This window comes from Oryctolagus cuniculus, chromosome 14 (assembly GCF_051225735.1).
Source record: "Oryctolagus cuniculus isolate XC-2025 breed Fujian yellow rabbit chromosome 14, ASM5122573v1, whole genome shotgun sequence".
Lineage (NCBI taxonomy): Eukaryota > Metazoa > Chordata > Mammalia > Lagomorpha > Leporidae > Oryctolagus > Oryctolagus cuniculus.
Window position 1 is genome coordinate 27,317,159 of NC_142880.1, and position 144,179 is coordinate 27,461,337.

The 144,179-nt window shown below is 37.5% G+C and overlaps 2 pseudogenes; both read right to left on the reverse strand.

Annotated features, from left to right (window-relative positions):
• Positions 1 to 24,184: 24,184 nt before the first annotated feature.
• Positions 24,185 to 108,833, reverse strand: LOC127492807 (non-selective voltage-gated ion channel VDAC1-like; annotated as a pseudogene).
• On the reverse strand, positions 68,191 to 68,355 carry LOC127492896 (U2 spliceosomal RNA; annotated as a pseudogene).
• Positions 108,834 to 144,179: the final 35,346 nt, after the last annotated feature.

Genomic DNA, 144,179 nt, shown 5'->3' on the forward strand with positions numbered 1-144,179 from the left:
ACTGGAGGGCTTCACTGCTGATTTCTACCAGATTTTTAATCAGAACTAATTCCAAGACTTCTCAAGCTATTGAAAACAACAGAAAGAGAGGGAAAACTCCCAAACTCCTTCTATGAGGCCAGAATCACCTTAATTCTAAAACTGGGAACAGATACGACAAAGAAAGAGAATTACAGACCAATATTATGGATGAACATAGATGCAAGAATCCTTAACAAAATAATACCAAATCAAATACAGCAACACAGTCAGAAAGATGATTCACCCAGATGAAATGGGATTGATCCCTGATCTACTGGGGTGATTCAATACACACAAGTCTATAAATGTGATACATCACTTTAACTAAGTGAAGAATAAAAATAATAAAATTATCATAATAGATGTAGAGAAACCATATGATAAAAATGGAACATCCTTTTATGATAAAAACCTTAAGAAAACTGGATATACCACAAAAAATCCTCAACACAATCAAAGCAATATATGACAAACTCAGACAGCACATATTGAACAGAAGAAAGTTGTAAGCATTTTCACTAAGATCAAGAACCAGACAAGTTTTCCCACTTTTATCATTGCTATTCAATACAGTTTGAGGAGTTTTAGCCAGAGCCATTAGCAAGAAAAAGAAATCAAAGGATATGCATTGGAAATGAGTAAGTCAAATAGTTCCCATTTGCAGATGACATATCCTATTTAGAGGTGAATCAAAAGGCATCACTAACAGAATATTAGAACTCATAAGAGAGTTTGGTAAAACTGCAAGAAATAAAATCAATACGTAAAAGTCAATAGCCTTTGGATACACATACAATGCCATGGCTGAGAAAGAAATTTCAAGATTCATCTTATTCAAAACAGCCTCAACAATTTAAATGCCTTGGAATACATTTAACTAAGGAGGTGAAAGATCTCTATAAAGAAAATTATGAAATATTATAGAAAGAAATAAAACACACAAAAAATGGAAAAAATCCCATGTTAATAGATTGGAAGAATTAGTATCATCAAAATATCCATAATACTGAAAGCAATTTGCAGATTCCATGTTATCCCAATCAAAATACCAATCACATTCTTCTCAGATCTAGAAAAATGATAGTAAAATTCATATGGAAACACAAGAGATCCTAAACAGCTAAAGCAATCTTAAACAAAACAATGCTGGAGGTATCACAATACCAGATTTCAAGAGATACTACAAGGCAATTATTCAAAACAGACTGGTACTGGCACAAAAACAGATGTGTAGACCAATGGAACAGAATAGACACTCTAGAAATGAATCCAGGTATCTAAAACCAACTTATTTTTTGACAAAGGATCTAAAATTAATCCCTGGAACAAGGTCAGTCTTTTAACAGATAGTGGTGGGAAAACTGAGTCTCTTCATGCAGAAGTATTAAACTAGACCCCTACTTTACACCTTACAAAAATTAACTCAAAATGGATCAATGATCTAAAGCTTTTATTTAATATCATCAACTTACTAGAAGAAAACATTGGGGAAAATGTAATACATTGGTATAGACAAAGACATCTTGGAAATGACCCAGAAACACAGGCCATAAAATCAAAATAGACAAAATAGACAAATCAAACTAAGAAGCAACTGCATGGCAACAGAAACACTCAGCAAAGTGAAAAGGCACTCAACAGAGTGGAAGAAAATATTTGTAAACTAAGTACTTTTTTGTCCACATGTTCACCAACAGATGTTATTTTTGATTTTTGAACAATACTTCATCTAACTGGGTAGTTTTGATTTTTACTTTCTTGAGGGCAAGGGTTTCTTAGCATTTTTTCATTGTCTATTGGCCATTTGTATTTGAAAAATGCCTACTATGTCCTTTGCCTATTTCTAAACTTGTTTTGTTGTTTCTTGAGCTCTTTCATGGAGTTCTTAATGACAGATTTTCATCTTTTTTTATGGCTGAGGAATATTCCATTGTATATACATATCAGATTTTCTTTATTCATCAATGAAAGGACACTAAAGTTGATTCTATTTTTTGGCTATTGTGAATAGTGCTGCAATAAATATGGGAGTACAGATGTCTCTTCAACAGATTGACTTCATTTGCCTTGAATATATATGCAGAAGTGGGATTGCTGGATCATATGGTAGTTCTATATTCAATGTTTTGAGGAAACTCCATACTGTTTTCTACAATGACTGAACTAATTTATATTTCCACTAACAGTATACAAGGGTTCCACTTTTTTCACATTTTCACTAGCATTGAGTTTAGTTTCCACACATTTCTAAACCTTGAGAATATGATCACTTTCTTCAACTATTCATATTTGAGTCATTCTGCCTCAATCATGGTACTTTTCTCCTTTTATCATCTTACAGGACTACAATAATGTTATTTTAACAAGCAGATAATGGAAGAAAAGAAGAAAGAAAAAATGACAGGTGATGTGCACATAGCACGGTATCAATACTACACTGTCATGGCAAATTTATACATATGCAGATAAGGCCTGGCATATTGAGAGCATTAAAATATTGCCAGGGAATAATTTGACACAAGTTATTTTGAGGTTATCATGACAATGATTTAAAAAGAGACATTAACACAACAGACAAATGAATTTTTGCAGTTTTTGTCTTTAAAGCTTATCTTTCTTCCATCGATTCTAATTTTCACTTTCTTTTCTTTCTCTTCTTTATAGTTCACTGTCTTCTGTACCCACTGTGCCCCAGAGCCAGCCCCTATATTATCACTTTCTAAATTGTGAAAGCAATAATTAACCAAAAAGCCTATGAATTGGTGCCTTTGGATACAATGTACCACATAATTTTATATTCCACAGTAAAGTCAATAAACTAAAAAATGACTTTATTTTAAATATTTTCTGATTTTTCCAAATGATCATAATATATACTTTAAAGTTCATCTCCAATGTCCTAGACAAGCTAACAAGATGCTGAATCTATTAATGAATGGAAGGAGCAGACATTGCTGTGAGAATCCTTCTTCTCCTTTAAAACACCACATATCAGGAAAGGTTCTTTGTCAGCTGTCACTTTTTTATTTCTTAAGGGTACAAGCACAACACAAGTCACCTAAAGGTAAATTGTAGCCCATTTTTGAACAAAGGTCTAATTTCTTCTTGATTCACAGAATACCCTGACTTGATCTATACATCTTTGACGTGCTCTAGACATCAGAATATTTTCAACAGTTTGTACACAGAACAAGATAAACTGGAGGCTTTTAAAGGTTTTGTCTCATGCATTTGCTTGTAAATTCCTAATCTCACTGGCACTCAACTTCAGTTGTGGATGCTTTCATTCCTGAATAGAAAAATAGTCTGGGAAGAATGACCACCACAGCAGTTATGTTTGATTCTCTCATTTGCATGTTAATACCCAGAATACTCTTCAAGCTCATTCAGAGTAGCTGTTTCATAGCAGAAATGCCATTGGAACGCTAAGAATAAGCTAAAAAGACTTCACTGGAACTAGAAGTCCACTGAGTTCTTTTCTCTGTAAGTGATCATAAAAAGCTCAGTGTCTCTAAGGACAAACAAAAGAATAGAATCTCTTTTAATATGCAAATGGAGAGCTCAACATCAACATTGTGTTAACTCCTAATCTTTTTTTTAACAAATCTTAATTTTGTGATCCTATTTTTCTGCCAAAGTGCATTAGTTTTATTGTTTATAAATTGGCCCTGAATCCCTGAAACAGACAGAGCAGGCCATCAGCTTAATACAGCCTTATCCTCTGTGAGACAGGTCCATAGACTGTTTCCATATGAAAAGAAAGATGCAAAGAAAAAAAGCAAAAATTGAATACATGGCTAATTATGTGGGAATCACACACGATTTGAGAAATATATGCCCTTTTATTTTCTTAGTGTATTCGGGGACTTTTGACGTGAGATGCTCAGTTGAAAAGCATAAACTATCCATTTTGTGGACAAAAACCACAAATGGAAAGGTGCGTATTGTATCTGGTAGAACACTTGATGCCTTGAAGGTTCCTGCGCCTTTCAGAGGAGCATCATGGTTTCTATCGGATAATAACTTGTTTCAAGTCGAATCACCATGGTTGACTGCATCCTATCACACCTTTGGATTAAGAAAGTGGAACTTAGCAGTATTTGTGAAGTATTTCTTGATTATTCACAAGTTAACTCCTGATTGAAATAGGCTGCAGCAAAACACCCAGTTCATCCCAGCGTACAGCAAAAGCACTGAACTGTGGTTCAAGAAATTGACCTTCAGAGATTATCATGACCTTCAAATAGTCACTAACATTGGTGATGCATTTTTTGTTTTATTTTTTAATGGACTTTGATAGAGGGGATATTGAAACAAACTCTTTGCTAAGTTTCCCTAAAAGGATAAGAACTGATATTTGTAGATATCTCATTTAGTACAAAAAATATAATATTCAATATCACTTGTCATTTGTAATTTTAATTCTTATTCATAGATACCTATATTAGAATAATAAAATTCTATGGGGAGAAACAGAGGCATATTCTAAGTTTATTCTTCATGATTTTTTATGGAATCTGTGGAATATTTGACTACAATTAAGTATTTTAGCAACTTCAAGTTTTTTTTTTCCTATTGAGGTCACATTCATTTTAAAAAAACTGAAATGGTTTATATTTCAGAGTATGTAGCTATCTGAACATTCACACTAAGCTCACATTCTATGGTTTCATTTTAACTTGGTTTTCACTTCTTTTCAGTTCTTTTAATTAAGTATCTATCCGCATTTACCATGTATAACATGCAGTTTTCAATGGGTTGGCTATGTCTTAGCAAGCGTAACCTGACATAGGCATGATTTTTGTAATGAGGATACTTTACAACCACTCTCCAAACATTTTTTGTAAAGTTTTTATTTGTTTTTTATTTATTTATTTGAATTGAAGGGGAGACAGAGAGAGATTTCGTATTTGCTGGTTCACTTCCCAAAGGGGCTCAACAACTGGGGGTGATACAAGCTGAAGTCAGGAGCCCAGAGCTCCTGCTGTGTTTCCCCCAAGGATGTCAGGGCCCCAAGAACTTGGGCCGTCATCTGCTGCTTTCTCAGGAAGAGGAACAGAGAGCCGGATCATAAACAGAACAGTTAGGACTCGAAGTGTGCTTTAGCACAAGCTGCCAGCATTACAGACAGCAGCTTAGCTTGCTGCACGACAACACGGCCCCTCTCCCGAACTGTTTTTAAGACTATACTGTATTACTCTAGTCGATATCTTGCCTAATAGATCTCTTGCATTTTACATCCTATCTAGCTGAAATGTTGTATCCTTTAACCAGTGTCCCTCCAACATTCACCCCTCAAGCACGTCATAACTTGAAACCACCATTCTACTCCAGTTCTTTGAAATAAGCTTTTGTAGATTCCACATTTAAGCGTGATCTCGAGGTGTTTGTCTTTCGGTGCCTGACTTATCTCACAGCTTGAGGGTGAAATGCAGTTGCAAAGAATGACAGTTATGGTCATTATCTTTTGTTTTTCTGTTCTAACCTGAAAAGTGAAAAAAGATATTTTTGCCACTTCAAGAAATTTGATAACACAAAGAACATGTGTCTGAAGTGTTCATTAGTTTGCATAAATTATATAAAGAATAAGATTCTTGCCTAATGAAAAATATTTGGATTCACATGAATCTGCAAAAGTCTCATTTATGTGGTCTCTCTTTTTTAAAGGAGACGTTCAATGTTAATGAATTTTTTACACCAATGTGTTTTAACATTTGGAGTAGAAATTTACATATTCTTTCAAATATTGAGTTCTAAGCTTTTGAACACAGAATGACATGTTTGAAAAAGACTTCAGAGCGTTTAAGAGTTCATGTTTTAAGTAAAAATTCCTTCTAGAATTTGGAGTAAATGAACTGACAAATTGTCCTACACCTTTACCAATTGAGAAACATTTCTTTATATCTAGTAGTTTATATTCTATTCTTACGCAGTTCTGTGTTAGATCAACAATTTTATAATATTGAACCACAAGTTGATATTGTCATCTACTGGTAAATTTTAGCTTGTAACAATTCAGAAGAAATAATATGTCCGACAAGTTAGAGATTTGAAATGTGTTGAGATATTTATTATTCTGTCAGTATTACCAATATTTGGTTGGCTTTTTAAAAAATGCATTGTCTTCTATTTCTAAATCATGGGATTGATAGAAAATGAAAATACCCACGATTTTTAATCTTACATTTCATGTAAGACCACAATTCTTAGCCACCTTTGTGTTTTTTGTCAACTGCCTATAGATGATGTGGCAAGATCTTCTGTATATTAAGATAATCGAAAATGAATCTTGATGTGAATGGAAGGGGAGAGGGAGTGGGAAAGGGGAGGGTTGTGGGTGGGAGGGACGGTATGGGGGGGGAAGCCATTGTAACCCATGAGTCGTACTTTGGAAATTTATATTCATTAAATAAAAGATTAAAAAAAAAAAAAGATGATGTAGCAAATGAGGCTGTCTACTCTTTCACTGACTGGATTCTAGGCTAGGTGTTATTTGTTTGGTCTATATCATCCTGATTTTCTGTTAACTTTCACTTCAGGCTTGGGCTAGCTTAAGACATTCCATTGGCTTCTAATCTCCATAATGTATAAGTTGTTTAAAATGAAGACTTCCAGATCAAGCTAAAATACCTGATTTCCACTAAATTAATAACCTCAGTTTTAGACTGAGAACAAATACAATAAAGTAGGGTTTGAAGATTTTTTAAAAGGGCTTTAGAGTGTACTCCAACAATGTGATAGGTATTTTTCTCTTTACAAATAGCTAAAAGAGAATGAAATTATCCATAGGATGAGGATAATATGCTAATATTTCTAGTAATATTCAAAAAAGTAAAATATAGGGATATTTGAGCCTACGATTCAAAAAAATCCCATCAGAAGGTGTTTATCAGCTTTAAATATCACATGCTAATAAATTAAAAATGAAAATATTTCATTCCAAAATAATCCTAATAATTGATATTTCTATTGATATAAGAAAAAATATTCTTTAAGACAAAGATTATTTTCAGAGATAAAGTAAGAAGTTTTATTAACAAAATGGTCTTAGAAAACATAATAACACTGCATATCTATGCAGCAATAACAAAACTTCAAAAATATGAGATGTAACTCTAAGGACTATTTTACAAACTTTTAATATAGCTAGAAATGTTGATAGTTTATTCTTATTATTTGATAGATAGAACAGCATTAACCAAATTAAGTTACCTGACATGCAAAACCCATTGCACCAAAAATTGCAGGACTCACATTATTTTGAAATGTAAGCATGTACCAAGATAGATCCTAAGAACTATCATGTCCCAGGGCAGGCACTGTGGCAAGTTGGTAAAGCTGCCACTTGGGATGCCAGCATCTAGTATGGGCGTAGTTCCTGTCCAGGCTGCTACACTTCTGATCCAGCTCATGATAACGGCCTGGGAAAAGCAGCAAAAATATGGGCAAAGTGCTAGGCTCCTTGTCACCCTCTTGGGAGACCTGGAAGAAACTCCTGACTTGGATTTGGCCTGGCACCAGCGCTGGCAGTTGTAGCCACCTGGGGAGTGAACCAATGGATAGAATATTTTTCTCTCTCTGTCTCTCTCTCTCTCTTTCTCTCTGTGTCATTCCCTTTCTCTCTGTAACTCTGACTTTCAAATACATAAATAAATCTTTAAAAATAAGGAAAAATATCATGTCCCTTGATGACAAGGAATGAAATCAGAAAACAGTAACAAAAGAACATTCATGCAATGGAGTTGAATTAATACATATATAATTTTTAAGATTTTTTTGAAAGGCAGAGTTACAGAGAGAGAAGGAGAAAGGAGAGAGAGAGAGAGAGAGAGAAAGAGAGAGAGAGGAATCCTCCATCTGCTGGTTCACTCTCCAAATGGCCACAATGGCTGGAGCTGGGCCAGTCAAAGCCAGGACGCAGGATCTTCTTCCAGGTCTCCCACATGAGTGCAGGGCCCAAGACTTGGGCCATCTTCCACTGCTTTCTCAGGCCGCAGCAGAGAGCTGGATTGGAAGAGGAGCAGCCGGAACTAGAACCGGTGCCCATATGGGATGCTTGTGCTGCAGGTGGAGGTTTTACCTGCTAAACAATAATGCTGACCCCAATTAATACATACTTAAAGAATTTATTAAAATAAAAATGACTGATTAGGTGTTTAATCTTGCAGCTTAAGTATTCGCATGGCACACTGGACTGCATGGATGCCACTGCAAGCTTCAGCTTCTTACTCTTTCTTATCACCAAGCAGACTTTGTGTGGTTTTCCAAGTAATTGGGTTCTTTAAACCATATGGAGACCTGGATTATGTTTCTGGCTCCTGACTTCAGCCCTGGCCCAGTTCTAGCCATTGCATACATTTGGAGAGTGAATCAGTAGGTGGGAGCTCTGTCTTTTTGTCTCCAATTCTGTCGTACAAATTAATCAACTTAAAAAGCAAAAGTGGCAAGTATAGTTAGAAAATATTTTATCCATGGGGATTGCACTATGGTGCACACAGTAGGTTAATCCTCTGCCTACAGTGCCAGCAACTGATATGGGTCCTGGCTCTAGTCCTGGCTGCTCCTCTTCCAATCCAGCTCTCTGCTGTGGCCTGGGAAAGCAGTGAAGGATGGCCCAAGTGCTTGGGCCCCTACACCCACATGGGAGACCTGGAGGAAACTCCTGACTCCTGGCTTCAGATCCTTGCATCTCTGGCCATGGTGGCCATTTGGAGAGTGAACCAGTGGATGGAAGATTTCTCTGTCTCTCTCTCTCTCTCACCATCTGTAACTCTACCTTTCAAAAAAATAAACAAAATCTTAAAAAAAGAAAATATTTTACCTGAACAAAAGAAACACAGATATATAACATATGTGTATGATTTTGTTGGATAAAGTAAATGTACTCTTATGCAAAGAAAATTTTAAGCATTTAAACATCTCAATTAGAAAAAATTCCAGTAATTGCTATAATAATGTGCTTCAAAAGTACCAAAATATAGACTATATTAAAACTAATGTAGAGGGAGGAATACAATTTATACAGATATGAACATTAATAGCATTGAAAATTTCATAAACCATAATAAAGTTAACAACATTTCCTATTTGATCGATGTATTAAACTGACAAATATATAGTAAGATCAATAGGTAAAATAAACAAGAAAGCATGAATTACCAACATCAGTACAGATAGAACATCATTAGAGATCCTAGAGAAATAAGAATAACAGAATAGTTCAAAGAACTTTATGTATAATGCCAACACATTTGACAAAATGGATAATTAGGGAGATTCGTTTTGATACTATTTCAAGAAACCATAGGTCTGAATAACAGTATCTAACAAAATTAGAGTTGTAATGTAAAATCTTTCCAGCAAAAGAAAAAAAGAAAAGCTTCACACACTACTGGTTTCTCTTGTTAATTCTCTCAAACATTCAGGGGGAAATATTACCAGTCTTAGGGAAATATTTTCATAATATAAGTGGGAAGTAAAGTTTCTGGAAAATTTTATGTGGCTAGATTAGCAAGATGGCTAGATTCTAGAGGTATATTGCAAGATAAGAAAAATTAATAAGCAATATTCCTTATATGCGTAGACTCAAAATTCTTGCACAAAACCTGCAAATAAAGTACAGCAATACAAAAACAAAGATCATTCAATGATCATTTAATCATTTAAGAACATGAAATAATTATCTCATAAATGCAGAAAAATCACTTGACAAAAACTGGTATACATTCATAATAAAATTTTCAGAGAGTAAGAATAGAAGGTAATTTTCTGAATCTCATGAAGAGTACCTACAAAAATTAAAAATAAAATGTGTCACATCACGATTCATGGTAAATTAATGGAGGTGTTTTTCTTAAGATCAGGAAAAAGGCAAAGAGATGCTTTTTCACCACTTCTAATCAACACATTATTGAGATGTGAGGTTCCAAACAGTTTTAAAATGCAAGTTATCAAAGAAAAACATAATGAAAAGGATGAACTAACCTGTGTCAGATGCAAACAATATGATTGTAAAAATATCTAAAACAAATACATAAAAACTAATACTAATATGTGGGCTTATCAAGGTTACAAAATATAAGTCCAGTATAAAAAAAATGGTAATTCATATGCTTTAAAGCAAAAATTAGAAATCGAATTTTTGTAATCAGATAAAAGAGCACTAAAAATGAAATATTTTGTGATACATTAGAAGGATAAGTGTGCATGATATTTAAATAAAATTGCAAGATATTAGTGAAATAAATATCTAAATAAGTAGAAATCTATAAGAGGATTATGGATTTAAAAATGCAATATAGGGGCCGGCACTGTGGCATAATGGTTAATGTTGCTGCTGTGACCTGGAATAGCAGTGGAAGATGGCCCAAGTCCTTGGGCCCCTGCATCTGCTTGGGAAACCTGGAGGAAGCTCTTGGTTCCTGGCTTCAGATCAGCCCAGCTACAACCATTACAGCCATTTGGGGAGTGAACCAGTGGATGGAAGATCTCTCTCTCTCTCTCCCTCTCTCTCCATCTCTCTCCCTGTCTCTTTCTCTTTCTCTCTCTCTGCCTCTGCTTCTATGTAACTCTGCCTTTCAAATAAATAAATAAATAAATAAATCTTTTTTTTAAAAAAGCAACATGAAGCATCAGTGCTCTGCAACTTGTCCAAAGATTCACTGCAATTCCATTGAATACACAGGTGCCCTACTTTTCCATAGAAATAAAATTATCTTAATTAACTATTATTTAAAAAGCAACGGACCTAGATTAGTTAAATAATCTTTTATATTATAAAGTTAGATGATTTTTACAACATTATTATAAGGGTTTTCTGTAAAGCAATTACACAGTTTGGTATCAATGCAAGGATCAGCAAATCAGATAATGGAACAGAATAAAAAAAGCCCAAACTGTGACATATAATTCATTTTCTACAAACATGTCCAAACTATTCAATGAGGAATAAGGCTCTTCAAGAAATTCTGCTAAGAAATGTGTTTGTTAATTTGTTTTTACTTTATTTGAAAGACAGCCAGAAAGAGATCTTCCACCTTCTCACTGACTTCTCTAAATGCCTACATTGCTAGGGCTGGGCCAGGTCAGTGCCAGAAGCCAGGAACTCCTATCTGGTCTCCCATATGAGTAACAAAGACCCAAGTACTTGAGTCATCAACTACTGCCTCCTGGTTTGCACATTAACAGGAAGCTGAAGCCGAGGAGGAGCCAGAACTCCAACAAGATACTATAATATGGGGTGTTTGTAATGGAAGCAGCATACTAACTGATGTGCAGAATTTCCATCCCTAGCTTCAATATTTAAGTAAAACTGTGGAATGAAAAATGAACTGCAGAGACAAGTTTTTGGAGTAGCAGCTAAGACACTGCTTGAGACACCTGATGCCATAAGAGGACAGTTTAGGTTTGAGTCCTGGCTCTGTCCAGGGTCCAAGATTCCAAGTGTTGTGCATCTTTGAAAAGGGGCAGATGCTCAAATAGCTGCGTCTCCACGACCTGAGGGAGACATGGATTGAGTTCCCAGATTTGGCTTTGGCCTGGCGCAGCCCTAGCTACTATTGACATTTGGGAAGAAAACCAGCAAACTATTTATGACTGTCTTTCAAGTAAATAAAAATAAATTTTGCAACTTCAGATAGATAAACTTCAACCTCTATCTCACATCAAACCTAAGTACATATTCAAATTGGATCACAGATCTGAAAATAAAGAGCATGAATGTCAGAATATCTTCATGGACTTGATATAAGCAAAGTTTTCTGATACAAGACACAAGAACACAATATTATAAAATGAGAACTTCTCATCAAAAATAGAATCAAGATGGCTGAATAGTGGATAGTCATGCTGATTTCAACTGCTCTGGATTATGAAAAGAATAGAGGAAGGATCATGTCTCCAGGGTTCTGACTGATGGAAATTTTCAGTGGAGAAATGAGAAAAATAATGAAGACTCCATGGGACAAGAGGAAGGAGAGCAGAGATACTGCTCACTGCTTTGATGAGCTGCGGGATGCAACCAATTGCTGGCTGCAAGTCCTCACCTTACCAAATCAAGGTAGGACGAAATTGCTACATGCCCCACTACCTGAAACTTTAGCTCAGAGAGAATTCGACAGTCACTCACTGACATTCATTCCATCCTCAGGAGCTAACCTGGGGCTGAGTGATGGTTTGGTTCTCAGAGGGGAGGCCACATTGCCTCCTTTTCCACCTCTGCAGTGTGTCAGACTCTGCTGTCAAAAGTCACGCTGCCAATCTGTGTTCTGCTGCCACAGGACGTAACCAGAATCGGAGTCAGGACAACTTGTTGGGTTTAGAGCAGAACCCTGCATTCTGAAATTTTGGGAGTTGTTTGGGCATTAGACCTGGAGATACAATCACTCACTGTATGGGAACCTGGCAGGGTCCCCCTTATGTTCTGGGGCTGGCAGCAGCAGCTGCCAGTAACATATTTGCACCCACTGTTTGAGATCTGAGTAATGACCTCAATATACCCTTCAACACCAGTACTGTAACAGTTGGTTTCAATTTCCTTATTCCCTCTGGAATCTACCCAGAGGCCTTAGGGAAGAACCAATCTGCATTCCACCTCTCCTAACTCATATCCTCCAGAGTGAAATCCTTATATCTTGTAGGACTGAAGCAGGGTTTAGTTCGCATGCCCTAGTCCCAGGACTAGCCCTTGGAATTATAAGCCACACCACTGGCACCTGAGAAAGGGCTCATTCACTTCAAATAGTCCCAGAGCCAAACTAATTGGTGCCACAAACCCAGGCATCACTCAGGCTTATCAGTGGAACAAGGCAACAGCCACTTGTATTTCCTTCAGCATGAAGAACAGAGTCCAGGTTATCACAGTCACCAGGGTGACTTAACACTGAACTCTCTGTGACTGTGGATCCACATGTATGGAACTCACAATCATCCTCAAGCCATACTTCCATCCCTATGGACTGCAGCAGATTAGAACATTGTGTCACTTAACAGACATGACTGGCATTGATCAAAGCAATGATTGTAATGAAAATGTGATGCAAGAGAATACATATTTTCAAAATGAAGAAATGAATGAAAATATAAAGAGATATTCATTTAAAAATAAAAATTTTGGAGATTAAATCTTCACTCTGAGAAATAAAACATATGAAAGAGAGTTTAACAGCAGAATAGATCAAGGAGATGAAAGAATTTGTAACCTTGAAGACAAGACCTATGTAATAATCAGAAAAAATTAAAGAAAAATAGAATTAAATAGAATAAAAAAGTCTATGTGAAATTTGGGATACCAGTAAATGACTAAATATTCACATTGTAAGTAATCCTGAAGAAGAGAGGGAAAAAGGTATTGAGACCCTATTTAATGAAATAATAATTTAAAATTTCCATATATTTAAGAGACACACAAATCCTGATACAAGAAGCTCAAAGTACCTCAAGCAAATTCAAACAGAAAGATCTTCTCCAAGGCATATTGTCATCAAATTATCAAAAGTTAAAGCCAAGGAGAGAATCCTAAATATAGTAAGAGAATAGTATCAGGTTACATATATATTGGAAAAAACAGTTACACTAACATCAGATTTCTCATCAGAAACCCCACATGCCAGAAGAGATTGGGATGATATACTCAACGTCTTTAAAACAATTCAAACTGGGAATATCATATCCAGCAAAGCTATCCCTTAAAGTGAAGGATAAATAAGATATTTTCCAGATAAACAAAAACTGACACAACTTCCCACCAGACCAGATGAACCTTACAAGAACTTATGAAGAAATTATGTAGGATGTTCTGCATTCTGTAGATTCAACACAATCCCTATCAAAATACCATTGACATTCTTTCCAGAATTAGAAAAAATAATCTTAAAATTCACATAAATCACAAAAGACACAGGATAACCAAAGCAATCCTAAGCAAAATAATAAAGCTGGAGGCATCATGGTAACTGACTTCAGAACATACTACAAAGTTATCATAATTAAAACAGCATAGTACTGGCATAAAAACCAACATATAGATCAGTGCAACAGAATAAAGAGCCTATGAATTAATCCACATACATAGAGCTAAATGATTTTTGACAAAAGTGCTTAGACCATACTGTGGAGTAAAGATAATCTCTTCAGCAAATGGTGCCAGAAAAAATGGATTTACATATGTAGAAAAATGAAATTAGATCCACATCTCTTACCATATACAAAAAAAAATCAACTCAAGATGGATCAAACACCTAAATTTAAGACCTGAGACTATGAAATTCTTGGAGGAAAATGTAGAAGGAAACAATCCAAGGCATTCGTGTAGCGACCACTTCTTGGAAAATCCCTCCAAAGCACAGGCAACAAAAGTAAAGCTAAACAAATGGTACTATAACCAACTCAGAAACTTCTACAATGCAAAGGAAATGTTCAATAGAGTGAAGACACAACCAACAGAATGGGAAAGCCATGTCTGTGTGCCACCTATCTGGCAAAGGATTAATATCCAGAATATATCAGCAAGTTAAAATATGCAACAGCAAAAAAATTCAATCCGGTAAAGAAATGTAAAAAGGACCTCAACATACAAACCTCAAAAGAAGAAATTCAAATGTTAACAAATATATGAAAAAAATGCTCAACATCGTTAGCCATCAGGGAAATGCAAATCAAAACCGCAATGAGATATAATCTCAAACCTTTCAGAATGATGAAAATTCAAAAGATAAGGAGTAACCAGTGTTGTTAAGGATGTGGAGAAAGGGACATAAACATTAATGGTAGGGATGTAAATTTGTGCAGCCATTATGGAAAATAGTGTGGTGATTTATTAAAAAACTAGAAATAGACTTATCATATGATCCAGCTATCCCACTCTGTGTATATACCCAAAAGATCTAAACACATTGTATCAAATAGATGCCTGTACCACGTTTATGCCGCTACTAACCGTAATAACCAAAAAATGAAATCAACCAAGGTGTCCATCACCCAATGAATTAAAGAAATCATGGCATATATACACAGTGGAATTTATTCAGCTACAGAAAAGAATGAAATTCTACCATTTGCATCAAAATGGTGCAACTGGAGCACAACATGTTGAGTGAAATAAGCCAGACACAGAAAGATAAATGCTGCATGTTCTCCCTTAAATGTAGGGGAAAAAAAAATCAAAAAAACAAAAACAGGGAAGAAAGAAAGAAATACTGATACTGCATGTATCAGTATTACTACAAATATAGTTTCACCAAACTTTGTTTTATACCATTGTATACAATGTTTAAGAATGTTGAAATACTGTATTCTTAATGATCTGTGATTATTTTCTGAAATTTACTATATGTGGATGAAATGATCATCTTTTCCATTTGACTGTTGCTTATAACCGTTGCCAGTATCTATGCTAAACTAGTATCTCTTTGCTTTTTATTTACTGAACTCTTTAAATGGAGCATTAAGCTTTTGAATGTAATGTAAATTAAACATATTTTACCTGAAAAATGAGAGGTAGGAAAGAAGTAAGGAAAGAAGGAAGGAGAGAGGGTGTGGGGGAGTAGGGACGAAGGGAAAATCATTATATTTTTACATTTGTATTTATGAACTATATTGAATTTGTTAAAACTAAGAAACTAAAAATAAAAATAAAAAAAATTAAGAAACTGATCTTGGAATGCATAAGCAGTATGTGTAGCTGACAAATAAATTATATTTAGATGTATAATAAACTCCCATTACAAAATAATATGAAGATATCAAGTAGCCAAATGCAAAATGACTTGTATACATATATTACAAAGAAGAGTCTGCATTTACTGATAAAATCAGAAAAATATTCTCAATGTTGTTTTTTTTGTTTGTTTGTTTGTTTTTTTTTTTTGACAGGCATAGTTAGTGAGAGAAAGAGAGAGAGAGAGACAGAGAGAAAGGTCTTCCTTCCGTTGATTCACCCCCCAAATGGCTGCTACAGCTGCCGTGCTGCACCGATCCGAAGCCAGGAGCCAGGTGCTTCCTCCTGGTCTCCCATGCGGGTGCAAGGCCCAAGCACTTGGGCCATCCTCCACTGCACTCCTGGGCCACAGCAGAGAGCTGGACTGGAAGAGGAGCAACTGGGACAGAATCCGGCACCCTAACCGGGACTAGAACCCAGGGTGCCAGTGACACAGGCAGGGTGCCGGCGCTGCAGGCAGAGGATTAGCCTAGTGAGCCGCGGTGCCGGCCTCCCAATGCTTATTAATATTGGGAAAAGTAAACCCAAGCCAAAATCAGGGCTCACTTCACATTCAGAAAAGGGTGAATATTATGAAAATTGTAGTGCTGTCAAAAAAGACATATATTGGCAAAGAGGTGAGCAAATTGAGATTAATTAATACAGTGGAGGTGATAGTGTAACATTGTACAATCACATTTGAACTCTGTTGTAATTCACTTCAATAAAAACATAACACAACATCTATTAAACATGTTGGTCCATTCTCATTCATTCTTCCAGTTGGAATTAAAATGTATGGACACAAACAGACCTGCACAACCTTCTTCAAAGCAACTTTACTTGTAGTAGTCACACAACCGCAAGCAATCCAAAATGCAGATCAGGAGCAGAACAAATGGAATATATTCATAAAATGCAACTGTCAGAGCAATTAATAGAAACTCAATTACCTATACTCTAAACAACATGAGCAACTCTCAAATAACATCAAGTAAAAGAAGCCAGACCAAAAATTGGATACTCACTGCGATAGAGTTCTGTGAAATTTAAGACCAGGAAAAGTTTATCATGGGAGGAATTCAGACAGTTGTTATATTTTGGTTTGAGGAGAGAAAGGAGTGATTGGAAAAATGAACAAATTAATTTTCTGAAAGGATAGAAAAGTTTACATTTTTATTCAACTCTTGTGTTTATAGGGGAATATATTTGCCAAAACTCATCAACTGGTACATTTTGTACCCGTCCGTTAAACTATTTAAAATATTCTTTAATAAATAATAAGAAAATAGCAGTTAAATTGCAATTCCATATAGAAATAAAATGGAATATTAAAAGGAAATTTTTGAAAATGAAGAATGCTAAAAATTTGTCTCATTTCCTGAGAAACTGAAGAAAATGCATATGTTTGAATGTTATTAGAATAGTAACAGAAATGTAAATGTCCAAAATTTTTCAGAATAAATAGTGAAGAATAGAAGTTGATAAATAATTTTTTAGTTTACCATTTATGGTAGAAATCTGATTAAATGATATGTGCATATAACCTGGAAACAAATCAAAATATATTTTTGTCACATATTAAGGTAATCTACTACAAGAGCGTAAGTTAGTTTAGTGACAACAATTTTTCAACTATTTCATTATAAGTGAGAAGCGCATGCTTATACAGCCTGCAATTCAGCCATGGATCAAACCACCCCAATACAGGCTCTTTCTGCCCTAAAATGACTGCTTAGTCAACAGATGATGAGCATGCGACAGAAGGGGGGTGTCAATAAAGAAATCTCAGAATGGCTCAGGAACGTGAACAAGCCTTATCACATAAATATGGACAGAGGATGTGGAAGTTAAGGAGAGGCAGGCAAAACACAATGGGAAGATGACATTTTCAAAAACGTAGTTATCGCCTCTCATCTAAAAGGGAAGGAGGAAGAGGAAGAAGAGGCTGCCACAGCTGGGACCCGCTCATCCCAAAAGAGGTCCGTATGCTGGAAGCTTGATCCCCAGTATAATGATATTGCAATGGTAGGGCCTTAAAGAAATGATTAGATCATAGGGTGTTCCCCTCAGAAAGGGTAAATGTTTTTCTCAAAGGACTGGCTTAGTCCTTGTGAAAATGTATCATCAAAATGAGCAAGCAGGTTCCTCTCCACTCCCTGCTTCCTTGGTCGCACACAAGCCTCCTCTGTATGTGGTCGCTTCCATTCCCACTTCTCCACCGCATTGTGATATAATCAGGCCGTCTTTGTGAGGTGGCAGCACGGTGCTGTTTAGACTTAGTAGTTAGCAAAATCATGAGATGAATAATCCTCTTTTGTTATTAATTACTTGGCATCAGTTATTTTATTCTAGCAACACAAAATAGCCCAAGACAGGAACTGTTGCCCACTTAACCACATGACTTACTAGAGCTGTCGGCGCTTGTAGACCACAGAAATCTATTTTAAAAGTGCTTCTTTGTCATCAAGCTTTTCAAAATAAATTGAATGTGGATGACTTTAGGTGAGTTTACCACAGGTACCACAAGTCCCAGTTTTTGGTGACAGTGAAATCATGCACTTTGTCTGAAGGTTACCCATAAGCATTGAATTTTCTATTTTGTGATGTTGGATAAATACTAATATCTGAATAAATCAAGTTGGACTTATTGATATTAAATGACAGCATAGCAACTATGAAAGGATAAGAAATATTAATGAAGTTCAGATTTAAAAGGAAAGATTTTTCAAGGTTTATTTTTCCTGCCTGCATAATTAACCCCATTCCATGCACCCCATGTTGTTTGCTGAATTGTCTGACATTCATTTGTCTACACCTCTTTTTATGGGACCCTAATGATAGAAAGCCATTTCCATTCTAGAAGATGGCCGTGGCCCATGTCTAGATAATTGGTGCCATGCAGCCAACTGAGACAGCTTTTAACAGTTGTAATCTGGAAGCTTCATGATGGTACTGGATTGATAGTAGCTGATAAATGAGGGATGCCATTCACCTTGAAAAGACGAGTGAAGGTAGTACTTTGTATGAAGAAAGTTTCAGAATCTGTTACATTTAGAAATGATTTCTGAAAACAAGTCATATATCGTGGTGCTGAGGCTTCGTTCTCTGTGATTTCATTCTCTTACTCCCTGTTTATTTGAATGGCACAGACTCTCTACTGCTTTTTAAAAGTGGCTGTGTCGTAGGCATCTTTTCCCTCTTCAGCTGGCACTTTTTTATTTAAACGGTGAAACTGATCATAGTGCTGATTCCTCTGTAAACTGATGAAATGTCTTTAGGTTAAAATAACCCAGTGAATCAATGCCTATTCAAATCCTATTTATATGCCCAAGAACTTTAATCTTAGCATTCATGTCTAAAACCATTTTTAAGGGCTCCTTAATATTATTTAACTTCCTTTTCATTTAATATGAAAAAGAATATTCATAATTACCATAGCAACCACTGTAGAAGTATATTCGAATTCCAAGACTGCCGCAGAGTTCACAGTTGATATAATCATGCCAAACACTTTGCAACATGACCCTATGCAGTTATTTTAAGGCTTTTGTATCTTGATGAGAAAAGGGAATGTACTAGGAGTGGGATTTGTTTTTAATCAGCACACATGACTATCATTACCATCATCATCAAAGCCAAAAGCTTCCCTAAGCCTTCTATATAAAACTTATTGCTACACTTCATGGAGTATTTGACTCCATATTAAATATGAAATGTTGATTGCATAATGACATAAAATGCTACCAAGACTTATATTACATGGACATATGCATACATGCCTGCATAGTTGAATGGGATATTGCAATATACAAAGGAGAAAAATAATTCTTAATCTATATACCTAACTTGATTCTCAAAATCAAAAAAGGTTAGATCTTCCAGGGAACATAGATAAAATTTTTATTATGAATTCAATGAACAAAGGATAATACATAAAATGTCTAGGTATGAATGTCCATAGTTTCTATATATTTTGTCTTTCACTTCCTTTTTATTGTATACCTATATTCCATTATTTAATTTACCTTTGAAGTGTTACATTTTCCATAAATTCTTCACTTAATAAATTATAAGAAATGTTACATCTACTGGTTTCATCTTGTCATATTGTCTTTCCTCCTTTCTCATCTCTTTCTTTGAAATATTACACCTACACACACATGAGGTATTTAGAAAGTTCATGTAAGATGGGAGGGAGGCTTGGTGGGATTTATCATTATGTTCTTAAAACTATATGTATGGTGACCAACACTGTTAGCATAGCAGGTTAAACCGCCACCTGCAGCTCCAGAATCCCATTTGGGTACCAGTTAGAGTCCCAGCTACTCCATTTGCAGTCCAGCTCCCTACTAATGCACCTGAGAAAACAATGGAGGATGGCTCAAGTCCTTGGCCCTTGTACCCACATGGGAGACAAGGATGAAGCTCCTGGCTTCCTCCTGTCCCAGGCTTTTGCAGCCATTTGGGGAGGGAAACAGCAGATGTGAGACCTCTCTCTCTCTCTCTCTGCCTCTCCCTGACTTTCAAATAAGTAAATATATATTTTAAAAAGCTGTATATATGACATACATGACATCAGTTCTCTTACATAAATAAATAAGTGTATTAAAAATAATTCTAAGTTTTAAAAAAACCACTATGTCCCTTTTTTGAATGACCCTTTGTCATTTCGTGTTTGCTCAATAAGCATTTCTTGAATAACAAAAAGATGGATACTATGAGAAAATTATATACGGATGTCAAAAATTTTTGTAGCAAAATAAAACTTCTTTTAATTTCATTTCCATGAATTTTTAAAGTACCCTTTGCTAGGCATGGAGATATATCAATTAGCAAGGGAAACACAGTCTCTATTTTCATGGAACTTGAAAATCCAGGATATATAAACACTAGGCAATAAAATAACATTGTGATAGGTATAGTTGTCACTATCACCCAAATTTATGTACATTTACTTCTACATAAATTAAAATATTTAGATAATCATTTTTTGTGAGGTGTAAAATGCTTTTTTTTTCTATTAGTATGGATATTTGAACAGTTCAAAAAGAAATGTAATATTACCTAATAAATATAATAAGCAAAAAAATATCTGCATGGAACTTTTTAGCATGCTTTCTTTATATTGAATGGTGAGATTAATGATAAATTAAGCAGTGGGCTTAACCCACTGCTTGCAATGCTGGCATCTCATATGGGAATGTTGATTAGAGTCCCAGCTGCTCCACTTCCAACCCAGCTTCCTGCTAATGTACTTGGGAAAGCAGTAGATGAAGACCCAAATATTTGGCTCTCTGCCACCACTTGAGAGACCTGAATGGAATTCTTCACTGCTGACTTTGGCCTGGTGCAACTTTGGCTGTTGCAGTCATTTGGGGAGCAATCCAGGGGATAGAAAATTTCTCTCTCTCTCACCCTAATCTGTCACTTTGTCTTCCGAATAAACACATCTTAAAATTACATTACAACAAAGAATATTCAAAATAATTTTCAGAGAAAGTTTCTTGATTCTAAAAACTGTAGGAACCATCATATGTAAATTTGGAGTGTGAATCATGATGTCAATGGGAACAATTAGCTCCAGGGATTTCTTTAATTAAAAAAATTGCCATACAACAGTAATTGTGATGATAAAAAAACTATAATGTACTCATTTAAGAAATTTTAAATTCATGAAGGACAAATCCAATGCTCCTGAAATTCCTCATGTTTGAATAGCTGGTATACATTGAATTTTTAATTATTAAATAATTTTCAAAGGTAAAAATACATGAAAAAGCATGCATAAAGACAATACATTGAATCATATCAAGTATGTAATCCATAAAACTATGTGGTTCATTGAAGAGAAAAAAGTCCTTGGAGAATTACTGGCAGGAAAAAAATGGGGAGACTAGAAATAATATATGATAAAGGGACATACTAATGCAGTGCTTATATTTATAGCTTTCTATTTAAAAATAAGAAGATAGTATTATTTCTGAGAAAGTTTGCCTTCCATTTAAATGAAAACAAAAAATAAAACACAACCCTAATTTTAAAAAAAAGAAGAGCTAAACATTGGCACAAAATGCATACACATGGTTGTGTTGATAGGGGCATTTTTCAAATAAAATGTTATTCTGTGATTGAATATTTCCCTTAGGCTGATGGGAAAGAATCTAAAAACAGATACAATCTCCAATGGAAGAATGAAATTGTGCTTTACAACATACATAAATGGAAGGAAAAAGTCTCAGTCTAGTCACCACATTTCCCCTTGTTCTGAAGGGAAAAGCTTTCAACTTTTTCCTATTCGGTGTGATATTGGCTGTTGGTTTCTGACATATTACAACTTTTATTATCTGGCTGTATGTTCTGTACACACCTAATTTTTTAAAAGATTTAATAATTGAGTGTTGAATCATATCACATTTTTCTGCATTCTTTGAGATGATCAGTTGTTTTTTATTCTTTTTTAATGCGATTTATGTTTATTGATTTGTGAATGTTGACTCTGCTACTTGATCATCATGTACATAGTCTTTTCTTGTAATATTAAATTCAGCTTTCTGGTGTTTTGCAAAGAATTTTTGCATCTATGTTCATCAATCATGTTGTTCTGTAGTTTTTGTTGTCGTTGTGTTTGGTTTTGGTATTAGAGTGATGCTCACCTCCTAAAATAGTTTGGCAGAGTTCTGCCCTGTTCAATATTTTGGACTAATTTGTAAAGTATTGGAGGTATTTGTTCTTTAAATGTTTTGTAGAGGGGCCAATTTTGTGACTCAGTGGGGTAGGCTGCTGCCTGCAAACCGGTATACCATATCAGAACTCTGGTTTAAGTTCTGGTTGCTCCGCTTCGTGTCCAGCTCCTTATTAACATACCTGGGAGAGCATTAGACAATGGTCCAAGTGTGTGTACCCCTTCCACCCATATGGGAGACAAGGATGGTATTCCAAGCTCCCAGGTTTGGCCTGGATCAGTTCCTACTGTTATAGCTATTTAGAATGAATCAGTGAATGCAAGATTTCTCCCCACTCCCTTTCTTCAAACAGATAAATAAATAAGTATTAAAATGTTTTGTAGATTTCATTTGTAAAGCCATCAGATCCTGGACTTTCTTTGATGGAAGATTTTAATTACTGCTTTAATATAATTACTTATTGTAAGTATGTTTTTGATTTTCTGTATCTTGTTGATTTATTCTTTATAAGATGTATGTAATCAGAAATTTATTCATGTCTTTAAGGTTTTCCCATTAGTTAGTCTAGTTTAAAATAGGTTCTAAGGATTCTTTGTATTTCTGTGGCATCAGTTATGACATCTCCTTTTTCATCTCTCTTTTTATTTATTTGAGTATTTGCTGCTTTTTTCTTTATCTACGTAAAGTTTTCTTAATTTATTTACCTTTCCTATGATAAATTTTCTTTTTGTGGATTTTTTAGTTTATATTTTATTTATCTTTCTTCTCATCCTTATTATTACTATACATTTCTGTCTTAACACTGTTTTTGCTGTGTCACACAGATTATATCATGTGTTTTCATTTTTCAATTGTCTCAGGGAATCCTTTGATTTTTCTTTCTCTTTTTTACTAATTCTATTTCATCATTTTTGTTTCAATACTTTATTCAAGTTTTAGTTTAATTGATGTTGATTACAGCATTTGAGTGGGAACATCTAATTCCACACAAAATGGAAAATTATAAAATGTACTCATTAAACTTCTAAAAAATAAATTGAGTGATTAGAATACAGCAGAGGTCCAATTTAGATAATGAACATTGTCACTATGCAAATACAATCACACTGACTTTCCCCAACATGCAGCTAAAGCTCCTGGGAGGGATTTCACACTCCGGCTAGAGCTACAGCCACAACACAGGAAGGAAATCAGTGCTGGTTACTGGCATCGTCACACCTACCCTCACTACCTCGAATTGGTGTGGCAGGAATAGTTACTACACTGTGCAAACTATTTTTGCATTAAAGAGGTAATGATGGACTGGGATAGAGAAAGGTCATGAAGATTTGCATTCAAAAATTCCTTTCAGATGAGCTTGAAGACATCATCAAGCAATGAGTCTCTCATTGAGAGGAGCCAAGAAACTAAGGCTCAATTCCCAGGCAGTCACAATTTCATTCATTTATTCAGTGTAAACTTACAAAATGCCTACACATTGGCAGTTTCTACTTGTATCCATTGCTGCTTTAAAAAAAAAAAAAAGAAAGAAACTGGACTTCCCCAGAGGGGTCACTAATCCCCCCCCCCCAAGTCTGAAGCTGCAAGGACCTTTTCTTGGAGTCAAGTTTCTTCTATACCTCTGCGATGTCACACCTTAAAGTTGAGCTATTCCTAACCTAGGAGTCTAACATAATATTGACCACTATTTGCATGCCAGACACACAACATTAAAAGCTACAGTAAACTCTGAAGATAGTTATGGTGCAAAATAGCTTAAAATTAAACGCTGTACAGTGCTCATTTATGCTTGGAATTCCAGTGCCAAATGAAGCTTGTGGCCACCAGTCTTGACACTCTTGACATCCAGCATCAAGTTGATACTAGGATTCAGGGTCTCAGTATAGTCTAATCTTGCAGGCTTGAATGGTTCACTTAACCTAAGAAGGGGACATCAAGTACAAACTAATACTGGGCTGTTACTCTGAAGTGTTACTGCTTCCCGCTGTCCAGGCAAAATTGACAGCAAACTCCAACTTCTTGTTAAGCTGCTACTAAATGGAGCTGCCAAACTCTGTGCTTTCATACACACCAGTTTGAAGATGGGATCCATCAGTCTTGTGGCCCACTGCAAAGTTACTCTGGGTTACGTGGGACTTTGCACTAGGTAATCTAGTGGCCAGCCAGCCAACTTTCATATCCCAGCTAGAGAGCGCCCTGGATGGAAAGCCCGATGATGTGGAAATCCGCAGCATATATCAGGTAGATGTGCTTCCACTTGTACCCTGTCTTGATTGTAGTGGTTTATTTCCCAGTGTCAGGTGAGAAGGATGAGTTGAAGGTCAGCTTCAGTCCAATGGCAACCTTGTCTTCCATGGTGATATCAGTGCCAGTGTGTTTCTGTAAAAATCGGGCCGTATTTCATGGCTCACTTGGCTAATCCTCTACCTACAGCACCAGCACCCCGGGTTCTAGTCCCGGTTGGGGTGCCAAATTCCGTCCCAGTTGCTCCTCTTCCAATCCAGCTCTCTGCTGTGGCCCAGGAGTGCAGTGGAGGATGGCCCAAGTGCTTGGGCCTTGCACCCGCATGGGAGACCAGGAGGAAGCACCTGGCTCCTGGCTTCGAATCAGCACAGTGCTGGCCGTAGCGGCCATTTGGGGGGTGAACCAATGGAAGGAAGACCTTTCTCTCTGTCTCTCTCTCTCTCTCACTGTCTAATTCTGACAGTAAAAAAAAAAAAAAAATCGGGCCATATTTGATCCATCTGTACTTGGTTTCTAGGCTGCCCATCATTTTGGTGGTCTCAGTGTTGACTGAGTCATAGCTTGTGAATGTCAATCCATTCTCAGACTTTGTTTTCAAATAAAATTTGAATAAGCCAAATTTACGGCCCTCAGTGAAGACATCCCTGTCATATCTGCCAAAATCTACATACGTGGGCAGCACCATCAGGGTGGCAGTGGCAGGAACAGTGGAGACACTGTTTTCTGCAGGGTTGAGAAACCTGATTTTTTGTAAAAAAAATTCTTCGATGATTCATTGATTATTTGAGAGCATCTTGTTCACTTTCCACTTTCCATGTGTTTGTAAATTGCCCATTGTTCTTGTTGTTGATTTCTAGTTTTAATCCTTTGTGGTATGAGAAGCCACATGGTATGATATAAATTGTTTAAAAGGTTTTTACTATTATTATTATTATTTATTTGGAAGACAGAGTTACAGAGAGAGTGAGAGAGAGACAGAGAGATCTTTCTTCCACTGGTTCACTCCCCGAATAGCCTCAACAGCCAGGGCTGGGCCAGGTCAAAGCCCGGAGCCTGAAGACTCTTCCAGGTCTCCCACATAGGTTCAGGGGACCAAGCACTTGGGCAACCTTTCATTGTTTTCCCAGGTACATTACCAGGGTGCTGGATTGGAAGTGGAGCAGTCGGTCTTGAACTGGCATCCATATGGAGTGCTGACATTGCAGGCGGAATCTTAAACTACCATGACACAATGAGAGCCTCATGATTTAAATTTTTAAAAATTTACAGAGAATTGATTTGCGGCTTAATAGATGGTCTATCCCCAAAAATATTCTATGTGCTGATGAGATCGATTTGTATTCTGTAGCTCTTGGGTAAAACATTCTGTAAATAAATGTTAGGTTCATTTGCTCTATAGTACAGTTCAATTCCTCTGTATATTTCATGAAATTTTTCCCGATGATCTGTTCATTGATGAGAGTGGAGTGCTGAAGTCCCCCACTATTAAAAAAATTGTATTGGATTCTATTTCTCCATTTTGGTGTAATATTTCCTTTATATATTTGGGGGGTATTTTGTAGGGCATATATATAATATATACAGATATATTTATGACTAATATATTATCTTGTTGAGTTGATATTCTATCAATATACTATATCTGTATTTGTCTCATCTTTATATTATTTTTCATTGTGAATTATCTTATATGAATATAGCTAATCCTGCTTATTTTTGGTTTCTATTCACATAGTATTCTTTTTTCCATCCCTTCACATTGAGTTTATTTATACCTTTACCTGTGAATTGGGTTTATTGTAGGCATAATATAGTTGGGTCTTCCTGTTTTTATGCATTTAACCAACCTTTATTTTTTGATTGGGAAATGTAATTGATTTACATTCAAGGTTAATAAGAACTAACTCCTATTGTTTTGTTGGTTGCTTACTATTTTATAGTCTCTATTTCTTTCTAACTCTTATTGTTTCTAACGCTTATTGTTTGCCTGATAGCTTTCTTTCATGATAAAGTTGGTTTCTCTTTCTATTTTGTGTGTCTGCTCTGTTAGGGATTCTTGCTGTCATGTGTTTTTATGATGGTTATTTGTAATGTGGGACTTCCTTCAAAATTTCTGATAGCGCTGGTCTGGTGATGATGAATTCCACAAGTTTTTGCTTATCTGTGAAACATTTAAATTTTTTCTTCACTTCTAAATGATGATTTTGTTGGATATAATATTCCTGGTTGAAAGTTCCTTTTTTCTTCTTTCAATACCTTGGAGATATCATTCCACTTTCTAGTGGTTTGTAAGGCTTCTGCTGCTATTAAGAAGGTGTTTTTGTTTTTGTTTTTTTGTTTGTTTGTTTGTTTGGTTTTTTTTTTTTTTTTTTTTTTTTTTTTGGCCAGAGTGTCTTGCTTTCCATGCCTGAAATTGTGAGTGAGATCCAGCAGAAAGAATGAGCCATCAAAGAAGGAGGTACCTTTCTTTGAAGGGAGGAGAGAACTTCCACTTTGACTATGACCTTGTCTAAATAAGATCGGAGTTGGTGAACTCAAGAGGCTTCCATAGCCTTGGCAACTCATGACAAGAGCCTTGGGTGATACTGACATCATAAATAAGAGTGTCAATTGTTAAATCAACAACAAGAGTCACTGTGCACTTACTCCCCATGTAGGATCTCTGTCTTTAATGTGTTGTACTATGTGAATTAACGGTATAACTAGTACTCAAACAGTACTTAACACTTTGTGTTTCATTGTAGGTGCAAACTGTTGAAATCTTTCTTTAGTATATACTAAATTGATCTTCTGTATATAAAGATAATTGAAAATGAATCTGGATGTGAATGGGATGGGAGAGGGAGCAGGAGATGGGATGGTTGCAGGTGGAAAGGAGGTTATGTGGGGAAAAAGAGACTGTAATCCAAAAGCTGTACTTTGGAAATTTATATTTATTAAATAAAAATTAAAAAAAGAAGTTTTTACTTATGGTTTAATTGATGTCTTTCTCTGTCTCTAGGATTCTCTTCTTTTTGAGTTTTGACAACTTGACTATAATATGACCTGAATAAAATCTTTTGGTAGAATCTGGTTGGGATCCTTTGAGCTTCCTGTATCTGGAAGTTTGAATACCTTTTAGACTTGGAAAGTTTTCAGCTATTATTATCTTCATTGGGTTCTCAATTCCTATTTCCTTCTCCCTTAGCCATTCTAATAATATGAATATTTGCCTAATGGTGTTTGCATATCCCATAGTCTTTCTTCATTCTTTGTAATCCTTTTCTCATTTTTTTCTGAGCTATTTCAAAAGTGTTAACTTCAAAATAAAAAATTCTTACTTCTGCTTAGCCTATTCTGTTGTTGAAGATCTCAGTTGCAGATTTAATTGCATTGATTTAAGTTTTCAGTTCTAAAATCTACTATGCGTTTTTCATAATGATCTTCATCTCCATTGAATTTTTCAGTCAAAACGTACATTGTCTTCCTCATGCCTTTGAGTCGTCTATCTCTATGCTATTATACCTCAATTAGTTTCCTTAAGGTTGTTTTTAAAGTATTTTCAGACATTTCAAAGATTTCCTTCAAATTGGGATATATTTCTGGATAACTGTTTTTTTTTTTTTTGAGTTGTCATTCTTTCTTGCTTCTTCATGTTTCCTTTGTCCCTACACCAACATCTGCATATGTGATGTAACTCTTCCTTCCTTTTTATGGTATAGGTTTTGTTGGAAAACATATTTGGTGTCAGTTGGGTAGTTGCTTTAGAATTGTTTCTAGGTAAGCCTTGAAGTGTAACCTCTGAGTGATTTCTCCAGCTGTGGTCAGGGTCAGCAGTGTCTTTAAGGGTCATTAGTGTCTAGTCTTCAGCATGTAGTGAGGTAGTACTGTGACTTTGAAATGGAAATGGGCTTCCAGAGATGTGTTTCTTCAGTCCCCAGGGTTGATGCCAATCAGACTGGGGTTTGTGAAGGCTGTATCCATGTTCCTGGTACAGTGGACAGAGAGTAATGTCTACTTTGTCCTGCCAGGCGACTCAATGATTATGGGACTCTGGGCACCAAAAACTTTGGCTCTGGAACCCTGCGATATTGATAGAAACTTCCAGAGATCCTGATGATAGAGGTGGATGCTACTGGGGTTTGTAGCACAAAATGCCCTAGTTGCAGCACTGAAGGATGTGATAGGGTCCTCTACCTGGTTCTACAGAATGAAAAGATATTCTGGACTGTATATTGCCAGGTTTGGGCAAGTATGATCTTCCCTAGGTCCTACAGGGTTGGTTATAGTGACGCCAAAGAATACATTACTAGTTATCACAGTCATGGAGCAGCAGGGATAGTAGGGTTCTTTGTCCAGATCCCACAGGAGAAGCATATATTATGCCAGAGATTTTGCAATGGCACTCATGTGTCTTCAGCATTTGATAGGAGGTAGAGACTCTCTCAGGTCACATAGGACAGGCACAGTGTTCCCGGGACTTACGGAGCCAACAGTCAGAGTTTCATAGCTATAGAATGAAATATACTCCTTTGCCCAGTCTCATATTTCACATGCAGGTTATCCTGGGGATTTTAAACTTGTAGGTATGGGTCTGAAACAGTAGAATGCAGATATGATTTCCCCTGGTGCCGAGTGAGAACTCAGATCACTCTGGGGAGGATAGTGTCGACTTAGAGAGTACTTTATTCATGTCCCACAGGTTGAGCATAGGTTATGCTGGTGATTGTGCAGTAGCCTGTGCAAATCTGGATCAATAGGATGCACAGAAGTTCCCCAGGGGTCACAGGAGAGTATAGGTGTCCCTGGGATTTATAGCACAGTCACAGATCCAGAGTTATAGGATGCAGTGAAGTTCTTACCATGTCCCTAAAGATGAATTTAGGTGGCCCTGTAGAACATAGCCCTATTGCTTATAATCCCAGAGCTGCAGGATTTAAAGGATGCTTTAACAGATCCCACATGGGGATTGTGCACTAACAGATGCATGCTTGGAGAAAAAGAATACACATGGGGACTTCCTCAGGCCTCCACAAGAGATCACAGGTGTCCCCGGAAAGTTTAGCAGCAGCATAACTGTCCACTACCCAAACTGCAAGATTCAGTGGGGTCCTCACTCAGATCTAACACAAGTGCAGATTGTGCTGGGGATTTTTATCTAGTTACCACAAGCAGAGGAACACAGATTAGGGCCCTCCAAGTCACACAGGTGAGTGCTGGTTAGTTCAGGGATTATAGTATCAACAACCACAGTTCCAGAGATACAGCACACAGAATGGAATGTGCCCAATCCCCACAGAGCATGCAAAGGTCATATTGGGATGTATGCCTCGATCCTGGTATACTGTACTAAGAGATGCAGAAGGGAACTTCTTCAGATCTGCCCTTCTGGGCTTGTGTCCTGGCTGTTGCAGGCACTGAATCCCAGAAAGCAGAGGAGAACTTCTCTAGAGCATGTTGAGAGAGCAAACGTGGCTCCCAGGATCATGCCCCCAAAATTCTGCAGCTGCAAAGAATGCAAAGGTGAGTGATCATCCTCTAAAATCCCTTGGCTCTTGCTTTGAGAGCTTCTGGTAGTGACAGGGCTACTTGCTCTCCTCCCGGGACAGAGTGGGATTTAGCATTGACTGTTCCACTGCAGCTCAGGTATGGGGCTTTGGGAATGGAAAGAGAAAATGGGAGCTCTTTTTCTGGACCAAAACAGACTCTGGAGCAAATACAGACTAGATGGATTCAAAGCCAGTGAGGACAATGGCATTCTCCTGCAGCTGTATTTGCTTTATCTCTGCTGAACTTTAGACTCTCTCTCTCTTTTTTAAAGATTTTATTTATTTATTTATTTGAGAGGTGGAGTCACAGACACTGAGAGAGAGAGACAAAGAGAAAGGTCCTCCATCCACCGAATCACTCCCCAAATGGCCACAATAGCTGGAGCTGTGCTGATCCAAAGCCAGGAGCCAGGAACATCTTCCAAGTCTCCCATGTGGATGTAGGAGCCCAAGGACTTGGGCCATCTTCTACTGCTTTCCCAGGCCATAGCAGAGAGACCCATCCTCTCAGCAGAAGAGGAGCAGTTGGGACTAGAATCAGCACCTATATGGGATGCCAGCATCCCAGGCGGAGGATTAACCTACTGCACCACAGAGCCAACCCTGGTGTCTGAATTTCTAGGATCATTGCTCACTCTAGGGGTGAAGAAGTGGGGATGCCTCATTCCAGATGAGAGTAGAAGTCAGTCTCCATTTATGTTGAGAGAAAATAACTTGTCCTTACAGTCTAGCTGGGATGAAAGTCCTGGCTTCCTTCTTGGCCATTTCTGACACCCAATAAGTGGGGTTGGAGTGCATTGTCTAGCCTTTCATGAGTGGAAGCCCAACTGTCCCTCAGCTTGCACTAGCAGAGATGAGTATGGGAACACTATTTTTTTTTTTCCAGCCCTGTGGTATTTTCTAGGGTAAAATAGTTATTGTCTAAGAGGATTCTGTCTTGTCAGACTGCCTTTTGCTAAAAAGCTCAGTATATTGTTGGAATTCCTTTTTGTTTGCACTAGGTGTCTACCTGTTGGTCTTCCTGGTTGTCAACTTCCCCTGGATTGGAATTTATGAGATAAAATGGTGTGTGTGTGGGGTAGGCACAGAGATTTGTCACTGTGCCATTCAAGATGTACTTAGCAGAAGGAATAAGAAAAAGTACATTTTCCCAGCATTGTAAGTCCCAGTCATAGAATTTAAAAATTGATCTTGATTATTCTACTGAAGGAACTGTGCTCAAATTACTGATTACCCATCCTTGAATCATTCTAATTTTACAGACTGATTAATGACCTAGCTGATCATTAGGGAGTCTGTGTTCTTTTAACCTTCTCCATTTCTCCTTTGTGGTCATCGATCTCTAAGTGTTTTTCACTTATTAATGAAACTGTGAATACTCAGCGTCCTACAGCTAGGAGGATATCCCCTATGGTTTCAGCATCTTACTATACCCCCTGACATCACTAAGCTCAATTCTGTAACAGGATATCCTTCAGTCTGATCTACCTAGATGAGTCAACCACAAAATTCTTGGTGATACTAGTCATCTCTGAAAACATAGTTAATGAAAAATTTAAAAAGACGTATCTTCTGAGATAGTCAGGCAACATGCTTTTTTAAAATTTTTTATTAATTAAATTATTTATATAAGGTAAGCATATTTCATCTATTTCATATATACAGGTATAGGAGTATAGTGATACTTCCCACTCTGCCCTCCCTCCTCCTTCTTTTCATATTCTTTCTTTTAATTTTTACAACATACTTTCAGTTTACTTGATAATGATAAGATTAACCCTCCACTAAGTAGTAAAGTATTCAACAAAGAGTAAGAAGAAAAAAACATTGTTTCTATACATTAGAGACAAGGGTTGTAAACAATAATAAATCCTCAAAATGTTGATCATCTTTAAAAATTAACAGAGGGAATAAGAGAGGGAGGAGGAGGAGGTGTGGGAGCATGGGCGGGGGGAGGGTAGGGTGGGAACTATCACTATGCTCCTATATCTGTATATACGAAATATATGGAGTTTGTATATCTTAAATAAAACTTAAAAAATAAAAGTCTAGTCATAAAACTGACATAAAATGAAAGAAAAAATTCTTAAAATGTCAATTTTGCTCCTATACTTTGCATTTTTTTGTACTCTATTCTTTACTACTGATCAGGGAAAACATATGGTATTTGTCCTTTTGAGACTGGTTTATTTCACTGAGAATAACATTTTATTATATATAATTAATAGTATTTAATCATATGCTCATCACTTAGACTTCTGACACCTTCCTCATCGATTTACCATAGACATCCTGGACTTGGTGTTGGACATAATTTTCCATTCCCGTGAACAAATCATAGCAGCATCTTCATATTATCTCCTCACCAGGATCTTAAATCATATTACTAGTAAGAATGCAATAAACGGAAACATTCTACTTAATTTGGTTATGCATGGTTTTATTCCTTGATCCAACATCTTCAAAATTCAGTTTCATACATACATTCCCAGTTTTTGCCTAATACTTCTTCTACATTTTTAGTTCCTGTGGTGATATGGGTAATTAATGCAGTGCTCATACAGAAAGAAAGAAGACTACTAAAATTGATACAACCATAATAAGTGTTCAAAATACCTATTTGAATTTCAATAAAAGCAACTGATATGTATTCACAAATTTCATCTTGAATTTGAACATGTTAATACTTTTTATTAGAGATTATGGGAAAACACTAAAGATGCAATACCAATCCAATGGGGTTTTGTGTGAATATAGTTTGAGATTTATTTTGTTGAGAATAGAAAAAAAAAGTCATTTTTAAGTGTTGAAAAGTCAACTGAATGTTAAAATCTTTTGAATATTTCTGTATAATAGCAGATAGGTTTTATTTTTTTTTGACAGGCAGAGTGAATAGTGAGAGAGAGACAGAGAGAAAGGTTTTCCTTTTGCCATTGGTTCACCCTCCAATGGCCGTCACGGCTGGTGCACTGCGGCCAGCGCACTGCGCCGATCCGAAGCAGGAGCCAGGTGCTTCTCCTGGTCTCCCATGGGGTGCAGGGCCCAAGCACTTGGGCCATCCTCCACTGCACTCCCTGGCCATAGCAGAGAGCTGGCCTGGAAGAGGGGCAACCGGGACAGAATCCGGTGCCCCAACCGGGACTAGAACCCGGTGTGCGGAGGATTAGCCTATTGAGTTGCAGCGCTGGCCGGTTTTATAATGAAATAATAGTTTTTAACTTCCAAAGTGTTCTTAACTTTCAATGACTAAATTACAGCTTGCTTCCCAATTTATCTGTTACTATGAAAACTTTTGTTCTCATATGTATGTCTGGTTTTTGGGTTGTTTATTCTTTCCAGAAGGTTTCAAAGAAAAATAGTAGAGTATAGAGCATTTTTATTCAAATTATTGTGTGACTAATAAAACTCCTATGGTATGGTTAGTGTGAGCTTAAGGTGCATCATTAACTAAAAATATTCCTGAAGATAAATATCTATGACAGGTAGCAAAATCTGGGAAAGTGGTAAAAACAGAAACAGCTACAAAAATTTAACCTGAAAGATATGTCAGTAATAATTTATGAATTTCTATAAGATTCACAAAATAGTTTTCTGAATTAAGACAGTAAATGTTGAAAATCATATATAAGAAATAAAAAAGAAAAAAAGAAAATCATATATAAATATATTTTTCATGAATATACATGAAAAAGAGTGGCAGGCTATGACTTTTGAGGAATTCATAGCTGTTGAATAAAAATAAGTAGAAATAAATAATTGGTCAGGTGCCGCGGCTTACTAGGCTAATCCTCTGCCTTGCGGTGCCAGCACACCGGGTTCTAGTCCCGGTCGGGGCACCAGATTCTGTCCTGGTTGCCCCTCTTCCAGGCCAGCTCTCTGCTGTGGCCAGGGAGTGCAGTGGAGGATGGCCCAAGTGCTTGGGCCCTTCACCCGCATGGGAGACCAGGGGAAGCACCTGGCTCCTGCCTTCGGATCAGCACGGTGCGCTGGCCATTGGAGGGTGAACCCTCATTGGAGGGTGAACCAAAGGCAAAGGAAGACCTTTCTCTCTGTCTCTCTCTCTCACTGTCCACTCTGCCTGTCCAAAAAATAAATAAATAAATAAATAATTACAACTATGCTAATATAATGCCATGTAAGTAATGTGTTAACATGCAACAAGTTTGCCAACAAAGTACGGTGAAGCACACAGAAGGGAGGAGAAAGAGCAAGGAAGTATTAAAATAAGCAGTAGCAAAAGAAGAAATAGAAAATTGAAGGATGAAGATTTATTTCCGATAATGATCTTGGCAACTGTGTTATGTGACCCAGTTAATAACATAGAGATATTATGATGATATGTAGGCCACATGATTGAATTTGGCACATATTCATTCTCTGGACTGAAAGTTAATGAGAGGGTACCAACATTGTGGGACTTCGGCTTAAGCTGCCATCTGATACGTTAGCAGCAGCCTATTTGAATACTGGTTTGAGTCCCAGTTGCTCCACCTGTGATCTAGCTCCGTGCTAATGCACCTGGGAGAGCAGAAGATGAACCAAGTACTTGGACCCCTGACACTCATTTGGGGAAACCAGATGGAGTTTCAGGCTCCTGGCTTCTGCCTGGTCTAGCCCTGACCATTGCAGTCATTTAGGTCTCTCTCTTACTCTTTCAAATAAATATAATAGATAAAAGGAGAATGAAAGTCAATGAGAAATGATAAGACTGGGGAATAAAAGACCTCTGATATTAAATCTTAGGGAGTATGGATGTCACTTGTTCCTGATTGCTCCACCACTTGGCTGAGTGAGAAGAGCCTGGTGAATTTTGAAAAATGAGAATATTCTCACCCACTTCATATCTTCTCAATCAGATCTTCCTGAAGTATCATTGGTGCCACAATCAACCAATTATGACATTACTGGAATTATTGTGAAAGTATGAATGAATTAGGATGTAAAGTGTATTTAGACGAAAAATATCCTGTGATATATGTGTATTGTGAAACAGACCCTGATATGAACTCACTGGAACTCACTAGGCAGGACTTCAGAGTGAGGAAGAGCACTGCAATGGGCAGAGTGCTTGTTCCTCAGTGATACCTGCTTCCTAATCCCTAGAATCAATTAATATGTTGTGTTATATAGCAAAAGAGAATTGCAGATGTTTTAAATGAAAGACCTTCAGATGGGGAGATTCTCTTGGATCAAGCAAGTGGACACAAGGGGGTCCAATGTCATCATTAAGGTCATTAAAAGTGGCAGATTTGGGGCACTGGCTGAGATCAAAGTGATGTGATGTGAGAAGGACTCAGTTCCCCGCTCCCAGCTTCGAAGATGGGGGAAGGAATCATAGTGTGAATGTATGGGAAGGAATTCTCCCTTGAGCCTCCAGAAAGGAAGACATCCTTCCCGACCCTTTTATTCTAACCCAGTGAGATTTAGTTCAGATTTATGACCCCCACAATGATATAGTAATACATTTGTGTTGCTTTAAGCTCCCGAGTTTATCAAAATTTGTGACAGCAACAGTAAAAAATAAGTAGAACCACAGAGTGCTTCATCAGACTGATTTCATTTGAATCATCTGAGCTATTAATTGTATTACTTGTTCTGTCTGAGCTGCACTTTTTGAATCTAATGCACACATTTTACTCAAGGGTACTGGTAATGCTGGGTACAGTGATGGGTCTTTCAATAAATATTATATATTTTGTTACATATTAGCATAAATAGAGGCTAACAGAATTTGGGGATATGCTTCCCAGTAAAGATCCTACAAAATGGGATACTATCAGAGTTTAAGAGTTGAGAAATATGTTGTTTGTGTTTTAGCTTACCCATTTTCATACTGAATCTACGATATTTATAGAACCATTTTCTTTTCTATACTATACAACTTTCAGAAATAATGAAGTTTTCATTATTGTGTGCTGTATTTGTACTTTAATGTGAACAATGAATCTAGAACATAAATGAATAAGGGGTTGGTTGCCTCAGTGTATTTTAAAAACTAATATTTTCCTTGCACTTTCTTCATAAACTTCTGTTCCGGCTCACTATCTGGGAAGCAAACATTCTTTGATAGCCTAATGAGCTGCCACAAAACCACATGACACTCGGTGACCTAAGGTATTGAAACTAATCTGTGTATATATGTAGAATTGTTATTGTACCTATCAGCTGGTCCCATAAAGATAGTGCATGTAATATTCAAATTTTCAAAAATGCAATCTAGTTCAACCCATTTTGTTGCAAATGTCAGGATTTCACTTTTTATGGCTTTGTAATATTCTATTATGTAAATGTATCACATTTTCTTTACTCAGTCATGACCTTATGAACATCTAGTTCAATTCCACATTTTTACAACTGTGAATTAAGCTGCTATAAAAATAGGAGTGCAGGCCGGCACCGTGGCTTAATAGGCTAATCCTCCACCTAGCGGCGCTGGCACACCGGGTTCTAGTCCCGGTCGGGGTGCCGGATTCTGTCCCGGTTGCCCCTCTTCCAGGCCAGCTCTCTGCTGTGGCCAGGGAGTGCAGTGGAGGATGGCCCAAGTACTTGGGCCCTGCACCCCATGGGAGACCAGGAAAAGCACCTGGCTCCTGGCTCCTGCCATCGGATCAGCGTGGTGCACCGGCCACCGCACGCTGGCCGCGGCGGCCATTGGAGGGTGAACCAACGGCAAAGGAAGACCTTTCTCTCTGTCTCTCTCACTGTCCACTCTGCCTGTCCAAAAAAAAAAAAAAAATAGGAGTGCATGTATCTTTTTCATATGCTGATTTCACTTGCTGTGGAAATGAAGAAATTAAGAGCAAAGAGCTTAAGAGGGAAAAACGTACATTATTTGATAGAAACGTTTGTATACACATTATATAATAGAAACATTAGAGACTCAAGTATAATATTTAAAAATTGTTTATTAATTAATTAATTTATTTATTGAGGGAGGAAGGGATAGAGGGAGGGGGGAGAGAGAGAGAGAGAGAGAGAGAGTCTTATCAGCTGACTTCTCTATTCCTTAAATGCTCACAATGGTCTGAGGCCAAGTCAGGGACCTGGGAGCTGAGAAAACAATCCACATTTCCAAGATGGGTGGCAGGGGCTCAGATATTTGAGCCTTTACCTTCTGACTGTCAGGAAATGCATTAACAAGAAGCTGGAAACAGGAGCAGAGCTGGGACTTAAACTCAGGTTCTCTGATATGGGAAGATAGTGTACAAGCAGTGATTTTTATTTGGTAGCTCTCAAATATATTTTGAAAGTAAGATAATAATGCTGTCATATGAATGAGAAGAAATGAGAAGACAGACAGAGGATAAGGAAAATAAAAATAATGAAATCTTGAATAATGGACAAATTAAAAGAACATATTATGTAGTGTGTATGAAAACAGTAAATGCATGGGAGGGCTGGCGCCACAGCTCACTTGACTAATCCTCTGCCTGCAGCGCCGGGACCCCTGGTTCTAGTTCCGGTTGGGGCGCCGGGTACTAGTCCCAGTTGCTCCTCTTCCAGTCCAGCTCTCTGCTGTGGCCCAGGAAGGCAGTGGAGGATGGCCCAGGTGCTTGGGCCCTGCACCTGCATGGGAGACCAGGAGGAAGCACCTGGCTCCCGGCTTCGGATCAGTGCAGCACTGGCTGTAGCGGCCATTAGGGGAGTGAACCAATGGAAGGAAGACCTTTCTCTCTGTCTCTCTCTCTCTCTCACTAACTCTGCCTGTCAAAAAAAACAAAAAAAAATTCAAACAGTAAATGCATGGGGAAAAAAAAGGCAGGGTATGCACAAATAAGAGGTAATCAATTACTAAACCAAAAACTTATCTTTTTTTAATTAAAAAAATAAATATCCAGTGTTTAATACAAAAGTAGAAAGCCAGAAGAGAATGATGCATCACAGGTTCCCCATGCAATGCTTCCCTTCCTGTGGTGACCATCATGGCCATGAGAGCAGAGACTTGGTAAGTTACATTTGAGATATTTATGCAGTTCTTCTCCAATGAATGAAATGGTGTCAACTTAACAAAGTGTAGTGTTGGCTAGTTACTTTGTTTCCTACACACAAGGGTCAATGACCTGCAGTCTTCATTGATTCCATGATCTTCCTGGTTTTCTGAGTATCAGGGAATCTCAGTATCACGCAAGGCCTGGAGAATAATTCTCTATTTTCTCTTTCCCTATAATTTACAAATATTTGTATGATACAAAACCATTTTTATGACTAGAAAGCAATCTTAGAATGCACCATAGAGAAGCAGTCCCTTAAATTCTCCCATCGAAGTACTACTAAGGGCAGACCCTGCTTAGCTTCCCAGATCAGACCACCTCAGGCACAATGAAGGGAGGTATGGCCGTACACCAATTCCTTATATTCTATCACTCATGGCAAGCTATTCAGAAATAACTGTATTTCTATAAGTAATTTTTCATTTACTCTCATATTTTAATGTTCATTTATCTTTACCTTGATTTTTTGATCAGTAGGGTAACAGCATTTTTACATTTGTGTTTAATGTTACCCCTTTCCTTGAACATTGCTTTATTTTACTAATTTTGTTTTTTTTTTTTACAAATATTTCAATAAATTTGCTTTGCACTTATATGTACCAATTTTTCACTGGTCTATACCAGTCGTCTCAAACAGTATTATTTTTGGTCTCATTTTTCATTTATTCTTTGATCTCAGTGTTTGTTTGTTCTTCTCTTCATGCACATTTCTTCATCCACCCACCATATGCTCCAGAACACTGGACCATCCTATTTCCATCTTGCAATTGTTGTTTATTTTTTTCCATTATCAACCCTCTCTCTGCCCTTCCTCTTCTCCAATTTATGTCAAAGACAATAGAACCATTTCTTTATATTATATTTGGAGAAAATGCTAAGTGTATTTTGAAAAGACATAACAAACAAAGATCATATTTTTAGAATACATTTTGAAAATGAGTTAACATTATTATAAGAGGTGGAATGAGAAGACAGACGATAAGGAAGGTAAAGAAAGTAGAAAATACAATTTGACAGTAGGATACTATAATTGTAAAGGTAGAGTAATAGAGTAGGATACTAGAATAATGGAAAAATAGAAAGAATGCATAAGGTAGTGCATAAAAAACAAAATCAATTCAAGAGAATCAGGATGGACACAAATATTTATACAATAAGTAGGGAGGTAATGTCCCCAAATCAACAACAGCAGGAAGTGAATAAGAACATGGGAAAGTGTGGGAATTGATATTCTGAACCCAACACACAGAAAGAAGACTCTGATTGTTCCCTGTCAGCTCATCAAGAGGTTGTCCCCACAGTCTCAGGCGTGAAATGCCTTTAGTCGGTGAACTGGAACTGGCAGGGCAAAGTCCAGAGGCTGTGCTGCCCGAACACTGCACAGACACTGTTCGTAGTGGCCCGCTGTTCCCTGCCTCTGACAGGTTCAGTGTGGAAGGTTTAGTTAAGAATGAAAAGCCATTATATGTTTTTTCCATGAATATGGATAAGCTTTGGCAGTAATGCATGTTTACACGCACACACACACACATGCACCCCATGGTGGCACTTCATAGAAACTTTCACATTGTATTGTTGGCACCATGCATAATTCATAGAAATGAAATTAGAAGAAAGGAAGCAGACATTGACTTCCTCAAGTTCCTTTTTTTTCTGTAAACTTTTGTGTGTGTTTTAATTTATTCCTCTGGGGTAAACTGTTTCTCTTGTGCTCTGCTGATATTGTTTTGCAATGAGCTTTAAGTGTCATCCAGGCTTTCTTGTTCAATCTAAAAATCACATTTTATGTTAATTTTTCTCTTCATTGTTTGTTGTATGATTTGTTTTTAATCATTGTCTCTTAGAGCATTGCATTCAGGACTCAAGAAGCATTATCGTTCAGTGATTCTACAATATAATGAAGCATATTTGCAGCACAATATTTTTCTTAAAATCGTGAATATCATCATCACATGTGTTTTCAAAGACTTCTAGAAATGTCTCCTTGTAACTGAATTAAATCTAGTTTAATTAAATTAAGAAATTTAAATGACTCCTTACCAGTATTAACTTTAAGGTTTAGTATGCATTGGATTTGGAAATGAACTAGAATATCTGTCTTAACAGCTCCAGTGTGGTATGAAATTAATTTGCACTATACATATCTTACTTCTTTCAATAAATGCATAGATGGCAGACAGAATGAAAAAGATAAGAGGGTCTGAAAGCCATGTTTAAATATATTAATTAAAAAGAATATTTTTCATGGTGAGCAACTTAACTAAAACATGATTACTTCATTGAAGAAAAAATACTCAGTAACATAATAATGTTAATAATGAAACATAAAATATCTGAAGAAAACATATCCCTGAAGGTCACCCAATTTCATTATAATGCAATATAACCACTAGGACTATTGTTGCTAATCCTAATAGATACATTTTGAGGACTCTAATTTGCATAGATAGATGGGAGGGAAGAATGATAGGGGCTGCCCAGAGTATAACCTTAACATATGATGTGGTTCACTTGATAACTTTTTTATTCTGAATTTTTAATAGCAGGATGATTTTTTCCTTGTATATTGGCAAATCAGTTTTTGTAGGTCAAACAGGATCCAACAATAATTCGAAGGAGAGGTTAGACTTCTTCTTAGAATAAATTTACATATGCAAGGAATGCAAAAGATGTTAGTCCTCTTGACTAATTATATGAACATAGGCAATATTATTGTATTGCCTAATATCTACAAAATTGCTTCACACCTGACAGCATACCAAGTTGAAAGAATCAGTCTATCTGTACCAGTATGTTAGCATATAAACTTAATTGATCAGTTATTCTGTGACATCAAGTAGATGGCATCTGGAAGTTGGGAAAGATCAAATATTGATGGAAGAAAAAAAAAATCCCCAAAATTTTGTCCTCAGAAAGCCTGATAGACCTATCTTGCGAAATTGAGATATTTAAAAGCCATGGAAAGATATTTTTACTATGCAGAGTACTCAAAAATGAGAATACAATTAGAGATAACTACAAACTTCTTAACTAAAAAATAAGAAAAAAATGTTACACATACACACTCAGAGTCATATATGCGCAAATGGACAAGAAGCAACACAAAGGAATATGGAAAGAATTATTCTCATGAGATGTGTCACAGAATCAAATTAGGTAAAAATACTTAGTATAATCATCTTGTTGCAATAAATTAATAATCAATCAAAGTAATGTCATTTACTAGAGTACTTCTTATTGCTATTAAAATCATGTTCACGACATCAGACAAATATGAGAACACAAAATTGAAAGAAATTCTACTTTGATCAATTATCCACATTGTACCAAATTGATCTCAATTTCTGTATAAATATAATAAAAGTTTCTATTTTATAATATAAATATGGGTGAGGAAATTAGGATATAATTTCCTCTTTAGTTTATAAGGCCTTTTAAGTTCTGACTTTATAACTATGTTTGATTTAAAGCAATGGATTCAATACTCATTCTGAATTACAGGAGACTCGTTTATATTAATAATATTGACTATTAGGATACACATAATAAAATTATTTCATATTATATTACCTGAGCTAATTAGATTATGTAAATATGAGTGATTTCAATTCATTTTATGTATGCACAATTAGTCTTAAAACTATAAAGTGCTACTAAATACTATTTTAATAATGTAGCACACCATTTATTTTAATTATGTTGTCTTATTTATTACCAAAGTAAAATCTCATTTTAATATGGTACTTGGAGCTAACAGAAAATATCTCCTTAAATCTACTCTGCAAGAAAGTATCAATTTGTATATTTTTATATCAATATGTGAATCATGAAGTCCATTATCTGGTTAACAACAACAAAATGGAATTCAATGAATTTTGCCATCAAACAAATGTTATTTTAATGTCTGAGGTTTTCCTGACATACTTCCAAAAATATAGCAGAAATCAAAATCAAATCCCATTAAGGGTAAATCGACTTCTTTACTCTTAAAGATCCTTACAGTTATAGGGATTCTGTGTAAATCATGGTTTTAACCAAAAAAGAAAGAAAGGAAAAAGAGAGAGTGAGAGCGAGAGAGAGAGAACCACTCACCTTCACACGTATGTGAACGCTATTTTGTCTGAAGAAAGTGCCACGCAAGAAATATTATGTACATGGTATTTAAAAGGCTGTTTATCCAATGAGATACAATTTAGCACTGTGTTCATCTCTGGTCCCTGTCCAGAGCAGAGACCAGACTCTTGAAAATGGAACTCTATGACAAGTAATAGGTCTGTCAGTATAAAATAGAGGGAATCAAGGTCCCTAGATTAAGGGTATAAAAATAATCATAAAGACTACAGAAGTTACCCTTTGTTTTGGTTACTTAGTTTAAACTGATAGTCTGACTTTAATTTGACTTCTCAATACAACATTGCCCATGGGAAATGAATGTGAACATAAGTGTCACGGTATCTGTTCTACTTTAAATTAAGGTAATGGCATATTGATTTTCATATATTAGTCTCTGGGGACTTGTTTTACATAACTTCTCTCTAAATTATTAGTCCGTTACACAAATAATGGTAAATTAGACCTCCAAATATTCAATCTAAGGTCCAGGTACTGGTTTTGTCACACAATCCTATACCATGCACCATTTGAAATGCCCAGATGGAGTCTCACTTCACAAATTCTCTTCGCAGCATGAAACAGTCCAATTCCATGTGCATGATAACCAGGAAAATTTAGAAGCAGGAAGATATTAGAGAATATCTAACATTGTTCTATTACTAAAGTAGAGGCTCAATTATCTTGCATGATATTTTGTTAAGAAACAGACCAAAAATGCAGGGAATTGGATTCTGATATCCTTCGGAGACCCATTCGAGTGCTTGTAACTGGCACAATTAATGTGTATGTAGAAGTCTAGATGAGAGGGATTCTGAGAAATACAGTCAAGAGCTTCCAGACTCCATGGTTGAAGAAGCAAATAAGAGTGGGAAGGTATTTGAACTACAACACATGATCCACTATATTGGTAAATGTCCTGGAAAAATAGTTATATTTTCTTCAATTGAGATGTGCAAGGATGTCTATTATGATATCCTTTATTGTAACAGTGAGTTAGAACATATGTAGGTCTTGGCCGGCGCCGCAGCTCAATAGGCTAATCCTCCGCCTTGCGGCACTGGCACACCGGGTTCTAGTCCTGGTTGGGACACCGGATTCTGTCCCGGTTGCCCCTCTTCCAGGCCAGCTCTCTGCTATGGCCAGGGAGTGCAGTGGAGGATGGCCCAAGTACTTGGGCCCTGCACCCCGTGGGAGACCAAGAGAAGCACCTGGCTCCTGGCTTCGGATCAGCGCGGTGCGCCGGCCGCAATGTGCCGGCCGCAGCGGCCATTGGAGGGTGAACCAAAGGCAAAGGAAGACCTTTCTCTCTGTCTCTCTCTCTCTCACTGTCTACTCTGCCTGTCAAAAAAAAAAAAAATATGTAGGTCTCATCAATAGAGAAAAAGGAAGGCAACAAATGATAGTACTATATTTGACTACTCTGCAGCAGTAATGAGGGAATCACTATCCATGTATACATACACATGCATCAAGAAAGATACAAAATAAGTATTGAAAGAGCTATAAGGGCCAGCGCTGTGGTGGAACTGGTAAGGTGAAGCCATGCAGGCATCCCATATAGGGGCTGGTTCCTATCCTAGCTGGTCCACTTCCGGTCCAGCTTTCTGCTATGGCCTGGGAAAGCAGTAGAAGATGGCACAAGTCCTTGGGCTCCTGCACCCACGTGGGAGACCCAGAAGAAGCTCCTGGCTCTTGGCTTGGGATCAGCACAGCTCTGGCAGTTATGGCCAACTGGGGAGTGAACCAGCAGATGGAAGACCTCTCTCTCTCTGCCTCTCCTTCTCTCTCTGTGTAAATCTGACTTTCAAATAAATAATAAATCTTAAAAGAAAAAGAAATGAAAGAACTGTAAGAGATACTTTGTAAAATGGTACTAATGTAAATTTATGAGATAATGAACAGTATGTAGTTTATTATATGTGTGAGCTATTAAATATCTATACATATATTCAAACATATATATCAGACATGTTAGTTTATGTGCCTAGGGATTGTTACTCATTGCTAACTCCAACCAGGAAATTATAAGAGGAAGAAGTTTATGAGGAACCTGTCTCTCCACTGTGATAAAGCTGAAGTCATGCAAACCTACCCACTTACAATTTAGCATTCATAGACATCTACTTTTAATCACATTCATTTTTGCAAGAAAAAGAAACATTATTCCTAATGTGATACAACCATTCATAGTACAACCAAAGGTTTGCTCCTTAATGCATTTCACTGGTCTCTTAGTTCTAAAGGTTCATTTTCTAGTGTAATCACAACATCCTTCATAGTTTAACATAAAAATGTTATAGTGTCACCATTGTTAACTTACCTTACATTAGGTAGGAAAGCAATGAGAAAGGGAAATTTGGTTGATTATGTACAAATATGTATATGTCAAATAAAAAAATCCATGGGTATTATAATGTGAGATGCTGCAATATGTGCTTCAGCTTTTATTTATAGTTTCTCTTTTTTAAATCACCCATTCCATATTTTTGTTTCCTTTAGCATTTGTGACTACCATTATACTGTTCCTGGTGGGATACTCTTTCAGTCCTGAACTGTCCACATGAACATTGGTTCTGCATTTAATTCCCCAGGCAGGATATTTTCTGGAATGTCTTTAGTACTTTCGTAGCAAATTTTCAATTAATAGAAAATTGCAGATCATCTAATCTAGCCTTGCTAATTCTGGCTGAAATCTTCATATGGCTCCATTCTCCAAAGGGATCTGCTAATTACTATAGTTTGGAAAATTTTTTCAAATAAAATGGTCAGTACCGAACAGTACTATTATTCTGGAACAGAATGGTAGGCCAAAACAATCACCTCCCAGAAAGGGTGTTTTTTGTGAAGCTGAAAGCAGTGCTTCCTCTACAGTTGATGTTCTGGTGACTGATCTTACAAGACATAGAAATTACTCTATTCCATGTTCTGCAAGAGATCATGCACACATTTTAAGTTCAGAAATCAAAAGTTTTAATAGTGTTCTTTCAGGCTCTGACCAGTCATTATCCCTTTATTGAACACTCAAAAATCAGTGTAGCTATGTATGTTTTATCATTTCTCCTCCCAAGGAAACTAAATAACCAAATAGATAAGTTCTTCTCAAGGGGAGTGTATCCATTCCCTACTGAGAAGCTTTACTTCATCAGGCATCATCTCCTGACAGTTTCCAAAACATCATGTGCAACCATCTTAAAAGAGTTCTACATACTTTCTTTTCCAATCCAGTGGACTTAGGTAACAGCCCATATTTCCATAGGTGGGGGTGTGGTTGTCTTATCAATGGAGCAGAAGTGGTAGCTGCGACATTTAAGGTTTATCTCATGTAAAATATTTGCACCTTCAGAACCTTTTCTAATGAGCAATTCTAATTGTCCTGATGTAATAATTGGACGATCTTCTGCATACTCAGATTTATGATTTAATGGATCAAAAGATGTGAACAGTATCCCAGGATCCATGGGAACTTTGTTTATTGATGTTACAAGCTGTTATCAGGAAGAACAGAGCTATACAATGAAAAGTACAGAGCTGTTTCCCAAAACTATAAGAGAATGCATCTTAATATTCCTATGGAGACATGTCAGAAGTCCCATCTAGCATTTCAATAAATTATAGTCATTTCAAGCACCATTGGTTCTGCAGGATCATATAACCAAATGTCAGAGGGTCTTTTGTGGTGTGGTGGGTTTCCTTTAATCTCTGATCTTTCTCCTTATGTTTGCTGAATAAATGAATTAAACTAGCTCACTCAAACATATGGTGCAAGTTGTTTCTAAAATGCAAAGAGACACACCAAATACCAGTCCTCCTTTCTATTATTAGAAGGACACAACATAGTAACCATTGCTTACATGTGAATCTGGGCATAACCAAGACCACTAAAATGTTACAAACTTCATTGAGGTAAAGACCACCAAGACTTGGAAGACTATCTTTCCCATCCTTTGGCACAGATAAACATTGCCACGACTTCTAAGTTGTCTATTTCTTGCTCAACAACTCCCATAACATGAGGTCCTTAATACAATTGATCAGACTGATCTTTGAGTAATGGAAAGATAATCAATGCTTCTTGTTTTTTAAAGATTTGCTTGATTTATTTCAAAGGCAGAGTTACAGGGTGAGAGGGGGAGATACACACACATACACACACACACAGATTGCCCATCTGCTGATTCATTCCTCAAATGACCACCATGGCCAGGACTGATCCAAGCCAGAGCTAGGAGCCAGGAATTTCATCTGGGTTTCCCAAGTGAGTGCCAGGAGACCAAGAACTTTGCCATCCTCCACTGCTTTCCCAGGTGCATTTGCAGGGAGAGCTGCTTTGGAAGTGGAGCAGCTGGAATTGGAACCAGTTCTCATTTATGATGCTGGAGTTGCAGCAGTGGCTTAATCCACTGTGTCACGATTCTGACCCTCAATAATCAGTGTCTCTAAAGATTAGATTGTGATGAGGGTCAATAGGTGGTATAGTTCTACTACAAATTTAAAAGAGTATTCCTCAGATTAATAATCACATACCAAGTACCATTAGAGGTATTAATTGGCTTCTGTAAAGAGCTCATATCTGAAAAAAAAAAACAGCTGAAGTTGAAATAAATTTCGGGAAAATCTACTTAATTTTCCAAGATCAATGTTTCTGTTGAAATCTCCATCCTTAAATCTCTGTGGCCACTGATGCTGCCCCTCAGCTGTGCAGGTCTTCCAGAACATGGTACTGCCTTTGGTTTACTCTTTTGATAGAAGAAGAAACTTCCAAAGAATTGCACTTGGCTTTTTCCATCCCAATTGTCCTCACTTCATTTATGATGAAGGTACGTGGGGATTCTGACAGCTGTGGAACTGAGTTGTTCATATTGCACCTCTAAGAACTGGAAATGGACATAGATGGTGCCCACCATGTATACAATGCGGTGGACCTAAACAAAATCTCCATTTACTGCTTCATTACCAGTAGCTCCTAAATTCACTGCAGGATCTGAGTGGTGTTTCTGTTCCCAAGCATTTAACATCCATTCAGTGGCGATGCCAAGGACTCACTGAAAATTTCCTGGTTTCTCCTTTCCTCAAAGCAAGTTGACTTTGGCAAATGGTTTCAGGATTCCCTGGGGAAGACTGTTGGGAAGTCTGATATTGGAAATTGCAGCAGTATTTTAAGATCATTTGCTTATGTAGTTCTTCCTCCCTTTCAATGAGTTTTAACCTATAATGAGTCAAGGTCTGGGAATTGAAGTGTTTCCATAACTGTCCCATTCAAATGCCAAAGGAGTCATTACTGGGGGTGCACACTTTGGTTGAATAGGTTAAGTTGCTCTGGATCCCATAAAGGAATGCTGATTAGATTCCCAGCTGCTCTGCTTCTGATGCAGCTTCCCACTAATGCATTCTGGGATACAACAAAAGTTAAAACAAGTGCTTAGGCTGTCCCACCCACTTCAGACACCCAGATGCAGTTCTAGACCTCTTGGCCTTAGCCTGGCCTACCTTTGGCTGTTGCAGGCACTTGGGGAGTGAATCAGCTGATGGAAGATCTCTATTATCTATCTATCTATCTATCTATCTATCTATCTATCTATCTATCTACATACCTACTTATCTCTGTCTCTGTCTCTATACCTGTCTCTCCCCTCTCCCTTCTCAGTATTTCCCCCTTCTCTTTCACGTTTATTTTCAAGTAGATCCAAGTAAAGAATTTTTTTTTTTTTTAAAAAGAGCCATTACTGACTTTGAATATAATCAGAAGAGAGGGTCATTCCAGATTTTTAGATTCTGCATCTCTCTGAAATCATTCTAGTAGCTAGAAATCTTTATACAGCAGTGTGTGTGTGGGAGGGGACTTTCTATTAATTAGAGATGCTACATATTTTAGTACAAGGGAATGGATGTTCATGTGCTCATTAACAGGGCTGGATGAGAAGAGGTCAAAGAAGCTATCCCTGAGGATCTCAGTGTTATGAAAACCTCACCTCTGAGAAGCTTTGACAAACTGTATTATATGCAGTAGCAAATCAGGTGATTCACAAGGGATCAGGCTGAGGAAGAAATTATCTTCAGTTATCCTAGTTTGTATGCCTCTACTTTCAGAGTCTAATGGCTTCTCCTTGTCACATTTAAAACCATAATTACAAACAGAAGGAATTTATGGGGAAACATATTTCCCAACACCTCTGTAATTGAAAGGACTTAAACTCTGGTAGAAGTGGCGCTCTGTTAATAACAGATAAGTCAGTGCAAACAGACTGTTGTCTAGAGGACTTTCTACTCTGTTTGAATGGATGGGGTGTTGATTTTCATTTTTATATGCATTTGCTTTTTTCTTAGAACTTATAAATTTGTACTGTTACAATTGAACTCCTCCAGACTATGAGGAATCTTTGACATTCAGAGTTTAGAATAATGTCTGTTAGACACACACTTGTATATATTAGACACTACCAGGTGTTTGTAGAAAGTAGAATTAAAAGAAATCTCAATAGACAGTTCTCAAAAGAAGAAATACAGAGGCAGGCAGCATTGTGGCAAAGTGAGTAAGGCCACCACCTGTGACACTGGCATTCACTATGGGCTCTGGTTCGAGTCCCAGCTGCTCCACTTCCAATCCAGCTACCTGCAAATGTGCCTGGGAAAAGTAGCAGAGAATAGCCCAAGTGCGTAGACCCCTGTCATCCCTGTGGTAGAGCCAAGGCCATGGCAGCCATCTCTCCCTCTCTGTCTCTCTCTCTGTAACTCTAACTTGAAATAAATAAATATTTTTTAAAAATATTCATCACACGATGTGCATTTAAAAATGCTATACTACTGTAGGTGTAATGACCTGCAATTACTTTAAAATTTATTTTATATCTGTGAAATTGTCATTTTTCCATTCAATTCTTGTTTATAAATCTTGCCTGTATTTCTACTGAACTAGGGGTGTTTTGCTTCTCGTTAAACTTCTTATTTGCTTAAACATAAAACCTTTTTACTGTAATATAAATTTGAAGTGTATTATCTCAAAAACTAAAGAAAGAAAGGGAAGGATCAGGAGAGTGGGAGGAAGAGGGAGGGAGGGAAGGTGTGAGGAATATAATATCTATCATTGCATTCTTAGAATTATGTCTATAGACTGTATTGTATCTGTTAAAAGCAAACCAAAAACTTTAAAACTCCCAAGAAAAAGTGTCTAGTGTGGTGCAAACATTTTGAAATCGATGCATACAAGCAGTCTTCCAAAAGTTAATGAAAAGTGTGTAATTATGAAAACACTATTCATGGTCCCTAAATTTCATGTTTCTGCAAGTTTTTGAAGTACCCTTGTATATTTCTTACATGGTGCTTAAATTATCTTTGCAACTGTTTTACTCTTTTCATTTCTAGATGCAAGCCTTGCAGTGTACAGTTAAGTCCAGTTACTTTTCTTGATGACATCCTTTGATCTGCCTTCCTGAGTCTAGCTTATTTCAGGTTAAATGCCCCAATGCTTTGGAAACATACCTCACATAACAAAATTACAAATCATCACTCCCTTCATTTTTCTTTAAATAAGCAAACGGTTGTGTTTGCCAATATAACTTTTAAATCTGAGTATCTGTGACTGAAGAGGACAGTTTTAAATTGCAGAATGTCATTTATATTACTCACCTCATCTAAATTTTGAGGTATATGAAAACACCTCAAAAATTCCCAGGAAAGTGGAGTTAAAAAATAAATTTATTTTTGTATGAAAATCTTACATTTTAAATCCATGCACAGTTTTTTTCAAGCTGCATTTCCATGAATTTTTTAAAATCTCCAATGTGTTTTATTTAAATATTTAAAATATGAAATGATATGGTAGCATGGTTGTAAATGTTTATAGTCGCAAACATATGTAATTACAAATATAGATTTTTTATGGAATAATAGCTAGCCTACTGCTTTATGTAATTTTATTTTTAAATATTGAACACTCCATCATGTAAAATACATATGCATATTTCAGACATCTTGCAACAAAGCCACATACATCCCTTTCAAAGGATTTGTTACTGGCTTTATGGCTCAGATTTGCATTTGATACTTGAGAATTTAGCTCTGTTACAACATTCTCTTGTGAAACAAGTGTGGCAAAGAGTTTTGAGCTACATGATCTTCACAGCCCATTACAGCATTAAGATTTCTTCCTCAGGCATGTAGCCTGCTGGTGGCAGCAATGTCAGAAGTCAGCTCTCAGCAATCATAACCCATGATAAGAAATAAAACAATGGGGGGCCAATGCCATGGCTCACTAGGTTAATCCTCCACCTGCGGCGCCAGCATCCCATAGGGACAGCAGGTTCTAGTCCCAGTTGTTTCTCTTCCAGTCCAGCTCTCTGCTGTGGTCCAGGAGGGCAGTGCAGGATGGCCCAAGTGCTTAGGCCCGCTAAGGATCGGTACAGCGCCGGCCGTAGTGGCCATTTGGTGAGTGAATCAACAGAAGGAAGACCTTTTTTTGTGTGTGTCTCTCTCTCACTTTCTATAACTCTACCTGTCAAAGAAAAAAAAAAGAAGAAAAGAAAGAAATGAAACAATGTTTGATATGTTTGGAAGAAAAAGTATGCACAATGTAGTTATTGTAACAGACAAAGAAGTTCTGGGTGGGGAAAAGACACTTAAAATGGACAGGAGAGCCAAAGAAGCTCATAGCAAAGATCATAGGCTTCACCAAATGAGGTTCAGCCAAGAAAATGAGAACAGAACTTTGTTAGTTAAATTAAATATTACAGAAATCTAGAACCAGCAATTAGTTTGGCTAAAATCAGAGTTCTGACATGTGAAACATGTTCCTTGAGGGGACCTGCAGTAAAAAAAAAAAAAAAAATCTGTAATCTAAGACACAGCTTTTTTGATAAAATATGTACTTGATATTTCATTGTGTTTTATAACTATTCAAAGACTTCAATGAGTTATGGGCAATCCTCCCTTTCAAGTCAGGATTTAATTTTTCCAACAGTTTAAAATTTTTAAAATCACATCTAAATGTACTTTATGTAGTACAAATTGTTCTTTTAGCTCAACCAAAAGCCAAACTTAAATTTCCACTGAGAATATTGCAATTGATGTGACGTATTTGAGCCTACACTCATCACACGACAGTACTCACAAGATTCATATATAAGTCTTTGGTGTACGATGAAGACAAATAACCAAGAAAGTTATGAGAAAGAGAATGGCCCAAGTGTTGGGTTAAAAGAAATGTTCAAACACTATCGGCTGGTGATTTATTGTTTTAATAACACTTGATGATTTGTCAAATTCTTTTAAAGGGCACTTCTCTTCTTCTCCAGAATATGGCAAGTTGTAGCCATGAAATTCCATGCTTCCAAAATACACAAACTCCCACTGATATCCTTGATTTAATGGCAACTTTCCAGAGAATGTTTTATATCCTGTGACCTCTATAATACTTTGATGTCCTTACTGCCACAAGATAACTGATTTGTATATTAGCTATTAGCTAAAATTTTCAAAGCTCTTTGGGTACCTTAGTTAAATAAAGCCTTCCTGGAAGCAATAATATGATTCCAATGACATTTTCAACCTGAGAGATGAATCAAGTGGATTACTGAGTTCTTTTACAGTTGGCATTGTCTTTAAAGTTTCATTGCATATCTTACTGTATTTTCTGAAAAGATTTGTCATCTCTATTTTTTTAATTACACAAATATTTATGGAGCAGCCAAGGAGATACAAAAGTGATAAGGCATATGCACAAGTAATAGGAAACAACGTATAATGTTCACAGAATGACAAGAGTCAAAATAAAGTGCTTTAGAAAGTAGAGCGATATTGCTTCTAGCCTGGAAGAGGGTGTGTGTGGCATACATTAGCAATTTTATTAGGTGATAAAATCTATCTCTTATATGCATCTTTCTTTCAAATTATATTGTAGTGATCAAAGGATTCATCAATCTGCATTTAACAAACTTACAAATTTTGAAATAATTTGGGATTTTAAGAGGCATTCTGAATAAAAGAACAGTATACCCAAATGCTGTCACTCCTCCAGTCCTAACATCTTCCTTAACTGGGGTATATTTAGTAAACCTTAGAAATTGACATTGAGCTGATACTGTGAACTATACTACAATCTTTATAGGCTCCCCCAGTGTTTGCACAAAAATCCTGTTCCAGGATTAAACCCAAGAGAGCTCATTACTTAGATTCAAATTCCTTTTTGATGTCCCCTCACAATGCAGAGATGTAGACATTTTGCACCACAGAGATCATCACTCTACTCCAGCAATTCATAGCTATGGCAACAGCCTGGAATTAATTTTCCATTTACTACAAAGCTTTCAGATCCAAGGCCTGTAAGTCATGTGCATTTACCTACTCATTTTTACAGTCTGCTAAATTTACCTACTCATTCATACAGTCTGCTAAATCAATGAAGGACTTACACAGACTAAATGCACTGGCGCTGTACTGAGGGAACCACTACTGCCTGTCTTGGCTTCCTCTCTGCCCTCTCTGCACCTCCATCATCAAGTTCCCTGACACCGTTTATCTCTGCTTCTCTTCAGTTTTATGTAGACCTTTGATTGACTTTCTCATCCCCAGTTTAACCCTGGTGTCCTCCTGTCTGTGCTCTCTGCTCCAGGAGCATTTTGTGGGTGGAGTGGTAGGGAGCCACACTGAGGGATCCAGCACCGGCCCCTGCTCCACAACCTAGGGCAGGTGCGTAAAGGTCCCCCCTGAATTCCTACATGAACTTTTTAAAAGTCTTCACTATTTTTGCAAACCCTCGCTTCCTCTCCTGACATGTGTAACATGGAACAGAGGACTTCTCTCAGAAGTCAAATGACCATAGGCAGGAGTCTTTCTCAGCATCTCTCTAAATGCACACTTTGTGCTTTATTTTTCCTTTATTTCCTCTCTGTTGCCATAGGTCACTTGACTTCTCAAAGCCATCTTCTGATTTCCACTGGGCCCACAATATTTTGTGGCCCCCACCTTTATAAACTTTTAGTCCCAGCAGTGTTCCTATGTCCCATGAACACTATAAGCTGGGCCCCACATCATGTATTCACAGCTATTGTTACCTCTGCCTATAATGATCATATCACAGATCTTTATTGCAAGAACCTCCTGACAATGCATATTTAATTTCTTCAGTGAGCACTTCACTGACCACATTAGCTGAAGTTTCACTTTGTTCTACTTTCTATCTCATTACTCATCGCTTCTGTTTACTTGTTTTCACGTTACTGTCAGTTTTTCTTACCAATGAAATCCCCTATGACATAAACCCAAGTGATCAGGAGACCAATCTCTCCCTTTGTTACCCTTCTAGCACCTAGAAAGTTTCTGCTCCTATCATTTTATACAAAACTAATCTTTTTGTTTGTTTTTCTTTCTCTCTATTTTTTTTTTTTTTTGACAAGCAGAGTTAGACAGAGAGAGAGACAGAGAGAAAGGTCTTCCTTCCATTGGTTCACCCCCAAATGGCCCCTACCGCCAGAACTACGCCAATCTGAAGCCAGGAGCCAGGTGCTTCCTCCTGGTCTCCCACGCGGGTGCAGGCGCCCAAGCACTTGGGCCATCCTCCACTGCCCTCACAGGCCAGAGCAGAGAGCTGGACTGGAAGAGGAGCAGCTGGGACTAGAACCCGGTATCCATATGGGATGCTGGTGCTGCAGGTGGAGGATTAGCCAAGTGAGCCACAGGGCTGGCCCCTATAAAACTATTCTTAACAAAGTGAAAACTCACTTCAGATTCCTAAATAGAATAGATTATTCTCTAGATTAGTCCTACCATGGGATAGTAAATATGACAGCTTTGCTTCTACTTTCCTCATTTCCTCCTGAAAAATCCCCTCCTTAAAAACTCTCTGATGTTACTTGATGATTTATTTGTTATTCCTTTATTTTTAAAATAGTAATCATCAAGGGTATTACTGACCCTTTAATAGCCTTTCTTACATGGTTACATATTACATATTCCAAACCCTTCAAATTTCTTTCTCTCAAAATATCTAACCTCCTGGTTAGGTCAAACACCCCACTAGACTTAAAGCACCGTTATTTGTGTTTTTAGCATCATGTCACCCTTGTCATGTTTCATCAGATTGTGTGATAATTTACACTAATAATTGCTGCATTCAAATTGAAACCAGGAACTTTTCATCCACTGTATAACTTCTTGCTTGCTAACAATAGGATCTCATTAAGTGTTTGTATAAATGAGGGGCTGACTTTCATAGACCTTAACTGTTACTATTGTTCATTGTTTTTTCCTTCTCCATACCTTTACATTTTCACTATACTCAAATTACTGAGTTGATAGTATCAATTCCATGATACTGAATATAACTTACAGATTAGTATTTTTTTGTAAATCTACACCTTCAACATGATACCCCATACAGAACTGCATACCCAGGTCTTTGCTTCATATTCACTTCAGTCAGAATTTTCTTAGGTAACTCAAACCAGTTCAATTCCAAATGACATTTTTATCCGTGTATTTCATGAGCTTGCTCTTCCTCACACAAATGCCATCACTATCGCTAATTTTATACTCTAACTTGTAGCTCAAATCAAAATCTCATGGGCTATTCTTAATCTTGTTCTCTCTGATTCCAACATTTAACATTCCCTTGTAAACTAACTATAACCATTCTCTGAGACGGTATTTTTGTGCTCTGTCCAATAATTACTGTCTGTAAGAAAGCATTTACATTAGTATTTTAACCTCTTCTAATTTCTCCTCCTAATTCATGGTCTGCATTGCCACTAAAGTGATTTTTACATAAACATAACATGATCTTTATGTACTTCATAGGTACAAAGGAGGGTGGGGTTGCCTTTACATTAAGTTACAGGAACCAGCCTAAGCTGTGGATGCTGGCATCCCATATGAGAGCCTGTTTGTGTCCCAACAGCTCCACCTCCAATTCAGCTCCCTGTTAAGGCGCAGGGGAATGTGGCGTTGGAAGAAGAACAGCCAGGAATAGAACCCATGCCCATATGGATTGCTGGCACTGTAGGCGGCAGCTTTACCCACTAAGCCACAGCACCGTCCACTATGGTGTTTTACTATTTATTTAACTCAAAATGAAACTCTTGTCTAAACAAATGTTACAGTCACAACATGACTGTAAATAACCTACATCTTATCTCCACCAAGGATTTCAAAAATTCTAAGTACAAGGACAGAAAAAGAAGAGTAATAGCTATACTGGCTTGATTTCTAACTAATAGCATGGGTTTTATTCACAGAAATTTGCTGAGACTCGGGGTTGTGAAATGACTGGCAATTTATTGGACTAGAAAGGAAGTTTGTTAAAATGTATTAAAAATGTATTCTAGAAGTCTATTTTGGTTAGCCAACACAATATCTGATAAAATAATAATTATAACCCTTCAAAAATAAGTACACTATGAACTCAGTTAACTTGAAGAACTAAATATGCCAAGACCGGGTCTTCATTCTTGCAAAGCACTGGCTAATTCAGTTGCTCCTCATCTGTGACTCGTACCCTCTTCTTTGCCTTCATAGACATTGGGAAGAGCTGCTAAACTAGCAGAAGTGGCTGAATTTCTTAAATACCACATGATTGCTCTTGCCACATTTCCCACGGCTGCATGTGGTGTGGCCTTCCCACAGAGGAGAGGGATGAGAAGCCCACATGGAGGACACTGCTCAGAGTCTCCTGAGGCGCTCCTGTCACTCCACTCCTATTAGGGGTATTTCTTTTTTCCTTCAATTTCCCACTTATGCCTCTTGCTGTTTATTTGTTGTTTTTTTTTTTTTTTTTTTTTTTTTGACAGGCAGAGTGGACAGTGAGAGAAAGAGACAGAGAGAAAGGTCTTCCTTGGTTCATTGCAGCCGGTGCACTGCGCTGATCTGAAGCCAGGAGCCAGGTGCTTCTCCTGGTCTCCCATATGGGTGCAGGGTCCAAGCACTTGGGCCATCCTCCACTGCACTCCAGGGCCACAGCAGAGAGCTGGACTGGAAGAGGAGCAACCAGGACAGAATCCTGCGCCCCAACCGGGACTAGAACCTGGTGTGCTGGCGCCGCAGGTGGAGGATTAGCCTATTGAGCCACAGCGCCGGCGCTGTTTATTCTTTAAAATAGTATTTCATTTGTCCTTAATAGCCTAGCAGATCACAGCATGTTGGCTGGTTTATATTGAATGCGATTGAACACAGGGAAACCGAGTTTGTTAGGTTACATAAAGCCTGGGAGATGATTCCCCAAAACAGCACACCGGGACTTAGCCCTTCAGGAATTGCTCCATTTAATATGATTAGGGACTGAAGAATCTGGAATCTACTGCTCCTGTTTTTGCAGATAAGAAAGGCACCTTTAGGACTGCTATGTCCATGATGCCACTACTTCCACTACAGTCCTCACCAACAGGAGTGTCCCATACCATGAAGAAACTTGCTGGCGCAGGAACAGCTGAAGTAAAGGAACCTTCTGCACCTCATTAATTCCTCCCAAATCCCCTACCATTCCTCTGCTTAGTGAATGCTAAACCACAGGCAAACTCTGTGCCACACAGAATTCTGGAGAACATGGTTTTAGGTTTCCTGCTTCTATGTTCCCGCTAGATTGTTGAGCACATTGAGTTGAGGAAAGACTGCTGCAAACGCTTCTGCAAAAGGTTGGAAAGGATTGAGTGACTCCCTCAGGCATATGTACTACACTCTGAATGATGTAATGACACAGCTCTGGGATAGGCATTTCACAGTGCATCTCAAATAAAAGTTCCTAGGTTCAAGTCCCAGCTCCGCTCTCCATTCCAGCATTTCTACTAATGTGCATCCTGTGAAATAACAAACCATGGCGCAGGAATCTGGATCCCTGCCATGCTTATGGGAGAACAGCACTGAGCCTGATGTCTTTCTTTGCCTGACACAGTGCTGGCTTTTGCAGGCATCTAGAGAGTGACCAAGGAGATGGAAAATCCATCTCTCTCTCTCTCTCTCTCTCTCTCTCTCTTTCTCTCTTTTCCTCTGCCATTCAAATTAATTAAATAAATAAAAACATGCATAACTCTAGTCTGAAAAATTTGCTATTATTTTCTTTGTGCCTTAAGATTATTTCAAGATGACATTCTTTTATCTTTTTAATCATCAGTATAATTTTGTGAGTCAGGACTCTGAATTTTGCATTACAGGAAACCAATATATGTTGATATGCTGGTTCAACAAAAAGATACTAAGTGTTCAAACTAGCTACAAATGTGAAAGGATAGATTCTCAAATCACATCATCAGAAATCTGATTCTTGTATCTTAGTTCCATTTTCCTGTGTTTCACTTTACTTGCAGATATTTCTCTCATATTTGATGATCAAATAGTTGACGGAAGTTCTAATATGGCAACCCCAGTGAAAAAAGGATTCTTTGTTTCTGAAAACTCTAATCACATGTGTGGTGATAATGCTGTTTGCATTTGGGGACTGAATTCAAGTCACCCACCAATGCCTGAAACAATCTTTCTGGCTAGGAGTTAATGATCTTCATGCTCACTCCTACAGTGACCAGATATGGTTAACTCAACTAAGGAGAAATACTGACCAAGAAGAAGAGATAGTTTTCCATTTACAAGTCTCAGTCATAGTCTCAGAAGATACTTCAAGATAACAGACTGGGGCCAGCGCTGTGGCACAGTAGGCTAATCCTCTGCCTGCAGTGCCGGCATCCCATATGGGTGCCTGTTCATATCTGGGCTGCTCGTTCTTGGAACCATCTCTCTGCTAATGGCCTGGGAAAGCAGTGGAGGGTGGCTAAAATGCTTGGATCCCTGTACCCAACTGGGAGACTTGGAAGGAACTCCTAGCTCCTTACCCCTGGCTTCTGATTGGCCCAGCTCTGGCCATTGTAGCCATTTGGGGAATGAGTCAGTGGATGGAAGACTTTTTCTCTCTGTCTCTCCTTCTCAGGGTCTGTAACTCTACCTGCAAATAAATAAATAAAATATTAAAAAAAATATAATGGATACCCAATATGTCAGTATGTGGTAATTAGTTATGGAACTACTGCTGGCTTTAATGTTTTTCATCCCTTGGAGAAATAAATTCAGAGATTGAGGTTAGATTGTGTAGGGTTAGCACTCTGGGAGATTTTGCACAGATGCTGGTTAATATTACAGTGTGTGTTAATTCTGCTTTATACTTTTATACAATTCTTAAGTTTCTTGAAAATGGCACATTCATGACCAATTTTAGACAGTCTGATACCGATTTAGTGTTAACAGAATAAATCATTTTGTAGCAGATTTCTCTACTACTTAGGACAATAGTGCTGATCATATGTAATAAAATAAGTCAAAATATTTTGCTACCCCTTGAGCCTAAGCAGCAAGTATACTGCACCTATTTTTATATTCCCAAGCAGTTAATTCAAGATTAAAAGTTATTTCCACATCTATCTCAAATGAATGCTGGCCAGTTTCCTACTCATGGGAAATTACAAAAAACATAAATTGAAGAAAAACTTATAAATCTTGATTCATAGTCCATAAAAATTCCAAAACTAAAGAAATTTATTTTCTCAAATATCATGTTTCATACCCTACACTGCATATCTTCTGTTTGTAGCTGTTCTGAAAAATTATTCTACTATTCTTCAGTTGGACATAGTTTCTTAATGGCAGAGAGTGACTATAGAATTCTCCTAGGATTTAGCCTGAAGTTAAACAAGTTTATTTCTGTCATCCACTATTTCAGAGTAAACAGTATTTAGATACCTTGAAGGCATTTTCAAGGCTCATTTTGTAAACCTATTATAACACCAGTGTGTAAAGAAACTCAAATCTGAAGCTTCAGTACACTTGTTATTGAAAAACATATTCACAGATTTACCTAGAACTTGTTAGCATGATGGAACAAATAATACTTGTCTATGAAGTCTTCAGAAAAGAACCAATGTGAAGTATGCTTTTTGCTGAGTACTCGTTTAAAAATCCATTTCTGTCTAAAGATATCGCCACAATTTGATTTAAGGAAACTTTCTCATAATGACTTAACCTGACTGTGTTTTTGTGAGGAAAGCTTCATGGTTCATTAGAGTTTGCATCAACTATAAAGGAATAGTTTTAAAGAATTTGTGAGTAAATCAAATTAAATATATCATAAGGATGTGTTTACAGACAATATTTCTCTCTTTTAGGAAATCAGGCAAGTATTGCTTCTGAGACTCATGAAGATCGGGTTCTGTTATTGTTGCTTTAAATTGTGTAATTCCATATCCTGTAGTATCTGGGTGGCTACTAGTTATGGCAGCTGCTTCATGATGGGGTTGCCCTAGAAACACACTCTCTGTGCTTTATATCCATTAATTGGTGACATTGGAATTGGACTCATAGAGGAGTGAAAATAATGTTTTGAAGTGGTAGGAAGTTTGAATTTAGTTACTTGTGCTCCTTGGAGAAAAGCCAACTTGAAGCCAGTCTTTCTTTAAAAATTTTTTATTTGTATAAAAGGAACAAATTTCATGAATTTTATATATGCAGTTTTAAAAACATAATTCCCACTCTAACCTCCCTTTTACACTCCCTCCTGATTCCTTTCTTATTTTCCTTTTATTTTTTTTGCAATGACATACTTTCATTTTAATTTATAATCACAATTGTTACTCTCCACTAAATTAAGAATTCAGTTAAATAGTAAGTAGAAAAACCACTGTTCTTCAGTAGTATAGACAAGGCCTATAAATAATTAAATATCAAAATGTCATTTTCACTCCTATACCTTTTATGCTGTTATATTCTGTAGATTAGTTACAACAAAGCAGGGAAAACATGATGCTTGTCTTTTTGGGACTGACTTCACTAAACATAAAGGTCTCCAACTGTAGGCATTTTGTTGGGAAAGACAGGATTTCACGTTTTTTACAGCCGAATAGTATTCCGTCATATATGTATACCACAATATCTTTATCAAGCCATCAGTAGACATCTGGGTTGATTCCATATCTTAGCTGTTGTGAGTTGACCTGCCATAAACATGGGCCACAGATCACTCTTTCATACGCTGATTTACTTCCTTGGGGAAATTCTCAGGAGTGGGATTGCTGGGCCTTCTGGTAGATCTATTTTCAGGTTTCTGGTTGATGCTCCCACCAGTGGTTTAGGGTGGGGCTCTGCCTGCAGGGCATGTGTGGGTTGTGTACCTGTCTATGTTCTGTCCTTATACAAAGCTGCAGGAGTCATTAGATATTTTTCCTGCCATTCTTTTGGACATAATAATAATTTACTGCTCTCTCCAGCTAGTGGAATGCGATTTCTGATCTTGAGCTATCATTCTTTTTCCACTATCTCTGCTATCCTGTGGAATCTCTCACTAAAAGTCTAAAGGAAACTCAGATGTCTTAAATCTTCTTAGAATTTTTATTAATGACAAAAAGTCACATGCTTTTGTATATCTGGAAAATATTAAGTTTCTAAACCACAAATGAGCTTATTGCTAAGCTTGTGTTTATATTCAAAATTCATAAATAGTTCATAGTTTTCCATCACTTTATCATCTACTTTTAGAAGAATTATGAAACCCAAAGGTATGGTTTCTGGTTTCCCTCATATGTCAAGTACAAGGTCTCTTCCATAGAGTCACAGTCCAAATTAATTAGAAACTTCCATATTGGCTTTGGGAATGGTTCCCCATCTATGTCGTGTAACTCACAGAATTGATTTTCCTTTTTGAGACAGGAATTTTAGGCAAAGCTCTCAAGAAACTCCAAGAGATAGAGGGGTTTGGGATTGTGCTCTAACCACAAAGTATGAAAAATTTCTTTGCAATTGTTATTGATACTCATTATTAAATTTCTACACCCTAAAAGGGTAGGAGATTATCCACTTAAACACAATAGCCTTGAAAATTTCTGGCCTATCACAAATAATGAAGCTAAGATTAAATTTTTATTCTCAAAATTAAACAGATGACACTTTCATAAGAATAATTTTTAAATGCCTAAAAACACTGATTGATTCTCAAAGTAAATTGTCTGCTGTAATTACCTAAGTAAGCACACAGTTTGGGATCCTAAACCTTCATTATATAATTAAATGTCCACAGCTCCAACAAACCTTGTTTTATCATTTAATTCCTCTGTGAGTAGAAGTCCTTAATTATGTCAAACAAAAATACTCTGGCAATTTTAGTACTGTTTCTTTGATAAGCTCCTTTTGAAAATCCTTTAGCCACATAATCAAAATGAACTAGATTGAAGAAAATCGCTGCCAACTGTTCCATCTGATAAACATTAATTCCTTTGCCTTAGGAGCCATTTTTCTCACCTTGATGGTGAGGGACTTTGAAGGGCTCTCTGCTTCTGCTCCCTTTCCTGTCTCTATCTTCTGCAACAGTCCGTCTGTAAAGAAGGAATTGGTATACAAGAAGTTCTGGAGACTTGTAGGGAATTTCAGACTCTGAGTTCTAATAATGAAACGTACATCTCCAAGTAGCAGTTTGGTTAGCAGAAATGGTTATAACACCAATGTAGCCAATATTCCCCAGGGCAGAACTGAAATCCCCTGAATGATTTTCATATTATAACAAATGTCCTATCAGCCTTTTGTATAAGATAATTTGTACAATTACGTCAAGAAAATAGACATGGGGAAGAAGAACAGAGGTGCAATTCCTGCTGCCTTAATTCAATGTCAAGTCAAAGCATATTCTTAGAAATCCAGGGGGAATAGCAACAGAGTACATTGTTGTTTAATATTAAATGCCTACATAATGCAGGGCATAGTGAAGTGTTATGGCTATTTGATAATGTTTATGAGTCAGTGCCTTGGGAGAAAAAGAACTGTGTCTTAAAAAATTTTAATAAAAGTTGTTTGCTTAATATTGTTTTAAGAATGAGGTTTTGTCAGGACTCAAACTTTCCATAATCATGCAAAGCAGATTTTTAGGAAAACAGGAAACCCAGGCTTACATTTAGAGTGACTAAAGTGAGATGGTGGAAATTTTTTTTTAACTTTTATTTAATGAATATAAATTTCCAAAGTACAGCTTATGGATTACAATGGCTTCCCCCCTATAACACCCCTCCCACCCGCAACCCTCCCCTTTCCCACTCCCTCTCCCCTTCCATTCACATCAAGATTCATTTTCGATTCTCTTTATATACAGAAGATCAGTTTAGCATACATTAAGTAAAGATTTCAACAGTTTGCTCCCACACAGAAACATAAAGTGCAAAATACTGTTTGAGTACTAGTTATAGCATTAAATCTCAATGTACAGCACACTAAGGACAAAGATCCTACATGAGGAGTAAGTGCACAGTGACTCCTGTTGTTGACTTAACAAATTGACACTTTTGTTTATGGCATCAGTAATCAACCTAGGCTCTTGTCATGAGCTGCCAAGGCTATGGAAGCCCCCTGAGTTCACCGACTCTGATCATATTTAGACAAGGCCATGGTCAAAGTGGAAGTTCTCTCCTCCCTTCAGAGAAAGGCACCTCCTTCTTTGATGACCCGTTCTTTCCACTGGGATCTCACTCGTGGAGATCTTTCATTTAGGTTTTTTTTTTTTTTTTTTTTTTTTTTTTTTTTTTTTTTGCCAGAGTGTCTTGGCTTTCCATGCCTGAAATACTCTCATGGGCTTTTCAGCCGGATCCGCATGCCTTAAGGGCTGATTCTGAGGCCAGAGTGCTGTCTAGGACATCTGCCATTCTATGGGTCTTGTGTATCTCATTTCCCATGTTGGATCGTTCTCTCCCTTTTTTATTCTATCAGCTAGTATTTGCAGACACTATTCTTGTTTATGTGATCCCTTTGGTTCTTAGTCCTATCATTATGATCAACTGTGAACAGAAATTGATCACTGGGACTAGTGAGATGGCATTGGTACATGCCACCTCAATGGGATTGAATTGGAATCCCCTGGTATGTTTCTAACTCTACCGTTTGAGGTAAGTCAGCTTGAGCATGTCCCGAATTGCACATCTCTTCCCTCTCTTATTCCCACTCTTATATTTAACAGCGATCACTTTTCAGTTAAGTTTCAGCACTTAAGAAGAATTGTGTATTGATTACAGTATTCAACCAAAAGTATTAAGTAGAACAAACAAAAAAAATACTAAGAGGGATAACATATTAAGTTGCTCATCAATAGTCAGGGTGAGGGCTGATCAAGTGAGATGGTGGAAATTTAACATTTTGTTTTATTATTTTATTTTATACGAGAGGCAGAGAAATAGGGAGACCAGAAAGAGTATTCCCATTCACAAGTTTACAATCCAAATGCTCACAAAGGATGGAGCTTGTTCAAACCCAACCCAGGAGCTTGGAACTCAATCAAAGTGAGTTCTATGAATGGTGGTAACTAAATTGCTTGAGCCATCACTACTACCTCCCATGGTCTTCATTAGCAAGCAGCTAGAGTTAGAAGCTCAGCTCAGGCATATTGATAAGGGGTGTGACATATTATAGCCAGGCTAAAGACCTGACCCACTCTTTGTAAAATTTAAAGTAAGTCTCCTTTTTCTCATCATTACTTGCAAGAATTTGGATATTTAGCTTATTTAAGAATTTAGCTTGTATAAGAAGATAAATGGGAAATGAGAAGGAGCTATCAAACTCAAATGCTATCAACATTGTAATCTTTACGCCAATTTTTGCGTGACACCTTTCTTAGAAAGACCAAAATTTGAAAGACCAAATATAAATACAATTTTTATGCCAGGGATTGGGTAACAAAATCTAAAGCCAGTAGTGTTCCAATGTGACTCTAGTTTTATTTTAAAAAACACATACATTTTTGTAATTCAATATGTTAATTATTATTTGTGATATTAATCATGATTCACCTTCTTTGCTGATTCTTCAACTGTGCATGAGGAGATCTTTGCAAGATAATCTGAATTATATATTTTACTAATTTTGAAGAAAGTAAATATAAAGTAATAGAAGTATCTGTTATACTTGAGAATAGTGATGAAACTGTCAGGAATTTTTCTAGGATTTCTATTTGGGAACTAATGATAACCCGCTGATACATTCGCTAACTTATTGAAGGATGATGGATTTTGTCTTATCAGTGACAGCATCATATTGAGTCTAGGGGTAAACAAATTGACATAATTTTCTGGAAAACAAGGTATGCAGTGAGCACCTAGAGTTTTTGTGAACAGTAATTGAATTATGGAAAATTCACTATTTCAATTGGGTGTTTTGTCATTCAACTTGTATCCTGGGGAGATATTTGAACACAGAGTTTAAGTTGAATTAAAGAAGAGCAATTAACCCTCAGTGATTCCAGAAGCCAATCACTCCATTCTGTGCCCTCATCCATACCCTTGTGTTTTTCCTCTTCCTCCTCTGGCTGTCTTCCTATGGTTGTTTTTTTGTTTGTTTGTTTTTTCCTCAGAATATTTAGAAAACAGAACTATGTAGTATATAATGGTATGAGAATTGTGCCAGGTAATTCATGTCTTGGATGGCAGATATGGTAAAGCAATTCATAGTGGGAAACTTGTCAAAAAGACCTGTCTATAGCTTCCTTGTTCTTCTTTAGAAAGTGTGCATGAGGTTCTTTACCCACTTTCCACAAAACCACACACATATGTGGTCATTCACACATACATAGGGGAAGGGAGAAGTAGAGGCAGAAGGGGTGGGAGGGTGAGGAAAGGAGAGAGAGGGTGGGAGAGAGGGAGAGAGGGAGAGAGGAGGAGAGGGAGAGAGGGAGAGAGAGAAAGAGAGAGAGAGAGGGAGAGGGAAACAGAAAGGAAAGGATTTACTTACCCTTTCTGTTACTATAGATGCAAAATTTCATTTCTAAGACATGGATTTGTGTTGTCATCCCTGATTCTACTTCATACTGCACATCCTTGCCACACCAAACTTCTTAAATACTGTGGTTTTTATTTGTCTGAGAGTGACTTTCAAACATCTACTCAATAAAATCCAAATCCTTTGCATGGCTTTTAATGCCTTTCATATTCTACTGCCACCCATTGTCTTCATTCTCATTTCAAATAATTCCCAGAAAATCCCTGAGATTGTCAGACCAGAGCCTCTTCACCCTTTGACAAACATTAAGGAGTTACTTGCACCTTTTCACCTTGGTTCATATTGAGCCATGCACTGTGGGCTAAGATGCTTCCCTTTCATCACTGTTTGCACATAAATGCTGCCTATCAGTCAAATCCAAATCACAGTCTTTGTGGTTACTGGGAATCAGCCTCAGAGACTAAGATCTGCATGTAGGAAGGTTATTGGGGCTTGCTTTTCAGAAGCAATGCCCATGAGAAAATGAAGTACAGCTGGGCAGATTAGGGGGTAGTAACAATGGCTCCTTGTGCTATCACGGGGCACTGAAACTGGGGTGAACTTGTAGACATGTCTATAACGAAGTTGAGGCTTCTAGGTCATAATACCCACACTAATCAGATGCAGGCTGAAGGGAGGAAAAACAGTAGGAAAAACAGCTTCTTTAGGTGAAGTGTAATTCCAGCGGAAGGACTCAGCTAGGAGTTGTGAGTAGCAAACACCTCTGCAAGATAGGACAATGAATGCCCTGGTCCAGGAAGTGGGCAGGAGGTAGGAGAGTGAAGGAGAAAGAAAGATAAAGTTCCCATCTGCTGGGTCACACTTCAGATGCCCTCAGCAGCTGGGAGTGAGCTGGAACAGAATGGGGAGTCAGAAACTCTGTCCAGATTTCTCCCATTAATATAGGCAGGCAGATAGGATTAAATTGATTAGATTTGTGAGCTGGAAACCATGCCTTCGCCCTGCCCTCTGTGTGATCTCATGCCCAACCTGACCTCACCTGTATGCCTACCTGCCAATTAGATTATGTAACCACTCCCCTTTGAAAGTGAATAAAAAGTCTGGAACACCTTGGCCCCTTCCCTTGCTGTCCTGCACCTTTGGGTGTGCAGCCTTTTGGCCGCCTCTCTGCCTCTGCTTTCCCACAGCCCTTTGCTGCCTGTGGCTGCTCCTAACTGAATACTTTGCTCCACATGGCTCCCTGCTTTCTGTCTGCCTGGTATGGATCCAGCATACATTTCTAGACTTCTTTCTCCCCTAAATAAATTCCTCACTTTCCTGTGTATTTCTTTCACTGAATAAATGCTAAAAAAAGCTTACCATTTTGCCTGGTTTATTCTAGCTGATATTCAGAATTCTTATCTGAATAGACAGCAAGGACCCTCAAAATATTAATATTAAAATTCTTAATAAAGCTAACCGATAACACCATGGGTGGCAGGGATCCAATTACTGGAACTATCACCACTGTCTCCCAAGGTCTGAATTATCAGAAAGTGGGAATCAGGAGACATAGCCGGGAATTGAACCCAAACACCCTGATGTGGGAGGTAGGCACCTTCATGGGCAACTTAACTGCCAGGCCAAATGCTTATCCCTGCAGTATATGTTGAAATGGCAGTAGAAAAGAAATTAGCTCAGTTCTTTGTCTCATGTGGCAGAATTTCCAAGCAGACAAGACAAAGAGGAAAGCAAGGTGTACTTAAAAACAAGTTTATTTAAGTCAGATACCTTCAGCCAGAGTGATCTGGAGGGGGGTTCTAAGAGAGGAAAAACCCAAAGGGGCGGGTAGCAGTGAGGTTTTTAAGCACAATTTTTGGGGAAAAAAACTGTCAATCAATTGGTACAAAGTGGGGACAAATGCATCAAAAGATCTCATTGGTAATCTTTTTACCATTTTACCCTGTCTGGCTTGCTCCTGATGTAACAAGAGAGGCATCAGAAAGGTGGGACCCTAACTTGTTGTACAGTAAACTGGGAGCCCAGAAGTGTGGAGTCACCATTCCCTTGCTATGCTAATGATAAGATTGGAGGCTCCCAAGGAGTAAGGCAGGCACATTTGACCCTACTAAAGATAACTTTAGGGAGAAGAAGGCATGTTGCACAGTAAATTTCCACTGGGACCATCCTGACTGCCTGTTAACCTGACTCCTCACAATTTCACACATATTACGCTCATCTGAACCTCAGAGTCTCAAACTGCTGAAGAAACATCATTTTTTAAAAATCTATTTTTTATTTATTTGAAAGACAGAGTTAGAGAGGGAAAGAGAGAAAGAGAGAGAGTGAGAGGTCTTTCATCTACTGGTTCACTCTCTAAATGGCCTCATTCTACCTGGGTTGTGCCAGGTAGAATCCAGGAGCCCAGAATTTCTTATAGGTCTTCCACACGGGTGCAGGGGCCCAAACACTTGGGCTGTCCTCTAATGCTTTCCAAGGCATGTTAGCAGGGAGCTGGATCAGAAGTGGAGCAACTGAGTCTTGAACTGGTGTCCACAAGGAATACCAGTGTCTCAGGAGGCGACTATGACTGCTATGCCAGTTCCAGACCCAGAAACACTTTTCTTGGCTTTCAGTACCATTCAACCCAGAAGAATGCTCTAAATAAGGATTTACATGTGCTATATTGTTCTCTCAAACTGGCACCTGTCATAATCATTGTCCAAGGACATATTAAAAAGAGTATATATTTATCAAGACATGTGAGTTGATAATAATGTTTCAGGGATATCCAAATACTGTTTCATACCTGTCTATGAATGAATGGTTAATATACTCTGCATTGAACAGAGTTATTGCATACAGAACTTCAGTAGGGTGGGGGTATTTGTAGAAATTGTAATTCTCAGGTACCAAAATAGAGCTGTCCGCATCTGCCATATGTATCTCTCACATGCTAGTTGAAAAGCAAAATAAAATTTAATTTATAAATGTATCTGAAGAATAACAGTATTAAGCAGGACTAATGGAATTGCCCCTGCTCCAAATTGTATCTATAAACAACTATCTTTTAGTGATGGATGTGCAAAAAGCACTCTTCGTGGGTATTGTGTAGATAATGTATCTACATTCAGCATTAAGATAGCTGGATTTCAAATAGCAACTACTACTGTTTTGTAAAAATGAGTGCATTAAAGAGCTTTAGTTGGAAAAAGAGCAGAAAATATTTTAAAAATGGTTAAAAATCATAGACAAAAACACTTTAACTGAATAAATTTGAACATTTTATCAGATTTATTCGAACTATTCAAAGTTACTGACTTATTTTTGTTCCTGTTTTATTAAACTGATAGAAACAGATACTCCAGTTGATCTTAGCCAAAAGGCCAAGAAGCGATCCCCATTTTATTATAACATAAAATAACGAACTAAACTTTACCTTTGTTGAATACGATTTAAAATAAAGGATTATATGCCTAGTCAGATGAAATGTTGGATCAACATTTTTACCTCTGTATCAGTTTTATATATAAGCTATTGACAACTGGAAGTTTTAATAAGAAAAAATCAGATAGATTTTTATGGCTTAACTCATCAAGAATCATTGAGAAGAAAAAAGCTATGTTTATCATGTTTCTTTCTCATTAATGTGAGAAGACGTACATTTTGTTTTGATTTGAAAAGATTATGATTTATCTTAAGAGATTTATCAAAAGTATTTTGTTTTAACCTTTCTAAAGCTCTGTTTTCAGGAATTTTTTTTTACCATCTTGTTTTTTAATATGAAAGACTGCCTCATTCTAAAACAGCCTCTAAGATTTTGTTAGTCATTAAAAATAATCATCTATTAGATAGCCATTCCTGGCAATGTCAAAAATGTCTGTATTTTCAATGAAGAGTCATTTATATGTCTTTATTTTTCTTTTCCTTTGATATGAGCCACCATCAAAGAAGAAAATCACTTTTATGATGGACAAAGGATTTTTCATATTGACTTCCAGGTTTCCCAGGGAAGGCAGAGGATAATGAAAAATAAAAAGGAGTGAATAACGAATGTAATGCTTTGTAATCTTGATCTATTTTCAAGGAATCTGTAACTGAAATCCACTCCTGAATGACACCATAGAACATGATATCTAATACTTCACCAGAAAGACAGCTTTGCTTTTCACAAAAGTTTTATCAATTACAGATTTCAAAAATGCCAGGCAGATGAGAGCTTAGGTGGCCTAAACCATCTTAAGTCCTTGCAAGTCTTTGTAGTCATTGATTCTGTTCTTTGGACATATCATGAATGTGCTAAGTATTGTTAGGTTTCTGTCATAGGAGGGAAAGATTTCAGACAAGATCTTTTTTGGAAGAGTAACTAAGTTATTTTTGCTGTGGCTCAGAGAGAAATCTCCTAGTTTAATCCTACCCTCATTTCTTTCTCGGAAGAATCGTAACTTGCTTCAAGTTCTATCATCAGCTCAAACATTTAAGTTAACAATAAGCTAGAGTAGGGGGAAAACTGGTCTCCCAAATAAGTAGACCTTCTGCAGAGATGAAATGACAATTTACAACATATTTCAATAGTGCATGATTTTTTCACAAATTTCATTAGCACATCATTGATTGCTCATTTTTCAGCTCTCAAAACAATTTAACATAGTCTCTTTCATGCAGAGGATAACATATTCATATTATTTGATTTTTGATGAAACCAAATGACCCTTTAAATTTGCAATAGAGTTCTTTAATTTTGTATGAGTTTCTTTACTGCTGTTCATTTAATTTTCTGTTTCCATTAACCATCTGCAAGCATTTGACTCTATGACAATTATTCAGCTGTGCTACATCATGACTGACATATTTTATAAATGGAAAAAAGAAAAGAAAATGGAGGAGTGTGAGAGATCACAGGAGAAAGGAGGAGAAAGCAATTGAACACAAATGTCATGGTTTGGAATCATGTATTTTCCATTCAGCTGAAACATCTGAGTGGTAATTATTGGTCCAACTGTAAATCTAGCCTAATTGCATTTTGTCTTCATTTCTGATAAGCACTCCATGATGGTGATGATTACTCCTGCTAAATGCATTCGTTCCATGAATGTTTTCCCACACTGATGGCCAGGGGGCCTTGCAGATAAAAAGACCACAGACAAAATGGCTCAATTCTGCTGCAACTAAATCAGTATTGATTTCTTTTCTCCAAGTAAGAGAGGGACCCACTGTATGTGCCTTTCATTTTTCTGCCTACCCACCACATAGTGGGGTTTGGTCAGGATACATTAGAATGGGCTTTAATTAACTGACAAAACTGAGAGGCCAATCCTGGGCAATTAGCACTGATTAACTGTGTCACTTGTCTGACAAATAAAGAACATTGCATCTTGCCCATTTTCTTAAAGGCATGAATTGAAAAGAACCCCACTGTTTGATTTAATTTTTCATTGTACCATGGAAACCTTTTTGCCATGTTGATTTAAATGCAATTTTTGGCCTCTTTATACATATGCTTTTTTCCTTCCTATTATTGAATACCCAGTGAGCCTTTTCAATGATGGCACAGGGACTTGCTGTTAGCGTCTTTTCATAAATCTCTGTATTTCATAGTAGGGCAATTAAGCTAAACATTTAGATTTCTGCTGCAAATTTAAATGCACAAGTGGAAGCAAATGGCTATGGAATTGAAGGCCATTGTACGACTTCATCATGGCAGTTCAGCTTTTCAAACTCTGTGAATGTTCTGACAAAAGAATTCTAGAAAAATTGTAGTTCTGGAGTCTTTGTGTGGAAATCTGAGTAAAGTAGCATCAAGCAAAATCCACACGGACTGAAAAATCACATTTACCTATTCATTTGGGTGATGTTGACATTTCATCTAAGTTCTTAAAACATTTATGAGCTGTTCTCCAAACTACTTTTGACAAAGGGCATGGGAGAAAGGCTGCCATCAAGCTTCGGGAGCACTGTGAGTCTCTGAACAATGCTTATTGTAACCCAGGGCTAAACACCTGCAGGTGGTGGATAATAGTAAAAGTTGTAAAAGGCTAATATAGAAAGAATTATGAAGACTGCAGTTACATAACAAAGAGGCTCAACTCATACAAGTCTTCTTAAAGTCTGGGATAAAGGTCGGCACATCCAGAAATAAATCTTGCTAGAGCAGAAGTTTCACCAACAGGGTTCTTAGTGGAGTTATTTGCTTCCTCAGAACCCATTTCTCTATTCCTGTGTAGGATGCTATTTTTCACTCTATGTTTCATCCTTCTTCCCGTCTCCCCATTCTGTGTGACCTGGAACCAAGTCTTCTTCCTAAGAAAAGGTGTGGAACATGCAAACCAGGCCTAATGTTATTATAAGGCTGGGATAACATTTCCAGGGCATCTGATCTGTTTAGGAGTGAACACACAGTCTAAACTGATCAAAATAGTTCTCAAGGCATTTTCAGAATTCCTCATGAAAAGACTTTCATTCCATTGCACTTCAATAAGGGGTTGGGTGAGTATGAGTGTCCACACATCTTGCCATTATGGACAATCACACCGTGAACTCAACACTGTGAAGGAGATAGGAAAAAACTAGAATCCAAAATCATTTCAATTTGAGCTCCCATGAATTAGTATATTTCCTTGTTTCCTCAAGCAGATGATGATCCAAGTGCTTAAAATCCTGTGATTCACGTGGGAGACTCAGATGGATTCCTGGCTCCTGATTTCAACCTGACCCAGATGTGGCTGTTGTAGCCATTTGTGGGAGTAGACTTGCATATGGAATATTCCTTTTCTGTCTCTTCCTTTCCCTTTCTGTCTCTCTGCTTTTTGATTAAATAAACAAATCAATCTTAAAAAGAAGATGATGAAATGAGAAGGAAGCTATTAGAGTTGTCATGAATATTGCAAAGTTTGAGCATTCAATAAATAAATGGTATTCTCTCCAAATTTTTTTTATTTGTCTTCCCACTTTCAATGATATACCAGAGTCTCAGTTCTGCATTCATCATTCCTTTCTTTATTTAAATATTTACATTAATTATGTGAATGACAGAGTGACACAGAGAGAAACACAGAGAGAAAGATGTTGCATTCATTGGTTCACTCCCCAAATGGCTGCAATGGCCAAAGCTGCCCAGGTTAAAGCCGGGGAGTCAGGAACTTCATTCAGGATTCTCACCTGGGTAGGGTAGACTCAAGTTCTTGGCCATCTTCTGCTGCCTACCCATTCATGTTAGCAGAGGGCTAGGTCAGAAGCAGAGCAGCCATGACATGAACTGGAGCCTTGTTTTGAGGTATCTCTGCCACAGGTGCTAGCTTAACCTAATGCACCACAATGCCAGCTCCATTTTGTCATTTCTTACCTTTCCTGTTTCTATGTTTCGTAATTGTGTTCTCATGTAAGATTTATCTACGTAAAGTTAAAGTCTAAATATTCCACTCCCATCTGTAAAACATTTTCATAGAATAGAACTTCTGGAAATGGTGGAATAGAAGCACTTCTCACTACCGGCCTCACAGTGTGAAACTGAATACCTAAACATTACATACACATAACAATGATATGCAAGAAGAGGGAAGAAAAGCTTGGGGTCCTGGGACTCAGTGAAAGGTTGTCTTTCCTGGGTATGCTTTTTCCTGACATGTCTCAGACTGCTAGAGAAGTCAGTAACCTGGTCACCAAATGGTTTAGAAAAATAAATGTCCCCACAATGTTGATTTACTCAAGAAAGCAAATCAGGAAAGGAATAGCAAGCAAGACGGTAATCTTGCAGATAATGGTTACTGTGCACAGAGAAATGTCACAGGAAAACCTAATTGCTACCAAGTCTCCATTCCTGCTTTCTCTCTTGGATCCCAGTACCACCCCACTTTAATTAAGAGTCCTGGCCGGCGCCGAGGCTCAATAGGCTAATCCTCCACCTTGCGGCGCCGGCACACCGGGTTCTAGTCCCGGTCAGGGCGCCGGATTCTGTCCCGGTTGCCTCTCTTCCAGGCCAGCTCTCTGCTATGGCCAGGGAGTGCAGTGGAGGATGGCCCAGGTGCTTGGGCCCTGCACCCCATGGGAGACCAGGAAAAGCACCTAGATCCTGGCTCCTGCCATCGGATCAGCGTGGTGCGCCGGCTGCAGCGGCGGCCATTGGAGGGTGAACCAACAGCGAAAGGAAGACCTTTCTCTCTGTCTCTCTCTCTCACTGTCCACTCTGCCTGTCAAAAAAAAAAAAAAAAAAAAAAAAAAGAGTCCAGATGCCCCATGGACCTTTGATGATACCCAGTCAAAGAAGGCAGAATGTGAAGCAGGAGTTTTCACCAATGTTCTTCATTGTGAAGCAAAACCCATTCAACCTGTCAGTAAACACAGAGGGTGCTGAATACTCACCCCTGTGAGAGCTGATGAGACACACTTCTCCCTCAACTGAGATGGCATCAGAAGGTCCTGACTGAGAGTCAGTACTTTCATCCCCACCCAATTCTCAGGATGTTACCCACAGAAGAGGATAGATAAGAGTTTTCCTTCCATCCACCTGGTATCAGTGAAAGCTTTAATGCATAAACTTAATTCCCCCTGTGGTCCTGATAAACCAGAAGAACTTCCCACCTAACCATCAACAAAGACTAAAGAGAGAAATAGGCCTTATCCTCACATCTGGCAGAAATTAGTTGATGTTTCCTCTTTCCACCAAGGGAAAACCCAGATAAATCCAAACTTGCATGAAAAAAGCCAAGGATTTCAACACTGAGATTACACAGAGTTATACAAAAAAGGAAGTTTAATTCAACATCAAATCACGCTGTAATAAGAAACTAGCACATCTGAAATCAATTGCAAGATAAAAAATTGTCTAAAGCAGAACCAAATAAAAATTATAGAATTGAAAAATACAATAACCAACATAGAAAACTCAATGGATGTGCTTCATTGCACTATGGAGAGGATTGAAAAAAATCAGTATACTTGAAGATAAAGTCCATCAGGGAAATAATTACATTTTTAAAGAATTACTATAAACTTCACACGGACTGTGTTTCTATGGCAAATATCTAACATTGATGGTATCAGAATTCTGAAGATGATCAAAAAGGCTGGCACTGAAAAAGAACTTAAATAATGATTGAAATATTCTTAAGTGGGCATGTTAAATAAAGTTGACGGCATTTCGGTTAATAGAATACTACACAGTTGTAAAAAAAATGAAATCCAGTCATTTGCAACAAAATGGAGGAATCTATAAAACATCATGCAGAGTGAAATAAGCCAGTCCCAAAGGGACTAGTAAAAATAAGAGTGGGGATAAGAGAGGGAGGAGATGTACAGTTCAGCACATGTTCCCTCAGACTTACCCCTAAGGGTAAATCTCAAAACTTGCCATGGGACTCCAAATCCCATTATGTTGGCAGGTACCAATGACATCTTACTAGTTAAAGTGATCAGTTTAAGTTCATAACTGATCATAAAGATAGGATTAAGTGTCAAAGGGAACACATAAATAAGAACAAGTGTCTGTTATTAATAATCGATATAATTAAAAAGGAGACAGTGATCCAACATGGGAAGCAGACCATACAGCAGTCTTATAGAATGACAAACGTCCTAAACAGCACTTTGGCCTTAAGGCAGAATCAGTCCTTAAGGCATTCGGATCTGGCTAAAAAGCCCATAAGAGCATTTCTGGCATGGAAAGCCAAGACATTGTGGCAAAAAAATACCTACATGAAAGATCTCTGTGAGTGAGATCCCGCTGGAAAGAACAGGCCATCAAAGAAGGAGGTACCTTTCTCTGAAGAGAGGAGAGAATTTGCACTTTGACTATGGCCTTGTCTAAATGAGATTGGAGTTTGTGAACTTTAGAGGCTTCCATAGCCTTGGCAGCTCATGACAAGAGCCTCAGGTGATTACTGACGCTATAAATAAGAGTGTCAATTGTTAAATCAACAACGGGAATCATTGTGCACTTACTCTCCATGTAGGATCTCTGTCCTTAATGTGTTGTTCTATGAGAATTAATGGTAAAACTAGTCTTCAAACAGTACTTTATACTTTGCGTTTCTGTGTAGGTGCAAACTGTTGCAATCTTACTTAGTATAGAGTTGATCTTCTTTATATAAAGATAATTAAAAATGAATTTTAATGAAGAATGGGATGGGAGAGGGAGTAGGAGATGGGATGATTTGGGGACGGAGGGCAGGTATGGGGTTAAGAACCACTATAATCCAGAAGATGTACTTAACAAAATTTATATTTATTAAATAAAAGCTTTCTATAAAAAATAAATAAAGTTATAGACCAAGAACAAATCTACAGTAAGATACATGATATTCAAGCAGTAACATCATATTCAAAAAGTATATTAAAAATAAAAAATTATGAAGAAAATACCTCAGCAATGTATTTTAAAATCATTTTTTAATCAAAAAGTGGAAACCAGAGGAAAATGACATCTTTTTTTTTTCCAATTCTGATGATAGAACTGTCTAATCAGAATTATATATTCAGAGAATGTATCCCTAAAAGCATTCTCAGATGAAGAAAAATTTATGGAATTTGTCACCTGAAAACCTACTCTAAAGAATGGATGCAGACTGATAAATTGGCTGATTAGTTTTCTTATGAGCTCAGATTCAAAATACTAGGAGTAATTTTTGAGATTTATTTAAAAAAATGATTTTAAATTTATTATATTTGAATGAAATAAATCTCTTAGTAATAGCTTATCTACTTTCTTCTGAATATCGTATTATTCTCCTATTACAAAGCTGTGCCTGAAAATGGAAAAGGGACTTCTGGGAACAAAAGTGTTACAAAATTAAAGACTTAGTTTTTTGTCCTTAATGCCAAAATCCACTTGGGCATTTAGTGCAACAATGGAGGCACTGCTTTGGACACCCGCCTCTTATATTGGAATGTCTGAGTATGAGTCCTATCTCCACTCCCAATGCCAGCATGCTGATGTATGTTCTAGAAGACAGCAGTAATGACTCAATAGTTGAGCCTCTACAACCCACTTCAGAAACCTGGATTTGCTTCTGGTCCTCAGGCATTTGCGGAATGAACCAGAAGATGGGAGCGCTCTTTCTCCCTCTGCTTTCAAATAAAACAAAGTAAAATAAATATAAAAAAATAAGAGAGACATGACAGAGAAAAATTTATAGTTTTAAAAAGTTTTTGAAAATAATTTTTATTTTAAAAATTATGGAAATTGATTTCTTTTGGGATTTATCTTGAAAAATAATTTGTTTGTATTTATTCTTAGAAAATCTCTATTTTCTCCTTTTATTTTCTATTTTCAATCATATTTGAACTGAAGAAAAAGGAAATTAACTTGACAATATTGTTTCAAACTGCATAGAAAGACAGCACAGTTTAGGCTAGAGTAAATTACAGCACCAAAAGACAACCGTTACTGAATGTAACTCACAGGGGATACTTTTACCTAATGGAATTTAAACGGCATAGTTTTCATGAATCCATCTGTGCCTTAGAGTTAGTGAATGAGTGTAATTCTATGCATAAATCATTTTTTCCAAAAAAGTCCTTTATCCTGACATTTGTAATTAAGATACTTATAAACTAGATAATAAGGATCACACTTTTATTTTATTTAGCACAGTGGAATATCAGTGCTTTAAATTAGTCCTAATTTGCATATAGAAATATTTCTCATAATATACAAAGGCTTATTCTCTGACCAATGGTTATTTTATGTTTACTTTCATTATTAAAAACATTCTTTTATGCCACTCATATTCGATATCATACTAGAGGTTTTGAGCAGTCTAACAAGAAAAGAAAATAAAAATCTGAAAAGATGAAATAAAGCTAACTTTCATTACAGCTTGAGTGTCTACATAGAAAAAGTCAAAGAATCTTCCTAAAAATGAATACATGAAAACAAACAAACAAAAGTATTTCCTGGGGGCTGGTGCTGTGGCATATCAGGTAAAGCTGCAGCCTGGTATCCCAGCATCTCACATTGGCACAGGTTCATGTCCCAGCCACTCCATTTCCTAACCAGATCCTTGCTAATGTCCTGGGAAAGGCTGGGGAGTGTGTTTGGGCCCATGACACCCACATGGTAGACCTGGAAAGAAGTTTCTGGCTCTTGGCTTCAGCATGACCCAGCACTAGTCACTGTAGCCATCTGGGGAGTGAACCACCAGATAGAAGATCTCTTTCTCTCCCTCTCTCTTTGTAAATCTGTCTTTCAGATGAATGGATAAATCTTAAAACAAAACAAAACAAATAAACAACAACAAAAACAAAATCTTATATTTACTAAATAAAAGTTTAAAAAAAACCCAAAATCTTCTATAGGAAGATATAGCAAGTCTGGTCAATTAAAAAAGTTATTGTACATACAGGCAATAAAGAATTGGATTAAAATGGAAAAAAAGTGCATATTACTTGCAATACCCTCAAAAATAAAACAGGTATAAATCTAATGAGAATAAGAAGATATTTCCATAGAAATATTTCCATAGATATTTCCCCAGAAAGCTAAAAAAATCATTAGAGAAGTAAAAGAAAATTCAAATACATTCTGAGATATTCCATCTTCATAAATTAGAAGCTTTAATCTTATTCTTTCCATTTTATCCTTACTTTTAAGTCAAAATGCCCATCAATGATTTTATAGATAGTAGCATGTTCTAAAATTTACTTGGAAAGACAAAAAAAATCCTGACTAGTCAACTGAAGAAGAGGAAATCTCAGGACTAACAGTAATCTTCATTAAGATTTTCTATAGTTATAGCAACCAGGAAGATATTAGCAGAACAATAGGCAAATATAGCAATTAAACAGGCAGTTTACAAGTGGACCCACACATAAATAGAGTCAACTGATTTTTGGGTAAGGCATAAAGACATTGAAAAGAAAAAGGATAATCTTTAAACAATGTCATGGGAACAATGGCATTTCCATGTGCAAGAAGGGAGCCTAGATACATACTTGAAATATCTTCATAAACTAATTACCTCAAAATCAATTTAAATTTAAAATACAGAACTGTATATTTTTTAGGAAAATACAGAAGAAAATGTGGTGGTTTTCATTTGGCAATGACTTTTAATATGTACAATACCAAAAGCATAATCCATAAAATAATAAAAATACTTACTTGGGTTTCATTAAAATTGAAAACTTCTGCTCCGCCAAAGGCTCTGTTAAGAAAAACAAAAGGCAAGGCAGACTGAAAGAAATTATTTACAAACATATATTGCATAAAGGACTCATATACAAACACACAAAGAACACTTACAAAGCAACAAAATGAAGACAACTCAAATAAAGAAGAAAAAGATCTGAACAGAAAGCAAAGGAAAACAGATGGATGGAGAATAAACATATGAAAAGATATTTATAAGAAAAATGTATACTAAAGTTATAAGATACTACTACACACTTATTAGCACAGCCAAGAGACAAAACAAACCACAAACAAACAACGACTCTGACAAGAGTAGCAGAAACTTGTAGAAATTAAATGGCACAGCCACTTTGAAGACAGATTGTCAGCATCACATGAGGCTGATTTTAAAAGTTCCACCCACAAAAATTGGGAGGTGAATATTTCCAATAACTTTATTCATTATTGTCCTTCATAAATGAAATTATAAACAAACTGTGGCACATTCCTATAATGGAATAATATTTATCAGTAAAAATTAAGAGCTATCAAGTCATACAAATGCATGGATGAATCTTAAATGCATATTGCTAAGTGAAAGAAAACAGTCTAAAAAGGATACACAGTGTGTGATTCTATTTATATGATATTCTGGAAAACTATAGAAAGACTAAACAGAACAATGGTTTCCCGGGATACAGAGAGGAAGGACAATTGAATGAAGAACAGGGAAATTTTCGAGGTGAAACTATTCTGCATTATACTGTAATGACAGATCCACGGCAAAACACAACTGCTAAAACTCATAGAGCTTTACAGAGCAAAGTGTGAACTTTAATATATGCAAATGAGAAAAATAATTTGGGAGGTCAGTAGATCTCAGGATATCATGCAAAATGTGAAAAAAGATATAATTATACTGCAAATCTATGAAACAACCTCAAGAGAAGTGGAAAGAAAAGGTGATGACCTAGCAACTTTGAAAATGAGTAGAGTCTTTAATTCCAAAAGAAATTTTCCATAAGCAAAATACTCTAGTTTATACTGTTGCTCTCCCCAGTTTGGGTTATACTTCTGAAACTACTATTTTTGTATATAGGATAAACAAGTAAATGAGTGGAGAATATTGAGAATTAGGCTTCTTAAAATTGGAGTGAAAGAGTACAGATGAGCAAAAGTAGACAGTGAACATAATCCATGTAGTAATAAATTAAAGATGGAAAATAATAAATATGGAACATGTATTCCAATTTTGCTTCAATTCAGATTTAAATGTTTATATAGAATGGTTAATCCAGATATAAATCATTACCCAGAACTATTTAGAGGTGTGTGTATATACATGGGTTAGCTACAGATGCATTTTTGTGCTCTAGCATCTGAGAGAGCCTAGAATCAATGACTTCCCACATAGATGAGCACGCTCAGATCTTTATTTTGCAGTGTTACTATCCAATAAAAAGAGCCAGAGATTCTTGCAAAAATCACTAATTTAGGGAAATAAATATAAAAGATGAGCCCAAAACGTATTTTATTGCCAGACAGCAATGATCAAAGAAACAAGCCACAATAGTGAGCATAGGTCAGGTAACATAAAAGTCCACTGAAAAAGTCCTCACATGCCAATTTAAATAATTAAAGAGTAAAATGAAATATAAGACTATAACTTTACAATTAAAGTGAACCATACTAATATAAATGAATGAATGATTGAACATATATATATGAAAAATCTCTTCTAAAAAAGAATTTCAAATAATTTATGTAATAGTTCATCTTCAAAGAGACAGAGTTTTAGTCCCCGTACTTTAACCAAGCTTCACACCATGACTTCTTTCCAAACAATAAATGAGTGTAAAGTGACACAAAAATAACTTCACCGTGGAGAGTCCTGGTGAACAGAACCTCAGCCAGTGAGTGAGGTTAATGTCAGCAACAGTAAGTTGTGTGATCAGAGTGCCCCTTGCTATTATACAATGAGGATTTTCTTTTATATCTAGGCTATTCTTATTAAAATCCATAAACACAGTCCAATCATGAGGAAAATACAAGACAAATCCCAATGGAAGGACTTCCAGAAAACTTTCTGACCAGTTCTCTGTGAAAATGCAGAGGTGATTAAAAAAAGACTAAGAAACTTTAAGGAAAGAGGAAGCCAGGGAGCCGAGAGGAGTAAAAGAAATGTGCTGTCTTTGATGGGATTGTGGAATAGAAAGAGGACATTAGGTAAAAATAACAAAATATGTTTAGGCTATGAACTCTTGTTAATATATCAATATTTGCTCACTAATTGTGATAAACATGCTTTAATAATGCAAGATGTTAATGCAAGAGAAATTGGTTGTAGGCATGAGAACTCATTATAACGTTGACTATTATTTTATAAATCTAAAACTACTATATAGTAAACATTTTATTGAAAATAAGGAGGCCGGCGCCGCGGCTTACTTGGCTAATCCTCCGCCTGCGGTGCCAGTACCCCGGGGTTCTAGTCCTGGTTGGGGCACCGGATTCTGTCTGGTTGCTCCTCTTCCAGTCCAACTCTCTGCTGAGGCCCGGGAAGGCAGTGGAGGATGGCCCAAGTGCTTGGGCCCTGCACCCGCATGGGGGACCAGGAGAAGCACCTGGCTCCTGGCTTCTGATAGGCACAGTGCGCCAGCTATGGTGGCCATTTTGGGGGTGAACCAACAGAAAGAAGACCTTTCTCTCTGTCTCTCTCTCTCGCACTTTCCAACTCTGCCTGTCAAAAAAAGAAAATAAGAAGGAAACATATTGCAGTAACCCAAGACTGCTAAATACAAGGTATCAGGGACAGAAATGCCTAACTGTAAAAGTAGAGCACTTTCATTGTTCACTTAAATAGACTAAATATGAAGAATTGGTAGAGTGTTTTGGGCAAAGTTAATGGTTTGTCCAACACACGGGTCTTTTTACAGATTTACAGAAGAAAATTAAAGACTGTTTTTTGTGATGTTCTACCTACAGTGGGAAAGAGTGGACCCCAAGTGACCATTTCAACATTGGAGAAGAAATTCTAGCATGACTGACCTGTCCTGGGGATTCCTACTTGGTTATATTATTCCCTTGCTAAACACCGTGAATTATGATCACTCATGATTTGTGATCAAGTTTAAAATCATTAGCTGAAGAGCAGTTTCATTCTGGAGACATAGTTACCCCATAATCCTACAGATGAGTGTGCATCCATTTGAATTTGCCTTATCATACTTAGGTGGTTGGTAGGTAGAAAGGGCATTATAAAATCAACTTTGTAATTTGAATATATGTTTTAGGTACTTTGATAAGGATGTAAGCTTTACATCTCTTTGAATACATGTCTTTATTCAAATTGAGCTCATGGATGAAATTATACATATATAAATATATATGCAAATGAACATGGGGTGATATAGAAAAATAGAGGCTTTGAGCTCAAATTAGCATTGCTATAAACAATGGCAGGTCCAAATCTGTGCAGTGAGTGTGTTGAGTATTTCATGTGTACTATGGTCAATCTTATTTTGAACTGAAATTATTAATGGTTAACTATAGACTTAGAATGTGGGAGTATCCTTGCTTACGTTAAGAATGTAATATACTGTGAACCAGACTGTGTGTTGCTGTGTTCTCTAATCAAGTTTGTCTCATCTTTAGCTGATATACATAGCCTGACTCAATTCATCTTACAATACTGCTGGGTTTCCAGTGAAATAGCCACTATCACTACAGCAACATGCCATTATCTTTTCTTGTTGCAAAAGTGCACTCAGCCAGTGTGGAAGCAATTAAGCCTTCCCTTCAACTTGCATGCAAATTTCCTGCCTCTGAATTTCACTTTTCTTTTCTTATGAGAACTTTTCTCTATTACTTTTGTTTTGCTCCCAGGTAGGAGATGACAATGGCATTTGAAGCGAAGAGAAAGTAACCCAGATATGATTACCATTGATTATCGTCTTCCACTTTTCTTCCTTCCTGGATGAGTGAGTGTGCTGCTGAGAGCGAGCTGAGCAGTCTGCTGGCGCACGCTGGGAAATTATTGCACTGCAAGTTTGCAGCTACGTGATCCTGGAAGACTGTTTTCTCGATCTTCCCGACCTCAATTAGCAGATGACACAACTAACAAAAGTTATTCTTATTTTTAGTGCAAAAATAACTGAATTATGGTTTCAATGTATGAAAGAGAATGTGAAAATAAGGATAAATGTGGGTCTGAATTTAATGTGTGGTGATTTGGGACATGGAGTGCTGTTATAAGACTTCATGAATAGCAAACTTTCTCTTTTTTAAATCCACTGGGTACTAAATAACCCATTTATCTTCGATGATAGGTTTATGTATTTCATTTTTTCAAAAAGCCACCAGATTTTAAAAATTCAACTCAGTCCTAGTAATTCCACTGACAGACAGTAGGATATTAGAGACAGTCCTCAAGAATCCCAGTCATGATTCAGACGAAATATTTTGAATATAAAGTGACAGAAGAAAATGACATAGATTCCCATAACTTTAAGAATAAATCTTCCATTGTCTGAGTAAACTCTTTGACTGGTAGTTATTGAATAAGGATGTTTACCTATAATTTCATACAGGAAAGGTTATCATTTCATAGAAAAATGAGGGACCGTGAATTATAAAAGGATGTATTAATGTTCAAATAGCACATCCCAGGAATAGATAACAAAGCTAGAAAATTATTCTCTGCATTTTCAATTGAAAGAAGTATCTGCTTTTATTACAAATAGCAAAAATGGAATCATTGTTAGGAAAGTGTAAAAAAATTTTTACTCAAGATTCTTAATGTAATCTGAACATATTCAAATAAATATTCATGCTAGCTAGTCCTTTCTCTGAGAGGCATATAAAAAAAGTCAAACTTCGTAGAGTTTCCATCCAAACTTGCTATTTTCATGTTTATTTCTGACACCAATCAATTTACCATGGAATATTCAAAACCGGTATTATGAAAAGAGATTAGGAAGCAACTCAGTGATGGATCAGACCACACTTTCCAGGACTCCTAGGCAAAGACAGATCAGCAGGGCAAGTCTGATCTGGGGAAAGCCAATAAATACCAGCTAGAAAAGTGGTGCTTCATTTAGCGTTGTCACCTGACCACTCAGGGAGATGGTCTATGTCAGGAAAATCAGTGGCACAGCCCTTCATTCTCAGTAAAATGCATCAGATCCAGACCAAATGGGAAGCAAATTAGGAATAGGAAAAGCATCAGGACAGTGTATCACAAACTTGCTAATTCCAAGAATCAAATGAGACATCAACAGAAAATAGAGAGAGTTTTCTACTCCATCTAGATCATTGCTGGACTTGATCAGTACCTATAAGTGGGAGACGTTTTGGATATTTGTCTTGTTCAACTACAATACAGATGATGCTGCACAGTGATTAAATAAAACACACCTTTGTAAAAGAACTAAAATAAAAATTGTTCGTGATACATTCAACAAATATTTCTGAAGATGTTAACATGTGCTTTTTTTTTTTTTTTTTTTTTTTTTTTTTTTTTTTTTTGACAGGCAGAGTGGACAGTGAGAGAGAGAGAGGAGAGAGAGAGACAGAGAGAAAGGTCTTCCTTTTGCCATTGGTTCACCCTCCAATGGCCGCCATGGCCTGTGCACCCCGCTGATCCGAAGCCAGGAGCCAGGTGCTTTTCCTGGTCTCCATGCAGGTGCGGGGCCCAAGGACTTGGGCCATCCTCCACTGCAATCCTGGGCCACAGCAGAGAGCTGGCCTGGAAGAGGGGCAACCAGGACAGAATCCGGCGCCCCAACCGGGACTAGAACCCGGTGTGCCGGCGCCGCAGGCAGAGGATTAGCCTATTGAGCCGTGGCGCTGGCCAACATGTGCTTTTAAAGTAAGTTGAAATCTTTACTCAATATATACTAAACTGATCTTCTGTATATAAAGATAATTGAAAATGAATCTTGATGTGAATGGAAGGAGAGAGGGAGCGGGAAAGGGGAGGTTTGCTGGTGGGAGGGAAGTTACGTGGGGGGAAGCCATTGTAATCCATATGCTGTACTTCGGAAATGTATGTTCATTAAATAAATGTTAAAAAAAAAAGACTATTGTAAGTTAAAAAAAAAGTAAGTTTAGCTGCTGGTGGTCATTATAAATTGAACATATCTCTGTAGCTACATGATTATTTAAAATGTTCTTATTTATTCATTTATTTGAAAGCCTAAAGAGAAGAGAGAGAGAAATTTTCATAAGCTGATTCACTCCCCATAATGCCTGCAATAGCCAGGAGTGGACCAGGCTGCAGCTTGGAGCCCTAAATTCAATCTGATTCTCCTACATGAATAGCAGGGACCCAAGGACCTGAGTCTCTTACTGGTTCCCAATGTGTGCATCAACAGAAAGCTGGGTCTGAAGGGGAGCAAAGACTCAAATTCAGGCATTCTAATATGTGATGCGAGCTTCCTAACAACTATACCAACTACTCACTCCAGCAATTTAATTTTTTTAATTGAGAGTTAATTTGTTGAACCAATAAGTGGCAAAGCAAATGGAATATTTAAATTCAACCAACAGATATTACTATCTAATAGCAATATAATTAATCACTATTAAAAAGCTTTATAGTTTTTGGATCATATGTGTATAGTTATATCAGTATTTGCGATTTTAATCGTTTTTGCTCATTTTAAGTCCTTTAATTTTCTAAGGAAATCAACTCTTTCTCTTAAATAATTTTAAGGTTTTAATCAATCAAGCTAAACATAGTGAACTGTAATTGTTTTTCTGAATTTTGAGTAATTATCTTTAACTGCAACCTAAACTCAAAGGCTAGAGTAATTGACTGATTATATATCCTGTAATGGAATCAAAATTTTTCTGGCAAATTTTTCTGGTGCAGTGCCCAAGCAGTTGGGCCATCCTCCACTGCCTTCCCAGGCCTCAGCAGAGAGCTGGACTGGAAGAGGAGCAACCGGGACAGAATCTGGCACCCCGACTGGGACTAGGACCTGGGGTGCCAGCGCCGCAGGTGGAGGATTAGCCTAGTGAGCTGCAGCGCCAGCAGAAGGCAGGCTATTTGAAAGTACATGAAGATAAAGCATATGGGAACTATGGATTATCATGAACAGAGAAAACATCTGAGTTATTAGAATATAAAAGGGACTTGAGAATGCCAAAAGGGTTGAAAGTGTATTCTACAGTTTTGTCCTCATTGTTGGAAATGACCATATTTCCTTTTTTATGGCTAAGTAATATCCCATTATATACAAGGAGTATACTCAAGGAGTCTTCCAAATAGTTACAGAAAATGTGTCTTATGAACATACCTTTTAATTTTATTTTTTCCATGAAATTTTTTGACTTTTAAAAGTCTCAGAGGGTGTAGACCAAAAACAAATCCCAAGAAGAATAAGTTTTCTAAGGTGAGGAGCAAATTGTCCTACCTTGTATCTTATACAACAAAGCAAAAAGCATGGTGGTTGGTTGTGGCTTTGTGTGCAGCAAGTAAAACAGATGGAAATACCACTCATACTCAAGAACTAAAAAAGGCTTAAACAGATTCAAAACTAGGAAGAACTATGGTTTGGTCCATTGGACACAACATACCAATGGTGCTGGTGGTGTACCTGATTGATGGGAGATGCTGCATGTCCCAGGCAAAACTCTTACTTTTATGAAAAAGCAATGTCTTCATGCTGAAAACTATTTTCCATCTGGGAATAGGGTAAAAGTCCCAGGTGTGGTACTGGTTCTTGGCCTTTATTTTTTTTTAAGATTTGTTTGTTTAGTTAGTTATTCAAAAGATACAATAGAAGAGAGAGAGGGAAACACACAGACATACATGGATGCACACATATATACACACCTACAGATCTTCCTTCCATGTGTTGGTTCACTACCCAAACGCCTACAAAACCCAGGGCTGGGCTAGGTTAAAGCTGGGAGCCAAGAACTCAATGTGTATCTCCTGCATGGGTGTTAGGGACACAAGCACTTAGATCATTATTTGCTGCTTCCCAGGCACATTAGCATGATGCTGGATCAGAAGCAGAGGTAGGACCCAATCCCAGACACTGTGATATCAGATATAGGTTTCCCAAGCAGTGACTTAACCTACTGCACCATAACTCCAGTCTCAGAACCTGCTGCTTTAGGGAAGGGGCAGTTCTTGACCACAAAGCACCAACTGGCTATGTGATTGAATTTTCCACAACAATCCAGATATTATTGGAAATACTTGTCCATAATGTCAAATGAGTATAGTTTGGATAGTATGGATATGGCTATAATGAAATAAATTATGTGATAAGTTGGACCAAATTCCTGGTATTTAACTCTGTTTCCCCCAGGGCCTCCTATTAACCTCATGGTGGAGTTTATCTGGTAGAAAGGTCTTTGCTCACAACTTACTCATAGGAGAAAGCAATTTAGTCCTGGTTGACAATGAATTGTAAAAATATATTGGTATCAGTTACAAAAGGGCTTTTACCATCCTGCAGTCTCACTTGGGGAAAATCTGAAAAACAATGGTGAATAAAATCATTTCCATGAGTTGTTCTATGAGGAGTACATTAAAAAAGACTCTTGGTTTAGTTTTCTTAATGGTGTCATTATTAACAAATCTCCACCGTTTGTCACCATAGTTGTCTATATTAGTAAATGTTGCCACTTTTACTTATGTTGGCAAGGATCTTAGTGTGGGGAGCAACTGGGACTAGACTAAGTTACTGGAATTAAGACTTATTCTATGCATCTGCTCTCCCACAATATGGCACTGGGAGAGAAGTAAAAACAACTTTTACACAGCTGCCTCCAGTTCAACCAGTAACCTGCAGGAGCTGATCCCATTCCTGATTGGAGGAGAGCAGCGTACTCGGCATGTGGGTAGCAGAGTTGGGATTGGTGGAAGAGGACTATAAAGGAGGAGAGAGACAACATGCACCAGGAACATCTATCTGAAGGAACACCTGAGCAGCCCCCGAGAGAGCCGGCCGGCGGTGTGCCGCTCCCCCGCGGAAGTGGGGAAAGTGGCAGGGGGGCCCGCCCCTCCACGGAGGTGGAAGGGATGGTAGCCAACCCGGGAAGAACCAGCAGCAAACCCGGGGAGGGCCGAGCAGACAAAAGAACAGAGCAGGGTCCTGTGTTGTTCCTCCGCGAAGAGGGGGAGCGACATCTTAGAAATGTCTCTGAGTCCACACCTCCTTCATATCCCACACCTGTATCATTAACAAATCCTGTTTGGCCCTGTTTTCCAATGGCATCATCTGTACACTCATCTTCATTCACCTTGATCATTTTTTCACTATTGCAATTGTCTGTTGTTTTATCTGCTTCCATTCTTCCTCAGCATTTATATATTAACCTCTGCATCAGAGATACAGTGATATTTTTAAATGTTGAATTATATCATGCCACATTTGTGTGCATTAATATCTCATGTCTTTTAAAATATCATCCAGGGTCCAGCATTGTTGAGTAACAAGTTAGGCTGCTGCTTCTCACACCAGCATCCTGTACTGGTGTGGCATTTCCAGTTCCAGAGGCTCTTCTTCTGATGTAGCTCCCTTCAAATGTACCTCAGAGAGCAGTAGAAGATAACCCAACTATTTGGATCCTTGTCACCCATGTGGGAGACCAGGATAGAATTCCAGGCTCCTAGCTTGGCCCGACCAGATCTGGCTGTAGAAGCCATTTGGAGAGTGAACCACTAGTTTTAGGATCTTTATCTCTCTCTCTCTCCCTTACTCTGACTTTCAAATAAATAAATCTAGAACTAATAAAATATAAGATTGCCCAGAGTTAGTCTGTGTCATAGATCCATGCAGTAATAGTTTGTTGGGAAAATTTTCCTCTTAATGCCATTCTCTATTTAGCCTTTGAGACTTTTTATCCCAAAATGTTTCAAGCATACTCCCAAATCAGTTATCTTTAACATTCTTCCATCCAATAATCTCATTCCCTAAATTCTTTCAAATCTCTGTTTAATAAAGATTTCTCAGCAGTTTTCACTGACCACCAAGCAAAAATATCCACCCTCGTTCTACTTCCTACTTTAATTTAGCATATGTGATGCTTAAATTTGCTTACATAATTGATAACTTTGTCATATATTTGAAAATCCTTACTTGTTTGTGTGTTCTTTTATTTATATTTCTCTTTTACGGTAGTATAAGCTTCCCTTTTTTAATTTCTTTTTTTAAAAAAAGATTTGTTTACTCATTTGAAATGCTCATTTGAGCATTTATTTACTCATTTGAGACAAGAGGGAGGAGAGAGAAAGTGAGAGGGAGAAAGTGAGATAGAGAGATCTTCCATCCACTGGTTTATTCTCCAAATGATCGCAGCAGCCAGGGCTGGGCCAGGCCAAAGCGAGAAGCCACAAGCTTACTTGGGATCTCTTCCCACATGGGCACAGAGGCCAAAAGACCCATGTCCTCTTCCATTGCTTTCCCAGATGCATTAGCAGGGAGTTGTATCAGAAGTGGATCAGCCACTTCTATAGCCATCCTAATTGGAGCCCATTTATGATGCTGGCATTGCAGGCAGAGGCCTAAGCTTCTATGCCACAGCTCTGGCCCTAGTATAAGTTTCCCTGACAAAGTTTACTGTTACTTCATCATCAAGTCTTAAGTACCCCCAGTGCTATTGAACTCATAATATACATAACATGTTTTTATGACTTGATTTTTTAAAAATCAGTATTTATTTAAGGTTTGTCATTGATTTATGAGTCCAGATGTTCCTAACATTGACCTTAACTAGTGACAAATAGAGTCCCATTCAAGTACTAACCAGGTCCAACCCTGCTTAGCTTCCATGATAAGGCAAGATCATAGTCTTTCAGGATGGCATAGCAGTAGACAAGACTGATATTAATATTCCCCTTAAGGGGATAAGATGAACTGAATATATTTAATGATTTTAGGAAGTTAGAAGGAAATTTTACAGATGGTATATGAAAAAATTTAATTTTATAAAATTTCTATATTTATCATAAGGCACACAAATTTCTATGGTTTTTAAAATTTATTAAGATTCTAAAAAGTTTAGGTGATAAAAATCTCTGTAGGTAACTCTTTGATATCTGTTACTAACTATGTTTTCTTAGCTGATATTCTTATCTTTACTCTCCTAAAACCCTATAGTAAATTTAAGACAGTAAGCTTATGTTACCTTATACATTCATACATTCTTATACAGTATCACAGTCTAATTGTCAAAAATATTTAATAAGTGGATTATTATTAAGTTCATAGTAACCAATTAGCTTTCTACACTTTTGGTGATTCCATGTTGCTATTTCCATTGTCTGCTTTTCCTCATGTCTATGATTATGCTAATAATAATCTCAGAAAAAAAATCTACCAAGGTTAATAAATGTGTTTCATGGCGAACTAAAAATTATGGATTTACTTAACTTCTCATTGAACTGAAAACCATCATAAATTTATTTGAGGAAGGCTTGCATTACTTTTTCATTCTTTGGAAATAATGTTGCCTTTGGGATTTAACATATTTAACAGAACATTCCTTCTATTTTTACAAGTAAGGTTGCATCAATTACTCTATCATCTCCCTAGTATTGGTACTTACACTGCTTATGCTGGTGAAAGGAACTTGTAGCCGATATTCCTTGTTGATTTACTATTCATTTTTCAGAGTATCCTGAGTTTAAGAGTGCTCAGAACAATAATTTTATAAATCATCTATTAACTGGAAGATAGCTTCTAAAATTGAAGATGCACAATCTCATACTCTGAGATAGTGCATTTCTGGCAAGTACTCTTTGTGTGATTTTCTTGAAGTCATCTCTTTCCCAATTGCTTGGAATTTTCCTCTTCCTGCGTCACCATTGGACAACAAAAATGGCACTCTCCATAATTCTGAGTTTTGTTACATTATGAATCCAGATCCACACAATTTCTTTTGAATCTCTAGTCTACAAAGGTTGAGTTCAATTACCTATATGGAACCAAAGGTTTGGAAATACCTCTATGGAATGTAGACCTTGGAGGTTTTTTAACTTGTATATAGAATCTTTAACTAATATCTCAGTCCATCACTTTCAATATTCTTTTTTAAAAAGAAAATAGTGTTCACGATTTACGGGATACCACCAAATGACAAAATATACATATATATTAGGAATTCCTGAAGGAGTAGAAAAACAGAATGACTTTTAAAACCTACTCAGTAAAATAAGAACAAAAAATTCCCTAATTTGGACAAAGATATGGACATATAAGTAGAGGAAGTACCTAGAACCCCAAATAAACATGACTAGAGATCTTCACCATGATGCATTACATCTACATTTTTAAAGGTAAAGCACAAAGATCTTTAAACTTGCAAGAGAGATTACCTTTAAAGGATATCCAATTAGATTGAAATGTGATTTCTCATCCTACAGGCTAAGAAAGAATGGAGAGATACTCAAGTCGTTAAAGAAAAAAAAATACTGTGATCCCAGAATATTGTAGCCAGGAAAGTTCTCATTTATAAATAAAGGTAAAATAAAGACCTTCTGAATTAGGCAGGTGTACTCTGGTAGGCCAGACCTACGAGATGAGCAGCAATCTGGAAAGAGAGGGACTTACTGATTGCAAAGAACTCCCCTATTAAATATGGAAAAGAGATACTGGCTCTACTTCAGGCAGTACTGGAGCCTTTAGAGGCTATCATCCACTGCGAAGGACATCGGAAGGGAGATAATTATATTAGCCAGGGAAACGCATTAGCAGATAGAGCAGCTACACAGGAAAGTTTGAAAATGGCCCTTATACCTCAATCTGTCGAAGTGGCTAAGGAACCTCACTATACAGAGCCTGAGAATGAATGGGCCCAACAGTGAGGCTGTACTAAAAACGCAAATGGATGGTGGATGCTAAATCATAGAATTATGCTACCAATGGCCACTCAATGGAAAATTATAAAGGAGATACACAACTCTACCCTCTTGGGAAGAGATGCCTTAGTATAACTGGTCTCCCAACTTTTTGGAGGAAAGGGACTAAATCCGGTCATAAAGGAAATGACTCGCTCTTGGCCACTATGTTTACAGAATAACCCTCACCATGTAAGGCCACCTCCCCTGTTGACTCCTGTGCAGAGGAGGGGAACATAAACAGGTGTAGATTGGCAGGCTGATTTTACCAATATGCCCCCAACAAGCAATTATAGGTACCTTCTAGTCTTTATTGATACTTTTACAGGTTGGATAGAGGCCTTTCCGACCCGAATGGAGAAAGCACACAAGGTGTTTAAAGCTGTGTTGAAAGACATCGTGCCACGCTTTGGACTCCCACGGTCACTCCAGAGTGAATGGACCTTCATGTGTATCTAAAATAACCCAGCAGCTTCTGAGAATAATGATGACCATGCAGGAGACACTGAGGATGCGGTGACAGAAAGAGATCCAGCTCGTGAAGTGAAATCATTAGACGAGATAGGCAGAGACTTCCAGACCGAGAACAGGCAGGGTCTGCACCCCTAATAAGCAGGAAGTAGCTACAGAAGATGGTGACTCGACGCCCATCAGCATCCCCTTAAGATTAAGGTCTGGTGTCTCCGAGTGGGCAATGAAGTAGGCAGGTATACAGGTTAAAATTGATTAGATTTGTGAACTGGAAGACCACGCCTATGCCACGCCCCTGTGTGACCTCATGCCCCTACCTGATGCCTTTGCCCTGCCCCTGTGTGGCCTCATTCCCCTACCTGGCCACACCAGGGTGCCCACCAGCCAATCAGGTTAATTAACCACTCCCCTTTGGAAGTGGGTTAAAAGCCTGGGGCACAGTGTGCTCGAGGCTCTGCCCTGCTCTTCTTCCCTGACCTCTTTCCAGGACAGGGCTTGCTGTAGCCCTGCGCCTCCAGGGCGCATGGCCTTCGGGCCATGTGCTCTAGGCTTCCTGGCCTAGATGCTCTTCCACATGGCTGGTTCCTGGTGCTCGGTATGAACCCCTATTCGCCTCTCTCTCTTAAATAAAGCTCTCACTCTCCTATGCATCTTTCTCACTAAATAAAAGCTTAAAACATACCACACTGCCTCGTTTATCTGTGCCAATATTTAGAATTATTCTCTAAATATTAGGCAAGAACCCTCTTGGGCTTATTAATATTGGGGATTTAGTAATAAGCCCATGGTGAAATCGTAAGGCACCCCAAATTCTGGTAGCACATGTGGCACCCTGAATACCATTTCTAGGGAAATTTAAGGGGCCACATTTCAGTATAAATTTTAGGGAGTCTTCTCTGATTTCACTTCTAAAAGCACACAAAAATGGAAAGAGTTTGTCATCTCCCATCCAGTCTTACAAATGATACTTAAGGGTGTACTACACCCAGAAACAGAGAAAGATAGCCAACATCAAAAAAAAAAAAAAAAAAAAAAAAAAAAAAGAAAAAGTGAAGGCAGAAAACCTCCTAAATCCAAAACAAACAATGGGAACATTAAAGGAAAAATGGAAAGACCAAATGATTATGTGTCAATAATAATTTGGACTGATAATGGACTAAACTCTCTGATAAAAATATACAGACTAGCTGGATGAATTAAAAAGCAAGACCTATCTATATGCTGTCTATAAGAAACACACCTTGCCAACAAAGATACACATAGACTGAAAATGAAAGGACAGGAAAAGGTATTCCATACACATGAAAATAAACAAAACAAGCAGCAGTGGCTTTCTTAATAATAGGCAAAATAGACTTTAAGACAAAAAACAGTTAAGAGAAACAAAGAAGATTATTATGTAAATATTTAGGGGTCAATTCAACAGGAAGATTAACTATAGTAAATGTATATGCATTGAATGCTAGAGAACCCAGGTAATTAAAACAAATGTTAATGGATTTAAAGGGAGACATACGCTTCAATACAATAATACTGGCAAACTTCAACACTCCACATTCGTCAATGGACATAACAACTAGGCAAAAAATCAACAAAGAAACAACAGAACTAATCTACACTATTAACCAATGGATCTCATAATAAATATAGAAGATTTCATCCTACAACTGCAGAATATACATTATTTTCATCATTACCTGGAACAATCTCTAGAATAGACAACATTATAGGCCATAAAACAAGTCCCCACAAATTAAAAAAAAAATGAAATCATACCATGTATCTTTTCTAATCACAATGGAATGAAGTTAGAAATAACAAAAGACTCTAGAAAATATACAAACACATGGAGCCTGAATAACATATTCCTGAATTAATATCATAGAAGAAATCAAAAGGGAAATAAAAAATTCATTGAAACAAATAAAGATGAAAACACATCACATCAAAACTTATCTGATACAGCAAAAGCAGTGCTAAGAGAATGTTGATAGCGGTGAGTTCCTACATCAGAAAATTGGAAAGATATTAAATAACTGATCTAACAAAGCATCTCAAGAATCCAGAAAAACAAGAACAAGTCACACCCAAAATTAGTAAGAGGAGAGAAATATTAAAAATTGGAGAAGATATGAACAAAATTGAAACAAAAAACATACAAAAGATCAGTGAAATGAAGAGCTGGTGTTTTGAAAAGAATAAACAGAATTCATAAACCATTAGCCCAACTAACAAAAAAAGAAAAGGAAAGCAGAGGGAAAGACCCAAATTTACAAAATCAGAGATGAAAAAAGCGATGTTACAACAGATGTCACTGAAATAAAAAGAATCATTAGGAATTATTGCAAATAATTTTATGCCAACAGACTGGAAAATCTAGAAGAAATTAATTTATTTCTGGACAACATAATTTACAAAACTTAAGTCATGAAGACAATGAAAACAAAAAGAAACCAACAATCATGATGGAGATTGAGTCAGAAATAAAGACCCTACCAACAAAGAAAAACCCAGGAGTGAATGGTTTCACTGATGAATTCTACCAGAATTTTAAAAAAGTAATCCCTTCTCCTTAAACTTATCAAAAAAATTTTTTGACAGGCAGAGTGAACAGTGAGAGAGAGAGAGAGAGACAGAGAGAAAGGTCTTCCTTTACCGTTGGTTCACCCTCCAATGGCCACTGTGGCCGGCGCGCTGCGACCAGCGCACCGAGCTGATCTGAAGCCAGGAGCCAGGTGCTTCCTCCTGGGCTCCCATGCGGGTGCAGGGCCTAAGGACGTGGGCCATCCTCCACTGCACTCCGAGGCCGTAGCAGAGAGCTGCACTGGAAGAGAGGCAATCGGGACAGAATCTGGTGCCCCGACCAGGACTAGAACCCCAGTGTGCCGGCACTGCAGGCGGAGGATAAGCCTATTGAGCCACGGTGCAGGCTCAAAATTATTGTAATGGAGGGAATCTTCCCAAACTCCTACTATGAGGCCAGCATCACATTAATTCCAAAACAAAAAAAAAAGATACAGCAACGAAAGAAAATAATAGACCAATATCCCTGATGAACACTGATGCAAATCCTGAAAAAGTACTAGCTAACTGAATGCAGCAACATATCAAAAAGATCATCCAACAAATGGGAAAAAGTAGTATTTATCATGGGATGCAGATACGGTTAAGCATACATAAATCAATAAATGAGATACATCACATTAAGGAATTGACAAATAAGACTATACACTACATGCAGAGAAAGCATCTGATAAAAACACAACATCCTTTCATGATAGAAACCTTAAGCAAAATGGATATAGAAGGAACATATCTCAGCACAATCGAGTAATATATGACAAAGCCATATCCAGTATCATACTGAATGACAAAAGGCTAGAAGCATTACCACTACGATCCAGAACCAGGCAAAGATGCCCATTTTCACCATTGCTGTTCCATAGAGCTCTGGAAATTTAAGCAAGAGCCATTAAGCAAGAAAATGGAATCAAAGGAATACACATTGGAAAGAAGGAGTCAAATTATCCTTGTTTGCAGATGATAAGATCCTAAAAACACAGGGGAAAAAAAAGATTCCACTAAGAGACTATTGAACTTCATATAGGAACTTGGCAAAGTGGCAGATATAAAATCAACACACAAAAGTCAACAGAATTTGTATAAACAGACAACGCCATGGCTGAGAAAGGACTTGTAAGATCAGTCCTAGTCACAACAGCTACACAAAAGTTCAAATTCTGTAATAAATTTAAGCAAGGATGTCAAAGATCTCTACAATGAAAATAATAGAACATTAAGGAAACAAATAGAAGAAAAAATGGAAAAGTCTTCCACATTTGTGGATTTGAAGAATTAATATTATCAAAATATCCATATTATCCAACTCAACAATAATGTAACAATACAGTTAAGAAATGGGCAAAGGATTTGAACAGGTATTTTTCAAAGGATCAAATACAAATGGCCAACACACACACAAAAAATGATCAGGATTACTAGCCATCAGGCAAATGCAAATAATAACCACAACGAGGTCTCACCTCTCCCCTGCTAGAATGTCTATCATTCTAAAATAAAAAAAAATAATAAATACTGGCAAGGATATGGGTAAATGGGGACTCTAATATACTCTTGGTGAAAATGTAACTGGTACACCATTATGGAAGACAGTATGGAGATTCCTCAAAAAGTGAAAAAGTTCTACCATAAGATCCTGGAAATTTACCTTAAAAAAGTAAGTCAGTATATGAGTTAGGTATTTTTACGCCAAAATTTATTGCAGCTCATGTAGCTCAATTCACAATAGCTTAAGATATGGAATCAACCCATCTGCACATCAACTGATGATTGGATAAGTAAATTGTGATATAAATACAACATGAAGTATTACTGAGATGTAAAAAAGAACCTAATTCTTTCTTCTAAAACAAAATGTATACAATCGGAGACCATTAATATTAATGAAATAAGCCAGTCCCTGAAAGACAAATATTATATGTTTTTTCAGATAGGTGACAGTTAATATAGAATATAATAGATAGTAAACAACAATGAAGAATTAAATTGACATCTTGGGGTTTGATTATTGTTTTTAGCCTTTGTCTATAGTCCTGTGGAACAGGGGTCCTTTTATTATTTGCTTGTTGAACATTATGGCTAGTGGTGCATTAAGTCTGTGACTATAAAATAATGTAAACTGAAATTATATTATCTCAAAAATTAAAGAAAAAAGGAAGAAAGGAGCGGGAATTGAGGGTAGAAGGGAGGGTGAGAAGTATGGTTATTTCCTTAGAATTTTATCTGTGAAATATATGAAATCTGTTCCCTTTACATTAATAAAAATTTTAAAATATCTAAAATATGCATTTATTTGAAAAGAAGAGTGAAAGAGAGGGTCTCTCTCTCTCTCTTTCTCCTTCTCTCTCTCTCTCTCTCACACACACACACCCCACAGGGAAGAGGGAGAGAATGAATGAGCTAGAATCATGCATCTGCTAGTTTACTCTGTAAATGTCAGAAACAGCCAAATCTCGGACAGGCCAAAGTTAGAAAACAGCACTCTATACAGGTCTTCTACACTGGAGGCAGTGACCCAAGAACTCAGGCCATCATCTGATCCCTCTTCAGACGCATTAGCAGAAAGCTAGGTCAGAATTAGAGCAGCTGGGACTCAAATTAGTACTCTGATATGGAATGTTATGGTCACAAGCAGCAGTTTAACGTGCTGTGCCACCATATGGACCACACTTATCCATGTTCTTGGGGGATAGGATAGCCCAGATACCTTCCAAAACCCAGAAAAAAGTCACAATGTTACTTCATAAAAGAAATCTAAAAAGAGAGACCAGAGGAAAATGTATTCTAAGATATTCAAAAAAGCCTCATACTAATATATGAGGTAAAGTATGCTTTTTATCTTAAAATTAAATTTTATCTTAAAGTTAAATATATTACACATGTTCCTTGATAAGATAATAAACTGTCCTGATATTTGCCCTGATATTATCAAAATCACATGTACAGTTTTCTCATCACTGAAAATTCATTATTTAGAAAATTCAATTTATTAACATATATAGCATTTTTTTTGACAGGCAGAGTGGACAGTGAGAGAGAGAGACAGAGAGAAAGGTCTTCCTTTTGCCATTGGTTCACCCTCCAATGGCCGCCGCGCTGCAGCCCGCGCATCACGCTGAACCAAAGGCAGGAGCCAGATGCTTCTCCTGGTCTCCCATGGGGTGCAGGGCCCAAGCACTTGGGCCATCCTCCACTGCACTCTCTGGCCACAGCAGAGAGCTGGCCTGGAAGAGGGGCAGCCGGGACAGAATCCGGTGCCCCAACCGGGACTAGAACAAGGTGTGCCGGTGCCGCAAGGCGGAGGATTAGCCTAGTGAGCTGCGGTGCCGGCCCATATATAGCGTATTAATATCTAATTATAACAATTAAATTAATCTTATTTATATCCACAACTGAAATTAAATCTCTGAATGCATAGCAGCTAAATACAATACATAAAACATTGAAATGCTATGTGAATATCATCAGTCATGGAGTTGCACAACCATGGTGTTCTGTGAAATTTAAAGATATGTGATAAACAAGGAAATACAAATGCTTCAACTAATATTTGATTGAGATGAAATATTGTTCATTGTAATATAGCCCGGGACTAGGGAATAACTAATGGTATCCACTGAGGTTTGATCTTGAATAACCGATATCCAGATAACATGTTTTGACTTTATTTCAGAAATTCATTTTAACTTATAATGCAATCAATTATTGTGTCATTTTTGAAAATTCTAATTTTATTAATTATCCTTTCATCTTCTGTATATATAGAACAATAAGACAGAGACATATATAGTATTTGAGGTTCAAAATGACAATTAACTTTTTAAAAATCGCTGTATTGAGGTACAGTTGACACAAACTTATCTACATATATCTAAAGTGTACAATTTGATAAATTTGATAAATAAATGCATAAAGCCATCATCACTAATTTTTTAAAGATTTATTTTATTTATTTGAAAGACAGAGTTACAGAGAGAGGTAAGACAGAGAAATCTTCCATCCACTGGTTTACTCCCCAGATGGCCGCAATAGCCGGAGCTGTGCCGATCCGAAGCCAGGAGCCTGGAGCTTCTTCTGGGTCTCCTACGTGGATGCAGGGGCCGAAGGACTTGGGCCATCTTCTACTGCTTTCCCAGGCCATAGCAGAGAACTGGATTGGACGTAGAGCAGCCGGAACTAGACCCGGCACCCAAATGGGATGCTGGCACTTCAGGCCAGGGCTTTAACCTGCTGCGCCACAGTGCTGGCCTCACATCACCACTATTAAAAAGGTGAACACACCCATCACTCTCAAACTTTTCTTGTGCTATCTGCAATCATTCCCTCTTGCTCAAAGCTTTTTTGAGATAATCACTGATCTGCTTCCTTTCATTATATATTAATTTACATAATTTAGAATCCCATGTAAACGCAATCATAGATTATCTACTCTTATATTTCACTCCAAATTATTTTATATTTTTCTATATTATAACAAGTATCAATAATTCATAATTTTTTCATTGGTGAGTAATACTCCATCCTATGTATTTCCTCCAGTGTTTCTATTCAGGTTAACGGGCACTTAACTTCTTTCTTGAAAAAAATAAGCTATGAGCACTTGTATTTGCATAAATATACTTATGGGTTCTCATTTTTCAAGTAAATAGCTAAGATTGCAGTGGCTACATCTTCTTTCTTATGCTTTATTTATTTATTTCAGAAGAAGATTTACAGACAGAGAAAGGGAGACACAGAAAGGTCTTGCATCCACTGGTTCATTTGATAAATGGTAGCAATGGCCTGAGCTGGGCCAGGGCAAAGCCAGGAGCCAAGAGCTTCCTCTGGGACTCCTTCATATGTGCAGGGGCCCAAAAACTTGGGCCATCCTCCATGACTTTCCTAGGTGCATTAGCAGGGAGCTGGATTGGAAGTGGAGTAGTTGGGACTTGAATCAGCATCCATATGGGATGCCAGCACTACAGGCAGTGGCTTTACCCTCTAAGCAATGGCGCTGGCCTTGTGGCTAGATCTTATGATTGGTGCACAGTTTATTGTTTTTTTTAGGATATTGATAGTTTGCTGGAGCGATTATTTCATGGTACAGTTATCTAAGAAATATAAATGACTTTATTCACATGCTTTCCAAGATGTGGTATGATTTAAATCCTGCCCATCATAACATGTATATTGGAGTGTTTCATTGTGTGCTTTTAATTTCTATTTCTGTAAAGACTAAAGATATTTAAGTTCTTTTTGCATCCTTATTTTCCATTCACATATATTCTTTGGTAAACTGCTATAGTATTTTGTCAATTTTAATTTTTTCTCCTTTTCAGACATAAGCAAACTTTTTAGGGTTCTTTATGTATTCTTTGTGTATCCTTAATACAATTCTTTATCACATACACAACTTGCAAGTATTTTTCCCCGTACTTGTTTTGCATTTTTCTTTCTAATTTCCACATTGCTTTTTAGAGACCACATGTTCTAATTTGGATAAAGACAAGTATAGGAACGTCTTCATTTATGGATGTACTTTTTGGACATTTCAAATAAATAAATGCCTGATAAACTGAATGCAAGACTTTCTCCTATGTTTTCTTCTATAAATTTTACAGCTGAAAATATAATGCGTTTTGAATTTATTTTTGTATACAATACGAGGAAAGTATTTTTTAAAGTATGGATATCCAAGGACTGGCATTGTGGTATAGTGTGTTGTCACAATGCCTGCCACTCATATGGGCACCAGTCGAGTCCTGGCTGCTCTACTTCCAATTCAGCTCTCTGTTAATGATCTAGAACATTAGCAGAGGACAGCCCAAGTGCTTGGCCCCTGCACACTCATGGGAGATCTGGATGAAGCTCTTGGCTCTTGGCTTTGACCTGGTCCCGTCCAGGCTGTTGCAGCCATCTGGGGAATGAACCAGTGGATGGGAGATCTGTCTCTATTCCTCCCTCTCTCTCTGTAAATCTGCCTTTCAAATAAATGAAATAAATCTCAGGAAAAAGCAGTATATGGATATCTGTTGATCCTAGAAACATTTATGCAAAATAGGAACCTTTTGTCTAAAGATCTATCTTTAAAAATTGTACATATAAAATATATTTATATAAACTTATAAAGCAATATATACATATATGCTACATATGTACATATATTGATATATGTCATTGATAAATTATATATGAATGAACATTGCATAAACATGGCTTCATTTAAGAATCAGCAACTTAGTCAAACTGTTGCTCCATTATATGAAAATACTTGTGTGTATGTACATGTGTACACTACATTCATTTAACACTGCTAACACTGCTATGAACATGATGATATTAATGTTTATAAAAATCATACGGAGGAATGATTATTACACACATTTTAAAGAAAAATTATCCGTTAGTCAGAGATGATAAAATAGGTATTTAAAGTTATAGCTCTTTTAAGTGCCAGATGTAGAAAGCCAATCCACTTGCCGAATACTCTTCCAAACACAGCCATTCATGAGGGATCCAATCATTGCACCCATGAAAACTAACAACCACAATAAAATGGAAAATACTTTGGTCTATAGAAGTTTTAAAATTGCACAAATAAACAAACTAAATATTCCGAATTTTATTACTTTTAGTATTCAAAATATAATTGCTTTTAAAAGCTACAGCTATATAATGAAAGTAGAGAGAGGAAATACACTCTCCTACGCCTGAAAATCTGAATTGTAAAAGTCCAAACAAGCCCCATTCTCTCCTCAGCAGGGAGGTCTCTGTTAAAGAACATTATAAAGTCATTCTTCTTATTAAATTTTAAGTACATGAGGCCTGACATTCATGCAGTTCGTTTAAGGGAACCTAAGTGAATTTCCCTACACATTTGATTTTCTCTCACAACATGACTGCCTCCCTGAATGATCCCACAGAAACAGCATGATTGACATCGTGTGTCCTGGGGAGAGCAGCCGTCCACCGAACAAGAGCAATGGTTTGGGTTGACAGAGCCTTGATCAGCACTTTGCTTTATCCCCAAAGAAGAGGTCATCTGGCCCAGATCAGAGACAAGAGAGGTTATTAGCTCTGGGAAGCATTTCTGGTGCTGGCATTGAACTTAACTCAAGCCCCAGGTCATTCAATATACTTGTGCATGAAGGCTCTGTGCTGTGTAAATGCTTTGGTGAGTGCAAATCTCTCTCTTTGTGTGTCACTCCCAGTTCTGCTACACTGAGAGAAGTTCTCCCAAAGACAGTGTGGTCATAATTTCAAATGATCAAGATTTACTTTCATGGTCTTCAGTGAAAGACTGTATTCTAAAAGAAAGGATCAATGTGAGGCATGCTCATTAATCTCTGGTTTATAATTATGATACTGTTAATTCATGGCACTGACACGTATTTGATGTAATTTTTCTGTAAAAATCACTGAAGAACTTTAGATTCTATTTGCTAGACTTACAACCTCTATTAATTCAAAGAAAATAGTCAGATAGTTACCATATTCATTCATCAAATGTTTTACTAAGTAGTTATTGGATTTAATACTATGTGCCAGAGCATTTCATTAGATTAAGAAACACACTAATAAGAAAATTGTGAATTCCTTCTACACCTTAGTTTATTCAGGTGGAATTTGGGATTATAACAATATCAGTTTCTATTGGAATTTATAAATATTACTGATGATGTTTCCAGAATGGTCGATCTTTTTCCTAAACAACCATTCGGCTGGTGACTATTATTTCAAAAAATAGAATCTTGGGGTATTATCATAAATAATAACAAATGGAGTAATATTAAGGAAAGTTTATTAAAGATATAACAAATGGAGTAATATTAAGGAAAGTTTATTAAATTTTTCTTTCTTTTTTTTTTTTTTTTTTGACAGGCAGAGTGGACAGTGAGAGAGAGAGACAGAGAGAAAGGTCTTCCTTTTCCATTGGTTTACCTCCCAATGGCTGCTGCGGCCAGCACACTGCGGCTGGTGCATCATGCTGATCCAAAGCCAGGAGCCAGGTGCCTCTCCTGGTCTCCCACGCTGGTGCAGGGCCCAAGGACTTGGACCATCCTCCACTGCACTCCCTGGCCATAGCAGAGAGCTGGCCTGGAAGAGGGGCAACCAGGACAGAATCTGGTGCCCCGACCGGGATTAGAACCCGGTGTGCCGGTGCTGCAGGCAGAGGATTAGCCTATTGAGCCGCAGCGCCAGCCTAAATTTCTTTTTTTTGTTTAAAGATTTATTTATTTGTTTGAAAGTCAGAGTTACACAGAGAGAGGAGAGGCAGAGAGAGAGAGAAGTTTTCCATCTGATGGTTCACTCCCCAACTGGCTGTAACGGCCTGAGCTGTGCCGATCTGAAGCCAGGAGCCAGGAGCTTCCTCCAGATCTCCCATGCGGGTGCAGGGGCCCAAGGACTTGAACCAACTTGTACTGCTTTCCCAGGCCATAGCAGAGAGCTGGATCGGAAGAGGAGCAGCCAGGACTAGAACCGGCACCCATATGGGATGCTGGTGCTTCAGGCCAGGGCATTAACCCACTGCACCACAGCGCTGGCCCCCCTAAATTTCCTTAAAATGGTAAGAGGCTGCTGAATTTGACCCATGACCAGCTCCAATATTCCTCGTCCCACACTGTATGACAGAAATTCTTGTCTGGAAACTATACTGGACAAGATTGACCAAGAAGAACAAGGATCTCTCTCCTAGTAACCTGTAGCCTGGAGCTCTGGGTATATCCGCTGAGACATTAAACCACCAGCTTCTGTCTGTTCTCAGTTCTACAGTGCAGATATGCTGTTATGGGCACATGCAGCTGAGAAAACTGACACTCCGTTTCCCACCCTGTTCTCATTCTACTCAGTAATAGGATTCTGAGATTCCAAGAACACTGAAGCCCCAATATCTCCCTAACCAGCAAGGATGTAGGATATAGATTCTTCACCAAGGAGCACAAGCCATGGAGAATGGAGGTTAATATCTCCTGTCTGCTACTCCAGGTTAATATCTCTTATCCACTACTCATTCTTAGAGCATTGGTATCTCCAGGAAACAAGCAAAGCCACACCTACTCCCCAGAGACGGAGAAAGTAGAATACAGACATAACACACAAAATCGGGGCACTGTTCACACCTCCGAAGTCTTTGATACAGTGAAGGAGAAGTTCAGTCCAAGAGAGGCAGCCCATAGGGATGGAGAGATCCACAGCCCCATCTGAGAGAAGTGACTTGACTTGGAATAGAACCTAAATAAGTTCATGATTTTGTTTTCAAAAACAAAAATTATTTTGGTGAGTGTTTAAGAGGGCACAGGCAGTGATACTGTTATTATAAAAACAAGCAAAATAATCAACCAGAGAGAACCAGGGAAAGACACAGGAAATTGCAGCTTTTTTGATTCCTACTGTTCCCTAGGGGTCTGGAAGGTGGTGCTTATGTGTGAGGGTACCCCCACGCAGGAACAGAGTCCTGATAGCCAAAACATCCGAAGTATTTCTCAAGTCACATACAGGTACAGCTGCGGAACACAGGCTTCTTACTGGGCAAGGGATTCAGTGCTCTCTAGCTTGTCACCGTAATCTGGCTGAACAAGTTACCCAGGAGAAATACTAGGAATCTAGGACTAGAAATAGAAGCACACTAACTGCTGATCTCAGAAAGTAGTCACACATTCTCAGGAATTACGAGCAAAGCAACCTTTGTCCTAGACTCCATGAATGGTGAAAACCAGGTGCATGCCACATACATATGCTACAGTAAAGCCTGAAAATACAACCGCCTAAGGTGTCTTGAAGACAGCCTGTATGAATAAGTTTTTTATATGGGTCCTAAGAAGCCAAGCCATTGGATAAGAACAAAAGAAACAGCCTGAGTAGGAATATTTGAATTTACACAATGTGGGGGAAATAAACTGTGGACAGTTGGTCTAACCAAGTCAGTAAATTTATAAACAAAGACCAATATACAAAAAGATTTTAAAAAAACCCTCTCTTCCCCAAAGGGGAGATTTTAGTATACAGAGGTGATGCACTATACTATCCAAAATATCCAAGTCTCAAAAAATTATGATGTACATAAACAAAAGAACAAATCCCACAGGAAAATATGACCTTTACACTGAAAAAACAAAAACAGGATGTGTTAGCAGGCACTGAATCCAGGTATCTTGTTCTCATCCTATATGTGACTCAGGTGTTAAGTTTGAGAGTCATTCCAGATGTTGGACACCTCAGACGACGAATTCAAAGCTGCTATATGAAGGAGCATCAGCAACTACACTGAGAGGTATGCATTTGACTTATAAGGTAAGAAATTGCTTGGGAAGCCTGCATTCCATTTCCAAGTGCCTGAGTTCAAGCCCTGGTTCCACTTCCAGCTACAGTTTCTTTTTTTTTTTTTTTTAACTTTTATTTAGTAAATACAAATTTCCAAAGTACAGTTTACGGATTACAATGGCTTTTCCCCCCCATAACTTCCCTCCCACCCGCACCCCTCCCATCTCCCGCTCCCTCTCCCATTCCATTCACATCAAGATTCATTTTCTATTTTCTTTATATACAGAAGATCAATTTAGTGTATATTAAGTAAAGATTTCAACAGTTTGCACCCACACAGATACACACAGTATAAAGTAATGTTTGAGTACTAGTTATACCGTTAATTCACTTTGGATAACACATTAAGGACAGAGATCTACATGAGGAGTAAGTGCACAGTGACTCCTGTTGTTGACTTAACAAATTGACACTCTTGTTTATGGTGTCAGTAATCTCCCTAGGCTCTTGTCATGAGCTGCCAAGGCTATGGAAGCCTTTTGAGTTTACCGAGTTCAATCTTATTTAGACAAGGTCATAGTCAAAGTGGAAGTTCTCTCTTCCCTTCAGAGAAAGGTACCTCCTTCTTTGATGGCCCATTCTTTCTACTGGGATCTCACTCACAGAGATCTTTCATTTAGGTCCTTCTTCTTGGCTTTCCATGCCTAAAATACTCTCATGGTCTCTTCAGCCAGATCCAAATGCCTTAAGGGCTGATTCTGAGGCCAGACTCCAGCTACAGTTTCTACTAATGTGCAACCTGAGAGTCATCAGGCATAAGTATTGGGTCTCAACCACAGACCTGGGTTGAGTTGATGCCTCCAAGCTTCCAACTGTGTGGATTATTGAGAGCATTTACAGAATGAGTCGGGGCTGGAACCTCTCTATCTTTCTCTTTTTCTGCTCTCTCCCCGTCTCTCTAATGAATCAAAATTTCTTCAAAAGCTTGTACAAATAGGTTTAAAAGTAAATTTATTTTAGTACAAACTTTAAATTCCATGTGTGATTTTTTTCATAATATGAATTCCCATGAACTTTTTGAAGAATCTAAAATGAATTAGCAATATATTTGAGTCACAGAAGAGGACATTCTAGTGGAAAGCAGATAAACATGATGTGTTACAAGCAATAGAGAGAAATATTAAAAAATAAAATGGCAACAAGGAAAATTAAAATCTACACAAGGGAACCACAATAAAATTAACAACCAACATTTCTTTCAAAACAGTGGCCACCAGAAGGCACTGGCATGGCATATCCAAAGGTTGAAAGAAATAATGGAATTTAACCATGAATTCTGTGTCCAACAAACTATATATAAAAGATGAAGAAAACAAAAACTGAGAAAATTTATTGGCATGAAACCAACATTACAACGAATACTAAGAAAATTTACTCAGTATAACAGGAAGTAACAACAGATAACAATAAAAATCCATAATAAAAATCCACAATAAATAGCTAGAATAAAATAAATTATCTAGAAAAAGTAATATAGTTTTAAATTTCTTTCTGCAAATTCTCTTAACTAAATTTAAGTACAAAAGTATTCTTCTCTGTATATATGTATACAAATGCATATGTATATATGTATATATATACATATACAAAAATTGATTAATTAGGCTATACTGTATGGAATTTTAATGCATTTGAACATCAAAATAAAAAAAGAAAGGAATAGAGATGAGGCTATTTTGGAAATGAAGCCATAGAGGAAATAGTATCAGGTAACTCAAGCCCACTGAAATAAAAAAAAATGATAAATTCTAATATTGACAAAATAAAATAAATTTATAAATATGATATATGTACTCTTCTTCTTTCTCTTGGCTACATCAAATGACTTAATGTTATAAAAAGCAACACCTTGCAATGTATTTTTTGATGTATAATACATGTTAGTAAAATAAGTACTTCTAAAATTTGTATAACAATGAAATTAAGAGACAAGCTAATTTTGGTGCAAAAATGAAAAATTTATGTGCAGTTTTTCCATAGTACAAAAACAAAAACTGTATATATGAAATATATGAAATCTATTCCCTTTATACAAATGGGCAAATTAATTAAAGTAAAAAATAACAATAAAGAAAAACAATAGCACCATAAAGTGAGATGTAAATGTACAGATGTAAATGTAAAATGTTTCTATATTCTACTTGAAATTAATTAACAAAAATCTGAAGTAATATTTAATGCTTTATAAACCTGAAAAACACCATCTAGAGGAAAAAAACACCATCTAGACAAATAAAAAATAATGGTCCAAAAATGTGTAAATTGAATTTAGTACATTTGTGTCACATGTTTAGAATAGTACCAGGAACACGAATATGTCCTTATTAGAATTGTTTATCATTACCGTTATTATTATGTCTCATGAAAGCTAAAATAACTTCCACATGCAAACATGAAATTGTCTTCTCAAAATATGTCCATGAGAGATTGATGGATTGTGAAGATCTTTGTACTTTTAGAGAATTAGGAGTTGCAAGAGAGTTTGAAGGACTTGAGATCATAGAAGATGAGAGACATTAACACAATGCAATTGGACTCAGCGTCAGTATGGAAGGATTTACTGACATTTGGTTTGGGCTTTAAGCCAAATTGAGCATAAATTTAAGGATAGGCTCCAAAACTTACTCTACATTTATTTGGACTTCTCTGCAAATGCATGACTCATTTCCATTTACCTTGCTGTATTTCCAAATACAATCAGTTGTATTAAAAATCATATTGTTGGAAATTTAGGCAAGCTTATTTCTAATAATTTAAATCTCACAGATTTCTACAGAGCTAGACATTTGGTATTTTTTAAAAAGTAGTTTATTCCTGGTATACAGCTTATGCAAAGTTCAAGGTCACTAGAAGAATGTAGTTTGGGGAGAAATTGTATTTATTTATTTAAATGCTAAGTGGCCTCTGTAAATCTCTTAATAACAATAATAATTATGAGTCATGTAAACATTTTAAGGAATAATATGAAAAACCACATGAGTTACATTTAATTTATCAGTTTATCAGTTAAGTGTTCTGTGCAGGCAATTTTTTCTGAGATATCTGACATTAATTCTTTGAAGTGAACACTTTGTTGCATAATCATTTGGCAGAAAGTATCCAAGTTCCCATTATTAACTGTTTTAAACTTTGCATAAAATTATGGTATCGTCATAATCACAGAAAGAAAATGTATTGTTATCTAAAAGTTATTTATAAGTCTTTGATTTGCATGTTATTTTTAGCAATCGTTATGCATTATCTTACAGTATTCTCTTTCAGAATTGATATTAAAAAAGAGTAAGTAGGTTAAGAATACTATTCCTATGCTTTGCAAGACAAGCAAACTTCTTGATAATGAAGTAGGCAGGCATACACGTTAAAATTGATTAGATTTGTGAATTGCAAGACCATGCCTTTGCCATGCCACTATGTGACCTCAAGCCCCTACCTGATGCCTTTGCCATGCCCCTGTGTGGCCTCATTCCCCTACCTGGCCACACCTGGGTGCCCACCAGCCAATCAGGTTAATTAACCACTCCCCTTTGGAAGTGGGTTAAAAACAGGACACAGTTTGGCCTGGCCTCGCCCTTCTTCCCTGGCCTCTTGTCAGGAGGGGGGCTTGCTTTAGCCCCGCGCCTCCAGGGCATATGGCCTTAGGGCCATGTGCTCTAGGCTTCTTGGCCCAGACACAGGCCTAGATGCTCATCCACGTGGCTGGTACCTGGTGCTCGGTATGAACTCCTAGTCACCTCTCTCTCTTATATAAAGCTCTCACTCTCCTATGCATCTTTCTCACTAAATAAAAGCTTAAAACATACCACACTGCCTCGTTTATCTGTGCCAGTATTTAGAATTCTTCTCTAAGTATTAGGCAAGAATTGGGCTTATCAATATCGGGGATTTAGTAATAAGCCCGTGGTGGAATCGTATGGCACCCCGGATAGCATTTCTAGGGAGATTTAAGGGGCCACATTTCAGTGTAAATTTTAGGGGGTCATGTCCGATTTCAATAATACTGCAAAATTGTGGCAACACAACATATTTCCATAGGCTTTTCTTTTCGCATTTGATCATGAATAAATTATCATCACATTTTTCAACAGATAATGTATTAGTTATTACTCACTAAAAAATTAAACATTAATACATAATTGTGTAGGAGGTATGACCCACAGCCCAGCTTGTTCCTTGCCTCCATGTATGAAATAATTCAAGAAGAAATTGAAAAACAGGAGTGGGAAAGTAAGATTTATTTAAAGACAAAGGGAAAGTATCCGCTTAGATGGGAGTGCTGGCAACCTCAGGAGACAGTGCTGCAATTTACAAGATTTGCGGTTTTCATTCTATAGAATAAGGTGGTACCTGGGGCAAGTCCTAATTGAGGATTCAAATGAGGTGAAGTTTGGAGCAAGGCTGCAGCACCAGTGGTGATCTCTAGGAAACTGCCGGGGCCTCTGGCACATGTGCAACGGCAGAGCATGTGTTGGAATCTCAGAAGTGTTGCAGTGTCTGGTGCGGGATGGGAAGCTGAGGCTCAGGTGCAGGATGAGGAATGGGTGTGCCGCACCTACAGTCATATTGGATATTTCCAGCCGATGTGCATGAAAAAGACGGGGTTTGGAGTGTACCACGGAGGAAGGTGCTACAGGCAGTCCTCAGCTTCTCCTCATTCTCTAGCTACCTACCTGCCCATGTTATAATTATATTTAAATTTATTCCCTAATGAAAATAAATTCTTTCTAGATGTGTTTGTGTGTCTTAATTATTTTGACAAGCAATGACTTCATATGGGATAAACTATAATGTTCATAAATCTTAAGTGTTTCTTAATTTCACTTCGTTTTTTCTGGTTCTTAACCAGATGTCTATTGTACTAAGGACTAGGTGAAGTGCATTGCCAGAGCCTGCAAAAACTGGATCCCGGACACCTTGTAGAACATGTTTTTCTGGAAGGTTGTGCAAATTACAGTCATGAGGGCAACACTTACGATCCATCTTAAATGCAGAGTTTTACTTTGTTCACTTGGAAATGAACGGAGATCCCTGCGGAATGAGTCTAAATCGGTAGCCATTCCCAGCTGTGGTTTATTGTCTTCTGCCAAAAATGGTGTAGGCACTTTGAAGTGGCCATCTGCCACTGGACTTGAAAACAAGACAAGGGCTAGTCTTTAGGCCACTGTGTGACTATGAATGAGCATGTGTACTCTAAACAAAGGAAGAAGGGGCCATCTCCAAATGTGGTTGACCAGGATTTCTGTGTGGGAACATCTTCTTTTAGCATGCCAAGCTGGGCTCATTCAGACTCAGAGTATAATCTTCCCATTGTCTTCACAACTAATGTCTCTTGGCTGGATGGAGGTCATTCCTTTTCTGAGACAGTCACTGGAGTGAAGTTCTTTGTTTTGAACCTTTATATCCAAGTATTTTTAAACATTTAAAGGATCCTTAAAATGGCATTTTTCTTTGTAGTTTTCTTATTGTTAATTCTCTCTTTGTTCCATTCTTGACATGAACTGCTACAATATTTTCCTTATTAGGAGTAAAAATATTCTGCACATATTTTAAGGCCTTTCTCCAGTATGAAATGCATGAGAAGGTTCTGTGTCAATAATGAAAACTAAAAACAGAGACAGCTAAGATCATCAGTATGAAGCAATTGTGCAGCAGGCTTCAATCTCCTGTGTGGGTTTCTCCCTTTAGTTTTTCTGGAGGAGAGTCTTTTTGAACAAATGTCAAGGCAGCCAAAAAATTCACTTTCTAAGGAATCTTGCAATGCACTATTGTGATTTAGTTTAGCTGCTAAAAGACAACAACAAAAGCAAAAATGAAAATATCATTGAAAAATGTGCTAACCTGTTGTTACCCTACATGTGCATTGGTCTTTAATATAATTCATATAAATTTGATTGCCCTGCTTAACATTCTAGAGCTCCCACTATGGTATACTGGAATTTGTTTTGCTTAACAAAAATATTGCCAGATAGCAACTGTCAGTTGGAAAATTAGATTTAATTTCCCTTTGTGAGTAATTAGCTGGGAGCATCTCGGCTCTCTTTATGCATATAATTAACTTTTCTAATCAAATATAACTTCTTTGGTGGTGAAGATAACACTACAAGCTTTGTCATCAAATATTACACTTCCTTTTCATGACAAACTTAAGTGAAATAAACTGTTTATTCTATTTTACTCATGGGAGTTTTACATGTAAATGGGACACAAACAGGATAGATTTTAAGTTTCTAATGGCAAGGTTTCTTTGTTTAGAAAGGCATTTCACTCCTAAGTGTCGATTATCAACACACTATTGAGACTCTGAAATTGCAATCAGGTAAAATGAAAACTTGGACATGAACAGGCACTTCACTGCTCAGCTCTGCCTCGGGCCCGCAGGTTACCCTGAGCACCATTTACATCAAAACAATTCAACTCAGTATGGCTTACTGCCCATCATCTGGACTGGAACTGAGAAATTTACCAACATGACATAAAAAATGCTAGTTAAGATGTGGGAAATCTAGCTACACTACTTAATTTAGAGACATATAATTTTTAAAAGGTAATTGATTATTTGACTAAATGTACAGATTGAATTTTCAGAAATCCATGATCTTTTAAAAAGAAAGTTAATGAATGCTTATTTCTGAATTAACTAGGTAATCACTTTAAATGCTGGTGGGATTGTAGTAGCTCCATCATGATGTCCAAGCAATTCATATCATCCTCTGTGCATCTATATCGGATATAGAAAAATCAGTAAATATGGAAATAGCTTTAAAATAATTGTTCAATGATACAGTGCAATCCTATTACAATTGTGCTGTGGAATAGATTTTCTCCAATGAAGAAAAGTCATTGTTGTCCCCAACAACAATGTAGGAAGAGTAAAGATCAGTACAAGCAAGTATCTAGTTCCTCCCTTGTTAAATAATTATGTCTCTCGCCAGCACCGTGGCTCACTAGGCTAATCCTCTGCCTTGCAGCGCCGGCACACTGGGTTCTAGTCCCGGTCGGGGCACCGGATTCTATCCCAGTTGCCCCTCTTCCAGGCCAGCTCTCTGCTGTGGCCTGAGAGTGCAGTAGAGGATGGCCCAAGTGCTTGGGCCCTGCACCCCATGGGAGACCAGGAGAAGCACCTGGCTCCTGCCATCGGATCAGCACGGTGCACTGGCCGCAGCGCGCCGGCTGCAGCGGCCATTGGAGGGTGAACCAACGGCAAAGGAAGACCTTTCTCTCTGTCTCTCTCTCTCACTGTCCACTCTGCCTGTCAAAAAAAAAAAATAATAATAATAATTATGGCTCTCATAGGAAAGTTTTGCCAAAAACTGGAAAGGAAAATGACATTCTTAAAAGATTAATCTATATTACAGCATTTCTAGCTTGAAGGCAACAATTCCAATTTGTTTGTTGCTCCTGGGAATTTGCCCAAAGGATATAAGATCAGCATATGAAACAATTATCTATACTCCATGTTTATAGCAGCTTAACTCCAGATGTCCATCAGCTGATGACTGGATAAGAAAAATGTGGTCCATATACACTATGAAATACCACTCAGCCATAAAAAAGAATGAAATCCTGTCTTTTGCAACAAAATGGATGCAGTTGGAGACCATTAACATTAATGAAATAAGCCAGACCCCGCAAGCCAAATATCATGTTTCTCTAATTTGTGGTAACTAATATATAGAGTATAAAAAAGTATAATGTATCAGTGAAATTGACATTTTGAGATCTGATTATTGTTTATAGCCCTTGCTATACTTCTGAGGAACAGTGGCCTTTCTACTTTCTCTACATCAAATCTTTATATACTGGAGGATTAAGCTTGTGATTATAAAGTAAATTGAAAGTATGTTAAAAGAAAAATAAGAGGAAGGAAGACAGAAAGTAGGAGGGAAACATCATATGCTCTTACAACTGTGTATATGAAATCTGTTCTTATAAATAATAAATTTATGAAATGAAAATACTGGGAGAAATTAGTTCATTATCTCTGTATCATAAGGTTAACGAAGAGTGAGAATTTGCTGGAGTGGTTAAGTTGCTGCTTGGAATACCCACATCCCATATCAGAGTGCCCTAGGTTTAAGCCTTGGCTCTACCCCTGATTCCAGCCTGTTGCTAATACACACTCTGGGAGGCGGCAAGTGATTGTCCAGCTACTCGGGTGACCAGTCATCCCTGTAAGAGCTCTAGACTGAATTTTTGTCTCCTGGCTTCAGGCCTGATCCCCTCTCAGCTGTTGCAGGCATTTGAGGATTGAACCAAGGGATAAGAGATCTGTCTGCCTATCTCTCTGCATTTCAAATAAATAAACATAAGTAAAAATGTGAATCCCTCTACAAAGGAACTGTACAATGCATAAATCAATCTAAGTTATTTTTCTTTAGCATTGCAAATATTTACACAATATTAATTGGTCACTTATGTTAGTATCATTTTATCATATTAGATAAGCTATTACCTAAAGCTTAAGTTACTTATTATATAGTCTGTTTTCTTTTCTTTTTTTAAAAAAGATATTTGAAAGTTAGAGTTACACAGAGAGAGGAGAGGCAGAGAGAGAGAGGGAGAGAGAGGGAGAGAGAGAGAGAGAGAGAGAGGTCTTCCATCCAATGATTCACTCCCCAATCGGCCACAACGGCCGGAGCTGTGCCAATCAGAAGCCAGGAGCCAGGAGCTTCCTCCGGGTCTCCCATGTGGGTGCAGGGGCCCAAGGACTTGGGCTGTCTTCCACTAATTTCCCAGGCCATAGCAGAAAGCTGGACAGGAAGTGGAGCAGCCAGGTCTCGAACTGGCGCCCATATGGGATGCTGGCACTTCAGGCAAGGGCATTAGCCCACTGAGCCACAGCACCAGCCCCAGTCTGTTTTCAAAACAAAACAACAACAACAAAAAATAAGTTGACACTTATTATCTTGATTAGACAAAAAATTAAGGTTCGTGCATTTGTAGTCTGAGCATACATTAATTTTTACAGACATGCCTGCCTAAATGTGAGAAAACAAAGGTAAATGTATTGCCACTAAAATAACATGCTTATGCTTTCTCAATGTAAATGAGTTATTATAATATGTAATACAATACATGAAGCACGTAGAGAATATACGTTCATTGTAATATCAGTGCACAATTAGAACATGAAATATTCTCTTCTAGAATATATTTCAAAGTCAAACAGAAGTTATTTTAGATATTCAAACATTATTCTCTTCCATTACTGCAAATGACTCAGAATTGGCCCTGTGAGTTTGTGCACAACTTATTACAGGTAAGTTATACTTGTCCTTTTAATTATTCCTTTTCGAAAGAAGTATAATCTGACATCAAACAACAAAATATACATTTTTCTTTCAACTTCTCCTGATATATGGCATACAAAATATAAAAAATAAGAAAAATTAAACTGATTTTATGCTTGTATGCCAAAGGAAACGATGGGATTTCCATTAGGTTTAACAATGTTTATTTACTTATTTTCATTTGCTTGGAAGGCAGAGCAACAGAGAAAGAGAAACTGAGAAAGACAAAGAAAAAGAGACAGACACCATACAACTATGATTTCAAACCCCAAATACCGACAACAGCCAGGGCTGCACCTGGTCGAAGCCAGGAGCCACAAACTCCATCTGTGTCTCCCATGTGGGTAATAACCAGGACCCAAGAACTTCGGCTACCACCTACTGTGCCCCAGGGTGCATTAAGAAAATTAGATGGCAATCAGAGGAGCCAGGACTTGAACCAGCACTCTGATATGGGATGTGGGCATCCTAAGACATAAATGACTGTGTGCCAATACCTACCCCTGGATTAGCATCTTAACAAATTACTCTTTAGGTACATTAACAGGAGGACTTTGGCTTTCAGTCTGGTGAACTAATAATCTGAATTGCCGTGAAATAATTTTCCTTATATCAGAGGTTTTTGAATGATAATTAATAAATAATAATAAGTAAATAAATATAAATGATAATAAATAATAAACATATAATATGTAAAATATATAATAAATATATAAATATATTTATATACAATATATTTATATTATACATATTATAGATTTTATATATAATATAATAAATATAATATACTATAATATATATTTATTAATATAATAAATGTATATAAATGATAATAAATATAAATGATAATAAATGAATAATAATAATACATAGAATATTGCTTTTATATTTAATTTCACAAATGAGGCAATACAAAGGTAAAAGGGGATCCTCTTTGAATATCCCTGACATTTCAGAAATATTTACCAGGATATATTATAGTCATTTATGTTATGCAAGTGGTAAGTTTTCTTATTGACTTACTAACAGTGCGTAGCTGTAAGCTGTGATCCGCTCTATATGTTGTGTGCTAATGTATTCCTACATCATTTACAAATCATGTGAAGATTGAGAGGAGTGACGGAGTCAAAACGGCATTTCTAAGATCTTTTTCTTTTACGGACAGAATAAAATTATAATCTTATAATGTGCTCTCAACTATTTAGACTACAAATGAACTTAATTAGCTAAATGAATATTAAGTATCTACTAGGTACTCAAAGCACTAGTTATTGTAAATACAGTAAAATCGTATTTGTGACTTAGAAAAATGCATCTCCTTGACTGGAGATGTAGTATATGCACAAAGCACTAAATGTAGAAGTTTTGGACAGTGTATTGTAAAGATGAATGTACCATTATTTCAATAATTTTAAAAAGTGAACAAAGCTTGTTGAGTGTCGATGAATGGACTTGGGTAAAATATGAGCTAAATTGAATTTTTAAAGATGTATGAAAGAGTAGAAAATCTAATTACCTGATTTAACCAGTTTATGCTATGTATACATGTATAATGTGGAAACATTGCACTGTACCACCTAAAAACCTACAAATATTACTTGTCGAGTCTTTTTTCTTTTTTTTTTTTTCTTTTAGAATGAGAAGTATTCAAGAAAGGGAAACACAGAATAAGCCACTTGAGTGACCTGGTTTTTTTGGTATTTTAATCTCCAGGAAGAGTGTCATATTGAGGACTAGTGATAGCTAAACTGAATCCAGATTGAGAAGTAGGAAAAGCAACATTTAGAAATGAGAATTTTTCCTCTTGAAAATAAGGAATCTTCATCATTTTGAGTGGAGGGATGATGGTGATGGACAGTCTCTGAGAGCTGTTGTTGGGGGGGAATGGCTTAGTTCACCAGCAGGATGGAATCTAAACAGAAAGCTTCCATGAGTACAAAGAAAGGAACAGAGGCTGACTTTAAGTAGCTATTCTTTTCTCCCTGCAGTTTTTCTTTCTCCTTGCAAATATTTCCATCTCTCTCTCTCTCTCTCTCTCTCTCTCTCTCTCTCTTTCTCTCTCTCTCACACACACACACACACACACATACACATAGACATATTCAGGTCCTATTTACCTTAATTATTGGAAGGGAGTCATGGTTAATGAAGTTAAAAGCCAAAAATAATTTTGGTTTATCTTTGGAATGCTTAGTAAGGTTTATCAAAGCATGTTTATTTTATCAAATATTATTTGCACCTCTAACAAAAGATTTTCATAGTGTTATAGAACCATTAAGCATTTTGCCATTCCCTAACTGTGTCAAATATTCAGCTACTCTGCATATTGACCTCTGCTAGTCTCACACTGGAAATGTTCACTTTAAGCAGGATTACATTGTGAAATGTGCCAAGCATCCTGCCACTTTTTTTAATTGATCATCTCTTTTAGTCCTTATAATAATTCTATGAATTTATTTTACACATGAAATAATTTTTATTCCATTCCACACTATGCCATAAGCTCATCAGTAGCTATCACAGTGATATCAATGTTGTATTGATTAAAAACCTAATTGATGCAGTAGAAGGCATAGGTAATTGTGACAACCCAAAAATGTCAACATACATACAATAATGTCAACATAATAAAATGGGCAAGATCTAAAAGTCTGGTAAGTGTTTGGCACAGTTGTCTCACTTGGGATGCCTACATCCCACATGTGACTGTCTGGTTTGAGTCCTTGCTCCTCTGCTTTCAATGAAGCTTCCTGCACTTGAGAAGGCAGCAGAGGCTGGCCCAAGTGTTTTGGCCCCTGTACCACCCATGTAAGAAACAAGGCTGCATTACTTGTTGTCTCCTAGGGTGCACAGTAGCCGAAAACTATTGGACAGTAGAGCCAGGATTAGAACCCAGGCACCAAGGCATGAGATGTGAGCATCCCAAGTGATGGCTTAACACCAGCACCAAACACCTGCCTTCATCCCCCCATCATCGAATTTTTTCATTAATGTACAGTGTACACTTTTCATGCATCTGTTTTTAGTCTCCTAACTTCTCCCAATGAAGACATTATTTTATGTTTTATATGAGAAAATGCGAACAAGTAATTTGATTATGTCATTGACCACACACTAAAGCTGGTATTGCAACACTAATTTTTGATCAAAAACCATAGTGAGTCCTTGCATGATACTAGAACAGCTAAGACAGGGATTTGTAGCTTCTTTTGGAAGCCTAGATGAAAGGAAGTATTAGAAAACTATGAGAAAGTTTAACAAGTATTTCACTTATCATTGCTTATACCAAGCCATTTAATAGCATTTATTTTTTGCAAATGATGAAAGAAGAAAGAATGAGTTTCTAGTTAGAGTTTAAAGAGGACTGCAACTTTAAAAGGCAAAGCATGAGGGTACTTCAAAACAATTGTGGAAAAATGTAATTAAAAGATAAGTTTATTTAGGTTCAAGAAAGTTTTGAATCCATCCATACAAGAGGTCTTCAAAAGCTCATGGAAATGCGTGTTATGAAAAATTATGCATGGATGGGTCTTTAACATAAACTTATTTTCTAATTCCTTTTTCCCCTAATGTTATGGAGGACCCTTGTTATAAGTGGGTGCAGGTGTATTTAGATTCCTTCCATCTATCCCCTTGAGTTTTTTTTCCTGGTCAAAATGATAACTTTTTAAAAGCATATTATGCAAACTTTTGTGACTAATATTGACTTAATTATTTATGTTGCTCTCTCACAGCAAATAATTATAAATATTTCTGTTCTTCCTTTTGAAAAGCAGAATATTAAGTGGTATCAGGGAAGTCTTATGGTTTAGTGGGTTAGGCTGTTGCTGTGACACCAGCATCACATCACATATCTGGTTGTTTCTTGCTAATGTGGCTGGGTAGGCAATAGATAATATCCCAAGTACTTGAGTTCTTGTCACCCACATGGGAGACCCAGGTGGAGTTCCTGGCTGCTGGCTTTGGCCTGACCCAGCTTGGGTGTTATGACCATTTGGTGAGTAAACCATTGAACAGAATGTCTCTACATTTCAAATAAATAAATAAACCATTAAAGAAGAATTATTTTTATTTGAGTAAAACTCAGCATTCTGTTAGACATTGTGCTGAGAATTCAGTCCTGAGAAGCAAATGCCAATTTTGATTTCATCATCTTTTTGCCAATCAATTTTATAAAGCTGCAGTGCAGTAACAAATGGGAACCACTGATGACCTTGAAGGAAGCACGAGGGGAATAGATGTCACAACAGAATTCTTCTACTTTAATTAAAGGGTGCATAGTAGTGTTCGTTTCTTATTTTAATCTTCAAGTATATACTTTATGATACTAATCATAGGTATGTGGGAACTTGAAAATTTTCATGGATTTTACAAGTAAAGGGGATGTTTATTTTGGTGCAGGATTTATTTGAAATTCACACACATAATGACTTTTCAAAATTTTCAAGAAAATATTTATTATGGAAAAATTATGCAAAGATTTTAGAATATTTTTAATCAAAATGAACATCCATTTTCCTGTACTATTTAAAATCACCTTATTTCTAGTAACTTTTAAAAAATAAATTGGAGCCGGTGCTGCCTGCAGTGCCAGCATCCCAATGTGCGTCGGTTCGAGTCCTTGGCACGCCACTTCCAAGCCAGCTCTCTGCTATGGCCTGGGAAAACAGTAGAAGATGGCCCAAGTCATTGGTCCACTGCACCCACGTGGAGACCTGGAAGAAGCTCTTGGCTCCTGGCTTTGGATTGACGCATCTCTGGCCATTGCGGCCAATTGGAGTGTGAACCAGGGGTAGAAGACCTCTCTCTCTCTCTCTGCCGCTCCTTCTCTCTGTGTAACTCTGACTTTCAAATAAATAAACAAAGCTTAAAAAATAATTTGATCATGCCACATTACATTATTTTTGTCCCTTTCTGGTGAACTGAAAAGAATAGCTCATGAGACAAATTTTGTGCTTATTTAGTAATTAATTTACCCTCATTGTTTATACTGTCCAAAATCAGAACCACTAGTAGTAGACACACATACAAAGGCAATATATAATACCACTTTATGCCCAGGAGGAAACACTTATTGCCAAAATGAAACTATCTAATGACTGTAAATATTATATAGTAACTTTCACTATTCATTTTTTCTGCTTCCAATGAATTAACTTCTATTTAAACTATGTGGATTGCCCTTATTCAGAAAACAATATAATTCAGTGTGATGATTGAGGATTTACTATGAGTAATAAGGAAAATATTAGAAGCCATTGATATTTGCAATCACCCCAATATGCTGCCTTTCAGAAGTACAATAAATTTGGTTTCCAGGTCTGTGTGGAGTGAGATAGCAAGTCTAAAGGAGAACTGGACAAGTCAAGAAGAGGCTTCCATGGAACAGGGAAAACACGATATTTGTCTTTGGGGCACTGGCTTATTTCAAGCATAATGGTCTCCAATTGCAAGGGAGGGGAGGTATGATGGGAAGTGCTGTTATGCTCTTAAGACCGTATATATGAAATACGTAAAGTTTGTTCCCTTTGCATTAAAAAAGAACTAGCTAAATTGTGCCACAAAAGGATAGACTAGAAGGATCTCTAAGGAAAATTACGTAATATGAACAAAAAGAACAGTAAATCAGGAGTTGGAAAGACTGTGTTGGGAAAAATAGAAGAGGAAATTCTGAGAGGTGGAAACTTGTAGGAAGAATGAAATATTTAAGAGGATTCTCTGTGATGCCTTATTGTGATCATGATATACTCTTCTGGCCTAACCTAGTTGGTAAACTGCATTTTAAGGATTTGGTCTATAGGGGTTAGTGTTAGTATATGTACTTGAATACAAGTATGTATTTTGTGTGCTTAGAATTGCTTTAATATTAGCCTTTAAAGAACAAAGTAAAGGGGTGGGCATTGGGCATAGAAGTTAAGATGCCTCTTGAAATGTCCACATCTCATATTTGAGTACCTAGTATCAAATCCTGCCTCCACTAAGGTTCTCATGTGCACCCCGGGAGGCAGCAGGTATTGGCTCAAGTAGTTGGGCTTCTTTAACCCATGTGGTAGACTGAGATTAATAATTTTATGGGCTTTTGTAGATGAGAGATATCTCCCTGGCTCTCTCTTTATCTCTATCCCTCTGCCTTTCAAACAAATAAAATAAGTTAATGTATTAAAAAAAGAACAACAAATAAAGATGACTAGACAGATAAAATCTGCTATCTGAACTATGAAGACAGTGACAACCTTATTAATTACATGATCAATAGAAATTATATGTGTGTTTGATTATGCATATATTTATAAGTACCTCAGATTCTAAAATGAGCTTACTTCTTATTGACATGAAAGTTTACACTTAATATTTTTTAAATCTTCAGGCTCTTTGGGCATAGTTATTATTGCTTTAGGAAGTTATGAATTGACACTAATGGATTTTTAACTACAGAGATTATAGCATTCTTATTTAGGTTTATATTTTTCTTCCTCCTATCTTTTTTTTAAGATTTATTTATTTATTTGAAAGTTGGAGTTACACACAGAGAGAAGGAGAGGCAGAGGCAGAGAGCGAGAGCTAGAGCGAGAGAGAGAGATCTTCCATCCTTTGGTTCACTCCCCAATTAGCCACAATGACTGGAGTTGAGCTGATCCGAGGCAGGAGCCAGGAGCTTCTTCCGGGTCTCCCATGTGGGTGCAGGGGCCCAAGGGCTTGGGCCATCTTCTACTGCTTTTGCAGGCCACAGCAGAGAGCTGGATTGGAAGTAGAGCAGCCGGGACTCTAACCAGTACCTAAATGGGATGCCGGCACTGCAAGGGGCAGCTATCGGCACAGCGCCAACCCCCTTTTCCTCCTATCTTATAAATGGCAGTATTAGGAATATCGTACACAACATCAAAACATTTAATTCTTTTATGGGAAAATGTTTCATAATCTCTTACAGGATTTTAAGAAACTATTTACTATATATGTTATACAAAATATTCATAGAGCTATTTTATAATTATCTAACTAAACATATTTCATAGACACATTATATTTAAATTTTAATTAAATATATCATTTTTCTGTTAAACTAGAAGAAAATTTATATTTGACTGCTCAATGTTGAGAATTAGACATAAATTTAACTGTACAGATTCTACCATTTAGTGTATTCTACATTTACTTTAAAATCACTGATTTTCTAGTTTAATTTTTTTAAGATGTCACTTTATTCAGACTTGTAATATTACTCAAAATTGGATTCTACAGAATTGTGAAACCTATATCTGCAAATACAGTGTATAAAGATATACACTATTATTTTTTATAACAAAGAATAGAGTGCCTAGGTAAACCATAAAATGAATGGAAATCAGCAAGCCTTAGTGATAGGTCAGGTTAGCACACAATTTCCTTAACTGGTGTACTTTTGTATTTTCTTTTTTTAAAATTAAAAAAAATTTTTTTTTGACAGGCAGAGTGGACAGTGAGAGAAAGAGAGAGAAAGGTCTTCCTTTTTCCGTTGGTTCACCCCACAATGGCCACTGTGGCCGGCGCACTGCGGCCAGTGCACCACGCTGATCTGAAGCCAGGAGCCAGGTGCTTCTCCTGGTCTTACATGCAGGTGCAGGGCCCAAGCACTTGGGCCATCCTCCACTGCACTCCCGGGCCACTGCAGAGAGCTGGACTGGAAGAGGGCAACCAAGACAGAATCCGGAGCCCCGACCGGGACTAGAACCTGGTGTGCCGGTGCCGCAGGCGGAGGATTAGCCTATTGAGCCACGGCGCCAGCCTAATTTTGTATTTTCAAGCCAAGTAACTTTTATACTATTAACATTTATTTTATTTTAGCATATAATTTAATAGTATAAAATAGCCACAAAAATTTTGGGGGGCATGATTGTCTGACTGCTTATATGTTTACATTTTGTCTCTTTGATTGAGGTTGTGTTGGCTTTCAAATTTCAATCTGTACCAGTACAATAGTCTCTTTATATTCAGGAATTTAATATGAAGTTTCAGATATTCATAATCAACCTTAAACTTAAGTGACAAATAATAATTAGTAATTTTGCTAAATTGCTAATTTGAATCACTATTGGATTGAGGTTTTTGTCGACAAAGAAACTGATAATCTACCTGGAAAATTTATCTCAGGTTTGCCTTGTTGTTCTTCATTTGTCAGATGCATATTTCATGCTTGTTTTAGTTAAGGTTGAATTCAGGAAACAGAAATTACACATATATTTTAAGCTGAAAGTGATTTAATAGCGTTGATTTGGAGCACATAGGCACATTATACGGACAGCAGAAATGAAGATCCAGGACAGACTCAAAGAATTCTCACACGTAGTCACCAAGGGAGAACATAATTCCATCAGAGTCAGAATGGCTAAGAAGCTAACAACCAGCAACAGAACGCTTTAGACCAAGAACTCACCACCCTAGTTGTCAGTCAGGAGCATCCGTCGTCAGTCTCTCAACACCCATGCAGCTCATGATGAGATGCTGAAAGTCTGCAGAACAATGTCCACATACCCAAAACCATAATTTCTAGGAGACAGCCCAATCATCAGTGAGATGGCATCTGCCTTGTCTATTGCCTTTGTTTCTCATACCTCTGAAACTTAACTTGCACTCAGAACTCTAGCTACAGGGGCCTCTAGGAAATACAGATATTTTTACCTCCTCAGAACAGAAAAGAATACTAGAAAAAATGGATGCATGCTGAGTTGCCAATATGCCACCAAAAGCTGGAATTATACTTAGAAATTAATGATTTTGTAAAGATGATTGCATGGTTCCTATTGAATGTCAATGCTCTTCCTCTGTACTAAGTTATGTGCTCTGCCTGCACCACGTTAGAGAAAAAAGAAAGGGGACAAGATTGAGCCTTCTTTTTTTGACTACTTCAAAATAGAAAAAGACTGAATACTTCCAAAACAGTCAAGGACAAAGCCCTACACAGTGTGTTTCTAACATTCTGGACATCACACAATATGATTTGTGGTAAAGGAAGAACTTCTGTGTATATTTATGTTTTATATTGTCTTTGTATTTACACTTGTTAATCATGTTGTACAACATTTATACTATATTAGAACATAATATACATTTGTTATAATTAGATATTGATGACATCTGCTCAAATTTTATTGTAATAGTGTTGCATGATGAAAAATATCTGGAGCCCAATGGCCAGCAACACTTCAGTTAAACCATATCCATCACAATATGATTCTGGTAACCCCTGTGTGCCCTCTATAGGTTCTAGAAAAAAAGTATTTAAAACTTTTTAGGCAAGATTATTCTTGCCCTATATGATAGGAATGGGCTTTATTTAGCATGAAGTACTACATTTTTCTGCCTTTACAGAGTCTGATAGTAATGTGCACTGACAAAGTACCCTACACATTGAATGCCTGAAAAATAGCAGAGGATGAAAACGGAGAGGGGAATGCTTCGCTGGCCTGTTTTATTTCCACACAAAAGTGGCAGAAAAAAAAGACAAAAAACCCTACAATCTGCACTGGCAGATTCTCAAGCACACTTCCCAGCTCTCAATCAAGCGAGTAGGAACTTAGGAGCCATTCAGGGCTCCCCATTCTTCGGCAGATGCACACTTGTTCCTCCCTGGCGGAGAGGCACATATTGTCTGCAATACACAACTATGTATAATGGCTTTTTTGCAACCTTGGATTGTTCTCCGGGCCCTGGCCACCTACACTGAGCAATAAGGAGACAAAATTGAAGGAGCTTTTTAGCTTTTATAGCTTATTGATTTTTATATTTTCTGATGTATTAAAGCAATTTTTCAAACGCATCCTCCTTACCTTGATATCTTGAGTGTGGAGAGAGGATTTCACATTTATTAGCTTTGCTTTGGTAAAAAAAAAAAAAAAGAAAGAAAAAGAATATATATATATATATAGTCTCAGTGTTATCTCAGAGATATAAATGGTTTGGTATAAAAAAATCAATTCTCAGAGTAAAATTCAAAGACTATGTGCAAGTGTTCCATAAAAAGCAGACGACACGGAATATACCCTTTCCAACTGGGTAACAAAGATGGTTTTGAAAAGTACAGTTTCTGGACTGCAGTGAAATTCACACATGCTCAATACTTTTCAAATAGAAAAGTTCTATCATAATGGAGAGCATATAATGCGGTAAATACTTTTTTATTATCTCTGATCACCCGTGACAGCATTAAAGAAAGAGGAGCTGCTGAAATGTCTTCTCCAGTGGGAGTAGTCTTTTCTCAGAACTGAGTGAGGCTAGGTGCGAAGCATTTCATGGAAAAAACTCTTTGAAGTTCTGCATTTTAAAATAATAGGTGCAAAGGAAAATTATTACCTGATATCCTAGTTCACTGTCCCATACAAAAGAATTAATGATTTCAGAGAGAGCTTATTGCTTTATAGTCAAGTATTTAGTGAGAATACTTGAAATGTTTAAAATGGTTTAGGATCAGATTAATACTCTTCTTTTTTTGAAAAAATAAATTCCATACTGTGTCATTATCATTAGAAAGAAAACTTGAAAATCCATAATCATCTTGTATTTAGATAGGCAAAATACTTTAAGATATCTGGGATTTTTACAAATTGCAACTCTTTCTATCCCTTTAAAATATCTCCTAATATTTTTATAGCTTGTCTGATATTTAAAGAATTTTATTTTTCAAAGATTTGTTTTATTTGTTTTAAGGTAGATTTGGAGAGAGAGAGAGATCTTCCATCTACTGGTTCACCCCCCCAAATGGCTATCACAACTAGGCCTGGGCCTGAAACCAACAGCCAGGAGCTTCTTCTGGGTCTCTCACACGAGTGCAGAGGCCCAAACACATAGGCCATCTTCCAATACTTTTCCAGGCACATTAGCAGTTAGCTGGATCAGAAGTGGAGCGGTCAGGACAAGAATTTGTGCCCAAATGGGATTCTGGCGTTGCATGCAGCAGCTTTACCCGCTGTGCCACAATATTGGCCCCTGAATTTTTTTTCATAGAAGATACTGTTTCTCAAGAATTAATGATTACAGATTGTACAGCAATTTAAATAACATTCCTGATTTTTAAAAAAAAATCTTTTAGATTTGTTTCTTACTTTCCATTGATCTAAATAGAAACATTTTTGATGAAGCTAGTTGAAAAGATAAATTTAATTGATAGTAATCAAATCTAACTACATGACCTAAATAGAGTACACTTTAAACCTTTCTGAGCCTCAGTTTACTCATCTATACATTGGGGATATAATATTTGAACACATGATTATTTTTTAGATCACATAATAAAACTGGCATGAAATAGAAACCACTACATCAAGGACATCTCTACACTAAAAAAAAGTGTGTTCCCTTGATTGTTCCATCTCACTGCATATGAATGAATTTCAGAGGGTACTGCATTTGGAAAAGTGTACCAATGGCTATTAGATGTAATGTAAAAGATGGGAGGTACATGCCAAGGTCTCTAAGCTCATCCCAAGAAACAGGACAAAGAAAAAGGGAGATTACGGAAAGAAAATGTGGAGAAAAAGAATGGATATCTCAAATTTATTCTAATTTTAGAACCTCTCTTGAGCTTTGATTTCACATGGGGAGAAGTAGAGAAGAGAAAGAAGAGGAGGGGGGGAGGGGAAAGGAGGGGAGGGCAGGGCAGGGCAGGGCAGGGAAGGGAAGGGAAGGGAAGGGAAGAGAGGGGGGCGGGGGGGGGGGACCTGTAAATCCTCAATTGTGGTTTTGCTATCCTCAGTCTTCAGTATCCAGGGGTTACTGTACAACATGTTCTTACCTTCTGAAGTTATTGAGCGTTGTCCATCTTAATTTGCTCATTTACATCTGCTGGCAAAGAATAGTATGGCAGTGTGGAATAGGCTCCCTTTGGCTAACTTCAATGAACCAAGGTAGGGGTCGGGCATCATGGTTGGAAAACTGTCACTCAGTACTCAGCTGCTTGTGTGAAATCTCTAAATAAGGAAAAGGCACCCTGAGGGCTCCTTATACAATGGGAGGAAATCTCCATATGGTCTTTACCTCTTTCCCTATCCCATATCTTCTTTTCATCCTTGAAAAGCAACAGCAAAGTACAGCCATCAGTTCTGCTTTATGATCAAAGAACAAAGATAATCTGACAGCCCATTCTGTGATCATTCCACAACAGAGTGCTGGAGCAAAGCCCAGTCTTTGGAATTCTCACTGAAGTTCTGAGCACTGGTAAAATCCCCTCTCCTGACCCTCGTGGCTTTGCCTTCCATTTTCTGAGAAGTTGTTTTGAACAATGAGCTGGGAGAAGAGAACAGTTGGAATTGAGAGGGAGCAGTTTCTAATACATAGACTGAGAGCAATACAGCCCTGAGTAAACACTGACCTCCAGCGCTGCCCCAGTCACTACCTGAATGGATTATCTGCCAGATATACACTGGTGGTGGAAACCAGAGCTCTGCAAGTGTACCTTAACTGGAAGTTTGTCAGGGAGAATCTGCACCTATTCTCCATTTCTTCTACTTGTACTTGTATTTCACATTGTATCATCTGATCTTCATTCAAGTTTTCTTTCTTTTTCTCAGCAAGCATTCCACTGTACGATGTTGGGTATCAAATAGATTGTGGTTTAAACCAGAAGATACTGAAGACTGAAAGGTTGCAGGGTGGTTGGAGAGAGCAGTCAGAAGATACACCAACCAGACCCAACAGGCATCCATCAGAACATCCCAGGCAATTTGAGACAAATGGCCACCTTAACTTATAACCTATGCTTATTTCCATATTAGAAATGCTTAATATTTTGGTAATATTAAGCTTTGATCAGACGTTGAAATGCAACTTTTTTATAAAAGATTTATTTATTTTACATGAAAGTCAGAGTTGTTACACAGAGAGAGAAGGAGAGGCAGAGAGAGTTTTTCTATGTGCTGGTTCACTCTCCAATTGGCCTCAACATCCGGAGCTTTGCTGATCCAAAGCCAGGAGCTTCTTCCGGGTCTCCCATGTAGGCACAGGGGCTCAAGGACTTGGGTCATCTTCTAGTGTTTTCCCAGGTCATAGCAGAGAGCTGGATCAGAAGTGGAGCAGCCGGGACTCGAACCGGCACCCATATGGGATGCCAGCACTGTAGGTGCTGGCCTTACTTGTTATGCGACAATGCCAGCCCAGAAATGCAACTATTTTTAAAGTGCTATTAGCTTGAGGTCACAGAAATGATTCCTAGGCTAATTCTGATCCTGCCCTAATAAGATTCTGCCTCTGATAATGTCTTCATTGAAAGTCCTGAGAGTTCACTTTGAAGTTGCTCTATCAACTGCCCCATCAAAGTTCTAAAATATTCATGACAAGATATGTGAAAATATTATCATGAGTTGGTAACAGTATTTGAAACACAGATATTTTAAAATTGTAATCCTTAATAAATAAATATTTTTACTAATGTAATAATTATATTGCTGGCCATGAGATTTGGGGAGGATTATTATCTTCCTATTCTTTGGGTTCTATATTATAAAAACTAGAAATAACCTATAGTCCTCCATTACTAAGGATTTTAAGGAGTGGTAACTTACTTTAAAGATTGTTACAAACGCATGATGGCACTGAAGAAAATTGTGAATCGTTTAAACTACTTCTTGCACCTTCAAAATATCCCTGAAGAAGTAGTCCATGATTACCTATGTAATATAGTTTATAAGATAAATATATAATTAATCCTTCATGTGTGAAACTGTTCATGGCTGTGAAGTTGCTTATGGAAATGCCTAAATTCTCAAGGGAGGAGAAGGAGGAATTACCACATTAGAATGACTTGTTAGAAATTTCAGTATAAACAAATTTAATTTGTATTCCTATCTCATGGAGGCCTGGCATGGAAGGTCCTTCACTGGATTCTGGCTGTATCTGTAAACATAATTATTTGCAGAATTCACATGAACAGTGTGTTTTGTGAGTGAAGTAGAATAATATACCATTATGTCTTACAAGACTTGAATGAGCAATCTTTCCAGGAAAAGGAGTTGAGTGTAGATGGGACTAATGCCTAAGTGTAATTGTTCTAGTACAGTATGGTATTTTTTCCAACTTTTATTTAATAAATATAAATTTCCAAAGTATAACTTTTGGATTATAGTGGCTTTTCCCCACTCCCTCTCCCATCCCATTCGTCATCAAGATTCATTTTCAATTATCTTTATATACAGAAGATCAACTTAGTAAATACTAAGATTTCAACAGTTTGCACCCACACAGATACACACGGTATAAAGTACTGTTTGAGTAGTAGTTATACCGTTAATTCACATAGTACAACACGTTAAGGACAGAGATCCTGCATGGGGAGTGGGTGTACAGTGAGGTATTTTAATGTTATCTCTAGTTCAGTTTTAAGCATCAATTGCTTTAAAACGTTAGTTGCAGAAGTACATAGCTTTTTTTAAATGGGGGAAGAGTGTTCAAAAAGTCTTTCTCCACTGAGGACACTTTCTTTTATTCCAAAAACATTTTTTTTTGGAAAAAAAATGTATGAGGTGGAAGGGAGAGTGAAGGAGGATTGAGAGGAGGGGAAATAGCATGTAGAGCATTCTACTTCATCCATTAGCAATGAAAAGGTGCCTACTCATATGACGCTTTCATTCTAACGCAAGGAGACAGAAAGCAAGTGAACAAGCAAAATAAATGTTGCTTTTGATTATGTGAAAAGCAGTGGAAGGGGGTGAATGTTTAGCCTAGGAGTTAAGAGGGCAGACACACGCCAGTGTCCCACATCAGAGTATCTTGGTTTGATTCCTGGCTACAGCTGCTGACTCCAGCTTCCTGCCAATGAAGACCCTTGGAGGAGGTAGTGATGACTCAAGTAGTTGCATTCATGCCACCCATATAGGACACCTGGATTGAGTTGCTAACCCTCATCTTCAACTCAGCTGGGCTGTTGTGAGAATTTGGGGAGTGAGATAGTTGATGGAACTCCCTCTCTCCATTTCTGTGTCTCTGTTCCTGTCCCTGTTTCTCTCTATCTCCTGTGATACTGCCTGTCAAATAAATAAATGTATTTTTAAAATGGGGTAAGGAAACAAGAATGATACCAAAGACATGGATGGGAATGAGTTGGCTAGCAAAAAGCAGACAGCATAGCCAGTGAAGGCTACCCTGAGGAAGTGGAATTTTAGCTTAGTCTTGGAGGATGAAAATATGCTTTTCATGCAAATAGCAATGCAAAAGTGTCATCTCATGAAGCACTTGAGTGTTTAAGTAATGGGAAAAAAGCTGGAGTCAATGAGCAAGGCAGTGAACAGGGGAGATGAAAGCAGAGAAATTGGTAGGGTCAGTTCTTGCTCCTGCTTCTCACTGACCTGTGGTTTACAACCAGGTTAATGGAGAACCAGAGAAGTATGGTGACATTTGGAAATGCATGGCTGCCATACATTGTTGGGGATTTGTTCTGTTGGCATTTAACATCTAGACCAAAGATGCTAATTGCCCTGCAACAAGACCCTCCCCTCTACACCATTATTCCACCCAAAATCATCATGGAGTGCCTCTTCCCTGTTGAAAAGTACCATCCCATATGGGTGCCAGTTCAAGACCCAGCTGCTCCATTTCTGATCCAGCTCTCTGCTAAGGCCTGGGAAAGCAGTAGAAGATGGCCTAAGTGCTTGGGCCCCTGAACCCGCGTGGGAGACCTGGAAGAAGCTCCTGGCTCCTGGCTCCTGGCTCCTGGCTCCTGGCTTTGGATCAGCCAGCTCCGGCCATTATGGCTATTTGGGGCAATTCATCAGTGAATAAAAGACCGCTCTCTCTCTACCTCTGCTTCTGCTCTGACTCTCTGTAACTCTACTTTTCAAATAAATAAAGAAATCTAAAACAAAATAAATAAATCAGAATCACTTTTTTTCGTTTCTATTGTTCTCATCTTTGGGGCTTCTTCATCAACCTGACCCTAAACACAGATCAAATACTAAATCTGATAACCTCCAATCCTGGCTCTTCACAAACAAAAGAGAAAGTGTCAGTAATTTTGCACAAATCTCAGCCCAAATTACAGTTTTTATTAGCATTTTAAAAGCCGACACTGCATTTTCAATCCAGCCACAAGGAACAGTATAGTCCTGTGACTCACTGACACTCCTGACAGATAATAGGCTGGCTTGAAGCTCGCAGCTGAGATCAAGCTTCTATCACCACAGACTGCCCCCTGCCCTTGCTGAGACGTGCCCATTACCTGGCTTTCTCCTTTCAGATCTTGCTTGGTGTAAATGTGAGGCTCTGAGCAGTGACCCTCTCCTTTCTACTCTGACCCCATCAGCTCTTTTGTCTATTTTCCAGGACCTCATGTCAGTCCCTGTTCATTACCAGAACCAAACTATCTCTTACCTCGTCACAATAAAACACATTCAGATTCTCTGAACACATTTTCTTGTGCTTAAGGAAAAGTACTGACCACAGAGGTTTCAACCTGTGGAGTGATCTATATCAGCTATGTGATTTGTTAAAATAGGAGGTTATTGTAGGATTACAAAAAATATATCATCAAATCATAATATCTTACAACAGGGAGGGACTGAAAAAAGCCGTGTACTCTAAGTGCTGCAAAAAATTATAAAAAGGCAAAACGGTCAGAAATCAGTGGCGTGCACCCTGTTTTTCTTTCTTTTCTTTCTCTCCTCCCTCCCTCCCTCCCTTCTCTCTCTCTCTCTCTCTCTCTCTCTCTCTTTCAAATGGCAGATCTCTCCCATCTGCTAGTTCATAGTCAAAATTCCTGCAACATCCAGGGCTGATTCCAGGGGCAAGGAATCCAATCCAGGTCTCCCACGTGGGAGGCAGATACCCAGTGAGCTGACTCATCACCTGTTTCCTCCTGAGGTCTCTGTGGTCAGGAAGCTGGAGTCAGGAGCTAGAGCACACACTCTGTGCTTCTATGATGTGGTAAGCAGGTGTCTTAACCACTAGGCTAAGTACCCATTCCTCCTAATAGTCTACTTAGAAAAGTTAGGTTTTTGGTAAGTGGGTATGGCAGCCCCCTCTGAGAACCAACAGTTTATGTATGGCAGGAAGAGGAACACAGACCCTCAGGACGTGCTGATGTTTTCCTTGAAAGGAGCTAGAAATCCAGACCCTCTTGGAACAATGAATACACTTTGAATTCAACAGAAGAAAGGAAAAAAAAAACTATGTAACTAGTTTAAAATCTCTGATAATCTAATTTCCTGAGTTCATAGAGATATAAAAAGCATGTCTCTCTAGTTGAGAAAGAGAATAAGTCAATTAGTAAAAAAAAAAAATCAGAGATAGAATAATAGATGATTATCTTGGCTTTGGCTTTCAATTTATTGTGACCAAATCTTCCTTTTTATATTCATTGCCTAGTAGCTAGGCAAGACCCAACCTACCTTCTAGAGGTGTCAATTCAGCTTCCCAGGACAGGACTGTCTTTTTTTTTTTTTTTTTTTTTTGACAGGCAGAGTGGACAGTGAGAGAGAGAGAGAGACAGAGAGAAAGGTCTTCCTTTTTGCTGTTGGTTCACCCTCCAATGGCCGGCGCGGCCTGCGCGCTGCGGCCGGCACACCGCGCTGATCCGAAGCCAGTAGCCAGGTGCTTCTCCTGGTCTCCCATGCAGGTGCAGGGCCCAAGCACTTGGGCCATCGTCCACTGCACTCCCGGGCCACAGCAGAGAGCTGGCCTGGAAGAGAGGCAACCGGGACAGAATCCGGCGCCCCGACCAGGACTAGAACTCAGTGTACCAGCGCCGCAAGGTGGAGGATTAGCCTAGTGAGCCGCGGCGCCGTCCAGGACTGTCTTCTACATATTGCAGCAAGATGGGAGAATCAGTGCTTCTTTCCACCACAAGTCAATAATTGTTGGGAGTAGCAGAAATGGAGTTGAGCACAAGAACATCAAAATGCTTATCTGCATCTCCAGGTGCTTCCTCACAGACATATACTGTGAGTGATAATTAAAAAAAAAAAAATCAGATGGGACGTATTATACTGGAATCATAGGTAGATGTTAAGAATCAGTCAGATTCACATTAATGTTGACTTGTGATACCCACATGAAAACATGGACAGGAACGGGTATTTGCTGCACTAGCTGAATTGCTATTTGGGATGTGTGCATCCCATATTGGATGGCCTGGTTTGAGTTCTGGTTACTTCACTTCCCATCCAGATTCCAGTAATGCCTGCTCTGGGAGACAGCGCATGATGGCTCAAGTACTTGTGTTCCTGCCACTCACAAGAGAGACTTGGACTGAGTTCTTGGAATCCTGGCTTTGGCATGGTCTAGTCCTAGCTCTTGTGGGCATTTGGGAAATACACTAGTGATGGAAGCTCCCTCCCACTCTCTCTCTCTCTCTCTCCCTCTCTGACTTTCAAATGAAAGGAAAAACACATAACTTGACAAAAAATTGACAAAACAAAAATGTAATATGTGGCAATTGAACTAATTTAATAAATAAGGCAAACATGGGAGAGTTATTAATGATTAATTTGAAAGAAGGTTATTTTAACTGATCTTGTGAGTAGTTGTGAATAGTAGTTCACTAATCATATAATAAATAATGACATTAACTACATTTATTTGTTATATGAATTAGAGTAAATAAAAGTGTGATTATTTGTTATGTCATTTTTTGCAATATAATTTTTATTTCAGATGTTCACGTTTTTTGAAGATTTTTTAAACTGGTAAATGTCGAGAAAGGCTGATATTAATAGTAATATGTAATGATTCATATTGAAGAAGAAAATGTATATGTATGGAGGAAATATCTTTACCTTAAATAAATTTTATCAAAAGAAGGAGTTAAATTAATTTGAAGAAAACTAACACATTCAAATATGCATCTATAAAATCACTATAAATAAATGTGTAAAAACTTAGAAAAAGTAAAAAATAACTGAATAACTGTTCTTTGCTTCCAACATTTGGAAGTTAGGTGTAGTTACTTTTTTAACTACTAAAGAGCTGGATAGATAGATGACAAAGTGATTAAATTTGTGCCACAGATTAAATTTCATTGTCATAAATTTCAAGTTTTGTATTATATGTGGATCTCAGTGCTTTGGATTTATTCAACTTAAATTGATCATCTATTAGATTCAGTAGATTGTAAGTATACAAAAACGCTCATAATAGTATTCAGTAAAATAGTTTAATCTGAATAATTCTCAAATTTACCTATTTCTTTTTTTAACTTTTATTTAATAAATATAAATTTCCAAAGTACAGCTTATGGATTACAATGGCTTCCCACCCATAACATCCCTCCCACCCGCAACCCTCCCCTTTCCCACTCCCTCTCCCCTTCCATTTACATCAAGATTCATTTCCAATTCTCTTTATATACAGAAGATCAGTTTAGTATATATTAAGTAAAGATTTCAACAGTTTGCACCCACATAGAAAAACAAAGTGAAAAATACTGTTTGAGTACTCGTTATAGCATTAAATCACAATGTACAGCACATTAAGGACAGAGATCCTACATGAGGAGTAAGTGCACAGTGACTCCTGTTGTTGACTTAACAAATTGACACTATTGTTTATGGCATCAGTAATCACCCTAGGCTCTTGTCATGAGCTGCCAAGGCTATGGAAGCCCCCTGAGTTCAGCGACTCTTATCATATTTAGACAAGGCCATAGACAAAGTGGAAGTTCTCTCCTCCCTTCAGAGAAAGGTACCTCCTTCTTTGAAGACCTGTTCTTTCCACTGGGATCTCACTCGCGGAAATCTTTCATTTAGGTCATTTTTTTTTCCATAGTGTCTTGGCTTTCCATGCCTGAAATAGTCTCATGGGCTTTTCAGCTGGATCCGCATGCCTTAAGGGCTGATTCTGAGGCCAGAGTGCTGTTTAGGACATCCGCGATTCTATGAGTCTGCTATGTATCCTGCTTCCCATGTTGGATCATTCTCTCCCTTTTTTGTTCTTTCGGTTATTATTTTCAGACACTAGTCTTGTTTATGTGATCCCTTTGATTCTTAGTCCTATCATTATGATCAATTATGAACAGAAATTGATCACTGGGACTAGTGAGATGGCATTGGTACATGCAACCTTGATGGGATTGAATTGGAATCCCCTGGTATGTTTCTAACTCTACCATTTGGAGCAAGTCAGCTTGAGCATGTCCCAAATTGTACATCTCTTCCCTCTCTTATTCCCACTCTTATATTTAACAGGGATCACTTTTCAGTTAAGTTTCAACACTTAAGAATAACTATGTATTAATTACAGAATTCAACCAATAGTATTAAGTAGAACAGACAAAAAAATACTAAGAGGGATAATGTATTAAGTTGTTCATTAACAGTCAGGGCAAGTCACTGTTTCTCATAAAGTGTTCATTTCACTTTAACAGATTTCCTTTTTGGTGCTCGGTTAGTTGTCACCGATCAGGGAGAACATATGGTATTTGTCCCTTTGGGACTGGCTTATTTCACTCAGCATAATGTTTTTCAGATTCCTCTATTTTGTTGCAAATGACTGGATTTCATTGGTTTTTACTGCTGTATAGTATTCTATAGAGTACATGTCCCATAATTTCTTTATCCAGTCTACTGTTAATGGGCATTTAGGTTGATTCCAGGTCTTAGCAATTGTGAATTCAGTAGCAATAAACATTAGGGTGCAGACCACTTTTTTGTTTGCCAATTTAATTTCCTCTGGGTAAATTCCAAGGAGTGGGATGGCTGGGTTGAATGGCAGGGTTGTATTCAGGTTTCTGAGGAACCTCCAGATTGACTTCCTTATTAATACTCATAGCATAGCAATAATTATGATTAAACATTTTAATTTAATTAATTTTGTTAAAGATTTATTTTATTTATTGAAAGGCAGAGTCATAGGAGATGGGGGATACAGAGAGGGAGAGAGAGAGAGGGAGAGAGAGGGAGAGAGAGAGAGAGAAAGAGATCTTCCATCCACTGGTTCAGTCTCCAGTTGGCCACAACAGTCAGGGCTGGCCCAGGCCAAAGCCGGGAGCCAGGATCTGCATCAGGATTTCCTACCTGGATGGCAGAGGTTCAAGCTTTGGACCATCTTCCACTGTTTTTTCAGATCATTAACAAGGAGCTGTATCTTGGCCGGCGCCGCGGCTCACTAGGCTAATCCTCCGCCTAGTGGCGCCGGCACACCGGGTTCTAGTCCCGGTCGGGGCGCCGGATTCTGTCCCGGTTGCCCCTCTTCCAGGCCAGCCCTCTGCTGTGGCCAGGGAGTGCAGTGGAGGATGGCCCAGGTGCTTGGGCCCTGCACCCCATGGGAGACCAGGAAAAGCACCTGGCTCCTGGCTCCTGCCATCGGATCAGCGCGGTGCGCCGGCCGCAGCGCGCCGGCCGCGGCGGCCATTGGAGGGTGAACCAACGGCAAAGGAAGACCTTTCTCTCTGTCTCTCTCTCTCACTGTCCACTCTGCCTGTCAAAAAAAAAAAAAAAAAAAAAAACAAGGAGCTGTATCAGAAGTGGAGTGGCTGGGATGCAAACCTGCATGCATATGGGATGCTGGCACTGAAGGCAGTGACTTAAGCTTTTACACTACAATGCCAACCGATGACTAGTCATTTTTTTTTTTTTTGACAGGCAGAGTGGACAGTGAGAGAGAGAGAGAGACAGAGAGAAAGGTCTTCCTTTTCTGTTGGTTCACCCCTCAATGACCGCTGCTGCCGGCACACTGCGGCCGGCACACCACGATGATCCGAAGCCAGGAGCCAGGTGCCTCTCCTGCTGTCCCATGCGGGTGCAGGACCCAAGCACTTGGGCCATGCTCCACAGCACTCCCAGTCCACAGCAGAGAGCTGGATTGGAAGAGGAGCAACCGGGACAGAATCCAGCGTCCTGACTGGGACTAGAACTTGGGGTACCGGCGCCACAGCCAGAGGATTAGCCTATTGAGCTATGGTGCCAGCCAACTAGTCATTTTTAATCTCTGTTTTTTTTTTTTTTTTTTTAGAATTTCCTAATAAAATCATATCCTATAAATAACGGAGAGGTGTCTGAAATTTGGCTAAAAGGCAGATCCCTGCTTCACTTACCTCTTCCACCACTTTCTTTTAGCTTTCTATGCTCTCCAAAAGCACTAAGATATATATATATATATATATATATATATGAATATATGAGAATCATTTATTTCATTCTTTTATTAAAAATATGCACTGAATGCCTTCAATGTGGAAGATGTTCTCTAGGAACCACAGCTGCATCATAGTACACTGGAAAAATATTCCTTCTCTGATGGAAAGGAAATATTTTCCTAGTGCACTAAGATAAAAAATAAACTGAAGAAATGTGTCATCACATAATGTGTTCTATAGATAACCATTTTATGACAGATAGAGCAATGTTGCAGGTTGGAAAAGAGGCATGATTCCACATAAAAAGCTCCTGAAGATCATGTATGAAAAAAGACCTACTCAGTGAAAGAAAAAAAAAAAAAAAAGCAGACACATCAGGAAGGAAATGCCAGAAAGTGTGACAAGCTAATGAAAAATCTGTCTGGAACATGCTTTTGTATTCATTGAATTCAAGAAATGACACAAAGTCAGATTTGACAGGGAGCATCTGGGGGTGGTAATTATGAATGAGAGCTTTGCAGATTCTTGGGAATACTAAGTTGGGAATACTAAGTTCAGTGACCTGAGAAGACACTGAGTAGTAAGTATGTTAGTGCTCTACTGCTAGAAAACCAATTCACATAAACTAAGTGGCTTGAAACACATATTTATTAATTCACAGTTCTGTAGGTGAGAAGTTCATGAGTGGTTGAGTTCTTACTCAGGGTATCAAAGGACAGGTATCAAGGTGTTGATCAGGTTTGAGGGAAGAACCTGCTTTACATGTTCATTCATGTTGTTGGAAATTCTGGTATCAACTGGGCTCTACTGTCAGCTCGTATACACTGCTGTCATTCCCTGCCCCATGTCCATAGGTCTTTAAGCTGGAAATGGAGAATATCTCTCATCAATTCCTTCTCATGCTTTCAATCTCTTTACCAAGAAGAGCCCAGGCCATTTAAATGGCTCCCTGATTCATTTCAGGCTCACCTGTGGCAATCATTTTATCTAATGTTAGTTGCTGTGGGATCTTAATCACATCCAAGTCTCTTTCAAACGTGACCTAGATTAGTGTTTGAACAGCTGAGAGGAGATATGTGTGCATTTAAGAGGCAGGAATCTGGGGGTTATTGTAGAATTCTGCCTACCAAAGTTTGAATGACATTATTTGACTTATATTTTAACTCTTGATACTGAATTAAGAGTGCTCTTTAAAAAGGCTAGGGAATAAACAGAGAAAATAACAGGGACACTATGGCAATAGTCTGGATGAGAGTAGTACAGAACGATGTGAAACAACAGGCTTGACCACAAATATGAGATTCCTAATTTTTTTTATTTTTTACAGGCAGAGTGGACAGTGAGAGAGAGAAACAGAGAGAAAGGTCCTCCTTTTTCTGTTGGTTCACCCCACAATGGCCACTGTGGCCGGCGTGCTGCGGCCAGCGCACCACACTGATCCAAAGCCAGGAGCCAGGTACTTCCTCCTGGTCTCCCATGGGGTGCAGGGCCCAAGGACTTGGGCCATCCTCCACTGCACTCCCTGGCCACAGCAGAGAGCTGGCCTGGAAAAGGAGCAACCGGGACAGAATCCGGCTCCCCGACCAGGACTAGAACCCAGTGTGCCGGCACCGCAGGCAGAGGATTAGCCTATTGAGGCGTGGCGCCGGCCTCTAATATGTTTTTGAAAATAGAAATGGCAAAATGGATCAGTTTAATTAGATCTGTGGTGTAAGTGGAAGAGAATTGGGAATGATAACATCCAAGTGTTCAGCCTGAGCACACAAAGGAAGAGAAATTCCATTAAATGGGACTGGTATAGGTGAAAGGATGGTAAAGGATTAGGCTTAAGGATTAAGAATAAGTTTTCCAACCAATTGTCTCTTCATGTATCCTTCTATTTATTCTTTATGCTTCATGAGACCAACATCTATGGGCCACACTTGAAGCTTTTAATTGAATTTGGCCATGTGGAAGCTTTGAAGGGACATAGATATTTGCAGAGATAAAATTGAAGGTTATAATTCTTCCATCATTCTGTTTTTGAACCTATGTATGCCTCTCATTGTGACTGTGTTTCTCTATGCCATAGTTCTTACCATGTGCCCTCAATTTAATGGCATGCTGAAAAATCTATGATAAATTGGCTAAGCCTGGGACAAAGGCCTGTTTTACAGCATTTGCTAATTACTCTGACATAAGTATCACCATCATGGTCAAGCTAGGAAAAAGGCAGTCATGACACATAATAATATACAGCATTGCTTCAATCACACAGACATAAATTATCAGAAGAGGATAGATGCTAGCATAATATAACAAGATAATTATGATATACCAATATTTAGATATCATTTCTTTGATTCTACTGTAATTGCTTTAACCGCACTTTCATCTACATCATTTTTTATTACTTGCCAACTGGCAAACTTCTTGGGACTTCAACAATAAGCTTTGGTGATAGGTATCATAGTATAGCATGTTAAGCAGGTTCTTGGGACGTGGGCATTCCATAATGGAGTGCCTGGTTTCAAGTACCATATATTCTAGTTCTGCCCCAGGTTTTTGCATATGTGTGCCATGATTGGCAGCAGATTATGAGTCAAGCACTTGGGTTCCTGCTACCTGCACGGTCTCCTGGCTTTGACCTGGGCCAGCCCTATTGTGGGCATCTGGGGAGTGAGCCAGCAAACGCAATCAAACTTTATGTCTCTGTCTTGTTCTGCCTTACAAATAAATAGAATTAAATAGAAATTAAATTGTTTAGCTCTGCCATCCAGTGTAATCTGGCTCTCGCATGCTACTGAAAATTTTATAGCTCTAGAACTCTATAGAATCTTTTAACACAATCCCCTGCTAAGCCCTTCATGCCAGTAAAGCCTTCCTGCTAATACTGGTAACTATATATTTTATTATCCATTGTTAATTCCTTTAATCCTGCCTGTACAAATAGTCCCTTCATCAAACTCTCTTTGTTCAATACATAGAGTGTGATTGCCAAAATCCTGACTGATCAAAAGGTGCATGCAGACAAAAAAAGAAAAAAAAAATCTATTCCATGGAAAGAGCTCAAAATATTTCAATGTTAAAGGTTTGAACAGATTAACAGAATCTAGTAGAGAATATCGAAAATAAGCAGCCATAAAGATAGGAAATCACACACACACACACACACACACACAGAAAATTAGATGGCATTTTGTTAACAAAACAGAAAGAACAAGAGGGGTATCAGCTTCATTAAATACTCTTATTATTTTTAAAAAATGAGTGAGTGTTTATCAGTACAGAGGGAATGGTGTATTGGTTAAGCACAATTTAATAGTAAAAGCACAATTTTAATAGTAAATAAGAAAATGAAATAAAACTTTTTTAATTTTTAGAATTCATTTTCTGATGAGAGAAATCACAATATGTTATTATGCTGTTAAGAATGATGACAAAGAATTCTAGAAAATTTTTGAACATATTGTGAAGGAGGTAAAAGTGGGAGATTTTTTTTTCATAAAAATAGTTGAGGAACAGTTGAAGACTGGACTTGTGCTAAAAGAAGTGGCAAAAATCATTGAGAAAGCAGAGCTACAGGTGGTCGGGTAGGAAAATGGTAGGTGTAGTAATGCAATGCTTTTTGATTGCTCCTATTGTGTCAGAGAAGTTGGGAGCAAGATCATCAGGTGAAAGAGTATGGAGTGAGAGGTTGAAATCCGGGAGAGGTGACCTTTACGAATCAAAGTGACTGGAAAAGTGAAAACGTGTTCCTCTGAGGGAAATACAGTATGGATGCTGAGCAGCATTAGGAGTCAACGGAAGGTTATGATTGTGAATTTTAAGTGGAATTGCCAGCAGATATTTGGGTCAGTGGCTAGCATGCAACTTAGGGTGCTGGTATTCCATACTGGACTGCCTGCATTTGGTGCCAGATGCTGATCTCCACTCTGGATCCTTGCTAATCCACATCCTGGGAGTCAGGTGATGACTGAAAGAGCTGGCCACCTACCGCCCACGTGATAGACTCTGAGTTAAAGCCCCTAGCACTGGTCTACCCCAATCCCAGCTGTTACGTGTATTTGGGCTGTGAAACAGTAGGTGGAATCTCTGATTCCTCCCTGCCCTATTTCTCTGCTCTCCAAATAAATAAAATAAGTAAAAAAGCATATTTTTAAAAATAAAATATTAGAAAGCCCAACTATAACCAAATTAAATAAGACAATTATTTTTGTGGTGCATCTACCTTCAACTTTCCAGTTATAGTACAGAGATTTAGATTTAAACAGCTTTGACTTTAAGCAAGTATAATGAAGCAAGAGTGATGCTTTTAATTGATAATGGGTACATTTGAAAGTTAAACACATCTGTCTATATGTTTTAATATGTATATGCGTTATATGTATATAAACATGTGTTTATATATGTGTATATGTTTAATTATATATAATATATATACATATGTAATTCCTTTAAGAAGTTCATGCAAAATGGAATTAAAGATAAAAAATATAAACTTGGCCGGCGCCGTGGCTCACGAGGCTAATACTCCGCCTTACGGCGCCGGCACACCGGGTTCTAGTCCCAGTCGGGGCGCCGGATTCTGTCCCGGTTGCCCCTCTTCCAGGCCAGCTCTCTGATGTGGCCAGGGAGTGCAGTGGAGGATGGCCCAAGTGCTTGGGCCCTGCACCCCATGGGAGACCAGGAGAAGTACCTGGCTCCTGCTATCGGATCAGCGCGGTGTGCCGGTCATTGGAGGGTGAACCAACGGCAAAGGAAGACCTTTCTCTCTGTCTCTCTCTCTCTCTCACTGTCCACTCTGCCTGTCAAAAAAAAAATACATATATAAACTTTCCTTCTCAACATAAGCACTTCCAGTCTGACACATTTTAAGCAGAAATACCAGACATTACGTTTATTCATAAATAATTAAATGTCCAGCAATTATTTTAACAGCAGGTCGTTTGATATAAATTTGCTCTAATATACGTACAGAAGTATGAGATGACCACTATTAACCAACTCTAAAAAATATAAAAGAATTCTATTCACAAACACTGCATGCCACTTTATGGCCATAACAGCTTGGGCTTGACCAGGTAGAAGGCAGCGGACAGGGACTTTATCTGGGTCTCCCATATGGATGGCAGTGACTCAACCACCTAAATAATCATCGGTGCTTCCAGAGCACATTAGCAGGGACCTGGATTAGAAGTAGAGTTGCTGGGACTCAAATTAGTGCTCCAAAATAGGATGTGTGCATCGCAAGTGGTGGCTTAAGCCACTATGCACTCATTCTGCCCCGTCAGATCCCCTTTGCGTCCACTGTTATACAGCAGTTTCCCTGTTAGGCTGCTCACTCAGCCTGCCATTTCCCCATCACACACACACTTACTTACTCCCAAGTAAAAGACAATGTTCATCAGAGCTATAGCCAACATGGCGGACAGGAAGCACTGATAAGATATCAACCTTTGCTGGTTAAATAGCTGAGATTTTGGTGGTTTGTTATTGCAGTGTAATTACCCTGAGTGGTAAAATGGTCTTACCGTGTGCATAGAGAATGTTCTGATGGATGTATAAAATGGGAAAAAATGTCTTATGACAATTTCTGAAGTTCCTACTCAAAAAATATAGGTGTTGTGGCTTAAACCTCCCTCTAAAGTACTTGAATTAATCTTAGTTTTAATTTGCAACACTCACACATCATATAGCCCCTTTCTCACAAATATGTCAAGTGATCTATGTTAGAATTCATCTCAGTACACATCTAGTATAATGTAATTGTTCCAGCTACAAGGTTTCATCAATTCTTTTAAACAACAAGCAGATTTTAAAAAATAAATTCACTTTACTACATTGCCAATTGTAATACAAGACTGGAATGGACATTATTAGCCTCTTGTCAAAAGTATGAAAGAATTCTATTCACAAACATTGTGAGCCATGTAGAATGTTCCCAATTTCAAGCATCAGAAGACTTAAATAAAGCAGCAAGAACTTCCTCAGGCTCCCATCCCTGCAAGGTTAGAAGCAGAACTGGCTCCACAAATGTTCAGCAGGTGCGTTCTCACCATCCTCACAATTCTTCCTATTACATTTATTAACACGAGAACACATATCATTGTACTGAGATCAGAATACTAAATATTGATATTATCATATTATTATGGTTTTTAACAAGGATACATCTATGGTTCTCTTCCAAAAGTCATTTAACCAGCCCAGAGTTCCTTTAACTTACTGGTTCAATTTGTGAATATGTATCCCTTCTCACCAACATGAGGGTAAAACTGTCCTTAACCTGGTATTATATACAGAAAAATGTTTTTTCTCGTCTTTTTCTTATATTTTTGAATTAATATATTAATTAATTCAAAAACTATGCTATTTAAAAATTCTCAATGCATTGATAGAGTTAAAATATGATAAACTATCAATATACTTGCTACTAATTTATGGGGATTAATATTAACATATTTGAAGATTATTGTAGGTATTTACCATTAATTACATTCCTTGGTTTGAAGTCCATATAGGAAGAAGGCTGTGCCTGATATTTTTAATTCTTTTTGATTATTACACTGTTTCTTTTTTAAGCCTAGCATTGTTTTTATGTTGGTGTTACCTCAGGAGTCACTAAGAAATGGTATAAATGTTTAGAAAACACAGTTCATGAAAAGAGTGACATGTACCTCTGGAAAATGCTTTCAGGAAGACCATGTGATATTATTTGATGGCACATAAATTAATCTATATTACACACCCTTTGGATAGAAGGAGAGCTATGCTGCCCTTGGAAACACTGTCTACTGACTTGGCAGTAGTGCATTCACTCGGCCTGAATTATGGAGTTAGTCCAGCCCTGGAGATATGAAATCATTCAGGTTTCCAAAAAGGAATAAGAATAACATTGCCCCCAAGCCCTCATTTCACACATCATCACTCAAAATAACTTCAAGTTTTACAACTTATTTTTAAATCACATTTATCAGCATTCATTACTAGATTTGGAGCATGCTTTTATTGTTGTTGTTGTTGTTAATGCTGGGATTACTGTTTTGTTTTAATTACTGTGATTGGTATTCCAGTGCAATTAACATTTTTTTCTTCTTTGTATTCAGTTAGCTTAAAGAAAGCTAGAGTATGAGTTACTGGCAGGTTCCCTTTCTCTGTTACAATGAAACACATTTTGCATACAGATTGAATGACCATCTGTCCAAATTTTCCTTCTCCAAACCTAAATATTTTTACATCATGAATTTTGGCAAAGTAAGCACCTTTCTGAGAAATAATAAGATGTTTAATACATGAAAATAATAACACACTACTGACATGTAAGTTGCTAGAAAGTGTTACATTGACTTCCAAAATCTGATCAATTCCCTGTATTGATTGACTTTCTTTTCCCACTTCTTGACTATTTGTTCATACTTCTGTTGACTGTCTGGTCTTTACTAAAGAACTGAAGTGTGAGTATGAATACAAAGTTTGACGTGTATCAGAACCTGCCATCAAACAGTCATCAAGACAACTGCTCTGGTAGGCAAATGGGCAAGGTAATGATCTAACCTTGTAGCTACAGCTAGAGTACTTTTATATCTATCCAGCTGTGAAGTCAAGTGAGGCTTTTAATTTATGCCTGTTCAGCATTGGGTTATTGTGCAAGATCAAGTGCTTTGGCCACTAAGTGATGTCTATATGAGGCACTGAAGAATTGGCCAATACAAGGACTGTGTGACAGACAACTGCCCAAATATCTATGATCTTCCTGTTCTTTCTTAACCTCTAGATCACGTTAGTTTTAATGTTCATTTTAACTGTAGTGAAAACATTATTCAGTCCTTTATTCATCCACATCAAGTGCTGAGAATAACTAAGAAAAAATAATGAAGAGATGAAGTCTACAGCATAGATAAATAAAATAAGACTCTATACAAAGAAATTTGATTTTTTTCTAGAAATATAAACAATATTTTGTTCAGTCTGGAAAGGAATTAGAATTTTTACTTATATTCCAAATACCAGAGAAAATCAGTGTAAAAAGATAATGTTACACCAGATATTAGGCATAGATTATCTTAAATGAAACATAGTAGTTGGGAGATACAATTTTTCTACAATGAAATAATTAAATTTATAAACACATTAATTTTTAGTAGGAATCTTATGAAAAAGATGAGACAGATGATGTATACCTCTGTTCTATTACCAAAAAATTTCTCACAAAATTAAATTCAGAAGTTCTGTTTTGACCATTTCTAAACAGAGGTTTGATACTAACTTTAGATGAATGTGGAGTTCAATTAATCAGTTAACTCAGTCAAATAGCTAACATTCACATTTCTGAAAGTCTTTGAACCTAGACTCTCCTTAAAGGACTGCCTACTGATTTTCAGTCCCTTGTCAATACTCTTTTAAATCAGTCTTGGATTATCTCTTTATTGAATTGGCACACTATTTGATTGGAATGATGAATAAATTCAATTAAAAGGATTAACCATTTTGTACAATAGACACTAAGAAACTAATATTGCATAGCCATGTGGTGTATTGGAAATGTCCACCATACATAAATAAACTGAGAACAACATTATTTTATACTTTGTAGCTCAGTTTGCTTCAGG